Raw genomic sequence first — 134,181 nt, forward strand, 5'->3', positions numbered from 1 at the left:
CCCACCATTAAATACATTTACATGGAGCACTGCCACTTGAAAGCAGCAACTATCATTCAAGACCAAGACCCCCACCATCCTGGCCATGCTCTCTTCTCCATATTACCATCAGGTGGGAATTACATAAGCCGTGGGTTCCACATCACCATGTTGAGGAACATTTATGAGCCTTCAACCATCAGGCTCCTGAACCAGCATGGATAACTCCATCTACCACTACTCTGAACTGACTCTATGATCTATATACTCACTTTCAGACTCGTTAGAGCTCAAGTTATCGGTATTATTTTATTTTCACAATTTGTCTTCTTTTGCACATTGGGTGTTTTTCAGTCTTTGTTTATGTATAGTTTTTTGTATTTCTTTTTTTGCCTATAAATTCCTGCAAGAAAATGAATCTCAAAGAACCGTATGGTAATATCTATGTACTTTGAAGATAAATTTGTTTTGAACTTTGCTCTTTGAATAAAGGGCAGCCAAACCAACTTTGCCATGATTGCGATACTGATGTAAGTAAAAATGACAGCCAACGTTCTTTTCCACCATCACCCTGAAGTAATAATTGTCGTCTTTCTGATTATTCTTCAATGCAAGTGTTGATTATGTTAGGGGAGATGTTAAGCAGCTCAGATATTTAAAAGGGAGCTACAGATGGCTATTATTAAGACAACAGAATTTTTCATATTGCCGAAGCTCATCCTTTCTCAATTGTAATTGTCAGGTGACTTAACAAAGAAAGTGCAAATTCTGTAGAACTGATTAGAAAAAAATGCTGAAGTCAAGGATCAGCAGTACTAAGAGTTTTACCCAGGATTTAAATACTCGTTTTTCACAGTTGGCCTTTTATGTATTTCCAGATTTTCTGTTAGTGCCTTCAGGGGACATGTTGCTTCATGAGACAGATAGTTGGGCTGTGGTTATTGATAAGAATTTAGTGTCTAATCCTGTACAATAGTCTTACCGATGTTTTCTTCATACCAGATAATCAGGAAGAAAATTTACATCTTTTTCTTTAATATCTTATGACATGTTTCAATCTGCTTTCTGCATTACAAACTGTGGTATGTTCGAGAAAAATAACAGAAATACCTCAAAAATACCAGCAAAAAGCACTCTGTCAATTTTGGTTATTTATTTATTGGTGAAATTCAGTGGTACAATATGTCCCATAATTGTTTTTTCTTCCCTTTTTTTTGTGTGTAGGCTGTTCATGTTGCAACAGCTGAATGCCTTCATTTACCTGAGGGCTTGTCAAAGAACATAATGATCTAAGAGGAAGGTACTTGTCCTGGCTTGTCATGTTATAAGAAATCTCTTACTTTTTTCTGGTGAGGAAGACTTTTTTTAAGGAGAAGTTTTCCCATGACAATATCTTACCTATCATGTTTTTGTTGTTTTAGAATAAATATACAAATTGATGGTTGTCTATATTACATAATCTTCTTATGTATTTTGTTCTGATTTTGTTTCTCAAATTTATTGAACTGTTGGCATTTTCTTGATCCATCTTCTGAGGTTCTCTTTTAACTCTTTTTATTAACTAAATAAAATACTCAACCTCATTTTTGATGAGTATGATAGAATCATCTGCACAGGTAACTTGTCCTCATCCTCTTTATTTTGGGTTTCAAAGGCAGTGGAGTTGGGGTCACAGGGCGCCAAGACGAAATGGGACCTTCCCAAGTGCAAGATCACTTGGGCAGAGCTTTGGAGACTAGAACCCTTCCACATTTCTTTCCTTCTGTGGTCTATGTATGACACTCTCCAGACACCATCACAGCTGCACACATGGGGACTGAGAGAAGACCCCAGCTGCAAGCTTTGTGGTCAGCAGGTTCACTGGCACACATAATGTCAGGATGCAAAACAGCTTTAGCACAAGGATGGTATAGCTGGTGCTACGACGAGGTCCTGCTGTCCCTTGCTGATACACTGGAGTGGGAGAGGTGTAAAAAGAGATTAACTGGCAGAGAGGCAAACAGGAAAGTCATTTTCATAAAGGAGATGGCCACGCCAGCCATAACAAAGAGGCCTAAATCCAATCCACTGCGAACTGCCGAATCATGGGAGGTGAGAGTCGACGTGAGGAGGAAGCTACAGTTTCTGGAGGTAACACTCACAACACACTGGAGGAACTCAGCAGGTCGGGCAGCATCCGTGGAAAAGATCGGTCGACATTTCGGGCCGGAACCCTTCGACAGGACTGTTGAGGGAAGGGGCAGAGGCCCTATAAAGAAGGTTGGGGGAGGGTGGGAAGGAGAAGGCTGGTAGGTTCCAGGTGAAAACCAGTAAGGGGAAGGATAAAGGGGTGGGGGAGGGGAGGCAGGGAGGTGATAGGCAGGAAAGGTGAAGAAGGAATAGGGGAAAGCACAATGGGTAGTAGAAGGAGGCGGAACCATGAAAGAGGTGATAGGCAGCTGGGGGAAGGGGCAGAGTGACATAGGGATAGAGGAAGGGAGGGGGAGGGAATTACCGGATGTCGGAGAATTCTATGTTCACACCAAGGGGCTGGAGACTACCTAGACAATATATGAGGTGTTGCTCCTCCAACCTGAGTTTAGTCTCATCATGGCAGTAGAGGAGGCCATATATGGATATATCTGAATGGGAATGGGAAGCAGAATTGAAATGGGTGGCTACTGGGAGATCCTGTCTGTTGTGGTGGACAGAGCGGTCCCCCAATCTGTGTCGGGTTTCACCGATATAGAGGAGGCCGCACCAGGAGCACCGGATGCAATAGATGACCCCAACAGACTCACAAGTGAAGTGTTGCCTCACCTGGAAGGACTGTTTGGGGCCCTGAATGGTGGCAAGAGAGGAGGTGTAGGGACAGTTGTAGCACTTGCGCTTACAGAGATAAATGCCAGGTGGGAGATCCGTGGGGAGGGACCTGTTGTCCAGGGAGTTGCGGAGGGACCGATCCCTGCAGAAAGCAGAGAGGGGTGGAGAGGGAAAGATGTGCTTAGTGGTGGGGTCCTGTTGAAGGTGGTGGAAGTTGCAGAGGATAATGCAGAAGAAGCTTCCGGAGGTTGTGCCAACCACACTTCGACCAGACAATATACAGTGATCCACTGAAGACAAAAAAAACTTCCTGGTGGAGCTCACAGTACCATGGGAGGAAGGATGCGAGGAAGCTCATGACAGGAAGGCCCTGAGGTACCAGTCCTTAGTCCAGGAGTGCAGGGACAAAGGATGTCAGACATGGTTATTCCCCATGGAGATCGGCTGTAGAGGGTTCCCTGCAAGGTCGGCAGGGAGATTGCTGTTTGCTCTGGGCCTTGTTGAAAAGAGCAAGAACCAAGCAGCTTGCAGGATGGGGGAGGAAGCAGAAAGAGCCTCTTGCTGGATATGGAGCAGGTGAGAGGAGTTGAGCTGGAAGTCAGGGGCAGATGGACAGTGACTTGGCCACCACTGCTGACCCACCAGCTGGAGAGTGTAGTGGTTAAGAGACGAAATACTGTATGAAGGTTGGGCACCACCTGACAACATCTGCTCCTGGCCAAAGGCGTGAGGTTACCTCAACAGGTAACAAAAGAGAGCACCCTGGTGTATGATGCCAGCTTTCTCTCTCACACACAGACACAAGTAGCGACATAGGCTCCAGTTTTCTATTTGACTGTCTCTAAGAAATATTCTGTTTGGAAACATAGGAAAGAAATATTCAGAGCATAGATGATGAGCCCCTGTCCCCTTTATGTTGCTCCAGAATTTCCAGCAGATTCACCAGGAGGGTCGCTGAGTCACCAGGCTTCAGTTCGGTGTAAGCTGGGAAGACACCATACGAGAAGGAATCTAGAAAAAATTGGCAAAGTATCATAATGAGGAACTAATGCCCGAACAGCTGAAAAAGCTGGGTGAATACTTTTCATTGAAGCCCTTGTGATTTTTGGATAAAACTTTAAGCCTGAGTTTTATGGTTATTCCTATTTCTATAAGTCATTTGACTGAATTTCCACAAATTGGTCTTTGTTAATGACTTTATTTTTCATTTTAAAAATGTGTAATTCCTAATGCCCCCTCGTTTTTTCTCATCCCTTTTAGGCCCTGTGGGGACCATTCAGATCTGCCATTCTTCATAAGGAAATTGAGTATTAAATGAAAATGTTGGAAACCTGAACTAAACACAGAAATGCTGGGAAAACTCAGCAGGTCAGGCAGCATCTGAGGACAGAGAAACAGACAATGTTTCAGAGCAAATAATCTTCATTGAGATAGTGATGCAGTAAATTCTCTTTCTAACACAGTCTAAAAATAGGGCAAATGAGACAAATTTGATGTCTACTTTATTAACTGATTGTTGACCTTCCCTAAAACTCTGGGACATCCTCAATTAAATTTTCTTACTGTAACAGAAAGAGAACCAAACAGTTAATGTTTCAGATCTGTTGGTTTTTGTTGCTCTCAGCTGCTGCCTGATCTGCTGAGAGTTTTCAGCAAGTTCTGATTTTACGTCAGATTTCCAGCTTCTGCAATTTTTATTTTGATTTTCTTCAACTATATACGAGTTATTGAGACACTAACATCTCACTGTATCGATTTTATCAATTCACCTTTAAGATGTGTACCAAATATCAGAATGATCAAAACAAGATGGTTTAGTTTAAAGAAATGTTTAAAGGAATTAAGATAGATCAGTTTATTGGACCACTATGAATAGCCACCACCAGCTTCAGTGGAGACTGGAAGTGCATTTTGGCAGGACACTAAAATCATTGGAGATACAGACACGTGTGAAAGTATGCAGCCTACTTCCCAGGGAGGGGGTATCAAGGACCAAAGGGCATAGGTTTAAAGTGAGGTGAAAGGTTTAAAAGGGACACAATGGTGAAATTCAATGGTACATTCATGGAATGAGCTGCCAGAGGAAATGGCTCAGGCAGGTGCAGTAACAATCTTTAAAGGATATTTAAGTATGTGGATAGGAAGAATTTAGAGGGATGTGGGCAAAATATTAGTCAAATGGGACTAGCTTAGTGGGCATCTTGGTTGGCATGGAGGAATTAGACGGAATGACCTGTTTCCATGCCCTCACACAAAATGCTTGAGGAACTCAGCGGGCTATGCAGCATCTATGGAAAAAAAAGTAAAGAGTACAAGTTCCTGGTCAAGACTTCTTGGCCCAAGATGTCGACTGTTTACTCTTTTCCATAGAACCTGCATGGCCTGCTGAGTTCCGTCAGCATTTTGTGTGTGTTGCTTTAGATATCCAGCATCAGCAGATTTTACTGTGTCCATGATCTCCCATTCTATGACTCTATGATAAGATGGGTACTGTTAAATTATTGGGTCAATAGGCCTGGAACATTGATCCAGAGAAATGAGTTTGAATACTACCACGGTGCCCATAGAATTTCACTTCACATCATTAAAATAAAGGGTTTGATATACAAGACAAATTCAAATAGTGATAATGACATAAATGAAGTGTCGTAAAAGCCGGAGTGGTTCATGAATATCCTCAAATGGTTCTAATTGAAGTGTGACACTACACTCAATGATGTGGTGACTTTTAATTGGCTCCTGTGATTAGGAACAATGAGAAATATAGAAAAAAATACAACATGACCAGGATGAATGATTAATTAGATAATGGGTGCACATCTAATCCAGATTACTATCACCACAGTAACTGATGGAAAGTAATGCCTTCTATGTTTACTTTGGAAAGACAATTTAAAGATCATTATTCTATATTGAAAATTTAGACTTTGTAGACTTAGACAACAATTATTGCCGAAACAGGTCTAAAGTAGATAACCATCTCCCTGATTTCCACTTATCCCTAGACCATCTGGACTGTAAAGATACTAATTTTAGACCACTATGTATTGACTGTAGTTCGGCCTTCAATATAATTCCAAGCAAACTCATCTCCAGACTCCTGGGCCTGCCTTCGCAAATGGATCCTTGACTTCCTGACTAACAGACCACAATCAATGAGGATAGGCAGAAACACCTCCACCATAATTATCCTCAGCATTGGCGCTCCACAAGGCCACACCTCAGTCCCCTATTCTACTCCCTATACACTCATGAGTGTGTGGCCAGATTCTAACTCCATCTACAAATCTGCAAATGATACAACCACCATATCTTAAATACTAATGAGACAGAGTGCAGGAAGAGCCTAATGAAATGATGTCATTGCAACAACTTTTCCCTCAATGTCAGGTAAACAAAAAAGCTGGTCAATAACATTGGGAGGGGGTGGTGCACATGCTCCTGCTTACATCAACATTGCTGAAGCTGGAATGGTTGAGAGCTTCAAATTCATATAGCCTGTCCTATTCCAAAGCCACAGCCAAGAAAGCTTTCTCTGGAGTCTAAAAGGATTTGGCATATTCCCTTTTACGTTTACCAATTTTTATTGCTGCACCATGGAAAGCATCCTATCCAGATGCATCACAGTTTATTATGGAACTGTTCTTCCTGTGACCACAAGAAACTGCAGAGTTTCCACACATATCGCAGAAACCTGCATGGACTCTGTCTACACTTCTGGTTGTTCCAGTAAAGCAGCGAACCCCACCCACCCCAGTCATTCTCCCTTCTCTCCCCTCCCTTTGGGCTGAAGGTTCAAAAGCCTGAAAGCACATGCCACACACACAAAAACAGCAGGCCAGGAGGCATCTATGGAAAAGAGTAAACAGTTGATGTTTCTGGCCGAGACCCTTCATCGGGGCTTGCCACCAGGTTTAAAGACAGCTTTTAAACTGTTGTTATAAGACTATAGAATGGTTCCCTTGTACCTTAAGATGGACTGTTGGCCACAATCTACCCCTACCTCAATGACCTAGCACCTTATTGACTACCGCACTGCACCTTCTCTATATTTTGCTGACACTATTTGTGACACCTTGCTGTATTTTATTATTGTTCTACATTGTGTACTATCTCAATGAACTTTTGCACTTCTTGAACTTTTGAACTTTTTCAAGACAAGTGTTTCACAGTACCTCAGTACATGTGACAAGAATAAACCAGGTTACAATTTATGATTTTCTTTTAGGCAAATCCCTCATCTGCATGCAGTGTTTTGATGCATATACATGCAGCTGCACCAGTTATGCACTGCAGAATAACACGTGATTTTGAACTTCTCTCTATTTGCAGAGTTCAGTATGACCTTATTAGATTAAGTTGAGAATTATGAAGATGTTAAGACTCCAGCTCTTACCAATGTGCACACAGGTGCACATACATACATACATACACACACACACACACACACACACACACACACACACACACACACACACACACACACAGGCAGAATATCTGACAAAACAAGTTCAGGTTCAGGCTGAAGTTTAATTACCATTCAACCATACATAAACACCCATGAATAGAGCCAAACAAAACCACGTTACTCCAGGGCCAAGGTGCAAAACACAGTGAAGTCATAGAAAAGTCAGCACAGAAACAGGCCTTTCAGCCCACCTAGTCCATGCTGAAACCATTTAAACTGCCTGCTCCTATATGGTGCACCAGGACCAAAGCCCTCCATACCCCTACTACCCATGTACCTATCCAAATTTTGCTTAACTGTTGAAATTGGACATAACATCCCATCTCCTGTACTCAATATATTGATTTATGAAGACCAATGTGCCAAAAGCAGACATCCCACCTCTCCCGGAACTTCCAGGATAATAGTGGTTCTCTGATGCCCACAAATTATATACAATATCACGGAAATCAATTTTTTTGAGAGCGAGCGAACGAGAAAGTGAGAGAGAGTGAGCGAGCAAGAAAGCGAGCGAGAGCGAAAGCAAGCGAGAGAGGGAGAGAGAGCGAGCGAGAGAGAAAGCAAGTGAGAGTGCTTGAGAGCGCGCGAGCGACCACGAGAGAGAGAGAGAGCGCGCGAGCGAGAGTGCGCCATTGCAGAGTGTTCCAAAAAAAAATAAAACATACGTCACCCCAGACTACACTAAAGTGTACCCCTGCCTAATAGGGGTCAAAATAATGACAGTGTTGTTCACTGCACTGTTGCAACAGTGACTTTTCTATTGCCCGTGGTGGGTTAAGACTGTAAATGACATGTTGAGGTGAGTTTAACAGGTGTCATTCACTCATTAGCATAGCTAACATTATTTAAATTAGCTGGCTAGCTGCTAAGGAGCTACTCTATTGCAGACATCCCACCTCTCCCGGAAGTCTCCCGCAAATTGATGGTGCTACCTCCCTGAAATGAGTTTTTGCAGAGTGGGATGTCTGCAAAAGCTTTATTCCCAGATTCCTTTGTTCTCCTGTACTCCTTGGTGTCCTACTGCTCACTGTGTAGAACCTACCCAGGGTAGTCTTAAAATGTCTGCATTAACTTCCACCTGCCATTTTTCAGCCCATTTTTCCAGCTGATGCAGATCCCTCTGCAAGCTTTGAAAACCTTCCTCACTGTCCATTACATCCCCCATTCTTGGTGTCGTCTCATCATCATCATCATCATCATCCAGATCATTGATATGGATGACAAACAACAACAGACCCCACATCGATCCCTGTGGCACACCACTAGCCACAGACCTCCAGTCAGAGAGGCAACCATCTACTAAGACTCTCTGGCTTCTTCCACAAAGCCAATGTTTAATCCAATTTAGTACCTCATCTTGAATGCTGAGTGACTGAACCTTCTTGATCAACCCCCTATGTGGAACCTTGTCAAATGCCTTGCTAAAGTCCATGTTGACAACATCCACTGCCTTGCCTTCATATACTTTCCTGGTATCTTCCTCAAAAAACTCTATAAAATTGGTTACACATGATTTACCATGCACAAAGCCATGCTGACTACCTTTAATCAGTCTATGTCTACCCTAACACTTATATATCTGGTCCCTTAGAATATCTTCCAATGACTTTCCCATAACTGATGTCAGACTCACCGGCCTATAATTTCCTGTTTCTGTTTAGAACCTTTCTTAAACAGCAGAACAACATTGATTATCCACAAACAGTCATACACCCACAAGGCACATATAGCATGTATAAGATAGCAAGCATATATAAGATATCAGTAAAATACAGTCACACAAAAGAAATATCGTCTAAGACCCTGAGTCCATGAATATTACAGCAGTCTGCAGTCGAGCACAATATGGTTTGTCTTCTGAGGACAGCAGCAACTCCAGCTGGGACACCGCACCATACTTGGTGCATACCGACTCCAACCCCTCTCTCCTGGGTGGCTGTAAACAGGGGACACCAGGGCTTGAGGCCTTGCTGTCGCTATGACTGAGGCCACGAAGCTCCCCTGCCATTTGCTCCTGCCATCTGCCAGTAAATCAGTGAATTGGACTTGCAGCATTCCACATTAACAATGTACAACAGTGTCTTGCAATCACAAGAAAAGCAACTCATACGATCACTCGTTGTTAAACTGCACACCTCCTTTGCGCACGGAATCCTCCGACGCCTTTCTGACACAGGCAGCAGCAGTACCTGCACCGTCCATCTCCTTCAGTTTCCCCGCCAACGAGCAACTTGCTGATAGGGTAGACCATTAGGACTCAGTGTTCTTAATGTCCAGCAGGGTTTTGCGATCATTAGAAAAAATGTTAAAAAAAAGACACATCTTTGGTTGGCCCCATAGAGGCCACTGTGACCGAGCATGCCGCCATCTTACCGGAACAACACGTTAATATTGAGAAAACATGTTTCATGATTATTAGCAGTATTACAGCACATCATACATGTGAATTTTACAGTATGAGTATTTAGAAGGACTGCTAATGAAAACTGAACTGCTGATGACTACAGATACCTGTTCATGGATTGCAAAGTATGCAATTCAAGAAGATGATGAGTTACTGAATTAGAAGTACACAGAATATTCAACACTAGGACAGGTCAGTGAAAATAAACAGTTCAAGGCAGCACTTATGCTACAGCAAGCCACTTCTGTCCTCTCTCATCAAATTCTGTCAGGGTAATACCCCATCTCCTTCTCCCTTATTTGGTAATCTGCATTCTTAATTCATTTATTCTATTGGCCTCAACCACTTCCTGTAGTAATGAGTGTTAAACATATGTAAATTCTTCCATTAGACATACCACTGCTATGTAGTCAGTACCAAAGCAGGTTTGTGGGGCTCATCTGGTTCCAGGCACAGACCTGAGAACCCACCTAGTTCCTGAATCAGTTCTCCTGGGCCCATCTGGTTGTAGACACACTCCTAAGGGCCCACCTGGTTCCAGGAATAGCCTTGAGAGCACCCCAGCCTCTAGGTTCCAGACCCAATCCTGAGGACCTACCTGGTTTCAGGCCCATCCCTAAGGAACCACCTGGTTCCAGACCCAGTCCCAAGGGCCCATGTGGCTTCAGGTTAACTCTTGAGGGCTACCCTGCTACTAAATCTGGTCTGCAGAGAACATCTAGTGCACTACCCAGTCCTTGGAGGCCACCTGGTGTTTCAGCTGACAAAGTAACTGGCGCAGTTGTTGGGGTTCATCTAAAGGCCAACTTCTTGAAGCCACCTGATGCCAGATCTAGCCCTCAGGGCCTACCTGTCTTTTTGTTGAGCCCAAGTACAAATCTAGGTTCATATCCAAGCATAGTTCCAGCTGTACCCTACTCCTGTCATGGATTCCATCCTGGACACTGAACAAGTGGTCAATGGTCTGATTACCTACAACAGCAGGGTGCAAAATGGTGGATACAGTTCATTTGTTGTATAACACTGGGACACTGGCATTTCCTGTATTATTCTGGAACTCATGACAGTGATTGAGGTTTGATTTCATGGAACAGTGGGGTACCGTACTGGTGGGTACAGATTATACCAGGATACAGAAATGTTGTAGAGATGCCTGATTTCACGTGACTTTGATGCCCAGAAGTGATGGGCACAGGCCCTTTGTCGGTCGTAACTGCATTTCAAAGTCTCTATTACATGGAATGAACTACTATATTTAAATCAGCTATACTCCCAGATTTTACCCTTGTTAGAGACTGGTGTGTCTAAGTGAACTCAGGAGATTCAAAGATGAGGTTAAGATTGTAAAGGTTAGAGGTTTTTGAGGAGCAGTAGGAGAAAAGATCCCCAGCTTCCTGAGTTAGGAGAATGGGAAATATTTCCCTTACAAGAGAAGACGTGAACAGCTAACTCTTTAAAAGCATCAATTTAGTTTAGTTTTCCTAAATGGCTTGGTGTGCTGTCTTTAGAGTGTACGCCTGAATGTAGAATACGCCTCTGCCTCAGGCACTCCACAGGATCAGAACTGCTGAGTTCTTATTGCACTGTTCAAGTAAAAAGCATTTCTCCTCACCAATCAGAAGACAGCTCAAGTGTTTATAAAAAGAATGTAGGAAAGCAAAATACTGCAAATGCTGGAAATCTGAAATGAGACAGAAATTTGCGAAATACTCAGCATGTTAGGGAGTATTTGAGGAAAGGGAAATCAATGGTCTCACTTAAGTTCTGACGTAAAATCAAAAAATTTGTTTTTCTTGCTATAGGAGCTTCCTAATTTGCAGACTACTTCTGTAAGTCTGCATCATAGGGGATGTGGAAGTTAATGGCAATGTGGAAAAGAGTACCGGACATCTGGTGAGTTGAGCATCAAGGGAACTGTGAAGAGCTAATACCATATTTGTTAGGTGGATTAACTTATGAACTTTGTTATGTAGCATGAACCTCTCTCAGTCACAAGTTTTAATTCAATTTTCATCTCACCTGCTTCTCTTCCAAATCTCCCTTCAATATTCGGTTGATCCAAGCTCATCTTGTAATGAGTCTCCCCAGTATTAGTAGTTCATTTGGTACATAACCAGATAAGAAATGTCCCCTTGCTCTTCAGTTTATCAGAGGATGATTCATGGTTAAACTAGGGCATCCATGCAATGCCTGTTTCTTCAGTGTATTGTTGACAATTCTCATGTTCTGTCCACTGAACTGTTTGACACTGGGTAACATAGTGAATAAATATGTGCCTTAATACCATCTTGTTACATAAAATGTTCAAATATAAATTAATATAACTAAGGGTACTTATCTATTTCTCATGAAATAAGTATTCAGCAGTAGGCCATCATGTAGTACAGGACATGCGATGGAATGTAGAACAGCACAGGAGCAGGCTCTTTGGCCCACAATGTCATGCTAATTTAAACTCTATCTGCGTGCACATGAAATCTCTATCCCCTGCTTGCTCATGTACCTGTCTAAATGCCCTTAGACATTTAATATTGTATCTGCTTCCATCATTTCCCCGGCAGCAAGTTCTATGCAATTTCCACTCTGTGTAGAAAAAAAAACTTGCCACATTAATCTCTTTTAAATATCAGCCTGCTCACCTTAAAACTGTCTTCTATTATCTGACATTTCTACACAGGTTAGAAGAGTTTATCTACCCCGTTACTGCATCTCAGAATTTTCTATACTTCTGTCAGGTTGCCCTTCACCCTGTGATGCTCCAGAGAAAATAATCCAAGCTCGTCCAACCTCTTCCTATAGCTACTCCATTCTAATCGAAGCAACACTCTTGTAAACCTCCTCTACACCCTCTACAAAGCTTCCACATACTTCCTGTAATGTGACGACCAGGACCGAACACAATAATTCAAGTATGGCCGACTGGAAGTTTGATATTGCTGCAGCATTATTACCCATGTTTACACTCAACACCATGTTTCACCTCAATCTATTTCCAAAATCATCTTTGCATACTAAGACGTATCAGTCCCGTTTTCACAGTAATTAAGTGTATTTTTTGGAAAGTCTCATTGACCATTTCCAACTTTGAAGATGTGTCCTTGATGACTTATCCCTGCAATCTTGACAAATGGTGCACTTATCTATCAGCCATTCGAAATCTTGTCCGTTTCAGAGACAATTCCTAAGGCTTCTTTCTTAATTTAGGTATAACTAATCTCACTATTGTAAATCCATTCAGAGTTAGCAAGTTTTAATATTTATGCTTTATCATAATAAACTAACAAAGGTCACCCTCTTCCTAAGTTGTTCTTATGTAAGTGATTTGTCTTTTACTCTTTGCCCCAATTATTTTTTTTTGTCTTTTCTCAATATCTGATGTAAAAGATCAATAATGTTGCATGATCTGGCAAAATGTCCAGTACTCTCCTGCATTTAAGACTGAACTAAATTCTGCAATATTTTCAGGTTTTCCCACTTACATAATTGCTTCTACAATTTCTTCTTCTGATTACAATCTATTTATGTCTATTATAATACAAACAAAACCATTCCATCACAGGCTGTCATGCAGTTGGATGAATAATTGTTTGCTAATTTTTGATGAAAGATCTGATCCAGCTGCTTTGGACTAGAAAAGCAGGTTAGTACAGACAGCCAGGATGTTGGAAGACAGTTCACTGTACTCTTCATCAGCAATACTCCGCTGAGCTATTTTGGAATCTATTTCATTTGGAGATCAGCAACGTTAGGTTCCCTTAAAATAATGGTTTATGCAGGCAAATTTGCACAGTCACAAATAACCTCCATGATGCCATATGCTATAATAATACATCTACGTGTGAACTGAAGGGTGGATGCACTCCATCATATTCACCATCCTTTCCAACATAACCAGCTTGAGTCTGAGAAGTCACATTGTCCTGTTCCCACTCTTAAAGTTACTGAAGCGGTTTTTACAGCAAATAGCCACAGAAAGGAAGTTCACACAGTATTGAAGTTAAAATGAACAAAGGAGAATTTGGCTTATATAGCACTTAAGCCACAGGAGGCAGTAGCAGAAACAAAACTATTATGCACCAGGTCATCACTTTTCTTGTCCTTTTCATTCAGTCACCATTATTTCTACAACAGAGTTCATTATAGACTTTAACTTTTTGATGTCAAGGTTAAAATTATTGGCTGCATACTTCCACACTCACCCATAAACTTTTCACTCAAATTCATTGACAGGCTCAAAGACTTTGCATATTAGTTGGTTTTCTGTACTCATTTTTAATAAATACTGTATATGTGTGCGTGTGTATATATATATATACACACACACACACACACACACACACACACACATTCCTTACTTCAAAGCTGAACAATGCAGGATGTTAGAATCAGAAACAGGTTTACTGTCACAGGTATGTGTTGTAAAATTTGTTAACTCAGCAGCAGCAGTTCAATGCAATACATGATGATATAGAAGGGAAATAAATAAATAAATTACACTATGTATGTGTGTGTGTGCGTGTGTGTGTGTATATATATAAACATAGAACATAGAATAGTACAGCACAGTACAGGCCCTTCGGCCCACAATGTTGTGCCAACCCTCAGACCCTGCCGCCCATATAACCCCCCACCTTCAATTCCTCCATATACCTGTCTAGTAATCTCTTAAACTTCACTATTGTATCTGCCTCCACCACTGACTCAGGCAGTGCATTCCACGCACCAACCACTCTCTGAGTAAAAAATCTTCCTCTAATATCCCCCTTGAACTTCCCACCCCTTACCTTAAAGCCATGTTCTCTTGTATTGAGCAGTGGTTCTGGGGAAGAGGCGCTGGCTATCCTCTCTATCTCTATTCCTTATATATATATATAATAGTTGGATTAAAAATAAAGCAAAACAGAAATGATATTTAAAAAATGAGGTAATGTTCATCACATGAATGTCCATTTAGGAATCGGATGGCAGAGGAGAAAAAGCTGTTCCTGAATTGCTGAGTGTGTGCCTTCAGGCTTATGTACCTCCTTCCTGGATGGTAACAGTGAGAAAAGGGCATGTCCTGGATGATGGGGGGGTCATTAGTAATAGAATCTGTCTTTCTGAGGCACTGTTCCTTGAAGATGTCTTGGATACTATGGAGACTAGTACCCAAAATGGAGCTGACTAATTTTACAACATCCTGTACTCCATCAGAGGCCTGCTGCCTTGCGAGGGTTCACCCTCCTGAAAGACAGCCTGACATCAGAATGTGTAGAGAAATACAGAAAGACACGGTAAACATTGAGATATATGCAGCTGGTTTACTGAACCCTTCGACTACACATGCTTCATATATGGAAACTCAGAAAAATGGAGGCCACTTGGAACCTGCTTCTGCATTCAATATGCTCACGGCTACTTAAAACCATATTCCTGCTCTTGCTTTTTACTTCCTGGTATCTTTTGTGTCTGGAAATACATTTTGCTTTCTTCTTAAATACCCATTTTGGCTTTCACATCCTTCTGTGGCAGCAATTCTACAATTTCAGCACCCCTGTAGTTAAGATATTTCTCTTCATCTCTAGCCTATTTGTTTTAACCCATATCCTGAGACTGTCACTCCTTACTGCCAGCCAGCCAAGTCCAGAAAGAGTTTTGTATATTTCAATGAGATCATCTGACTTCTACACGAGTTATAGGAATCTAGTCAGCCCAATTTCATAGAACAGTCCTTCCATTTTAGGAATCAGTGTGGTGATTGTGGCATTCTTTAACAGATACATCTTTTCTTAAGTAAGGAAACAAAAAATGCACACATCACTCCAGATATGGTCTCACTGAGGCCCATTTAATTGTACTAAGATATCTTAGCTCTTACACGCAAAACCTCTTGCAATTAAAATCAACAAACAACACGCCTTCTTAACCATTACCTGCACCTCCATATTTGTTTTTAGTGACTAGTGTGCAAGGATACCCAAATCATCTTGTACATTGGCACTACCCAACCAGTTAATTAACATTCAGCCTCTCTGTTTCTCCTACCGGTGGATTAACATCACATTTATCCATACAGTACTAATATGTCATTTGCCGTGTATTTCTCCACTCACAACTTGCCTAATTTATCCCTTGACGCCTCTTTGCACCTTCCTAACAACTCAAATTGCACCCAGTTTTATATTATCAGCAAACTTATAACTATTACATTTGTTTCCCTGTCTGAATCATTGATATACTGTATACTGTGGATAGATGGCCCCAGCTATTGAACTCTATGCTACCCCACAAGTCACTGCCTGTTACTCTGTAAAGAACTATTTTTTCTTCGTCTGTTTCTTGACATCTGTTATCCAACCATGCCTGTATATTAATACCAAACCCCTATGTTTTAATTTTGCACACTAATTGCCTATGAGGGAGTTCATCCAAGGCCTTTTGGAAAAGCAAACACATAACTTTCTCCTGTTCTCCCTTATCAATTCTACCAGTTAAATGCACAAAATGTAGGTTCTTTAAATGTGAGTTCCTTTTCAAAAATCCATGTTGTCCAATTGCATTGATATTTTCTGATGCCACACCCTCTGTAAGTTCCCTCCTATTGATGGTAGGCTACTCAGTTTGTCGTTCTCTGTATTCTTCCTTTCTTCTTTTTCAAATAGTGGGGTTACATTTGTCACCTCCAGTATGCAGAAACCATTCTATAACTTAGTGAATTTTGAAAGGTGGTAGCAAATGATCTACCATTACCTATTTGTAATGTACAAAGTTCTTTTAGTGCTTGGATTGAGATTATCATGCCTGGGATCTATAGCCTTCAAGTCCTATTAATTTATAGCACTATTTTTCACTAATATTAATTTTCTTTAATTCACACTTCCTTGGTTCACAGCATTTCTGGGAAGTTATTTTTGGCCGTTTCTGTGAAGACAAAACCAAAGAATTTGTTCAATTGCTCTGCTGATTTTTGAACTACTCCCAATCCTCAGACATGATATGTTTTGATCCAACACTGTTCTTAACATATTTTGTTCATCATAGTTGTGCAACTCTTCTTTCTGGATTTATGCACAAGAAAGGAATATATGATTGTTGTACTTCCTTACATGTTAGCTATTGCCTATGCACCATCATGCCTTTTAGTGAAGTTCCCCAATCTATAATGGCCAACTCATTCTTACACATTAAAGTTTTGTTTATTTAGACTTAAGGTCCTAGTTTTGGATTTCAGTACTTCACTTTCTTTCTTAATGAAGAATTCTACTATGTAACGATCTTCAGGACATAATTTACATATTATTATTTAATTATTTATGTTTTTATATTGTATATCCATACTCTATTCTTGGTTGGTGCAACTGTAATGAAACCCAATTTCCCTCGGGATCAATAAAGTATGACTACGACTATGACTATGAGGACTTTGAACAATACAATTATTAAATGATGGCATTTCCTAGCACAGTACCCAATCTAGAATAGCCTATTCCACAAATGGTTTTTCAATGTACAGGTCTAAACAAAATACACCAAACATATTCAAAGTTCAAAGTACGTTTATTTTCGAAGTACCTACACTATATACAACTTACAGGCAGCCGCAAAAAAACAAAGAAATCAAAAAGAAACCATGAAAAAGAGACCATCAAACACTCAATGAGCAATGGGAGAGAAAAAAAACAAATCGTGCCAACAATAAAAGTAAGCAAATAACATTCAGAACTGAAGTTCATGAAAATGCGTCCACAGTCACAAAGCCAGTCACAGCCGTTCCAGGAGCCCATTTAGTTGCAGGCCATTGCCTCAGTTCAATGCAGAGACGAGTACATCTCACGGAGCAGTGAGTTAAACAATAGCCCGTTCCTCACCTCTGGCCCCAACACCTTGTCCTCTTCAATCTGGCCCAGTGCTTAAATTGCCCAAACAGCAGGTCATTCCTCACTCTCAACTGACCTCGGCTCAGCTGCTTTTAATCGGCTCCAAGCCCCCTCCAGCAATGGGCAAACATTGGCTCATCCCCACTGCCTCATTTCGGCCCGTGCATGTCACACTGCAACCATCCTGCAACCTCAAGACTTCAGTTCACACCGCAAAAATGCCAGATTGTACAGGCAGTTCGAAAGCTCAGCTCCAAAAGGCAAGTCAGAGGCTAATTATTGCAGTGATTGTTTTCGAGAAAAAGTGTGGTTAATAAATTAATTAGCAGTTTAGTTTGCTGCAGACAAGGTGTCGCTGTGCTTGACCAGCACCATCTTAGACTGGAGGATCCAAGATCCAAGATCCATACTCAATCCATATGTGGATTGGTCTCCTGTGATTACTGTAGTACCCTCCTGTAGAAACCCTACCACAGGCATGTTTAGCAGCATTTTAATCTAAGTAAGGAGGTGGAAGGAGAGAGGGAGGCCCAGTTAGAGAGGTCAAGTTCAAGTTCAAGTTCAGCTTTATTGTTATTCAACCATACACATGTATACTGCCAAACAAAAAAAAAGATCCTCTGGAACAAGATACACATACAGTACATATCACTCACACACGTACACATTGAAGAAGAAGAAGAAAGCCCTTAACTCCGAGTGGAGTCATCGGGACGCTGTCATGGCAGCGTCTTTTTAGCAGGTTTTCTTATTTTTAGGAGGCTGAGTTGCTAGCTCGATGCTCAAACCAGCACGAATGGAAAGCGTGCAAGGGAGCCAGCTGGATTCGAACTCGGGAGCCTTTGCTCCGAAGTCCGGCGCTGATGCCATTATGACACCATCAGCCACGTACACATAAGTAAGTAATATTTCCACAAAATCTTTAATTTCTATCTAAAATATCACTAAAAAAAAGCAAGAAAGTAATGTTGAAAAGTGATTGGTACAACAAAATTGTACCAGGAAGGTATAGAGTGTACAAAAAAAGTACACCAAAACCCAGGGCCTAGGTAAAAAAATAGATAAATGAGTGTTTAGTGCAAAAATTTGAAGTATAATGGAATTGTAACTAAATGCATGAACATTCAAGATAGCAGGACAAATAAATGTAAACAAATACAATTGTCATTATGGAGATATGTTTGAAGGGTGTCTAAGGCCACATTCTGAATACCCAATTACATACAATATCTAATCTTTTAACAATAGTGATAATATGGTATCAGGCAGGAAATTAGAGAGCCACAAATCTACCATGCATATAAAATACATTACAGATTATTGAACATTTTCACTATTTTCTGGGTTAAAAAGTCCCTTCTGGTTGATTATTTAATTTTTTTTTTGGTGACTGTCAGACATTGTTGATCCTTAAGTACCCCGTGCCTGCATTATAAATATAAAAAAAATCATCCATTCAGTCACTGCCTTGGGTTTTCTTGTCCAGAGAAATATTTCCTCTGTTCAAAATGTTTCCTAACAATACAACATACTATTCTGATGTCCTTCTTGTAAACCTTTTGTTTACACTTCATGTATCTCTAAATTATTTTCATAATTTAGTAATCAGAATTGTACATTGCAATGCAAGTACAATCTAACACAGATTCAATCCACTATCTTCTATTTGTTACCCTAGAAATAAATCTGACAACTTGTTTTGTTTTTGTATTTAGCCTTATTAACAAGCATCACTCGTTCAGTGTTAGAGTAGTTGTACTCTGAAATAGACCTGTGGTGTAATTTCTTGCTGCCCCCTTTATGGCGGTTATCTATCCATTCCATTGTCACCTGCAGATTTGGAAAGCAAAGGGTGGCTTGCTTAGCAAAGCAGTGCAAAAGTTACAGGAGTATTTCAAGTTGTCAGAACAAAAACTATTAATACAAATTGTGAATAACATCAGTTTGAGGCCCGATCTGTACATCATCCATGTGGGACTTTGTTTTCCAGCTTGTTCATTTACCCTGCCCTCAAGTTTCTGCCTTTCAGTGTTGCCCCCTCTGCATGGTCTGACTATATTGATTAATCTGAAAAGTGACACCATATTGTAGTGATTTTTAAAAATCTAAGCTGAGTGGGGTAAATAGGAATAAGAGATTTGTATACACAGTCATAGTCCAGGTGGACAAAAGAGATCTATTTCCAAACTGTCCATTTTATATAATATAACCATGTATTTTCACACACTTCGAACATAGGTGAAACGCCTATTAAAACAAAGGCAATATAATCCTAAACTCAATTTTACGAGTCAGAGAGACATAGAGCATTACAGCACAGAAATAGGCCCTTTGGCCCATCTAGTACACAGCAACTTACTTTTTTGCCTCATCTCATCGATCCGCACTCCCATACCACTCTCATCCATGTACCTGTCCAGATTTCACTTAAGTGTTACAATTAAACCTGCATCCACCATTTCAACTGGCAGCTTGTTTCACACCTGCACCATCCTCTCAGTTCCCCTTATATATTTCACCTTGCACCCTAAACCTATGGCCTCACCCAACCTTGTAGAGTAGCCTGCATGTATTTACCCAATCTATACTCTTCACAATTTCGTATACCTTTGCAAGATCTTCACTCACTCTCCTTCACTCCAGGGAATAAAATCCTAACCTATTCAACCTTTCACTATAACTCAGGTCCTCAAGTCCTGGCAACATCCTTGTACATTTTCTCTGCACTCTTTCAAGCTTATTGATGTCTTTCCTGTAGGTAGGTGACCAGAACTGTACGCAATACTCCAAATTCAGTCTCACCAATGTCTTATACAACTTCAACATAACAACCCAACTCCTGTATTTAGTACTCTGGTTTACGAAGAACAATGTGCCAAAATCTCTCTTTATGATCCTACCCATCTGTGATATGACTTTCAGGAAATCGTGGAGCTGAATTCTCAGAGCCCTTTGTTCTACCACACCCTCAGTGCCCTATTATTCACTGTGCAAGTCCTAACCTGGTTTGTCCTGCCAAAGTGCATCACCTCACACTTGTCTGCATTAAATTTCTTTTGCGATTTTGCAGCCCATTTTCCCAGGTGTTCCAGGTCACACAGTAAGCTTTGATAGCCTTCCTTATTGTCCACTATTTCCCCAATCTTGGTATCATCCACAAGCTTGCTGATCCATTTTACCATATGATCATCTAAATTATTAATAAAGATGATAAACAACAATAGACCCAGCACCAATTCCTGTGGCACACCATGAATCACAGACCTCAAGTCAGAGTGGCAACCATTTACTACCATTATCTAGATTTTCCCACTAAGCCAAAGCTGAATCTAACTTATTACTTCATCCTGAATGCCAACCAACTTAACCTTCTAGACCAGCCTTCCACGTGGGACTTCGTCAAAGACCTTGTGGAAGTCCATGTAAATAACCTCCATTGCCTTCTCCTTCATTTGTAACCTCTTCAAAAAAACTATGTGAGATTGGTTAGGCATCACCTACCACACATAAGGCCATGTTGACTAACCCTAATCAGGTCCTGTTCAGCCAAATACTTATATATCCCGTGCCTTAGAATACTTTCCAATAATTTACCCACAATCTCAAGATAGTATATCATAACATACAGTAGATGAACATTGCAAATAAATTTACTTTGAACTTCGAAGTGTGACTAACGTCAGGCTCACCTGCCTATAATTTTCTGGCTTATTCTTAAAGGCTTTCTTAAACAATGGAACAACATTTGCTATCCTCCAGTCCTCTGGCACCTCATCTGTCTAAGGACGTTCTAAATTTCTCTCAGGGTTCCTGCAATTTCTGCACTTGCATAATAAAAAATAATTATGTACCTTTTAAAGCGAACATACTGACGTAACACTGGCAACTTCAGTTATAATGTTGCCAACTTTGTGTATATGATCATTTGCTCCTGGACAGGAAACTCCCATTGGAGACATATCCTGAGTCTTATAGCCTATTTTAATCTAACTGATATAATCATAGTGCAGAGATACATTGGCCAGTAACTAGATAATTTCTGATAAATGCCCTTTCTTAGGAACATGATGCAGTATAAAAGGGAACTAGATTTTATTTACTTTGTGGTAATGAAATTTTGATTCAATCTGCTCCCTTGATAATGTAACATTAAAGCCTGATTTTATTGGTGCACAAAATAGCTTGTAGAATGTTTAGTCCAGGTATTTGAAAGTTAATCAGTAGAGATAGTTCCATTTGTACTATGGGATAAAGATAAGGACATGCCATTTGGATGACATCAAACACTGCTGATGTCACCTTGTTAAAATCTATGTTGCTGGGCAACATCAATGCTTGTTTGTGCTTCCAGACTGTAACCCAGAAAGTATAAAGCCAAGATGACATTAAACTCACCAATTTCAAGCAGATTGCACAGTAAGCCAAGACAAGCACTGTTAATACTTAGAAGATGACTTAACTTTGGAATCCATATCAGTGACATTGCATTGGTAATAGAGACTGTCACAGAGGGCTTTGGTCTTTAGCTATTGTGCTTTTCCTAGATAGCCTCAAGTGAATCAGATAACAGCAACAAAGGCAGGGAAGGAGCTTCCGTAGTCAAATGCAACAAATAATAACACTGCATGCTCTGTTCCTAACATAGAACCAATGAACAATGCGAGCGAGAGGTCACAGAGTGATATGGAACAGCAAAGATCGAATGCATGACTTTACATTCTGAAAAAGCCCCTGGTTCCACTGCTGTGCAGAGCTCCATCTCTGAAATGAGACTATTAGATGGTATATGTAGCTTTTCAGTGCAAGTGTCTGTAGCAATGCCCGACAGCATACGAGGGGTGATTGATAAGTTCGTAGCCTAAGGTAGAAGGAGTCAATTTTAGAAAACCTAGCACATTTATTTTTCAACATAGTGCCCTCCTACATTTACACACTTAGTCCAGCGGTTGTGGAACATACGGATCTTGGACCTCCAGAAAGTGCCCACAGCAGGAGTGATTGATAAGTTTGTGGCCCAAGGTAGAAGGAGATGAGTTATACAGCTCTCATTACATACACATGCAGGTCAACTCTTTGAGTGATTATGCAGAAAGTTTGAGGGTAATAACTCATCAGGGGTGATTGATAAGTTCGTGGCCAAAGGTAGAAGGAGATGAATTATTAACTTCAAACTTGCTGCATAATCACTTAAAGAGTTGACCTGCATATGCATTTAACAAGAGCTCTGTAACTCATCTCCTCTACCTTAGGCCACGAACTTATCAATCACCCTGCTGGGGGCACTTTCTGGAGGTCAAAGATCTGTATGCTCCACAACCGCTGGACTAAGCATGCAAATGTGGGGGCGGGGGGGGGAACTATGTTGAAAAATAAATGTGCTAGGTTTTCTAAAATTGACCCCTTCTACCTTAGGCTACGAACTTATCAATCACCCCTCATATGTGTTGCAGTTGGCTTGTGCATATGCTTCAAGAAAAGGATGTGGCCTGCACATGTTAACATGTTTCTATTGTCTCTGTAAATGACCCAACGTGGCTAGTTCAAGCACATGCTCGCACTATCCAGTCCAGATCTGACTGTAAGCAGCCTAGCCCTGAAACAACCATTGTTCCTGCAGAAGGCTGAGGAAAGAGGTTGCCCATAAATTGGGCTATTTTCAATACATCTGTCTTTCACATAGGCTAATAAACTTTTATGGGAACCACAGATGTGAGCAATAGTGGTTGTGAGCATTGATCTTTTCTACCATTTCTACACAAAAATGTAATGCACACCAATTTTTTTTTCATCAAAATCACCCCAACCAATCTACACAGAGCACTGTCACAGGAAAGTAGCAGCCATCATCAAGCTCCCCCAACATCCAGACTGTGCTCTCTCCTCACTACTGCAAGCAGGAAGAAGGTACAGGAGCCTCAGGAACAGTTATTACCCCTCAGTCATCGGGCTTTTAGAGGAGATAACCACTCAACTTTAGTCACCCATTAACGAACTGGACTCACTTTCAAAGACTCTTCATCCCATGTTGTCAATATTTATTGCCTATTTATTATTATTATTTCTGTTTTTTCTTTCTTTTGTAGTTGCACTCTTGTTGTTTTTTGTCTTTGCATATTGGTTGTTGTCCATCCTGTGGGATGTGGTCTTTCATTGATACTATTGTGTTTCTTGTATTTACTGTAAATGCCCACAACAAAATGAATCTCGGGGTTGTATATGGTAATTTATGTACAGGTGTCCCCCGCTTTTCGAATGTTCGCTTTATGAAACCTCACTGTTATGAAAGACCTACATTAGTACCCTGTTTTCGCTAACAGAAGGTGTTTTCACTGTTACGAAAAAAATCAGTGCGTGATAAAAGGCAGCGCGCGCCCCGAGCAGCCGCTCCTCCCCGGATTCGGAACGGCATTGCTTTAACACGTGCCTGTGAGCAGCTGTTTGCAAGATGAGTGCTGAGGTATTGGAAAAGCCTGAAGGAGCTCGTAAGGGTGTTACACTTAGCGTAAAACTAGAAATAATTAAGCGTTTTGATTGTGGTGAACGAAGTAAGGACTAAGTGAGTTTGGCTTGTGGAAGCTGACGAAGATGATGTTGAAGAGGTTTTGGCATCCTATGACCAAGAACTGATAGATGAAGAGCTGATGCAATTGGGCTTATTTCCTGGCATAATTTACATATTACTATTTAATTACTTATAGTTTTATTACTATTTAATTATTTATGGTGCAACTGTAACGAAAACCAATTTCCCCTGGGATCAATAAAGTATGACTATAACTATGACTATGACTAATTGGAAGAGGAAAGGATGACAATCGAAACCGAATAAGTAATGATAAAGTACAACTTTAATTTTGAAAGGGTACGTCGGTTTAGGGGATATTTGCAGGATGGTTTGAGTCCTTACAAAGAACTGTATGATAGAAAAATGCGCGAGGCTCAGCATTCAAGCAAGCCTTCCACATCAGCCACAGCAGACGACGAACTTCGACCTTCGACATCGAGGCGGGCAGTCATGGGAGAAGATGAGCCGCCTGCTCTAATAGAAACAGACGATGAGATGACACACCAGTGTCCCACCACACCAATCCCCGGGCCACGGACAGATACCGATTCGCAGAGAATGCGGCGGTAGCCGGGAGGCACACAGCACATGTTTAAGAAAAAAGCCGGAATAAACATGCTAATTAATTAGGTGCCGCCCCACACATAAATGTCAGCCCAGATCAGAGGCGATGCAATCGGCAACCGACACTGATCTGGGCCGACAATTACGTGTCAGGTGGCACCTAATTAATTAGCATGTTTATTTCGGCTTTTTTCTTAAAAGATGTGCTTTGTGCCTTCCGGCTACCGCTGGACCCCTGCGTGCTTCGCGGCAATGTATCTGTCGGCGGCCTGGAAGGTGGGGGCCACTGCACCACCCAAAAGTCTAACACACTATCATCAGTGTGCTCTGCGCTGTCTTCCCAATTCCAGTAAGTGATACTACACTGTACATACATTATTTCTACTTTATATAGGCTGTGTATTTTTACGTGTTATTTGGTATGATTTGGCAGCTTCATAGCTTATAGGTTACTGGACAGAGTGTTTTTGCCAATAGCGCTTGCGTGAGATTTTCGGCTTTGGTGAACAGTGCCGGCAATGGTTGTGGAAAAGTATCTCCACTTTATATAGGCTGTGTATTTATCATATTATTCCTGCTTTTACTATATGTTACTGTTATTTTAGGTTTTATGTGTTATTTGGCATGATTTGGTAGGTTATTTTTGGGTCTGCAAACGCTCACAAAATTTTCTCATATAAATAAATGGTAATTGCTTCTTCGCTTTACGACATTTCGGCTTACAGACTGTTTCATAGGAATGCTCTACCTTTGGATGGCGGGAGAAACCTGTACTTTGATAATAAATTTACTTTGAACTTTTGAATTTTGGTCACAAGCTACAAGTTTACTGAATTGTGCATTATTAGAAAATATATTCATTTGTTCTCAAACTACTATTCCTCCCATGTCAAGGTCCAGGTGTTGGAAGTTGCAGTAAAAGTAAGAGACAAAAGACAGATTTCTTCAGTTACAGGTCCAAGATCCAGGCCATTAATTCCAAATGCCTCAGTTGCCAGTTGACTGTTCATGCTGTATGTGCAACCTGTGGGGAATCCCATCAAAACTGCTGTCTGAATAGGTAGCTCATTGGAATTCTCTTCTTTTGGTTCAAGGCTTGGATTACAAACTTGTGAAGTTCTCACAGACCAGAACAAAATAATTAACCACATGGAGTGAACATTGTAGTTTGGCACCCATGCAATACAGGCAACAGTGTCTCTCACCCAGCACTCCCATCAGCCTTCTGAAAAAGCTTCCTGGTGGATAACTCTCAACCTCATGGACAAGCCCAGGGAGAGAACTTTGTCACCTTCACGGAGATGGCAACAGTGACCTGGTAAATTCTGACCCTATTTGTGCTCTGGATAATACAGTCTGCTTAGGAGATTCCTGAAGTACAGTGAGTCCCCAGGTTAAGAACGTCCAACTTATGGACAACTCGTACTTACGAACGGATTGCCATAAAACCTATTATATTAAACATTTGAAGACATTGTGCAGCTTCAGCAGTTCATCAGCTCGAGGAAGGAGAATGCCGTCCGCCATTTTAAGTCAGATCACGTTGCCGTTAACACTGTGTTGAGTGTGTAACTTTGCGTTTGGCTTAAATTTTTCTCTTATTTACCCTTGTAACCATGCCTCCAAAGCATAAATCTGATGCAAGTGCTGGTGATGCATCAAAGAAAAGGAAAATGATCATGATTGAAAATAAAGTGGAAATAATAAAGCGATCGGAAAGAGGTGAAACACCATCGGTCATTGGAAAAGCGTTAGGCTACAGTCGGTCAATGATCGGAATAATTTTAAAGGATAAAGTGAGAATAATGGAGCATGTGAAAGGCCCTGCCCCGATGAAAGCTACAATTATTACTAAGCAACACAGTGGTTTAATTATTGAAATGGAAAGGATAATTTGGTTAGACGATCAAAATCAGTGAATATGCCTACTAGCCTTACTTTAGTGCAAGAAAAGGCGTGAAGCCTTTTCAATGATTTAAAGCTGCACGTGCTGCAAGTGAAGGTGATTGTGATGAAGAATTTGTTGCGGGTAGGGGTTGGTTCAATTGTTTCAAAGTGAGGGCAAATTTACATAATATTAAAGTGCAAGTGCCGATGTAATTGCTGCGAGTGATTGTCCTGAAATGTTGAAAAAAATTATTGAGGAGGGAGGTTACTTGCCAGATCAAATATTTAATGTAGACGAGACTGGCTTATTTTGGAAAAAAATGCCTGAAAGGACCTACATTTCGAAAGAGGGAAAAAGTGCACCAGGGCATAAGGCATTGAAGGGTAGGTTAACATTATACACACAGATTTTCTCTCTCTCTTCAGTACAGTACTGTATGTAGTTACTTTTATTATTACTGTATTATTATTATGTACTGTATTATTATGTTAAGATGTTTTAGTGTATTTGGAAGTGTTTCTTAAGTGTTTTATATACATAGAAAGGTAAAATATACTGTATACTATATACTAAGACAAACATTTGATTAACTGACGCTAAATATGAACTGTATGTACCTGTTTCGACTTACCAACAAATTCGACTTAAAGACAGACTTAGGAACGAATCTCGTTTGTAATCCAGGGACTGCCTGTATATATCTTCAAGACTACTATCACTCTTACAGCCATGACTAGAGTAAGTACTCAGTGTCTGGGAATAGGTCTCAATGGAGCATGTTCCTAATGACACACAGTACATTGGACAAGAATAAGTATCAGCTACTGCCTACAGACCCATTTAATTGATCAGCTATAGTCATTGTCACTAATGCTGCAGACTCTCAACAGCTCCAAAGGAGTTGACAGCAGAAATCAGCTTTGGAGGTTCAATAGTAGATGACATCATTCTTTAGAGGATTTTGAAATGAATGGCAAGAGAATAAGAAAGAATACACAGAAGTGGGCAATTATCGAGCTGGCATCACAACTTTGGAATACCTCAGGTTCAATGCAGCAAATCTAGCCCCTGACAGTGCCTCGGGCTAATTTGCACACAGGAGTTTGCAACCTGAATAGCAAGAACTCTTTTTTTGTTCCATTTAGGCTGCAGCAAATTCCTCCATTAGGTTTATGCTAAAATGCAGAGATTTTTAATCAAAAAGGACTTTACTGCCTCCATTACTTCTCCAGCCCCACATCTTCCCAGGCATCACAGTTCTAAGTAACCTGCTCCTTAAAGTAAGTTTCTCTTCATGTCATGCTTTGTTCTTTTGCCAGCTCTTTCCATTCTGTTACCCCTGGCTCTTGCCTCTCTTGCATATGGAGCAGGTTTCTTCCTTCTACTGTGCAGGGATCTCCTTGGTATGAAATACCTCTATCAGACCCCTTTCCTCCATTTGCACCAAGGAGAAAAATCCCAGATTTTTGATTATACACACAATATGTGGCTATAAAATGATTCACAAAAATGATTCCAGGATTAAACGGCTTGTCATATGAAGAGTGTTTGATGGCTCTGGGCCTGTATACACTAGAATTCAGAAGAATTAGGGGTGACCTAATTGAAACCTAATGAATGGTGAAAGGCCTTAATAGGGCGGATGTGGAGAGGATGTTTCCTATGGTGGGAGAGTCTAAGACCAGATGACACAGCCTCAGAATGGAGGAGCATCCTTTTAGAACAGAGATGAGGAGGAATTTCTTTAGCCAGGGAGTGGTGAATCTGTGTCATTTGTTGCCACAGGCAGCTGTGGAGGCCAAGTCTTTATGTATATTTAAGGCAGAGGTTGATAGATTCTTGATTGGTCAGGACATGAAGGGATACGGAGGGGAAGGCAGGAGATTGGGGCTGAGAGGAAAAATGGATCAGCCATGATGAAATGGTGGAGCAGACTTGACGGGTTAAATGGCCCAATCCTGTTCCCATATCTCGTGGTCTTATGGTCTTAAAAGGTCTCTCTCCCTTATACCATACCAAAAGATCTCCTCTATATCCTCACAAAGGCCTTCAGAATACGAAAGACAGATATGTAGTGATTGCCAGGAGAAACCTGTTTTTTTTTTAATAAAGCCTCTGATCATTCATGCTTCTTTAACTATATAAACAATCCGCCTCATCAATCTCCTTCCAATGAATTACGCACACATATCCTCACTTCTTGCTGTTCCTTTAATGTAAATTGACTGCCCTTCAGTTTTTATTGCTTTTTCCTGTTTTTCCTACTAAACTGCAACACATTGTACTTTTCTGCAATAAATTTCATCTGCCGAATGAACATGCAATTCTCTGGCCTCCCTATCTCCTCCTGAATCCTTAAGTATTCTATTCATAGATCACTTCTCTTCCAAGCTTTGTGTTAGCTGAAAATTCAGAACTGTATTCTGCCTTACCAGGTCTAATTAAGACAAACGGCAGCTTGGCTGACACTAGCAACTCGGAGCAACGTGCAAACAATAAACCATTAAAGGAACTCAGCAACAGCAGCAATGGAGGCAAATGGATGTTTTGGGTCGACCCCCTGCATTAGGACTCAGTCCACCAGCAATTTGTTTACTGGTCCAGATCCCAACATCTGCATCTGTTATTGCATCCGTACAGTCTTCTGTGTCTCCATTATACCAGGAGCTATACGTCATCCTGAAGGCAGCATCTAGGTGAAGAAAAGATATATGTCTTCAAGGCATGTATATTTTACCTCAGCCACCATGCCAATTATCAAGTCCCCGTCTACATTGCAATACTTCCTGATGGTTTAAGTGCTCATTCAGATACTTCTTATGTGTTGTGAGATTCTTTGCCTCCTTTGCTCTCTCAAGAATGCAGTTCAGGTTCCAGCCACTCTGGGTCAAAAAAAAACCCTCTTCTTTAGAGCCCCTCTAAACCTTCTACCCCCATCTTATGCCTTAAGCCTTTGCTCTCTGCTCTTAGACACCATATGGAGAGGTTCCTTTACTATCTATTCTCTCTATACCCCTCATATTTTACTACATTAGACACCTCTGCTCCAAATAAACCAAACCCACCCTTTTCAATTTGTCCTCATAACTGAAGCTCTCCATCCGTGGCAACATCCTGATGATTCTCCTCAGCACCTTGACAACCTCTGCAGGTTAAAAGTGAGGTGCACCAAGGATCTGAAAGATCCACTTGGAGAGGCCTACAACTTGAAAATGGATGCACACCTTACACTGACTGGCCTCTCAATCACCACAACATACTTCTCCACTTTGCAAAGTTGCAAACAACCACACACATCTCATGAGATTGCCAGTAGATCACCTGATCCCTTGTGGCTGATGAACCACAGAACAGCTAAAGGTGACAGAAAGTTCACAGCTAAATACGAGTGTAATGCTGCAAAACAATACTTCTTTGTATCCTTTACAAGATGAACAAGGTTGTAATAACAGCCAGCAAGAATGACCCAGGATTCAGCACTGGCAATTAAGCCTGTCTTTGTCATTGTTGCATTTTTGGTCCTTTGAACCTTCAGGGCATCACATGATGAACAATAAAGTGCAAAAAAGCAGTAAATAATCAGGGCACGAGCAAGACTACCAAGTACAACAAGAACAGAAAGCAGTTACTGGGGCCTTGTCCTTCTCACTGCCCATTGTGATTGGACTGGTAAGCAGGGAAGATATCCCAGTGACTGGAACGTAATCACTTCTCTATCTCCACAGATGCCGCCTGATCCACTGAGTTCCTTCAAATGTTTGTTTTCTTCTTGCAGTGGAAGTGTGTTGTTTTACTCTGGTCTAGTGACAGGCTGAGAGAGGGCCAGCATGAACAACGGACGCAATGGCTAGCAGTTCAGCAATCAGCCAACTGTTCGCCCGAAATGCAGCTGAATGCACACTGGAACTGGAATTGACAGTGTGCCAGATGCCACAGCCCAGTGATTGTTGCCAACATTCGCAATTCATTTACTGACAGCAACCATTAACCATTTTTCTTCTTGTCATGCAACTTGCACTTGACAAACGAGATGACTGCAGAAATTCACCGTTAAACAAACTCTAATCATTATTTTCTGGGGCATTATGCTAGAATTCAAATATAAAAGGAAGCTGCTTAGCATTCCAAATATAGAAGGCAGCATTATGTTCTTGTGTAGATTAGTCCTACAAACTGCTGTGGTGGTTTGACACTTCTGGCTAGTGTGGACTATATGCAGATGTTAATATTTTGCCTGCCAGAAACATACGTTTGCAAATGTGTAGTTGCTTCGCAGCTGCATATTGCTATCTTAATATTATCACTGACGGCTCAATGCAGAAAAAGAACTTGTATTTCTGCAAGTCTCTTCGCATACAAAAATGTTTTGTTCCACAGGATGTTGTTTTAAGAACATTTTATTACTTAGCTGGACTTAATCAAGAGGAAAACTTACAGGCTCAGAGAGCAGCAAAAGTTTGTCACGGCACGAATTTATGACACTTTCTGAAAATATAGAAACGTAGCAAGGACAGAGTTTCCAGAGGACAAAAAAGTAACAGCCTAATGAGCAGATATTGCTGGTTGAACAGAGGGATCAGGAGACCACGGTTTTGTAATGGATGGGTAAGAATGAAGCTATAATAGTGGAAACGAATGTCTTCATAATAATTGAGCAAAGGAAAGAAAGCTAATCTTGGGATTGATTAGCATATCAATGGTCTCCCTAAATGCTGAAAAAGTTAGAGTAAAATGTCATTGAATGGAGGTTAATCAATTATTTGGGAAGTTAGAAGACAACAGAGATTTTGAGGGAGAGTACAGATGAAGGGTATTATAATACATTATCAAACAGGAGCCAGATTTCAGTGACAAACAAAATGTTTGGCCGCATGTTGGACATAAGCATCTGAAAAGAAAGGTGTGGGGCCTCAATATGGACTTAATGTATGAATGTGAAATAGGAGCTAAAATAATATTTCTCCACTAAACCAGGACATCCAGCTCAGGGCTAACAACCCCGATTAGTCAAACAAAACTGTTACAGAAACAGCAATGAAGAATTCTTTCACATCTGAGTGCAACGGTATTCCTGAGTCTCCGCCCAGAACAAACAAAGAATCGAGGAACATTTCAACTCCTCGGACCCCCGGCGCATGTGGCATGGCATACAGGTCATTACAGACTTCAAACCACCTAGTACTGTGCCCCCTTCCAGCTCTGCTTCCCTCCCTGATGAGCTCAATTACTTCTACGCTCGCTTTGACCGAGAGAATAAGGAAGTCATCCTCAAAGCGGATCTCCCACCTGGTGAACTGCCTCTCTCACTTTCCACCTCGATGGTTGCACCACCCTGAGCAGGGTGAATGTATGGAAGGCAGCTGAATACCTGGCCGTGTGCTCAGAGTCTGTGCAGGGCAGTTGGCCGGGGTCTTCATGGATAATCTGTCCCTGGCCCAGGCAGTTGTCCCCACAAGCCTCAAGATCGCCACCATCGCGCCAGTGCTGAACCATTCCACTGCCACGGGCCTGAAAGACTTCCACCCAGTTGCGCTCACTCTCATCATTGCAAACTGCTTTGAGAGACTGGTTCTATCAGATCTGAAATCCTGTCTGCCCACTACCCTGGACCCCCATCAATCTGCCTATCGCACCAACAGGTCAACAGAGGATGCCATCTCCACGGCACTTCACTCTGCCCTGACCCACCTGGACAGCCCCAACTCTTACGTCAGTATGCTGTTCATTGACTTTAGTTCGGCATTCAATACTGTGATCCCCTCCAAGCTGATCGCCGAACTTCACCAGCTTGGTATCAGCTCATCCCTCTGCAATTGAACCTGGACTTTCTGACTAACAGACCCCAATCAGTTAAGTTAGACAACCTCTCCTCCTCCACTCTCACCCTGAACACTGGTGTGCCTCAAGGCTGTGTGCTGAGCCCTCTTCTGTACTCCCTTTTCACCTATGATTGTGTTCCTGTACATGGTTCTATCTCCATAATCAAGTTCGCAGTTGACACCACGGCCTGATTAGGGGAGATGACAAGACGGCCTACAGGGACGAGGTCCAGCACCTGGCCGCATGGTGTGCCGACAACAACCTGGCCCTTAACACCCAGAAGACCAAGGAGATCATTGTGGGCTTCAGGCATGCTAGGAGCCACACTCACGTCCCCATCTACATTAACGGAGCTGTAGTGGAGTGTGTATCAAGCTCCAAATTCCTTGGTGTCCACATTTCTGAGGATCTCACCTGGTCCTGAACTCCTCCATCCTGATCAAAAAGGCACAACAGCTCCTTTATTTCCTGCGGAGCATCAAGAAAGCTCACCTCTGTCCCAGGATACTGACAAACTTTTACCACTGTACTACTGACATCATACTCACCAACTGCATCTCAGTGTAGTATGGCAATTGTCCCATATCAGACCACAAAGCACTACAGCGTGTGGTGAAAACTGCCCAGCGGATTATCGGCACCCAATTGCCCACCATTGAGAACATCTACCATAAACGCTGCCTGGACAGGGTGAAAAGCATTATCAAGGATGCATCTCACACTAACCATGAACTTTTTACTCTCCTCCCATCCGGTAGGCGCTACAGGAGCCTCCGCTCCCGCACCAGCAGGCACAGGAAGAGCTTCTTCCCTGAGGCTGTGACCCTGTTGTACCTCACATCACAGCACTAAGCAGTATTGCATCCGTATTGTACTGTCTCAGTACTTTTATATTTGTGTGCTGCAGCACTTACTTTTTATTCGCAGTTATTTTATAAATAACACTAATAACATTTCTGGTCAGATGCTAACTGCATTTCATTGGCTTTGTATCTGTACTCGGCACAATGACAATAAAGTTGAATCTAATCTAATCTAATCTGCATGACTGACAGTAGTGAAAACTGTGAGGAAGCTACTGACATGATGAAGGAAGCTCTGAACACCACCACTGTTTGAGGACCTTCATTGCTGCTCTGAATGCCAACAGCATAACAGGCAGTAGGTAGGAAAACAGGACATCTGATAATCTGAAAGAAAAATAGAAATAGACTTATTTCCTTACATTTCCTCAAATATTTTATTTTGCATTCCTTTTGATTTAATTCACATCCCTTTTGCAGTCCAATGGGAATGTTCTCCCACAGCTGCTTTCAGCAGAGAATTCCAAATCCCAAAACATAAAAAAATTTGCATTTATGTTCATCATTGTGTTGTGATGTCAGATTTATGCTCTGTCATCCCTAAGGCATCGATTCCATCAGAATCTCTGATACCTAAACTAGTAGGTTGACATTGACACAGCTAATCTGTGATTCAGATGGGCAAGCAAAGAGTTTCTGGGAAAATTGAAAAGATATAAGTGGAAGCAAGTAGTGAGGAAGAGAATGAGACAGGAAGAATGATTCTTGGAATAGGGCCAATGTCATGATTTAACATGAAATCACTTGGGATGCATGGAATGAGGCAGAGGAAACCACAAGTCCATTCCAGAAAACTCAGACTCAATGGCAATAGAAGGAACAGATGAAAAATGGTGGTGGATGGGGATTTCTTACGTGGTCTATATTCATTCTGCTCCCCAATGTTTGGGAAGGATTGGTTGTAAGTAATGTATTCAAATAACAAGGAGATGATTAAAGGGAGGTGAATATTATTAAAAGGCAGGGATTCTTGTCTTTGAGGTGTAACTCTTCTGCAACAACATTTATATTGTATCTTTAATACTGAAAATCACCTTAAGACTGTCAGAGAAGCAAAATGATTCTCAAGTCGAAAACTGAGATATTAGGAAGAAAAACAAGGTTGGATATAAAGAGAATAAATTGGATATAAACAATTGATTGTATAAAGGAAGGATTGTAGACTCAGCCAGTTGCATCACAGGCACAACCCTCGCTGACACTGAGGCCATCTTCAAGAGGCAATGCCTCAAGAAAGTGGCATTAAAGATCCTCACCATCCAGGAAATGTCCTCTTCTTACTGCTCACGGGGTCAAAGTTCAGGAGCCTGGAGACCTACACTCCACGCTTCAGAAACAGCTTCTTACCCTCTGCCATCAGATTCCCGAATGATCCATGAACACAACCTTGTAATTCAGCTTTTGCATTATTTATCTTTGTGACCTATAGTAACTTTTATGTCTCACAGTATTCTGCTGCCACAAAACAATAGAATTCATGAAGTATGTCAGCGTTAATAAATCTGATTCAGAGAATCTGACTGATTGACAGGATAGCCATTGAAGAAGGGGAAGCAAAAAGCGACTCAACACAGAGAAAATTGTGAAGGGTGCTCTTATGTTTGAGGATATAACAACAAAGAAAGATGGGATCATGAAACCAAATAAATACATTGATGAGAACTTCATGTTTTAGATGATCAGGAAGTGGAAACCAGTTAACATTAATGTGTGTTTATGGATCAGGAATTTGAAACCAGTTAACATTAATGTGTGTTTATGGAATGTTTTAAGGAGAGAGACATTTAGAAGCAGAGAGCTTTAGGGAGAGAATTTTTGAATTTAAGGCCTTTTAAGTAGTCTGATCAGGTAGAGCAATTAAGTCCAGTGGTGTGCAAGTGTAAGAATAGAGGATATAAAATCACTCTGAACACCAGGACAAAATAGACTCACACAATTTAAATATTATTTTGCTTTTTAAATCTTCATACCAAAATGGAATATGGCACATTTCTCCATATTATGGTCCATTCCACCATAGTTTTGAAAACTCACTTTTTTTGTTTGTGTTTCTTTGCAGACTCTTTGTGTCCTCCTCACAACTTGCTTTCTCTACAAGGGACCAGAAATGGAGAAACTACAAAACCAAAGAAGGCTGTGAAGCCAAAAGAGAATGCAGAGATAAGAGATTTTAAAGCTGAAACATTGTCAGAGTGGACCCAGTGTATTATCAGTAAACAGAGAAAGGATGTCAAATGAGATCAGTGGCAGTTAAGATATGGACAACAAAGTTGAAGATGGGAGTCCAGCCAAGAGAAAATTGACGATGTAACAAAAGCACAGATGAAAGTTTCAGTAATAGATAAGCTAAGGCAGGGTAATATCGGGTGGTCATGGAGAAAAAAAATAGTGCAATTAAGGATATGTTGACAAGTCCAGCTTTCTACTAAGCACCGTATCAAATTTGTGATGGGTTTGGCTCAGCTTCAAATGCTCTCCTGGGACAGGAATGGAAACTGGGGAGCAATGGTAGGGAGCAAAGGCAACAATTTCAGTTGTACCTATATTTATTCATTGGAACTTTTAGTTTATCCACCTAATTCTGCATACTAAAACAAAACACCTCCACAGACATGCAAAAGTTGAGAAATACACATAAGTTTTGTGATAAAGCTGAGGTTATTGGTATACAAATGGAACGTAATGTAGGGAGTTTGAATGGCACATCAGATAGATTATGCAGGTTCAACTTTTGAGGGTGAAGAGTAAAATAAACTTGAGTTCATATCAAAAATTTGTAGAGCTCAAACTCTACAATTTTTCATAATAATGAATTTCATATTTTAAGTTTTTATTAAAATGCATTTAGGATACTGCATAGAATTTCCAATAAATAATATCATATGCTAGCTCCATCACTGTTTTCTCTTAGTATAAATATGATGAAGTGCTTTGCATGACACTGCCATAATAATGTCACCCTTTTGCAAAAGCTGTTCTGTAGAGTATTTCCTCTGCTGCCATACCTTTCTTATGAGCTAAGTAATCGTTCTGACTGCAGAGATCTCCATGTTCGGAAAACTTTTTTTTCATTCATGCTAATTTTTAAGCTAATTTATCTTATCTTGATAGAAAGCTTTCAGGATTTGAGAGATGCAGTTGAATGAATGGGCGTGATCAGCATTTACTGATCTAAGTATTTGCTGCCTGTTAACTTGTTCCTACAACTGAAGGGTGTGTTTACATTATGACATTGCCTTGGTGTTGAAGTTAAGTTACACCCAATCAATGATGTACTAATGCTGATGTAGAATTTTCATTTTGTTTCCACACATCTGTTGAACTCTATTTTTTCTCAAGCGATTCAATTCATTTGTTACAGAATTTGGTTTTTAGACCATTGCAGAATCCTGAGAACTGTCAACAGGGTCTGGCATCAAATATGGTGAGATAATGGAACTCCTTTGTACCAACCATATTCTTGGTCTATCAGCTACCCTATATAATAATCACCATTCTTATTACAAAGTGGCATGAAATGAATACAAATTTAGGGTAAAACATTTTCTTATAATTCCATTTGCCCTGTATATGAAAATCAAGGTAAAACAATTTACAGTAGCCATGACAATAAGAAGTATTTGAAGAATACTACACAATGATATCAGTTTAGATTTCTATAATAGAAGACTGTATTACCTAATTCATGACAGCACAAAACTAATCTATTAAGTGAAACGTGTTTTCTGTAGACCTCTTTGAGTCATACTACAAAGTTATACTGACATTATGTATTTATATTCATAAGTGCAATATCTATTTGACCATATAAACTGGTACACAGCTAGAACTCTGACCATATGAATGATGCAGTATTTGAGCATTAACATGAGGAGATGCATATTTTAATGTTTTGAGAGTATGAATAAGGATAGGAGACAATTTCAGATTGCAATTAATTGTACTTGATTTCCTTGGAAAAGCGTTTGCTGCTAATTTAGATGTCCACCTGAAACAGTCGTTGGGTATCTTATGAATGTGAAGAGGCAGAATGTCAATTGTAGAAAATGATTCAAATTTTTGGGCAGAGATTGCACTTTACAAGGGTGCTATGTAAAGTACTTAGGTAACAGCTGGAAATCATTTTAGTACATTCAAGAGTAGAAGTTCTACAGTTGAATGCAATTAAGGACCAAAGCTGAATTCTTCCATGAGAATAATTTTCTTTTGTAATACTCCAACTGTTTTTGTTCCAAGACTAACCTCTTAGCCAAGAGCTTATGAAGATTACAAATTAATGAGACTGACGAGAGATAGTAAAACTTTGAATTAGTTCTCCTGAAATTGAAATAATGGAATCACAGAGAATTCCAAAGCAGGAGGATACAATTTGAAACACAAAAGATTCTGCAGATGCTGGAAATCCAGAGTAACACACAAAATGCTGGGGGATCTCAACAATAAACAGTTGATGTTTTGGGCCAAGACCCTTCATCAGGACTGGAAAGGAAGAGGGCAGAATAAGATGGTGGGGGAGGGGGAAGGGAAGGAGTACAAGCTAGCCGGCAATGGGTGAAACCCAAGGGAGAAGGTGGATGGGAGGGAGAGGGGGATGAAATGAGAAGTTGGGAGGTGATAGGTGGAAGAGGTAAAGTGTGATAGGCGAGGACAGTGGACCATAGGAGAAAAGGAAGGAGGATGGACACCAGAGGGGGCGATGGGCAGCTGAAGAGAAGAGAAGGGATGATAGGGGAACCAAAATAGGTAATGGAAAAAGAGTGAAGGGAAAAATGGGGAGAAATTACCAAGGGTCAGAGAAACTGATGTTCATCCCATCAGGTTGGAGGCTACCCAGATTGATTATGAGGTGTTGCTCCTCCAGTCTGAGAGTGGCCTCACTATGAGAGCAGAGGAGGCCATGGACCGACATGTTGGAATAGGAATGGAAAGTCAAATTGGAATGGGTGGCCACCAGGAAGGCCCACCTTTTGTGGTGGACGAAGCAAGGGTACTTGAAGGAACCCTCCAATCTACATCTGTTCTCATCACTGTGAGCACCAGTTACAGTAGATGAGCCTAACAGATTCACAGGTGAAGCATTGCCCTCTCTCCTCTCCTATCAGATTTCTTCTTTTTCAGCCTTTACCTCTTTCCCTTATCAACTCCCAGCTTCTTACTTCAATCCCCCTCCCCACCTACTTTCCCCCTCACCTGGTCTTCCATATTATCTGCCAGCATGTACGTCTTCCCTCCCCCCACCTTCTTATTCTGGCTTCTGCCCCTTTCCTTTACAATCCTGATGAAGGATCTTCACCCTAAACATTGTTGGATACAATCTGAATTATTGTACGTCTGCCAGCTCTCTGCCAAGAACAGTTCTCAGCCTCTTTCCCACAATCGCTCCTTTCACAGTGTTAGAGATGTTCAGACATTTGTAGATGCCACTTACTAACTTATTGATCCTGGAAATAATTATACAATATTCACCCCATTAAACCCAACAGAAAGTGAACACCTCAATTAGATCTCTTAGTTTTTAGTGCCCTAATCTAAAGTGTGTCAAGGTTTTTAACTTTTTCTCTGCCGAAACCTTTCATTCCTGTAATAATTACAAATAATTTCTCTTCTTTGCTTTATGTCACTGAACCTTACTTTTGGACAATTATTGAAAAACTTGGAACTTTTTTTTATACAGTATATAAAATGTTTCTTTATTTCCACTTTATAAGCATCCTGTTCATGAATACATTTTATCCTCTGCTCCTTGCTTTCTGTTCTAAAGGAACATCCTTCTACTCCGTGGCAGTGCCCAGGGAGAGTCTGGTCCTAGACTCTCCTACTGTTGGAAACATCCCCACTCTGCCCACTCTATTTAAGGTTTTCAATATTCAATAGGTTTCAATGAGATCCTGCTCATTCTTCTAAACTCCAACAAGTGCCAGCTCAGAGCTATCCAATGCTCCTCATCCCTGGGATAATTCTCATAAACCTCCTCTGGATCCTCTCCAATGACAGCACATTCTTCTTTCAATTTGGGGTCCAAAACTGGTCACAATACTCTAAATGTAATCTGACCAATGCCTTATAATGCCTCTGAATTACATCCTTGCTTTTATATTCTAATCCTCTGGAAATAAATGCTAATGTTGATTTTGCCTTCCTGACTACTGACTCAACCTGCAAGTTAATCTTTGTGGAATCCTGCACAATGATTCTTAATTTCTTTGCACCTCTGATTCATGAGTTCACTCTCTGTTTAAAAAATAGTCTACACTTTCATTCCTTCGACCGAAGTGCAAGATCCTACTTCCCTACACTATATTCCACCTGCCACTTCTTTGCCCATTCTCCTTCTGCAAATTTCCTGCTTCCTCAACATTACCTTCCCTTCCACCTTCTTTTCTGTCGTCCACAAACAACTTATCATCTTCCATTCAACAGGAACATGGTGATTTTCTACCTCAACACCATTTTCTGCATTATTTTCATACCTCTCACAGCAGAACTCATTGGTTCTTTATTTTGAATGGAATCAATGTCTTCACAGCCCTCCAGACTTGAGAATTCCAAAGATTCACCTCCATCTGAGTTAAAACATTTTTCCTCATTTCAGTTCTAAGTTATTTATTTTGATACTGTGACCCAGAGTTCCAGACAAAGCCATCAACCTGTCATCCAGATCATGAAGCTATAACGTGGAAAATAGCAGACTCAACACCAAACCCTGCAATAGTCCAAGTCACTAGCAGCCAACCTGAATAGGCCCCTTTATTTCCATTCTTTGTCTTCTGCCATCAGCCATTCTGCTGTCCATACTAGTATCTTTTCTGTGATACCATGGTTCTTTTCTTCTTTAGCAGCCTCATGTGCGGCACCTTGTCGAAGGCCTTCTGAAAATCTGAGCAAATTTCTAAAGTAAGTACATGTTCGACACAGCATTGAGGGTCGAAGGGTCTGTATTGTGCTGTAGGTTTTTCTATGTTTCAAACAACATCCACTGACTCTCCTTTGTCTATCCTGCCTGTTACGTCCTCAAAGAATTCCAACTAATTTGTCAGGCAAGATTTCCCCTTAAAAACTATGCTGACTTTGCCTATTTTATCATTTATTTACTTATTGAGATACAATGCAGAACAGGCCCTTCCAGCCCTTTGAGCCGTGCCACCCAGCAACCCCGATTTAGCCTTAGCATAATCAAGGGACAATATACAATGACCAATTAACATCCTAACTGTTACGTCTTTGGGCTGTAGAAGAAAACTGGAGTACCCAGAGAAAACCCACACATTCAACAGGGAGAATAGTCCAGACTCCTCACAAATGACGTCGGAAATGAACTCCGAACTCCAATACCTTGAGCTGTAATAGAAACGCGCTAACCTCTTTGCTACCGTGCCACTCCTCATGTGCCTCCGAGTACGTACCCTGAAACCTAATCCTTAATATGGACTTAAACATCTTACCTAGCATTAAAGTCAAGCTAACGGACCTGTAATGTCATGTCTTTTCTCTCCCTTCCTTCCTAAAGAGTGGAGTGACATTTGTGATCTTCCAATCCTCCAGAACCATTCCAGAATCTAATGATTCTTGAAAGATCACTACTAATGTTTCCACAATCTCTTCAGCTAACTTTTTCAAAACCCTGGTGTGTAGTCCATCTGGTCCAGGTGACTTACCTAACTTCAGACTTTTCAATTTCCCAAGCACTTTCTTTTCAATAATAGTGACTATAGTCATTCCTGCCTCCTTATGGCTGATAAGATAATGGCTGATTTTCTACCTCAACACAATTTTCTACATTATTTTCATATCCCTCACAGCAGAAATCTTTGGATCTCTGTTTTAAATGGTATCAATGACTTCACAGCCATCTGGACTTGAAAATTCCATAGATTCTCCACCTGAGTTACAACATTTCTCCTCATTTCAGTACTAAATGACTTCCTCCTTATTTTAAGACTCCGATCAGAGTTCCAAACTTCTCACTCAGGGAAACATCAATCCCATAACAACCATGTAAACTATTTTGTACATTAGACGTCAAGACCTTGAAGACAGTATCACTGATGCACTTGCACAGCTATTCTCTCATTTGTTTATACTCTGATGAATATTGGTTTAACATACTCAGTATCTTCTCATATGATGGATGCACCATCTCAAGAAACTGTCTGATGAATCTTAAATCTGGAAAGATATATCCTTTTTGGTAAGGACACAACAATCCTCCAGTCTCACCAATACACTTTACAACTGTTATAAAACAATACGTTTTCAAATCATTTTCCAATAAAGGGCATCATACCACTTGGTTTCCAAACTGCCTACTGCAAAGAAAGCAGTCCATCTGAACATGAACATTTGCCAACACAGACTTTTCTTCAAAAGTTGATATCCTCACAGTTTTCCAAGCTGCACTTCATCTGCCATACTGTTATCCACTCATTTATCTATATTCTCTTCAGGTGTCTTTTTATCCTCATCACTCTGTCTCACATTCACACTTAGTTTTGTACTATGTGCTAACTTGGAATGTTCCTTTCAATAGAATTTGGCAAATATTAAGCCCTAGGATTAGTGAAGCTGTTTGCATACTTGACAGAGCTTGAAGTGCCACAACAAATATCTTGGGTAGTTACATTATAATTTAATGCACAGGCTCACAAAAGTATCAGAACACTTAAATCAGCATTGGATTATTATCACATTGCCATTCTGGAAACTTACATTTTGCAAATTGGTTGCCTCATTTCCCTCATAATAAGAGTGGCTATAATTCAAAAGTATTTCACTGGCTCAAAAGTGTTGTGAAATATAGGAGGTGTTCATGAATGGAGTCATATAAATACAAAATATGTAAACAAGGTTGAAAGACTACAGAGAAAATTTATAATAATGTTGCCGGATCTGCAGGACCTGAGTTACAAGGAAAGATTGAATCGGTTAGGACTATTATTTGGAATGTAGAAGATTGAGAGGAGATTTGATAGAGATGTACAAAATCATGAGGGGTATAGATAGGGTAAATGCAAGCAGTCTTTTTCCACTGAGGTTAGAAAGGACTACTCGATGTCATGGGTTAAGAGTGAAAGGTGAGAAGTTTAAGGGGAACATGAAGGGTAACTTCTTCATTCAGATGGTCGTGAGAGTGTGGAATGAACTGATGGGCCGAAAGGCCTGTTTCAGTGTTGTACTTCCCCGATTCCATGTATTTGTCGACCTTGAAGGCAACAATACTGACGCACTTCTCCGTCTAACCGCTCCTTGTCCCTGCCTCGGTGACCGGCAGCAAAGGCAAACACAACACAAACTGACGCGTTATTTCAAGAAACCCAGTTTGTGTCGCGCGGTACCAATATTATTTCCATGACACATGAAGAAACATACTTTAATATAAAAAGTCATGCTGATTTATTTACCTCCGACCTACAGATGATAGTAGTTGCGGTGTGAGGGATATTAAAAGTTTCCTGTCACATAAACATGACTCACCAAAGTACTGAGGCAGACAGGCAAACAAAACCAACTTCCGACACTTTCACACCCGAGCTACTGTGGATGAAGCCATCTTCGATAAACAGTGGTAACATTTTATAATTTCAGTAAAAGCACCATTGTAAAAATGGGAACAATCTATTTTTATTGAGTCGGTTCTTTTATACGCTTTTATCTGCTTCAATTTCTTCCGAGACGTGTGAAGAAGAACCAGCTGGTTATCGGGTTTTGCAGTCCTGTCAGGAACGAGCCAACTTGGCGCAAAGCTAACAGGAGTCGGAGTGTAATGAACCACCTCTCACAGCCTGTCTGTTTCCTGGTTAGAGTTGGAGCTGTGGGTCCTCTGCACCGCTTGGCTTTGCCAGGCTCGGGAAGGCTCCGCCCAGTTGCTGGTGCAGCCTCCGAGTGACGAACTCGGGCACTACTTAAAAGGCCGGCCGAGCCGTGACAGGAGCTGATCTCTTCTTCCCTGCACTGCGTTCTGGCTCCAACCCGAACCGGGCTCCCTTCATAGCCGCCCGATGAGAGCGAGGCCCCTCACTCCGAGCACCCCTGTCCTCTCCAAGGCCCAAGCCATCGACATCGTGTGTCGCTGACCGACTGCAGCTCCGAACGGCAGGAGCTCGAGGCTAAACCCGTCCAAAAGGTAGGAGTACCCCCGCCCGGAACTGATTGCGACTGGGTTAACCTTGCCTCACCCTATCAAAGGGGTAAATCTCCTCACAACCATACCCCCAACTCCTACCAGCTGTGCCAACCGTAAGGGGCAAATATTCAGCTTCCAACCCACCCCGTGGTGGTGGTGGGGGGCGAAAGGACACAGCTGCCTGCAGGGGTTTGGAGGGGGTGAGAGGACACGGTACTCTCTCACAACGCTCATCGGTTCTAAACAATTTATTTTCATGATCACATCCGCCCCCCCGCCAACCCACCGCCCCTGTTAGAAATGGCTGTTGGTTGGACAGTGCCTCAGGTGAGCCGGGGGCTGCTTTGGGTTCAGACTCTCCCGGCAATATTTACTCTGCTGTCGGGGTGGCGATCCGTCGCCGCCGATCATAAGCCGGCAGCCGCAGGAAAGTTTTGCGATGGGCTGAGCCATACTGGGCTGGTCTGCTCAGCCGCCTCGGTCACGACCCGCCCGCTTTCACGTAGCAGCTTGTTGGGAACATACATTCTGCACGTACGAGGTTTGGGATTAATTATCCGGAGCCATTGTGTGGGGAGCTCGGCTTGACGTGCCCGGGGAGGGGAGGGAACATCAGCATTAAGGGAGGAGATTCAAATCTTTCTGGGGGACGGATTTAAAGTGCACCAATTTAAAGGGTTGAGTAAGAAACTTCTTAAATGAGTCTGGATCTTGTTGTCAACAGGTCGGCGAGTTATCCCGGGTGCCAGCATGGAAAAGAGTTTGGCCGGCTCGGCAAGGGATGCGAACAGGGCGGCGGTGCTGCACTGCTCCAGGCCTCCAGCCTTTGCACCAGAGCCGGCTCCCACCAACAAAGTGCCGCTTCTCAACCTCAAGAAGAAACATGCCCAGAGGCAGTTGGAGGCGAGGAACCTCAGAGCTCTAGGATTGATCCTCACCAGTTTGCTGCGATCGGACAAATTAAGCGACGGGGTTTTTCTTTCCCGGAGCTGTGAAGAAAATCGGACCAGTTTATTTGAACCTTTGAAAAATGACTCAGAGACTCAGGCATGCTCTAATTCTGCAAATGGTGTTTCCACACGAATTCCGTCAGCAGGGAGCATTGAGCAGATGCGGCAACCGCCAGTGGTGCAGCACGGTGCCCAAGAGCCTGGGGGCCCCGCCGATCACTCTTTCGCCACCGAGGCATCTGCAATGATCCCCACTGCTGCAAACTTGCCATTCCAGATCTCGACACATTCCACTCAAGATGTTGTCACCACAGAGTGCTTCGACATTACGGGCCAGCCTCACGTCAATAGCTTGTATCAAAGCCCCTTGTGTCCCGATTTGCCTAACCAGGTTAAGGCCGAAAAAGATTTTAAAACTGGTATTTTTCAGGATAAGAGCGAGGAGGCGTCAATCGACCTAGTCTTTGATCTTTTGACCCAGTTACAGTATCACACTCATCAGGACGATGGAATAGAAATATGTGAAGAATTTTTGCAGGGAATTTGTGCTTATGGAAATGACTGTCCAAAACATCACACCGTGCTGCCTTATCAATGGCAGCTGAAAAATATTATAACTCAGGCATGGCAGGCGGTGCCAGACGAGGCACAGGAACATTTGGAAAGGCTCTACTGCAATCCTGACAATGACCAAGTTAAGCTCCAATATCAGTAAGTAACAGAAGCAAGATACTTTTTATATCTTAAAACATTTTGGCAAGTTATCTTAATATTTTAATGCTGCTGTTTACCTTTAAATCAGCAATGAAAGTACTTCCATTGAGTTTGATCATTCTTGGGTGATGTTTTTGCAACCGTGTGAATGGAAACCTGTTTGGGTATAGGTGTATTATACTCTAATGCAGGCAAGGTGCTAGTGTGGATGTTAGATTTTCAATGCACAGAAGCTCAGTTCTTCTGTGATGTTGTTTCCATAGTGACTAGATGCAGATAGCAGCATACAATACTTAGCCAAAATAGTTGTAAACAAATCGGTGCTGCACATCACTTGCCTGGTTACCATACTATTTTGTTAATGCTATTAATCATTTGTGGTCAACTTTGCTTCAGTGAAAATCTATTTGGCAGCAAGAAATTGTTAGATCAGGTCCTCACTCACAGAAAGATTGAGTTTAAAAAAAACCTATAATAGTTACTGATTCTTGTTGATCACGAGTTTGTTGAACCTGCACTGGTGAATTTATCTGACTGAAATACGCGGTTCTGACATTTACCAATAATACACACACAAAATTCACATGTCATTCTAATATAAAAATGACTTCATGTGATGGTATGAAAAAAAGGCAGTGGTACATTCCACATTTAAAATTCTAGAATGTTATGTGCTAGCTGTCCTGCCCCAGGACATGCCATTCCTCTTCAAACCTTGTTTATAACTCACCTTGTTTGTAACTGGGTGTAATGACATTTGAGGACACTGACAAATACACATCATTGCATCATCCCTTCAAAGGGGGTCAAAGTGGAGTTTCGATTTCATCAAAACAGTCTTCCTTTGTGTTCTCACAGGTTGAGACATAACTGACCTGCTCTCGGGTTTCACTCAGTGTTGCTGCTGTTTGGTCATTAGAGGTGCACAGATAATCTGGACCCTTTTCTCCTTTTCCTTTTTTTCCTGCACTGTCACAAAGGTGTTCCACAGACAGTCTGTAATGCAGAACATGTGTAATTGCATGCATACAACATTTTTGAAACTTTGCTAATAGGTATTGATACTATGATCCACAGGCTATAGTTCCTGTAACATGGTGTGTATAGATGTTTACTGATGATAAAGCCTCTTTGATTAACAAGGGTAAATTGGCATTTTATGATGATCATTTTGTGATTGCAACATCAATACTGTAAATTTTTTAATGGCCCATTATGTTTCTTTTGAGTTGTAATTTAACAGCTGAAAAATTGAAAAAAATATTTGATTATTTTCAGTTTTCTCCTGCCATGAAGGAAAAGTGGAAGTGATCCAATCTAGACATTTGTTTATGGAGAAAATTACAAAGAATTTTTAAAAAATCAATAATAGATACAGTAAATTTCAGAATGGCTACGTCACAGGTTGGAAGTCCTCGTGCATTTACAAAAATTCTTCAGAGCTTCCGATGACGTACAAATTATTGATTCATTTCAATTAAAGATTAGTATCACCACTTTGCTTCTTTGGCAATTTTCATATGCTAATTAGGGAAGTCCTGCTGTGACCTGCACTGTAGGGAATGCTGTATTTATTCTGTTTGTACAATGTCAAGATTATTTTGTTCCAACAAAATGTTCTTAACTGACGTCAAATGAATTGGTTCATAGAGTTTGAAGTGCTTGATTTATTAATGAAAAAAATATTTTCTCTGAAGCTTGTCTTTGGAAAATTTAGTGGGTGAGGTAAAATATCAGAATCAGGTTTATTATCACCGGCATATGTCGTGAAATTTGCTAACTTAGCAGCAGCAGTTCAATGCAATACATTATATAGAAGAAAATACACAGTAAATCAATTATAGTATACATATATTGAATAGATTAAAAATCGTGCAAAAACAGAATTAATGTTTTTAAAAAAGTGAGGTAGTGTTCATGGGTTCAACGTCCATTTAGGAATCTTGTGGCAGAGGGGAAGAAGCTGTTCCTGAATCACTGACTGTGTGCCTTCAGGCTTCTGTACCTCCTACCTGATGGTAACAGTGAGAAAATGACATGCGTTGGGTGTTGAAGGTCCTTAATTATGGACGCTGCCTTTCTGAGACACTATTCCTTGAAGGTGTCCTGAGTACTTCATAGGCTAGTACCCAAGATAGAGCTGACTAGATTTACTACCCTCTGCTGCTTATTTTGGTCTTATTCAGCAGCTCCTGCCCCCCCCCCCACCCCTCCATACCAGACAGTGATGCAGCCTGTCAGAATGCTCTCCACAATACATCTCTAGAAGATTTTGAGTAGTTTTTTGTTGACATACCAAATCTCTTCAAACTCCTAATGAAGTATAGTCAGTGTTATGAACATTTTTCTAAAGGTAGAAACTATCAGGCACAGATGTCTATCTGATGCTAAAGAAAGTTGCAATCTGTTACTGGGGGGAAAAAAAAAACAGTATTTGTGTTGCTCCTGTTGGGTGTATAGACAAGAGACTATATTCAGTCTTTTTCTAGAAAAGAGCCAATAGAAAAAACAGTTATGCCAAATAAACATCTGATTAGTTTGGAAGAATGTTGATTTCTTCCATTAAATGTTTGCAAAATTGTATTACCTTAATATAAAATACTTGTCATAAGGAGAAATTGTAGTATGATCCTCTGTCTACTTCAGTTGCATGTATCCTCCCAATTAGAACACTAAGTTACTTCCTGTAACTTTGAGAGGCATCATAAAATATTTGGATATAGTTCTGAACTACTTCAAGCAAATCAGATGTGCTGTAAATATGGATTTTGTTCAATTTAATTGTATAGTTCAGGAGAATGTTAAAAATTGGTAAATGTGAAGGAAAGAAGTTAATTGCAATAAAACCTGTTTGCAAAATTCCTGAGCCATAGTTGCAATACTGACAATGATCATAAATACCCATTTGATTTCAACTATCAGGCAATTTTTAAAGTACTTTGCATAATTTAAGGACATTCAAAAATTAGGAGGGAAAGAGCAGTTAGAAGATTCACTGATTTTTTTTTTAAGTCACACCATGATTAGCCAATGCACATCCAGTGGCAACGACATAAGTTTCCAGGGATAACACAAAACCTACAACCGATGGTGTAAAGTATGAAATATTATTCTTCAATGCTTTATCAATCAAAGGAGACCGTGTTGATCAGACTGCCAATACCTGTAGTTCCTTTATAGGTTTTGTTCTTTGTCATTCTAGGAACTGATTTGGCTCTTTGGGGAGTATGCGGAGGCAGCACTCTCTGTTTCAGCCAGCAGCAGTTGATGTTCTTTTCTCTGATATATTTGAAAAGTGGAAGCTAGTATCAAACTTTGACTTGACATAACTAGATTGCAGGCATACTGGTCAATCTCAGTGTATGAATTGAGCCTCAAACTTTAGAAGCAAAATGCTGATGATGAATTCTGGAAGTACTCAGCAGAGTCAGTACATGAAGAAATGGGCTAATATGGCAAATGCACAAAATACTGGAGGAGCTCAGCAGGTCAGATGGCATCCATGGAAATGAATAAGAAGTCAACATTTTGGGCTGAGACCCTTCAGGACTTGAAAGGAAGGAGAAAGATGCCAGAATTAAAAAGGGTGGGGGGTGAAGGGGGAAGTGGATGGCATGAAGCCAGGGGGATGAGAAAAGATAAAGGGCTGGAGAGGAAGGAATCTGATTGTGGAGAGTGGACCATAGGAGAAAGGGAAGGAGGAGCAGCAGGTGGAGGAGATAGGCTGGAATGGGGAGTCGAAGAAGAGATTTTTTTTTAACCAGATTGAGAAATCAATGTTCATGCCATCAGGTTGGCAGCTACCCAGACAGAATATAAGGTGTTGGTCTTCCATCATGAGAGTGGCCTCTCTTGGCAAAAGAAGGCCATGGACTGACACGTTGGAACAGGAATGGGAAAGGAATTGAAATGGTTGGCCATCAGAAAATTCCACTTTTGGCAGGTGGAACAGAGGTTCTCGACAAAGCAGTCCTTCACTTTATGATGAATTGCTCCACTGTAGAGGAGGTCACTTCAGGAGCACTAGATACAATAGATGACCCTAACAGATTTGCAGGTGAAGTGCTGCCTAGCCTGGAAGGACTGTTTGGGACCTTGAATGGAGGTGAGAGGAGGTGAATGGGCAGGTGTAGCACTTCGATGTTTACAGGGTTTAAGTGCCAGGAGGGAGATTAGTGGGGAGGGACGAATGGACAAGGGAATCATGAAGTGGTTCCTGTGGAAAGTGGAGAGAGGGAGGAAGATGATGATGCGTTTGGTAGGATTCCTTCGGAGATGGTGGAAATTTGTAAAGAACGATGTGTTGGATACGAAGGCTCATGGGTGGTAAATTAGAATATTTAATCCAGTAGACTGTAAAATGTTAATCAAAATATGAAGTGCAATTCCCTAACCTTTCTGTTGTAACAGTGTCGGAAACCTAAGAGCAGGATGACAGGAGGTTTTAGAAAAGCTTTAGAACTTTATAAACATGATCAGCATACCTGTCTTAATCTCTGACACTGCTGAATTGTAGATGGTATTAAATACACAGGTTAATGGGTGCTTCACCTGGAAAAAATTGTTCAGGACTCTAGGGAGCAGAAAGGGAATAAAGTATCACATTCTTTCTTTGTATAGGAAGGTGCTGCCAGGGTAACTGGAGTGTGGAGCTAAATATCACACTGTATAGATTGTATCCAATTCATGGAGCTTAATTCTTCCAATCTTTATCACAAGCAATTAAAAAAAATTCAATATATAGACGAGAATTAAAGGGGATATGAGGAGGAGCATCATTCAGAGGGCGGAACCAGAAATGCACTTCCTGAGTGTGTAGTGGCAGCAGTTACTTTAACAACATTTAGGTAATATCTTGACAAGTACTGTAATCACCAAGTCATTGAAGAATACAGACCAAATGCTTGTAAGTAGAGACGGCTACTAGATGGTTGGTATAGATGTGGTGGGGAGAGGGGTGTTTGTAGGAGGTGAAGCCTACTTCAATACTGTGTTACGAGAACTAGGGGACATAGCTTCAAGATTTGGGAGAGTAGATTTAGGACTGGGATGAGGAGCTGCTTTTCCCAGAGAGTGGTGAATTTGTAGACTTCTCCGCCCAATGAAGCAGTGGAGGCTACCTCAGTAAATGTATTTAAGACAAGGTTAGATAGATATTTGCATAGTAGGGAAATTAAGGGTTGTGGGGAAAAGGCAGGTAGATGGAGATGAGTCCATGGGCAGATCAGTCATGATCTTATTGAATGGTGGAGCAGACTCGATGGGCCAGATGGCCTACTCAGCTCCTATTTCTTGTGTTCTTATGAGTCCGGTGATTCAAATGCTGGTATTGGGCTAGAGCCTGCCATCTTCTGTCCTAATGATAGGATGAAGTCCCACACAACTTGGAACAATGTTTCTATGACAACATCCTCCTGTGAAGGAGCTCTTTTGTGACCCACGTTTGCTGTAAAAGAGTATCTTATTAATCCCAGTATATTGATAGATCCTCCAATATTATTTTCTGATTCAAGGTCTGTTTTGTGGAGCAGCATGAAATGTGCTTGCACTTCTTTGTCAATGTTAACTGGGGGAGCTCTGATTCAGTCTTGAGGAAGAGGATGGGTCAGTAGCATCCTCACAGAGACATATTAAGGATCTAAATATCCTTCTGTGTGGGTCTTTATGACAGAAAGGCTACGGACAACAATCTCCCAAACCTTGCCTCCACCTCAGAGGTGTTGGACAATAACAAGCCGGAATGTCTGGATCTGCTACTGATCCTGAAGGAGCTGACTTGACTCCATTTGTTCCCTTGACATAAATAAAATCTCCAGAAGTGATGACTTGTATTTGGTTCTGTGGGATTGAATGGGCACCGACCTGCTGTAAGTGTATAACGCAATGTTTCTGATAGTTGGCATGTTAGTCTCCGTGAGGAAGGGCATCATTACTCTCATGAACAAGCAGAAGGGGAAGAGGGAGGACATCAGGAATTGGAGACCTGTTTCATTGTTGAATGTGGTCTATGCCATCCTGTCCAAGGCCATTGCCAATGAGGGCAAGTTTGTTTGAAGTCAGGTGTTCCACCCAGATTAAACCCGTGCTGTACCAGACAGGAAAATCTCTTGATAGTTTTGTGTTCCTCAGGGATAGCATGTCCTACATGCAGGACAGAGGGGTGGATGCATGTCAAATCAGCTTGGGGAAAAAGGGAGGCCAGCAACAGGATGTCACACTTGTACATAATCAGATATTGAATCCAACTGCTCTACCCATATATTAGTAGTGTAGCCCAAATTGATAGGTGCAGGTCCCCCCCTCCCAATCAAACCTGGAGTCTTAACAGTGGTATCCCCTCTGCTGGCTTATTGGTGTGCTATGTAGAATCCTTTACCTAAATCCATTAGGAACAAGAGGGGCATTGGAGGCACCAAAATCAAAACATCCCTGTATGTGGACAATGTTGCCATGTTCTGCTTGGATCCACAGTCAGCTTGCAGTTTGATTAGCATCTGCATCCAGTTTATTGGGATGGGGGGGAGCGGGGTCGGGCAGAGTCAGCTACAAAAAGAGTGGGACCATGTCCCATATTATCCAATGTCGCCTTTCCCCTTCAGTGATGGGAAGGGAAAACAAAAACTGGGTCTGTGAAAATGGCCTCCTTCATCAGTAATTGAGTGAACTTGGTTACCAGGTGCAATGTGTTCTCAGGGCTACTGTATTTGGCGCAGCTGAGATTTGTTCCTCACTCTTCAGCTGTGGTAGAGATAGTTAGTCATAGTCATACTTTATTGATCCCGAGGGAAATTGGTTTTCGTTACAGTTGCACCATAAATAATTAGATAGTAATAAAACCATAAATAATTAAATAGTAATATTTAAATTATGCCAGGAAATAAGTCCAGGACCAGCCTATTGGCTCAGGGTGTCTGACCCTCCAAGGGAGGAGTTGTAAAGTTTGATGGCCACAGGCAGGAATGACTTCCTATGACGCTCAGTGTTGCATCTCGGTGGAATGAGTCTCTGGCTGAATGTTCTCCTGTGCCCAACCAGTACATTATGTAGTGGATGGGAGACATTGTCCAAGATGGCATGCAACTTGGACAGCATCCTCTTTTCAGACACCACCGTCAGAGAGTCCAGTTCCATCCCCACAACATCACTGGCCTTACGAATGACTTTGTTGATTCTGTTGGTGTCTGCTACCCTCAGCCTGCTGCCCCAGCACACAACAGCAAACATGATAGCACCGGCCACCACAGACTCCTAGAACATCCTCAGCATTGTCCGGCGGATGTTAAAGAACCTCAGTCTCCTCAGGAAATAGAGACGGCTCTGACCCTTCTTGTAGACAGCCTCAGTGTTCTTTGACCAGTCCAGTTTATTGTCAATTCGTATCCCCAGGTATTTGTAATCCTCCACCATGTCCACACTGACCCCCTGGATGACAGGGGTCACCGGTACCTTAGCTCTCCTCAGGTCTACTACCAGCTCCTTAGTTTTTTTTCACATTAAGCTGCAGATAATTCTGCTCACACCATGTGACAAAGTTTCCTACCATAGCCCTGTACTCAGCCTCATCTCCCTTGCTGATGCATCCAACTATGGCAGAGTCATCCGAAAACTTCTGAAGATGACAAGACTCTGTGCAGTAGTTGAAGTCCGAGGTGTAAATGGTGAAGAGAAAGGGAGACAGGACAGTCCCCTGTGGGGTCCTAGTGCTGCTGATCACTCTGTCGGACACACAGTGTTGCAAGCGCACGTACTGTGGTCTGCCAGTCAGGTAATCAAGAATCCATGATACCAGGAAAGCATCCACCTACATCACTCAGCTTCTCCCCCAGCAGAGCAGGGCGGATGGTGTTGAACGCACTGGAGAAGTCAAAAAACATGACCCTCACAGTGCTCGCTGGTTTGTCCAGGTGGGCGTAGACACTGTTCAGCATGGTTATCCACCTCTTTGCAGGTTGGATTTGACAAGAGTGAGGAGATTGATGCCAGGCTCCATGTTCTGGTTCATCCCTAGCATCCGCATAATGGAGGATTCCCTTATCAACAGTTTCCAGGTACATGCACCTCACGTTGCTGGAAGATCATCAACTTGAAGGGTGCTCTTTGGTCTACCCGAAAGTTGTTGGTCTTCCAACACAGCAAGATCTCTGAGAATGCTGCACACTTGGTACAGTCCAGGCTGAGTATGTTCTGAAGGATGCACTGAAACTTGAGACAAGGTTTGGTGGGGAAGAACCACCATCTAAACTCTACCACATGGAGGGACAGAACTGGGTGGGGAAACCCTGTGAACAATCAAAGGATGTATCACCCCGAGTGGCAATGGGGCTATGTTTATTTAATTTCTTTTAAGTGCATACGACTGGATCTATCAGCTATTATTGTATGAGATTTTGGTGCCATTTCTTCCTTGTATATGATTTTATCATAAATTGTATTTAACATTAAAAATCTTGGTGTTTCAATAGATATATTATACACTTTAAATTTGAAGTTCAGCTTTTGAAATTTTCTACGGCTGCGTTAGAGAAACGCTAGTGCATCTTTACATTGTGAAAGTGGCTGTTACGTGATGGTTATTTTACCAGCTTGACAATGTCACAATGGCTGTAGCACAGTTGTGTAAACAGGATTTGTTTGGTTAGAAACAGCTGACAGCACAGGCTCATTAAAGTTCCAATTGTTTCTCATAGGGACAGAAATAACCTTGAGACAAAATCAGCAAGAAGCAATAAACTGGTGAATTTAGACCTGCATTGATCTGTGAGGACTTTGAAAAGAGCCAGTTAAAAGTATATTATCAATTCCTGATTTGATTTGCATATGATTAGCACCATGTTGTCTTGAATTGTTTCTCTAATTTTGCTTGGGACTTTTCTCATTGATGTTTTAATTTATTAAGGCACTAGAGAGTGATTACCTTGGTATGGGGCATTGTCCATTATGTTACACAATTGAATATTCATTCACCTGTTTATTTATGGATTATTGTATATTGATGATATCACAAGACTTGCTTACCTGTACAACCTTTTTGGCTTTACTGAGACTGACTGGATGATGCTTAGAACAAGGTAATGATGATAATGTTCCCAAGCCCTCCAATAGTACTATTATTTCCCAGGCAATGAAGAAAACACTGGCAACACACATCAAAGTTGCTGGTGAACGCAGCAACTTCGATGTGTGTTGCTTGAATTTCCAGCATCTGCAGAATTCCTGTTGTTTGCAAAGAAAACACTGACTCAGTTCATCTTATCTCTTCATTGACGTGTTAGAGGCATCACTGCAACTTTCATCAAATTGGACGAATATTTATTTGACTCCCATGGATTACTGAATTCGTTGGTCATGCCAGAAAACAGATTTGAGTATTCAGTTACTGAGCTTGTTATGAAGTGTCATAAAGTGAATCAAATTCTCTCTACATTTTCTTTATAGTCAATATTCCTGCCTTTTCATACAAAGATTAAATTAAAAGTGCTAAGAAGTTGCAGTGAAAGTCACCAGTTCGGGGTTCTGCTTTCTCTCACAGTTCAGTCTGCTATCAGTTAATAGTGGACCATGTTTGCTGTATCTCTCAGACTATCTTTATTACAGAAGAGCAGAACATCATGACTAACTTAATGGTTGTTGATGACATAGCAAAGCTCAGAGTAGGTTTCTTGGATCTGATCATCCGACACCATTTCAGGATAAAGACTTTGTTTTTTGTGTGAACCAGACAAGATTTCTGTATTTGACTCCTTCAAACAATGAAGCATCAAATGTGGACCGATACAGTAATTGTTTTAGCATTTTGAAGAATTATTTAAAAACTAATACCACTCATTTGCCTTTAAGAAGAATGCAATATCAGTTTTGAAAATCTGTGGATGTCTGTGGTATGAAAGATATTACAAACTTTCAAGTCTTTACATGCACAAGTGAACTTTCACCCATTTCCATAATTGCAGTTAGAGGCGTTGTCCCTACTAGGGAGTGTTTGGTTAGGTGAAGTTTATGGAACAAACATGAATAACCTTGTATGAAAATTCTATTAAATCAATAATGTTGGTCAATAAGTGTACAATCTTTGCAATTTGTATGCTATTTTTCTTGACACTTGTTGAAAATAGATTTCTTTATAATGCTCACATTTGCTATGGTATTTTACATTTAAAATGTCCAGATAAAGCATCTTATTTTACTTTTTTAATGATTCTTTTAACTGAATTGTGTTGACTATTCTATCTGAAATGCTGATGGAAGTATTGTATTAACATCTTGACTTGTGGAGGGAAAAATTAGCTAGGTTTCCTGCTTATAATTACTTTGCTCCGGGATAGATGTGCTCTTTGTGCAATAGCTTGGATGAAAGCGGTGCTGTGTCTCATCAGCTATTTACTAATGTTATCAAATTCTGAAAGGCATGCTTAAATATTGTTGGAGCATTTAGCATTTTAATCTACGAAAAGAGAATAAAAACATATTTGGAAAGTATTCCAAGTATTGAGGGAAAGTGTTAGTTTTAAGTGGAATTGTATGGAGCTGCTTGTGTGACCCAGTTAGTGGAACAGTACACAAGTGCCAGCTCACTTTCTGGGTAACTTTGAATGGGCACCTGCTGAAAAATGAAGAGGTGATTAACGGGGGGGAAAAAAGAGTAACAGGGATTTTTTTTGAGGGGTGGGGAGGGAAAAAGGTTTTTGTTTAAGCATATCGTAATTACTAAAGTAATTTACTATGCCTCCCTTTTTTTTGTTGTTGAGTAGCAATGTCTATTGCCTGATCAAGGTCTTTAAATAATTTGTACTAAATCAATTTGCAGACATTCCACCCTGCAAAAACTCATTTCAGGGAGATAGCACCATCAATTTGCGGGAGACTTCTGGGAGAGGTGGGATGTCTGCAATAGAGTAGCTCCTTAGCAGCTGGCCAGCTGGTTTAAATAACGTTAGCTATGCTAATGAATGAATGACACCTGTTAAACTCACCTCAACACGTCTTTTACAGTCTTAACCCACCATGGGCAATAGAAAAGTCATTGTTGCAAACAGTGCAGCGAGCAACACTGTCATTATTTTGACCCCTATTAGACAGGGGTACACTTTAGTGTAGTCTGGGGTGACGTACGTTTTATTTTTTTTGGAACACTGCCATGGTTCGTTCATTCACTCTCTCTCGCTCTCTCTCTCGCGCTCTCTCTGTCGCTCGCGCACTCTCAAGCGCTCTCGCTTGCTTTCTCTCTTGCTCGCTTGGGGAGCCACTATTAATATGCGGGAGACTCCTGGAAGTTCCGGGAGAGGTGGGATGTCTTACTCTCTGTACAGACGAGGATGAAATAAACTGCAACCATCTTGGATCTTTCAATTAGCTGATAGGATGCAGATATCACTGGCAAGATTAGCCTTCAATGCCCATCCACAATTGCCTTTGAACTAAGTGGCTGGGTAAAAGTTTCAATATTTCTTTAGGCTGAGGTTATGTACATGCCAGACTGGATAAAGGTAGAAAATAGAGTTTAACTTGGGCAATCGGTCTCGGGGTTTGCTCAAAATTGATGGCCAGTGGTGATTCTTACTACTTTAACATTTTACTCATAGCTTTGGTAGCTTGTATAGTAATTTCTTTCTTAATAAGTGGCTTGATCGCACGTCCCCTGACTAATCACACAATAATGTTGTTATTCCAATGAAAAATAGTTTTATTGGCCTGATTTCTTGCCTGCAGTGAAGGGTGATAATCCTGTTCTATTGAACCAGAATGATTGGTCATCACAAAGTTCCAGTGTGGTATGAATGGCTTCCTCCAGACAAATGTGGTTGTGGTTATGACCCTCTTCAGAGGCCATATGCAGTAGGTTGACTCAGCAAGTTGGTTTTCAATCCACTAAGTCTAACTGATGTATTTTAGAACTAAATTTGGCACCTATTGCAGGTGAAAAGTAATAAGTGATCTATTCGCAGGCAGATTACCAGCAACAGCCTGTGAGAAAACCAAGAATCCTGCTTCAAAGACACGGAGAGTGCAATATATATTACGTGATGGGAAAGGGGGAAAAGTTTTTTGTTCCTTTTGCACAATCCTCCAACATAAATTTCACTTCAAGAGATTTCCTCTATAGCAACAGCAGTAGAATTGCAAGCTTGCATCCACATCTAGTTATCAATGAAATGCTGTTTAGGTAGAGTTTTGTTTTGGCCTAATTAAATCTGCCTTTTCAGTTTCAGTTTTCTGAACCCAAGATGAATTTGCATTAAGAATTGCAAGCAAATTTGTCTTCAAAAGGTCCATCGCTTTCTTGTATTTTCACATAGTGTGATCTCAGATCATCACTATTGACGGATTTTATCATCTGTTTAATGTTTGCACTACAGATGGTTGTGGGTTTTGCAAGTTATAGCTCACGCACTGGGGGGGGGGTAGTGGAATAGCTGGCTTGGTCAAACAATTGCACGCCTTTCATTTGATGTGCAGCTGTTTATAATTGCACTGAGGACGTCATATGATTTAATCATTCAAATTGTGTGTGTGTGTGTGTGTGTGTGTGTATAGTAGTCAAAGCATTCTAATACTGAAAGCTCACATCTGCAGTTCTAGCATAAGGAAGTTCAATTTCAATCATACAATTCACTTGTGAGTATTTCATTTGACATGTTCATAATTAAACTGCTCTTGGTCATCAATTTATGCAAGAATGTTTTTATTACTAAAGTTATTCTAACTTTAGAGAAAAAAATATTCTTTTCATTGTTGGGTTTCTTTGTGCAATCCAGTAATCATAAACAGTAAACAAATAATCAGAATCAGGTTTATTATCACCAGCATGTTACGTGAAATTTGTTAATGTAGCAGTAGTAGTTCAATGCAATACATAATATAGAAGAGAAAAATAATAAATAAAATAAAAAGTTAAATCAATTACAGTGTATGTATATTGAATAGATTAAAAAGACATGCAAAAAAACAAATACTGTATATTTTAAAAAGTGAGGTAGTGTCCAAAGGTCCAAAGTCCATTTAGGAATCGAATGGCAGAGGGGAAGAACCTGTTCCTGAATCATTGAGTGTGTGCCTTCAGGCTTCTGTACCTCTTTCCTGATGGTAACAGTGAGAAAAGGGCATGCCCTGGGTGCTGGAGGTCCTTAATAATGGATGCTGCCTTTCTGAGACACCGTTCCTGAAGATGTCCTGGGTACTTTGTGGGCTAGTACCCAAGATGGAGCTGACTAGATTTACAGCCTTCTGCAGCTTCCTTAGACCCTGTTCAGTAGCCCCCACCCCCATACCAGACAGCAATGCAGCCTGTCAGAATACTCTCCACGGTCCATCTATAGAAGTTTTTGAGTGTATTTGTTGACATGCCAAATCTTTTCAAACTCCTAATAAAGTATAGGCACTGTCTTGCCTTCTTTATAACTACATCGATATGTTGGGACCAGGGTATATCCTCAGATCTTGACACCCAGGAACTTGAAACTGCTCACTCCCTCCACTTCTGATCCTTCTGAGGATTAGTATGTGTTCCTTTGTCTTACCCTTCCTGAAGTCTACAATCAGCTCTTTAGTCTTGCTGATGTTGAATGCCAGGTTGTTGCTGCAACACCACTCCACTAGTTGGCATATCTCACTCCTGTAAACCCTCCTGTCACCACTTGGGATTCTACCAACAATGGTTGTATTGTCAGCAAATTTATAGATGGTATTTGAGCTATACCTAGCCATATGGTCATGTGTATATAGAGAGTAAAGCAGTGGGCTAAGCACACCCCTGAGGTGTACTAGTGTTGATTGTCAGCGAGGAGGATATGTTATCACCAGTCCGCAGAGATTGTGGTCTTCCAGTTAGGAAGTCGAGGATCCAATTGCAGAGGAGGTACAGAGGCCCAGGTTCTGCAACTTCTCAATCAGGATTGTGGGAATGATAATATTAAATGCTGAGGTATAGTCGATGAACAGCATCCTGACATGGGTATTTGTGTTGTCCAGGTGGTCTAAAGCTGTGGAAAGCCATTGAGATTGCGTCTGCCGTTGACCTATCATATGTCAAGCTTTGGATGAGGATCACTGTACTGAAAAATATTGCTTTGCAAAGTTTCATTAAGATTTCTGATTTAATTGTTAATTTTTAATCGTTGAATATTATATAAATAACTCAGGTGGTAATTTGTATTTTCTTGTTTTCTTAGGGGGCGTGTCTTCTCACTGGACTTTAACTTAATGACAGTCTATGATGTAGAATTTAACCACGTGAGGAGACTGTCTACTGCCTCTGTAGCACGTTCTGGCTCACAATTTCACACTGTTTGGAAATACTATTGCAGAGAACACTTTGGCTGGAGAGAATATTCTGAGGTAATGAAATGTTTGTCATGTTAGCTAACAGGTGAAATGTAGATTAAGATGAGCCCCAGATTCTTGAAAATTAGAAGTGTTGCATTATTCCTGTTCAAAGGTTCATTTATTGTCGATGTATGCCATATACAACTGCAACTCTTCTGCAGATAGCCATGAAACAAAGAAATGCCATGGAAGTCGGTTCAGAAAGAAACAACAAAACACACACATACACATACACACACACACATACATACACACACACATACACACACACATACACACACACATACACATACACACACACATACACACACACATACATACACACACACACACACACACACACACACACACACACACACACACACACACCCCAATCCCCCACCATGCTTTAAAAAAACGCAACAAGAACACCTCCCCCCTCCCCCCTCCCCCCTCCACGTCCCCTTCCTCCACATAAAGTACAATGAGAAAGAATGGCAAAAACACAGAATATAAAAACAATAAGGCTGGAGGAAAAAAGTCCATAGTCCAAAATCCACAAGCAGAATCCTTTCTAACATTCACCAGCATTATCAAAAGAGAGACTTCAGGCACAGCGTTAGGCCAGCCAGGCTTAACAAGTAGCATAGAAATGTATTGATTTTAGCACATCCTTCTTCACATTCTGTTCCATGTAGAAAATAAAGTGGTCCAAAGGCCATAGTATTTTTTATTTTTATCTTGCATTTGCCATTATTTAGATATATAACCCCAAGAACAGCATTTGTATTGTCAAGAACAGTTGTTCACAAATTATTAGTCGTTCAATCTTTTGAATTGAGTAAACTACAAACCTAAGCATAATTCAGTTAATGTTTGCAGGAAAACAAGTGAGGATGCAAGCTTTCATAGTTATTATCTACAAAGATTAAGTTGTAATAAAGGGGTCAACAAAAGGAAAGTTATTAGGACTTGTCAATCCAAATATGTGTTTGGAAAGTTCAATTGTTACATGAAAATGCTGCGCAGCTGGCAGATTATTTGTATCTCAATGTTAACATTTTTTGTCATTAAAATTTAAAACTATGTTGTTATGTTATTTCTAGGCAGTTGTTCGATGCATTGAGGAAGCCTCATCTCGAGGCATGAGTGAGATTTGTTTCGTAATGCAGCAAAATCGGTACATCCTGAATTTAATGGAGGGCTTTCAGCAAAATGCTGTCTTTGGCACTCGGCGACGAATCACCCGCCGACCCTTATTTCGCTCCCCTGTCTTGCTGATACCCTGTTTACAGTAAGTTGAGCATACTGTCCCATACTCCTGTGGAAATATTAGGTGATTAAATTTATTGATAAAATGTGGTATGTTGGAGAATATTTGACAGCTGAAAATTATTGATTTAGAACAAAACTTTTTGTGTTGCAATGAATCATCAGCCAATTAGTGAAATTTCATAGTACAATCAAGCACCTGTTAACTATGGTTTGCAAGTCTGTTGCCAAATGTAAAATCTGATTGAATAGTATTTACACAGAAATTAGCCCATCATTACAAAAACAGACACAATGGGCTAAATAACCTAATTCTGCTTCTTTGTCTTGTAGTTAAACACCATTGAAATTTCCAAAATATTTGACAAGGTCATAAGTATCTTTTAATACACACTTTTAATAGGTTTCAGTTAGGGAATGAACAGCAAACTTCTTTAAAAAGTGAATTGGCGGTTTTACCCTTTCGCCCTTTGGCTGGTAAATGATTCCATTCTACCACTGGATTTTCTCTGCATGTGTAACGTGCTTAAATATCAATCGATTATGCAGCTTTAAACTGCAAATACAATACAAACTAAGAAAATAAAAATAAAAAAAGAATGTTCAAAACAGTTCAGTTTTGTTGTCAGCTTTTAATTTGGGAGTAGGGAATCTACAGCTGGGGAAGGTAGTTTTTCGTACATATGCTTGTATCCTCCACATGGCCCAAGACAAACTAATTGCTCTGAAATGGATGCTGAGTGTAAAGGTGTCTTCTAGCAGTTATAATAGGCCTCTGTGAACACACCTGGAGAACAAATTTTGGGCCCCTTCTCTTAAAGAGGACATACTTAAAGTGTTGCACGTGTGGCAGATTTGCCATTTGAAGAAGATTGAGTAGACTTGGCATATATTCTCACGTTTAGAAGAATGTAAGGAAATTTCTCTAAAACTCTCAATTCTTATACAGTTCAACATGGGGAATTGAGTAGAGGAAAAAATGTGTACACACATGATGGTGAATTCTCTTTTGTAAAGGGTTATGGAGTTCGTTCAAAGCAGAGATTAATAGAAATCTGGACTTCAAGGGATGTGGCAGAGGTGGAAGACCACCCACAATCTTGAATGGGTGATCAGACTTGAAGTGGCAAATGGCCTACTTCTATATTTCCAATGTTGTGTTGCTTATATTCTATTTATTTAGAATGTAAACATGTTTCATGCTTACAAAGTGCCATCAGATGATGTATTGTTCTCCTTTCATCTCTGATATGAGGAAGTATTTGTAGACCCGATTTTTTTTTTTCCTTTGTTTTCTGCTCTGTTTATACCTCAGCTATTATTCCGTCATGACTGACTTCAGACAAAAAAATACCTGTCTTGTGATTTTTATAAATAAGTGAGATTCCTCACTTTTTGATTGCTCTGAAATGTTTGAGGATTGTTGAAATGTAACATCTGACCTTTCATTGGCATGCAGAGCTGAACCATATTAAGATGTAACCATACAGAGATGTAAGCATACAAGTTATACTGGTCTAAATGACATTCTGGAATGGCAATTTGCAGAATTCCATTAATTGTACAACAGTGGCTAATTGGTAATGTGATCTGCCAAAACTGTGTTGTCAGCCATGGTGAATCAATAGGCAGATATGCCTGTGGGTTTGTAAGGGCTGGGTGGAGGGGAGAGCAAATAAGCAGTTTTGTGTGCTGCTGTCTCTAGGACATCGTAGATCACTGGGTAACTTTCTTATCTCTGAGCCAGAGAGTTGTGGTAGCATTCTTTAGATGCCCGAGCACTTTTGAATACAGTACTGTAGGAAACACTGGCAAGATGTTGAACTGAGGTTTTGCCTTCCATGTGAGGTGCATATGGCTTAGAGATACAGTATCTTTTGGGTGCATGCCCAATAATTGTCATTTAACCAGCACCACTTAAAGCAGATAATCCAGTCACTGTCATATTACTACTTATAGGTCATGTGTGCAAATTTCCTGCCATGTTTTCTGGATTAGTGTTGACTACATCAAAAGTAATTCATCAGCTGTAAAGCACTTTGGGACTTGCTGAAATCATGAAGACTTACAGAAAAGCAGTTCTTTGCGGTCTAAGATAAAGGAAGAAAATTTGTTTTTAATCAGCTAGAGTTTCAGCACAGCCTGTCCTCGTGCACGTGCTAACCAGTAAGGACTTCTTTTGCTCACAGATACCAGCCTTGTATGCGTTCACCTTCTGCAGGATGATGGTTTTTGTGGAGGAATTGTCCCCTTTTGTTTCGCCTTAGGATTGCAGCAATAGTGAATAGAGAGGATTTCAACATGGAGTTCAAAAGGAAACAATTCCAAGTTTCAGATCCTATGCAGTGGTAGTGAGACAGATTGTTTAATAAGTCCGGAGAGTTTAAAGCAAGGTTAGCATTCAAATGTTATAGTTTGTACATCAGTCACATCAGCATAACCTTTGCACATGGTTTATAAGCCTGTAAGATTAGAGATTTTGTAGCATGTGAATCAGTTCATTATACTTTCATTATTTGCTTCTTGGTTTGAAACAACCAAATTAGCTGGGATAAAGTCTGTCACTATAAAGGGCAGTACTTAGTAGCCTCAAAACCATTTTTATTTGTATAATGCTTTATTGTAACAACAGAATGTTGGGAATGCTCAGCAGATCAGGGAGCTTCTGTGAAACAAGAGAATTGTGTTTCAGGACTTCAATACACTGAATGTTTTCAGCATATTTTTTATTCAAAATTCTGACATCTGCCTTGCTTAGCTTTTTTGGCTCCTGCTGAATATATCAGAGCTTCGTATCAATTCCCCTTTGAAGGATGGTGAATATAAATAAAACAAATGGAAGAATAATTCTGCATTCGGTATTTCATAAACTGAAATGAAATGAATCACTATCTAGCCTAAGCTTCATTATTTCCATAAGGTAGAAATTGATAAATGTTATAAAGAAACAGAAGTCCTTTCAGGCTGTTCTAAGGAATCCCATGAGCCACCAAAACTAGAAGATATTGGTCTCTGTTTTGTCACTACCACACAGTATTCATGTGTTGCTATAGCAAGTTCAAGGATTTTGCTATATTTAATGTTTTGTTTTTTTTTTTATCGTAGAACTTTAGGTGGCACAACAGGCACTCTTGCAAAGTTACCAGAAGGATCCATTTCTCCGCATATTGACTTTCCTGCTGTGACTCCCTTTCCAAAAGTCTATCCTGAAACTTGGATTTCAATGGAACTATTAGAGGATTTCATTCAAGTGCCGGTTTCTATAGAAGACAAAAGCTACAGAACTGTGTATAATCTTTTCCACAAAACGATACCTGAAACTAAATTTAAGATTTTGAATATACTAAGAGTACAAAATCCATATCTTTGGGAGAAGTATAAAAGGTAAAGTATTGAATTATGCTATCAAATATTTGAAAGGAATTATTGTATTCTGATATTTAAATTTAACTCTGAATTGTAAATGCTAACTATATTTAGTGTGAAGAGATCATAGCTATAGTGCATGTCACCTAGGTTATTTCAGAGCTGGTCTGTTTCTGCAACTGGTATTGTGAATCAGAGGCATACAGGTACCAAAGGACAAAGTGTGTGTGTGTGTATATATATATATATATATATATATATATATATATATAATACACACACATACTAAAGGTGAAACAATGAATCTAAATTATGAATTGGATAGTTGAAAGTAAAATCTGTCTTGCAAAAATTGTTAGTAAAATGCATTGCCCATAAATATGTGGGTTGCTAATCTTAATGGTAACTTGAAAATGTAGTTTTTTATCATTAGTTATTGAGTGACTCAGCATATCAGTTCTTTAGAATGCAATACTTTGTTTACTGCAATATTTGCTGTGTATTACAGTGTTTGTATGCTCACTATTAAGAGTTGATGCATCCTGAGATAAAAGATTAGCCTTGTTTGTCACATGTACATTGAAAAATACAGTGAAATGTGTTTGCTTTAACGACTAACACTTTCTGAGGATGTGCTGGTAGAAGCTTGCAAGCGTTGCCATGCTTCATGCGGCAACATTATGCTCACAACTTGTTAACCCTTATTAACCCGTATATCACAAACAAAAGAAAATCTGCAGGTGCTGGAAATCCAAGCAACACAAAATCCTGGAGGAACTCAGCAGGCCGGGCAGCATCTAAGGAAAAGGGTACAGTCCTCCCACCCATCTTTTAACTCTACTCCTTTTTTTTTCTCTCCAGTCCTGCTGAAGGGTCTCTGCCCAAAACATCAACTGTACTTTTTTTTTTCCATACATGTTGCCTGGCCTGCTGAGTTCTTCCAGCATTTTGTGTGTTAATCTGTATGACTTTGGAATGTTAGGGGGAGGGAACTAGAACATCTGGGAAAAACCCAAGTATCATGCGGAGAATGTACAAGCTTCTTACAGACAGCGGTGGGAATTAAACCTTGAATGCTGGTGCTGTGAAGCATTACGCTAGCCACTATCCCACCATGCTAGCCACAGTTATCCTAAAGTTAGACTTCCAATATAAAATGTAGAAGAACAAGTGATGCTGGAGTATTGGAGGACATTTTCACTGACATAATGCAGATGACAATTCGTTCTGTAGATAAATGGCTAGGGTATTATACTTTTGGATAAAATATCATGCAAGTGTAAAGCTGCTATTGCATTTTGGATGTCCAGTACAATCAAAGAAAATCAGAAATGTGGTGAATTACTTGCAATGCCCATTTACGCCCAGGAAACAAGTTGAAGCTCTAGTCCAGTGAGCCTACATGAGCATAATGTTACTATTGCAAACATGCATAATGGACTGGAACACATTGCTAGCATGCAATCTGTATAGATCAACTGGCTAGTTGCAATGAATATGACACACTGTTCTGGACTTCATATCTGTTAACTACAGCAGAGGTTGGCAGTGCACTGAAGGTTAGATCACAACAATCTGATCTCTTACTCTATCCTTGGACTCGCAACTTTGTGTACCTTTTCCCTTGGTTTTATGCCAGTCATGACTGGGAAATTTTGGACCAACTTTAATTTAATCTTATCATATTTGTTTATTTTTATTTCACTGTATTTGTGTAATTAACCACTGTTCAATTAATTTTAAGTTTGTTTTTTTTATTGTTGGCATGTGTCTTGACAATCAGCCATTTGGAAACAGTAAAAACATCTGACAACATGAATTGTCAGAAGGTCATCAGGTTACCCAAGGTTGAGGCCTCCCTTTCCACCCTCTGCACCCTCTTTGCCATTACAGTTTATTTTGTCTTGCAGTGATGCTGGCAGGACCATAAGATAGCTGGTTAGTGTGACCACAGGGTAGCCAGGGTCAACCACAGAGCATGGCCAAATCAAATACTATCCAGCCCATTGCAAAAATCTGCTTAGAAGCAGAAGAAGATTTGGCTCAGAAGCAATAAAATTTGTTGGGATAGCTGTCAGCCCATAGCACTATTGCTCATAAAACCAACCGAGAATCCTAAACAACAGTTTAGTCTCTAATGTTAACTCTAACATAAACAGGGACAAGCAGTACACTTCACAGACGAGAGGGGAAAAAGAAATTATTAAATGGGATAAATTTTGTATCATCTAGCCCAGAGTACTTTTGAAATAGTTAAGAGCTAGAAATGGTGATCTAGAAGATACAATACCTTTGTATTAAAATGTCAAATAGACACAGAAATGTATTTAGGTTATTGGAATTTGAGTTTTACAACTGGGGGCTAGACTGTAATGGATCGATATTTGTGCTACAATTGTACAGTGGTCCAGTGAAATCACAGCTGTAGTACCATGGAGGGTTCTGGGCATAGCACTTTAGGGCTAAATTATCTTTAGGGGAACACTACAAAGATGTATTAGAATAAACTTTGGACTCCAGGTATTGCGTTCCAACTTGTGATTATATTCCTTTGGACTTTTTTAAAAAAAAAAAAAAAAAAGGTTATGGGTGATTTTGATTCAGAATATTTCCGGGAAATTGATGGGGTCAGTGGATGGGGTTTTTGAATGCCTGAGAGTAGCAGATCTTCCTGCAACAGTGCTCTTAACATTCAGTGGCATGACATCTGAGTTCCCCACCATTGGTGTCCTGGGAGGTCACTAGAAATTTAATTGGATCAGCCACAAAAAACCGTGGCTACACAAACAGATAAGAGACTAAGCTTCCTGAGGCAAGTGACTCAGCTTCCAGTACATCAATGACACAAGTGGTGGAATACCATCTACTTGCCTGGCTGAGTGCAACGCCAATACAATTCAAGTAACTGGAGACCATCCACGACTAAGCATTTGAGTCATTTGGTCTTCCTTCTACCACCATAAACGTTCACTCTCTCCACCAGTGGTGCATAATAGTTGCAGGGGCTATCATTTACAAAATGCACTGCAGTTACTCTCCTCAAATACCTGCCACCACCTCATGCCCTTGGTGATTAAGAATGTGGATGAGGGCACCAGGGAGACAAACACCACCTTGGGTCGCCTCATTATCACACTCCGTCCTAATTTAGGAATTGTTCTAAAATTTTAGACCTTGTGCAAATAAAGGAAATCCCTCACCAGTGGCATTGTAGCATTATCTTCAGCAGCAGTTTCATAAAGTGGCCACAATCATTTTCTAAGCTAATTGGGGATAAGCAGGAAGTGCTGTCCTTGCTAGCTTTTCTCAATCAGAAAAATAATACATAAATAAAATTTGGGGGTTTAATAAGCCTTTTTTTCATTTTTCTATTTTCCATTATAGGAAAAAGGAGTACATGTCACGAAAGATGTCTGAAATGGATAAGATCCTAAATGAAAGACATCTATTCCATGGGACCTCCCAGGATGCAGTGGACGCAATCTGTAAACACAACTTTGATCCCAGAGTGTGTGGAAAACATGCCACTATGTTTGGACAAGGCAGTTATTTTGCAAGAAAGGCAAGCTATTCTCACAACTTTTCAAAGAAATCTCCAGAAGGTGTTCATTTTATGTTCTTAGCAAAAGTTCTTATTGGGAAGTACACGTTGGGCAAACCTACAATGCGGAGACCACCACCACAATCTCCTGCTGACCCTTCCAGTGATTTGTATGATTCCTGTGTGGATAACTATCTAGAACCTCAGATTTTTGTAATCTTTAATGATGATCAGAGCTTCCCTTACTTCATTATTCAATATGAGGAAGTTGGAAGTACAGTAAGTCTTTGATGAATAAAGACTGGAGATGCCACAGTGAACTGAACTTATGTACACACTATAGACTTGTATGTGTGAAAACTGAATTTACTGTTGACCTAAATGACTCACTAAATTGCCAGCTACTGTGAGACTTCTGCATTAGCAGTACCCTGACAAGTGTAAATAACTAAACTTTGCCTTGAACATTGTTCAACTGTTTTATGTGCCTCTTTGTGAATGTGTATTTATATAGAAAAAAGTTGCTCATTTTTAATTCTGAAGTATTTGAGAAAAATGTATACTTGACCTGAGTACAGTAGTTTATTTTTTAATTATCAGAAGCTAAAGTGTGAAAATTAAATGTTGACCATTTTTTTAAACCAAAAGTTTTTATGTTGAGATATTGATGGCGATTTCAGTAAAATGTAGCAACTGCCAGAGGTACAGAGGAAAAGGCAATGCATTATGCTTACCTTACTTGCAAGAGATAAGATCTGCCGCAACATTCATGTCATCTGCCACAGGAAAGGAAGCCCTTACCGTGAGAAAGGCCCACTTGATACTTTCTCAGAGCTGTGAATTGTGAAGTTTGGTTCTTTGGTCCTTTGGTCCAGTTTCTTCTCCTCCTCTTCCCCCCCCCCCACCAAAGAAACCAACATATAGCAGATGGGGACGCTTTACTAATGGCTAAAAATGGAAGTGTAGACATTGATTGTATTCTGCTTCATTTAGCAATCAAAGAAAAGAAAGTTTTAAACTGAACAGTCCCTTATTGAATTAATACCAAAATTGTTTTATAATTCTAACCTTAAAATTTTCTTTGGCTGTACATAGTAATAGAATAATGGTGTAGTTGTTCAAACCACAACATTAAGCTGCAATGTCAATGTGGGTCTGTTGGGTTTGATTGTAAAATGAATGGCAAGAACCTGAGTGTAAGACTCATTTGGCCCAACACTGAGAACCTGACCGTCCTTACTAGTATCCATGTTACGTAATTAACCTGATCTGAAGGAAAGTCTATTACAGTAACTGAAACAGGCCTGTCGGTCGGTCTCAAATGTCATTGGATTGCATTATGGAAGTAACTGTAAACACAAGCAAATCACATCTTTCTAGTTAACTTATTTAAGACACTGGCCTCTGGGAGTGGTGCACTTCCAAGCATAAATGCCAAGCTATTAGCAGACAAATCTTGAAGGAATTTGCTTGTTTCCAATTATTTTGTCTCATGGATTATTTCACTTTGAAACAATGCTGAATTTTGGAAGTTACAGTGCCATTGAGTAGCTGCTGCTTTTAATATAATAAAACAAATTGTGATCTGGCTAGACATGCCAGCACCATTTATGTGCACTGTCCTAGAATCATTTGACTGAACCTTTGAACCAGAGCTGATTAGGAAGCTTGAGCTAAAGGAACTGTTAGGAGATGGAGATCATAGTAAGATAGAATTCTCCCTGCAGTTTGAGAAGGAGAAACTAAAAACAAATGTAAAGGTAACTACAGAAGTATTAGAGAACAGCTGCCCAAAGTTGACTGGAAAGAGACTGATGTAAGAACAGCAGTGGATGAAGTTGCTGGGAGCAATTCAGAAAGTGTGAGATAGATTCATCACAAAGTAGTATCCTAAAGTAAGGATGAGGCAACTGGCTCATATGGGAAGTCAAAGACAGTGTAAAAGCAAAAGGGACAGCACATAATATAGCAAAGTGAGTGGGAGGCTTGTAAATGCCAGCTGAAGGCAACTTTTATTTTAAAAAAACACATGCTCAATAAGGAGAGAAAAGATGAACTATGTAGGTAAGCTAACCAATGTTTATTTTCAGATATAGAGTAAAAGAGGCAAGAGTGGACATCTGACTACTGGAAGTGACACTAGGGAGGTAGTAATGGGGGATAAAGAAATGGCCGGCAAAATGAAGTATTTCGTGTTTCTCTTTCCTATAGAAAATTTCAGCAGTGTCCCACAAAATCTAGAGTGTCGGAGAGCAAAAGGTGTTAACTTTCCATTGAAGCATAGAGAGGAGAATGAGCAGAAGCCATGCCAAGTAGGGCAGATGACAAATAAAAATAGTTGGTTGTATGCATTCAGTTTACTGGGAGAAGTTCTCCTATGTGACACTACTACAGCGTGGGGTGTTGTCTGTAAAGGGTCTCTGTATGTGGAATGCATAGGTTTTCTCTGGGTCCTCCAATTTCCTCCCCCCAGCCCAAAGATGTAACGGGTAGGTTAATTGGTCATTGGAAATTGTCCCATGATTAGATTAAGGTTAAACTGAGGTTGTTGGGGGTTGCCGGATGGTGTGGCTCAAAGGGTTGGAAGGGCCTCTTCTGTGCTGAAATTAAAATAAAATATAACTCTGCACCTACTGCAGGTGTGATTACAAACTCAGGAGCAGGATGGGTTTTACCAAACTAACTGGTTCTAATAGTAGTTAGTTAGAAGTATACAACCTATCCTGCTCTGATTTGCCGTCGTGCATTCTGCAGGTGCAGATTTCCAGGAGAATATCCTTGTAAGGTCATCCTTGTATTTCCCAGAGAAAATCTGTACAACAAATGATTGACAAGATTGCCATGACAACAAACATCTGTGGGTTTGGTTCCTTCACAATAGTATTGGAGGATTTTTTACACAGCACAATCTGGCACTGTTATATCAATTTGGTCACTGACACTATATTCCACCTTGTCAGGAACTAGCAGGGGAACTTTGCTAGGGTGCTAACCACTCAGTTGTGTATGGTGCTATTGATGACAGTCTATTTCCATCAAGTGTGTAATTATAGCCATGCAGGTTCAATGCCTGTCAGGAATCAGACTGCCTTTATTCTGTGCTGTCCATTGTCTCAGCTGCAATTAAGTAACCATGATAAATCAAAGGAGAACACCTGGTAAATGTTAGCTTTCAGAGGGTGAAAGCTGTGGGGCACTAAGCAGGCCATTAACATACTGAAAATGCAGTTTTATTATCTGGACTATTCACCAGGAATTCTCCAAGACTGGATGTCAAGATTCATGGTGACTTTTCAACAGAAAAGACTTTGCTGTTCCACAAGGCATTAGGATAACTGCAAAAGTGATGCTGCAGTGTGATGTTTGTAAGCAGTATGGTATGATTTAACCAATAAGGTGATACGCTATCATTTTGAGGGGCCAACAAGGGACTTGGTTTATTGTTATTGCTTTGTAACTTGGTATGTTCTGTATTGTTCTGTCATGCATTCTGGCCATGCTGTGTTGGCATCAGAATGTGTGGCGACACTGATAGGCTGCCCCCAGCACATCCTTGTTAATGCAAACAACACATTTCACTGTATGTTTTGATGTACATGTGATAAATAAATCTGAATCTAAATGAAAAACATGATGATGAGGAGGAAGGTGGAAGAAGTGAGGAAGCAGCCCAAGTTGCCGAAATTATTTAAAAATTCATACAACCATAATGGCAATTTCAATTTGAATAGCTTCCAATTTGCCATCTCTGTCACTGACATCTATTTGACCATATTTTGAAGTTAGGTACTATCAATGCTATCACTAAAAAAAAAGTTCCAAATTCAAGTCCTGATGAAGGATCTCAGCCCAAAATGTCAACTATTATTTCCTCTCCATAGATTCTGCCTGACCTCCTCCAACATTTTGTATGTGTTGCGCTGGATTTCCAACATCTGCAGCATTTCGTGTGTTCCAAATGAAATTTTATACATTTTAATGCCATACAGAAGCAAACATCTCTACTCTCCCCATTCCATTACCTTTACAGTTATTCTACTGTCTTTAGACAGTGCTTATTAAGTGGCAGCGTGGCTGGTGCAGTGTTTCTATCTTGCAGGGCAGGGAGTGCCAATGGTGACCGAGGACAATATAAGGTCTAGGGCTTAAAGGGATAGCTGTGGATGACATTCAGTGGTTATTGTAACAGCAATCTGGGCTGACAGGCAGGCAACAGTAAGAGAATTTGGAATGATGGATGAGAGGGCAATGAGTTCAAATACCATGCCTGAACAGCTATCCCTCAATCATTAGAGAACAGGTTTCTGGGGTATTAAATGATCCTCCAGGTCCCTTCACACATTATCATCCATAGCCATTATGGAGTCTAAGCTACAGTTGCAACTCCCAGATCTTAACAGGCCCCTGCTTTTGATGGAAAAAATTTGGACCTTGGGTCGTTTTGGTGGGACCAGCTGAGTGCAAAGTCTGTTGTCCACCATTTCTGTTGGGTACCTTGTAATCTGCAAAGTCCTGCTCCAAATTGGAGGCCCAATACTTCCATACTCCTTGATATTAGACCCTGCCTTTCCAATTCAGCAAGTATTTTGTTGTTCTTCTGTAGTCTTCTTCTGGAACTTTCATGTGTGTCACAGGAGTGCTCATGTGTAATGTCAACACCTCGCAAGTTGGCATTGGCATCGTCCTGGCTGCAAACCATGTGTGCCAAATGATTACCACATGGAAAGCCAATTTCTGCTCTATCCAGATGGTTTGTAACTTGAGCTGGTGGCTCTTGAGTGTGTGAAGATGTGACATCAGTGTCTTGTTCTTCCATGGCCTAACAGAGTTGCCATTTTGAGTAAATAAGGCACAAGGGTTGAGTCATGGTACAGATGTGCGGAATCAGAGGAGAATATTCGGAGAGTCATTCAACATGGAAGCAGCTTCTTTGGCCCAACTTATCCATCCAAGCAAAGATGACTATTTACATTAATCCCATGTGTCCATATTGCTCTAAACCTATCCTTTCTACATTACATGCCCTATTGTCCTTTAAATGTGGTAATTGTACCTGTCTCTACCACCTCTTCTGGCAGCTTGTTCAATAAACTCATCATCCTCTGGATGAAAAACTTGTCCCTCAGATTCCCTCTAAATTTTTCCCCTCTCACCTTAAATGTATGCATTCTAGTTATAGATTTCCTTACCCTGGGAAAGAGATTATACCTATATACCCTATCTATTTCCCGCATAATTTTATAAATCTCTATAACGTCACCTCACAGCCTCCCTCTGGGGAAAACCATCTCGGTCATTCCAATTAGTAGATCCATAGTCACGCAGCACAGAAACAGGCCCTTTGGCCAATGTGAAGCTACAATTTGCAGTGTGCAATGAGAAGAAGGAAGGATTGGGGAGAGAGATTACAGTAACTACGATGGTTTCAGCCATAGCTGTTCCAACAGTGGCTATTTCTGTCTCCTCCACTGGCACCAATTAGCTGCTTTTCCCTCCCTCCTGTCATGTGGGATGGAAGTGTGTGAGTATTGTGTAGTTTGTATGATGTGGTGTCACAGTTGAATAACCAGTATTGTACGCTCCCTGAGAACGGTGGCTTCTTATTATTGCTAAGTGCTTGAGGATATGGTGCAGCATTTGGAATTAGGGAGCAGACCTGTTTGATAGAAATTGTTGATACATCTGAAGCTAATAATGCAGTTAGAAGGGTGGCATTTGAAGATATGGTAAGTGATTAGACTACCTGTGCAGAGTTATTATTTGTAAATGTCTTTCTAACTGTATCTAGTTTGTCAGGACTGACCCCAGGTACCAACAAGTGAATCTGCACAGAACCTACTTTCTTCCACATAGGCCCATTCTTCCCTGTGCAGATTTGCTTGCAGAATGATTTCCAACACCTCCTGTTGCCTCCTCTTTTAATCAATGTAAGCTAATGGTAATTGTCACTCATTAATGATATTCACTCAACCAATGGGGCAAGGAAGTCTGGATGAATTCTGAAATTGTATTCACAATAGATAATGAAGTTAATGTTCAGTGTGCTGTCTAGTCAAAAGGTGCACGCTTACTGTAATACCCATGCTTGTTTGGCGGATTTCAAATTTAATCATTTTGATTTCTCTCATACTGTAGACATATTGTCATTATTGTTGTTATCCTGTAGGGTCAAAATATTAGTGTCATCAATAAAATAATACAGAATTACATTATCAAAGAATATAATTATTATTACTATGGATTGCAGTTCTAAAATGCATGCAATAATAAGCAGATATAGAAATCCATAGATAAGATCAAATGGAAAGTATATGTATCAATGGGATTGAAAATTTAGTTTGATTTGAATTAACATCCCTGATAACTATATCCTGTACTTGGCGGAATAGATTCAATTGTATTCAAAATTGAGCCTGAAACTGGAGATAAATCTGTGCATGTTATATTCCTAGTTCTAGTTTCAGTCTGAATCAATTTTATGAATTAGTCAGCAGGTAGACCTATGTATTTAATTTACAGACTATCAGAGACACTGAAAGAATAAGGCAGAAAGTTTCAAGAGAAGCCTGTTTTAAGCAGAGATATTATGACAGAATTTTTCACTCATTTTCCTATGTGAAACTGGAGCACTTTGTTCTTTGTAATAGTCCTATGATATTTCAGGTATTTAACACTGTGTCTTTAATAGTCCCAAGCTTAGGTGACACAGTAGGGTAAAAAGTCATTTGAAAAATTATAGGCTTTTGGACCTATGGCATAATGCCTCAAGCATGACAAAATATAATATCAGATAATAAAATAATTGAGAAAATCTAAGAGCTACAGGTGCTGGAACTCTGAATTGAAAATAAAACAAAATGCTGGAAACACTCAGCAAGTCATGTGGCAAATGTGGAGAAAGAGTTAAGGTTTCAGGTCAATAATCTCATCAGAAATAGTTTACCATGGAAATCTACCATCAACGTGTAGTGTCATAACAGCTTGCTTAATGAATACATTTGTCTGTAACAAATGTTTAACACATTTTCTAGAAGCATGAAAATAGATTACTATTTTTATGAAGAGGACACAAATAACCTTGAGGGATAAAGGTTAGGAGAAGTAAATGGGCAAGAAGCTGGCAGATGGAGTAAAAAGTGGGAGAATGTGAAGTGAAAAACTTTGTATGGAAGAGTGAAAAGCAAGTGGTTTTCTAAATGGAGTAAGGTTACAAAATAAAGAAGTACCTGGGGGTCATCGTACATGACACACAAAAAGATATTGCGAGGAATTAAGTATGTTAATCAAATGTTGGTTTTTACTGCAAGGGTTTAAGGGTGTAGAGTACAAAAGTAGAGAAATAGTGCTGCCCAACATTACGTGGTTACCTTAAGCACTAAGTATTGTTTGATCCTCCATATTTAAAGAATGGGTTAGAGTTGAAGGGGGAGGAGAGAGGTTCATTTAATTGATTCTTCAGTTAAGGGGTACACGTGAAGAAATGTTGGGCAGTTTAGCTCTGTATACTTTGTATGGAAGAAAAGAGGTGATCTTATTGAATATAAGGGAAATTGGTAGGAGGAATAGTATTTCCCCCAGTGGTATTATCTAGAACTAGGTATTGGTAACATCTAGAACATAGAACAGTACAGCACAGGAGAAGGCCCTTCGGCCCATGATGTTTTGCCAAACAAATTTAGAAATTAAATGCCTAACTACACAAATCACTTCTGTCTACACAATGTTCCTATCTGTCCATTCTCTGCATTTTCATGTGCCTATGTAAGAGCCTCTTGAAAGCCCCTATTGTATTTGCTTCCATCATTGCCCATGCAGGGCATTCCAGGCACCCACAATGCTGTTTAAAAAAAAAGTTGTCCTGCACAGCCGCTTTGAACTTACTGCCTCTCAGTTGAAACACATGATGTCCAGTATGCGACATATCAACCATGGGAAAAAAGATATTGGCTGTCTACTCTATCAACGCCTCTCCTAATCTTATAAACCTCTATTAGATCTCCCCTGAGCCTTTGCTGCTCCAGGAAAAAAATCAACCCAAGTTTGTCCAACCTCCTTTTAGCAAACCCAGGTAGAAACATGGTAAGCCTCTTCTGAAACATCTCAAAAGCGTCCACATCCTTCCTATAATGTGACCAAAACTGAATATAATACTTCAGTTGCAATCTAACTGGAGTCTTATAAACATAAATTCCAACTCTTGAACTGGATACCTTGACTAATAAAGCCAAGGACTGTATACCATTAGGTTCTTTATTACTCTATCAACCTGTGCAGCCATGCATTTGTTTAATTATGAGTAGTGTCGGAGTGAACATGATTAAATGAAAAGACTTATAAGAAGTGTGTGTATAGTGATGTTTGTTTCTGATTTGTGGTGAAATCAGTTTATGGACAATGGTGGGGAAATGAACCCTTACGTAACTCTGGGAGCACCTCTATATATTTGCACCTATCAATAGTAACCCACTCATTTCCCCATTTTCTTTATCTTTGACATCAAGATAGTAATTTTTTGCAGTACATTGCTACCTCCGATATGAAATGAATGCAGCTAATAAGGATGACAACATAGGCCTGATTTTAATTCCTGTCGAATCAGGACAGCTTGTTATATCAATGGCAGTGTAGTCTTCATTTTGATTATAATCAATTTGTATCACGAGCCATTTTGAAGGCGTATTTTGGCCACCTCAGGTGAGATTTCACTAAAATGCAAATGTTGTGGTCAAATAAAATTACCCAAACATCAATGCAATTTTGTTATATAACAGAAATTAGATGTATTGCTTAAGGGGATCTGAGGCCCTTGATGATTTAGGATTTTAAAATACAATTTACCGATGGTGGAAAATTGAAAGCTGGCAAAAAGGACAGTATAAAATGTACATCTAGACAGGTTTTGAAAGATTAAATTAAATTAAATTCAGGATTTTATCTTAGTTCAAGCCCTACTATAGCATTCACTTATAGATGGATAAACAAATTAAAAGATGTGTTTATCCATCTAAAGATGTTTATCCATCTAAGATTATTTCAAGATTATTTTCATAATCCGCTCTAGCCGGTTCTAGCTCACAAACTGACATATGTATTAAATAAAATAGATTAATGTCTGGGTTGCAATATATTATTTGCTCGTCGTGTCTTCTCGCCAACTTGTATGCTCTCAGCGTACCTGTAAAACACCATGTCCAACTTTAGTCCAATGAGCATGAGGAAGACAGACGTCATCACTTTTGGCTCTTACCACAAACTCAACTCCCTTTCACTGAATCTACCCTCACCCTAGAGTGACTTACAGTATATAAATTGAGATACAAAATCTTTGTACAATAAAATGGGACTTTGGAAGTGCCACACCAGCAGATTTTCCAGACGCTGGATATTATTCCAACTAATACTCCAACATATTTTAATTTTTTAAAGACGCACATAGCATTATAATAAAATTTTTAGTGAATTCTGAATGTTTAAAGGATAAGCAGCAAACGGCCCCAGTGACTTACTTTCAAGGGAGAAGAGGAACTGGAACCCAGGTATGTTAACAGGACAGGAGGATTCGGTACCCAGTAAGCTGAATGCTGAACTATTGGGATTCGCAAACAAGCAGACAGAAAGTTGTATCGCAAACAACCAGATAGAAAATTGTACCACAAACAGGAGAAAATCTGCAGATGCTGGAAATCTGAGCAACACACACAAAAAGCTGGAGAAACTCAGCAGGCTGGGCAGCATCAATGGCAAAGAGTACAGTCAACATTTTGGGCCGAAACCCTTCAGCAGAACATGCCACCAGGATTAAGGACAGCTTTTAAACTGTTGTTATAAGACAATGGTTCTATTCTGCTTTAAAATGGACTCTTGGCCTCAAGCTGCCTAGATCAGAGGCAGTTTATGCTGTAAGTCATCCATCTGTGGCATCACCTCAGCTTTTCTCGCAATTAGCCCAGCCTAACAGGCCGGCATGTCCCACAGCCGGCTAATAGCAACACCTTGCACTTTGCTCTTTATTATCGCCTCTTTCTCCTTCCATTAACTCTAAAACTCACGCCCTCAGAAATCTTGGCTATATACACCTGCCCACCATCCCTCCTATCACATTCACTGCAACTTAAACACATCCTCCTTATCTCTCTTTCCAAGTTTTGATGAAGGGCCTTTGATCTGAAATGTTAACACTTGTTTCACTTTCCACAGATATTGCTTGATGTGTTGACAATGTTCTGTGTTTTTTATTTCAGAGTTTTCTCATATCTGTAGTTTATATTCCTGTTAACAGGGTCATTTATTTTCAACTTATTTCTGATATTCAGCTCTTGATGAAGTAGCTGACAATTGACAGTACAAAACATAAAATATGCTATAAATTACAAAAAGACATATGAACTGTATATATCGGAAGAAGTATATTATATAAGAACATAAGACCTTAAGATATAGGGGCTGAATTAGACCATTTGGCTAATCAATCCTGTTCCGCCATTTCATCATGGCTGATCCAATTTTCCTTTCAGCCCCCCCAATCTCCTGCCTTCTCTCTATCCCTTCTTCCCTGAACAGTCAAGAATCTATCAACCTCTGCCTTAAATACATAAAGACTTGGCCTTCACACCTACCTGTGGCAAAGAATTCTGTAGGTTCGCCACTCTCTGGCTAAAGAAATTCCTCCTCATCTCCGTTCCAAAAGGATGCCTCCCTATTCTGAGGCTGTGTCCTCTGGTCTTAAACTTTCCCACCCTAGGAAACATCCTCTCCATGCCCACTCTATCAAGGCCTTTCACCATTCGATAAGTTTCAATGGGATCACCCCTCATTCTTTGAATTCTAGTGAATACAGGCCCAGAGCCATCAAACGCTCTTCACACGACAAGCCATTCAATCCTGGAATCATGTTCATGAACCTCCTTTGAACCCTCTCCAGTTTCAGCACATCCTTTCTAAGATAAGGGGCCCTAAACTGCTCACAATACTCAAGTAAGGCCTTTACAAAATCTCAATATTACACGTTTGCTTTTATATTCTAGTCCTCTTGAAATTAATGCTAACATTGCATTTGACTTCCTCACTACAGACTCGACCTGTAAATTAACCTTTAGGGAATCCTGCACAAGGACTCCCAAGTCCCTTTGCACCTCGGTGTTTTGTAATTTCTCTCATATCTTTTGCCAAAGTGCATGATCATGCACGTACCAACACTGCATTCCATCTGCCACTTCTTTGCCCATTCTCCTAATTTTTCTAAGTCCTTCTGTAGCCTCTCTATTTCCTCAGAATTACCTGCCCTTCCACCTATCTTCATATTGTCTGCAAATGTTGCAATAAAGCCATCAATTCCATCATCCAAATCATTGTCAATGAGTGTAAAAAGAATCGGTCTCAACACAGAGACCCCTGTGAAACATTACTAGTCACCGACAGCCAACCAGAAAATGTTCCCTTTATTCCCACTCCATGCCTCCTGCCAATCAGCCACTGCTTTATCCATGCTAGTGTCCTTCCTGTAATACCATGCACTCATAGCTTGTTAAGCAGTCTCTTGTCAAAGGCCTTCTGAACTGAAATATACATACAGAAAGCAGTGCAAAAAGAAAGGTATAATAAGACAGTGTTAATGGATTGATGGACTGTTCAGAAATTTGATGGCAGAGGGGAAAGAAGCTGTTCTTAAAGCAGAAGGCAAGTATTGATAGGATAAATGCAAGCAGGCTTTTTCCACTGAGTTTGGGTGGGACTACAACCAGAGGCCATGGGTGAAAACTGAAATGTTTAAGGGGAACATGAGGGGAAACTTCTTCACTCAGAGGGTTGTGAGAGTGTGGAACAAGCTGCCAGCACAAATGCTGCATGCGAGCTTGAATTGAAAGTTTAAGAGAAGTTTGGATAGGTACATGGATGGCACGGGTCCAGGTGCAGGTCAATGAGACTAGGCAGTTTCAGTGGACCATATAGGCCAAAGGGCCTGTTTCTCTGCTGTACTTTTCCATGACTCTAAGACACAGAGTGTACATCTTCAGGCTCTTGTAACTGCACCCTGAAGGAAGTAATGAAAGTAGGGCACATCCTGGATGGGGTGGGTCGTTAGGGTTGGATGCCACCTTCCTGAGGCACAACCTTTTGAAGGTGTCCTTGATGGTGGGGAAGATAGTACCCATGATGGAACTGGCTGAGTCTACAAACCTCTGCAGCGTTTTTCAATCCTGTGCATTCAAGCCTCCATAACAGGTGGTGATATAAATAGTCAGAATGCTCTCCACAGTACGTCAATAAAAAAGCACCAGAGCCTTTGGTGACGTACCAAATGTCCTCAAACTCCTAGTGAAGTATGGCCGCTGGCATGCCTTTGTTATGATTATATGTTGGACCCAGGATAGATGCTCTGAGATGTTAAAGCTGCTGACTCCTCGATGTGGACTGGTGTATATTCTCTCGTCTATCCCTCCTGAAGCCCATAATCGATTGCTTGGTCTTACTGATGTTGAATGCAAGGTTGATGTTGTGACACCACTCAGCCAACCAATCTGTGTCATTCCTACCAACCTCCATATCACCATCTGACATTCTGCCAACAACAGTTGCATCATTGGAGAATTTATAGATGGTGTTTCAGCTGTGCCTAGCCACACAGTCATGATTGTTGAGTCTTGGTGAAATGCAAATAGAGTTTTAATTATTTAAGGATAGTGTAAAGATGGTACCAATGGTATCACTTTGCTGATGATTAGCAGTAGATTAGTAATGATAAAGTTTGTAAAGTTCTGCTTTTAATAAGCAGTGGAGCAATTTTGCACATCATCAGATAAAATGCTAACTTCTTGAATTTATTCTTAGAAATCTGTCCACTGAATCTGCCCCAGGTTAAATCCAGGACAAGTTCAAAGACTCAAAGGAGAGGAACAACTGTGTGGAGAAAAAAATGTTCAGGTAGTTTGCATTTCCTGAATTAAATATACAGTATTTGGAAGTGTTAGATATCAAAGTACATACAGTTTAGTAATAGGCATCCGTTAGTCTCATGAGACCATAGATTTGCGCCTTGGAAGGTTTCCAGTGCGCAGGCCTGGGCAAGGTTGTATGGAAGACCAGCAGTTGCCCATGCTGCAAGTCTCCCCTCTCCATGCCACCGATGTTGTCCAAGGCAAGGGCATTAGGACCCATACAGCTTGGCACCAGTGTCGTCGCAGAGCAATGTGTGATTAAGTGCCTTGCTCAAGGACACACACGCTGCCTCAGCCAAGGCTCAAACTAGTGACCTTCAAATCACTAGACGAACGCCTTAACCACTTGGCCACACGCCAACAGTTTATGTCACCATATACAACCCTGACATGTGCTTTCACATGGGCAAACACAATAAATCCAAGAAACACAATAGAATCAATGAAATACTGCACCCAACAGGATGGACAAACAACGAATATGCAAAAGATAACAAACTGTACAAATACAAAATAGAAAAGAAAGCAATACCAATCAAGAACATGAGATAAAGAATCATTGAACATGAATCCAAAGGTTGTGGGAACAGATCAGTGATAGGCCAAGTGAAGTTATCCCCTCTGGTTCAAAAGCCTATTAGCTTTTAATAACTATTCCTAAGTATTTTAAATGATTCCGTTCTTACACCATTTAAATAAAAAACAGAGTCGCGGCCCGAAATATCGACTGTACTCTTTTCCATAGCTGCTACCTGACCTGCTGAGTTCCTCCAGCATTTTGTGTGGCTTAAATATTTGTATCATTATGTTTCATAGGTTTTTTATGTGTATAAATTGCAGAGGCACTTATTAATTGTCCAGGAACTGCATTATTGTGCTGGAAGGTGTTACTTAACCTGATGTAAAAGTATTTCGGTGGGAAGAACTTACCATCAATCAACTTATTTCACCAACTGAGTGAAACAAGTTGCCACTAATTGGTCGCATGGGTGTAATTGGGTGGCGAGGACTTGTTGGCCAAGAGGGCCCGTTACTGTTCTATATCTCTAAATAATTTTTCAAAAGATTGTTTCAGTTAAGTATGCACTTGACAGATAGAGCAGCCACTAAACCAGGTGATTTACTAATCTAAGGAATTTCTAAGGCTGTTGTACACTTTAACAAAAGAATTAAAGAGATACAGATAAGCAGTATTAATATTCCTTGTGAAATGTTTACCTGACTGAATTGAATGAAACACCTGGACTAAATATTATAAAAGAAAGCAATTTAGTATTTATAGCACAGTGGAATTGTATAGCACAGATGGTCACAGATGGTGGGAGATGTGATACAGAAATTAGATGAAGAATTGAGATTGCAAGATCAACGCTCTGGAGCCTGAGTGACGTGCTGTGTGGCAAGAGGTTGGATGTTGGGCTGCGTTATAGAATTTTGAAATGTTACGTCTGGAGCAGTCTGTTGTATGGAGTCAAATCGTGGACCTTATGCAAGGAAGCACAATGACGACTGGAGGCATTTGAAATGTGGTGTTTAAGGAGAATGCAGAAAATTAGATGGGTGATGAAGGTCAGTAATATGGAAGTGTTGAAGGGAGTGAGGAGAGAAAAGGAGTTGCTGAAGAATGTGCAGAAAAGGAAGCTGGAATATGCCGGGCACTTGTTAAGAGGTGGTGGACTGCAGAAATTGTTATTGGAAGGGACGATCGAAGGAAAGAGGGAAAGAGGAAGGCAGTGAACCACTTGGTACGATAATGTGAGGCAATAGACTGGGTTGAGTTATACTGAGGCCAGAAAAAGAGCGCAAATCGAAGAAGATGGAGGTGCATAGCTGCCAACCCCGGATTCGGGTCGGCACCCACTGACTGACTGGAAATGTCTTAATGATAAATACAATCATTAGTAGTTGATAAATAACATATTTGTCTAGTTGATGTAGACGATAAAAGAGAGCTTCAACCAATGAGACATGGATCACTTGAGAATTGAAAGTACTTCATTTGACAAAATCTTCCCATTTTACTATCTTTATTCAAAAAAGAGCAAGGACGTATCTCCATTTGTCAATATTGATTGTTCAATTAACACTACTATTTGCCAGTGGCTTAATGAAATTGAGAGAGGAGGCTGCATCACAGTTCGAGGAAAGATATTTAAAAAAGAGCATTCATGGGTTGATGGCCTTTACTGGTGACCCAATCAAACTGCAATTCATTAGCAAGGGCAAATAAAAATAATACAAGGACAAGTGGAACTGTCAGTCAGTAAGCTGACTAGTGTTAGAGTGGGGAAGGCTTTGGCTCAACGGGCTTAGTTGGGTAAGTTTCATCTGCATTCTTTGTCAGTTAGTGCAGTGCGAATGGCCACAGGGGCTATGTTGCGTTCTTTGTGTGAGATGTGGGGATGTGGGGGGACCTCCAGCCTCCTGGATAACCACATCTGCACCAGGTGACTAAGCTGCAGCTCCTCAGAAACGTGTTAGGGGACTGGAGCTGCAACTCAATGACTTTTGGCTCATACGGAAAACTGAGGAAGTCTAAGATAATGGTACAGGGAGGTTGCCACCCCTCAAATTGCAGGAGGCAAGTACGCGGGTGACTGTCAGGAGAGAGAAGGGAATGGACAGCCAATGCAGAGTATACCTGCAGCTGTTACCCCTCAATAATAGGTATACCACTATGGATACTGTTGAAGGGGAACAACCTACCAGGAGAGTTGTCGCAACCAGGTTTCTGGCACTGTGGCTTAGAAGAGAAGAAGGGTGAAGAGGACTGTGGTAGTGATAGGGGATTCATAGTTAGAAAACCTACAGCACAATACAGGCACTTCAGCCCACAAAGCTGTGCCGAACATGTCCCTACCTTAGAAATTACCTAGGCTTTACCCATAGCCTTCTTTTTTTCTAAGCTCCATGTAGCCATCCAGGAGTCTCTTAAAAGACCCTATCGTTTCTGCCTCCACCACCATCGCCGGCAGCCCATTCCATGCACTCACCACTCTCTGCATAAAAAAAAACTTGCCCCTGACATCTCCTCTGTACCTACTTCCAAGCACCATAAAACTGTGCCCTCTCGTGCAAGCCATTTCAGCCCTGGGGAAAAGCCTCTGACTATCCACACAATCAATGCCTCTCGTTATCTTGTACACTTCTATCAGGTCACCTCTCATCCTCCATTGCTCCAAGGAGAAAAGGCCAAGTTCACTCAACCTATTCTCATAAGGCATGCTCCCCAATCCAGGCAACATCCTTGTAAATCCCCTCTGCACCCTTTTTATGGTTTCCACGTCCTTCCTGTAGTGAGGTGACCAGAATTGAACACAGTACTCCAAGTGAGGTCTGACTGGGGTCCTATATAGCTCCAACATTACCTCTTGGCTCTTAAACTCAATCCCACGATTGATGAAGGCCAATACACCGTATGCCTTCTTAACCACAGAGCCAACCTGCAGAGCAGCTTTGAGTGTCCTATGGACTCGGACCCCAAGATCCCTCTGATCCTCCACACTGCCAAGAGTCTTACCATTAACACTATATTCTGACATCATATTTGACCTATCAAAATGAACCTCCTCACACTTAACTGGGTTAAACTTCATCTGCCACTTCTCAGCCCAGTTTTGCATCCCATCAATGTCCCATTGTAATCTCTGACAACCCTCCACACTATCCACAACACCCTCAACCTTTGTGTCATCAGCAAATTTACTAACCCATCCCTCCACTTCCTCATCCAGGTCATTTATAAAAATCACAAAGAGTAGGGGTTCCAGAACAAATCCCCGAGGCACACCATTGGTCACTAGCCTCCATGCAGAATATGACCTGTCTACAACCACCCTTTGCCTTCCGTGGGCAAGCCAGTTCTGGATCCACAAAGAAATATCCCCTTGGATTCTATGCCTCCTTACTTTCTCAATAAGCCTTGCATGGGGTACCTTATCAAATGCCTTGCTAAAATCCATATACACTACATCTGCTGCTCTACCTTCATCAATGTGCGTAGTCACATCCTGAAAAAATTCAATCAAGTTCGTAAGGCACAATCTGCCTTTGACAAAGCCATGCTGACTGTTCCTAATTATATTATGCCTCTCCAAATATTTATAAATCCTGCCTCTCAGGATCTTCTCCATCAACTTACCAACCACTGAAGTAAGATTCACTGGCCTATAATTTCCTGGGCTATCCCTACTCCCTTTCTTGAATAAGGGAACAACATCTGCAACCCTCCAATCTTCCGGAACCTCTCCCATCCTCATTGATGATGCAAAGATCATTGCCAGAGGCTCAGCAATTTCCTCCCTCGCTTCCCACAGCAGCGTGGGGTACATCCCGTCCGGTCCCAGTGACTTATCCAACTTGATTTCCAAAAGCTCCAACACATCTCCTTTCTTAATATCTACATTCTCAAGCTTTTCAGTCCACTGCAAGTCACCCCTACAATCGCCAAGATCCTTTTCCGTAGTGAATACTGAAGCAAAGTATTCATTAAGTACCTCTGAAATTTCCTCTGATTCCATACACACTTTTTCACTGTCACATTTGATTGGTCCTATTCTCTCATGTCTTATCCTCTTGCTCTTCACATACTTGTAGAATGCCTTAGGGTTTTCCTTAATCCTGTCCGACAAGGCCTTCTCATGGCCCCTTCTGGCTCTCCTAATTTCATTCTTAAACTCCTTCCTGCTAGGCTTATAATCTTGTGGAGTGGTCATAAGATTCAGTGGATGTGAAAGAGACACCCAGATGGAATGTTACCTGCCAAATGCCAGGGTCAGGGATGTCTCAGATTGAGTCCATTACATTCTAAAGGGGGAGGGTGAGCAGCCAGATATTCTGGTACATATTGGCACCAATGACATAGGTAAGAAAAGGAAGGAGGTCCTGAAGAGAGAATTTAGGGAGCTAGACAGAAAGCTGAAAAGCAGGATCTCCAGGGTAGTAATCTCTGGATTGCTGCCTGGGCCACACACTGGTGAGGGTAAGAATAGGACGATTTGGTGGAACAATGTGTGACTGAGGAACTGGTGCAGGGGGCAGGGTTTCAGATTTCTGGATCATTGGGATCTCTTCTGCGAAAGGTGTGACCAGTACAAAAGGGAAAGGGGAAATCTGAGGGGGACCAATATCCTTGCAGGCAAGCTTGTTAGTTGCATTCAGGAGGGTTTAAATTAAATTGGCAGGGGCAAGGGAACCAGAGTGATGGGGCTGGAGGAAGAGTGTAGTGATATGGTTGGGAAGGAGAGGCAGATGATAGGGCAAAATTGCAGCCAGTGGGATGAGTTACAGTGTAGAGTAGGGAATAAATCTAAAAAGGTGATGAGTACAGGACTGAAGGTGCTATATTTAAATGCACACAGTATACGAAATAGGTAGATGTTCTTGTGGTGCAGTTAGAGACTGCCAGGTACAATGTTGTGGGCATCATGAGTCAAAATTGAAAAAAGATCACAGTTGGGAGCTTACCAACCAAGGATACACTTTGTATTGAAAGGACAGCCAGAAGGCACAGGGCTGTGGTGGCTCTGTTAGTAAAAAATAAACTCAAAGCCTTAGAAAGGGGTGACATAGGTTTAGAAGATGTAGAATCATTGTGGGTAGGGTTAAGAAACTGCAAGGGTAAAAAAAAACCCTGATGGGAGTTGTATACAGCCACTGAACAATAGCCAGGATGTGGGCTACAAATTACAACGGGAGGGAGAACAAAATGCATGTCAAAAGGGCAATGTTATGATAGGCATGGGGGATTTGAATATGCAGGTAGGTTTGCAAAATTGTTGGTGGAGCAACACCTCATATTCCATCTGGGTAGCTTCCAACCTGATAGCATGAATATCGATTTCTCCTTCTGGGGGGAGAAAAATGTTCCCTCCCCCTCCCCTCTCTTTTGTTTCCCACTCTAGCCTCTTACCCCAGCTTCCCCTGGTGCCCCCTCTCCTTCCCTTTCTCCTATGGTCCACTCTCCTCTCCTATCAGATTCCTTCCACTCCAGACTTTTACCTTTCCCTCCTGCCTGGCTTCACCTATCTCCTTCCATTTATCCTCCTTCCCATCCCCCACCTTTTTATTCTGACATCTTCTCTTTTACTTCGCTGTGCTAGAGAAAGACCTCAGACTGACCGCCTGTTCATTTGCATAGATGCTGTCTGACCTTCTGAGTTCCTCCAGCAATTTGTGTGTGTGTGCTTTGGATTTCCAGCATCTACAGAATTTCTTGTGTTTAAAATCAGGTTAGTGCTGCATTCCAAGACAAAGAATTTGTCAAATGCCTACAAGATGGCTTTTTAGACTTGTGGTTGAGCACACTAGGGGATCAGCTATTTTGGATTGAGACAAAGTATGGAATAAAGGGAGCCTTTTCTGGTTGGTTGCCGGTGACTAGTGGTGTTCTGCAGGGGTCAGTGTTGGGACTGCCTCTTTTTACAATATATGTCAATGATTTGGATGATGGAATTGATAGCTTCATGGCCAAGTTTTAAGATGGTACAAAGATAGGTGGAAGGCTCAGGAAGCAGGGTGACTGCAGAAGGACTGGGACAGATTAGGAAACTGGGCAAAGAACTGGCAGATGGAATACAAAGTTGGGAAGTGTATGGTCATGCACTTTGATAGAAGGAAGAAAAGCATAAACAATTTTCTAAATGGCAGAAAATTCAAAAATCCAAAAATCCGAAGAGCAAAGCAACTCGTGCAGGATTTCCTGAAGGTTAACTTGTGGGTTGAGTCAGTGGTAAGGAAGGCAAAAGTAATGTTTGCATTCATTTCAAGAGGAATAGGATATAAAAGCAAGGATATAATGCTAAGGCTTTCTAGGCACTGCTGAGGCCTCACTTGGAGTATTGTGAGCAGTTTTGTGCACCTTATCTAAGAAAGGATGTGTTGACATTGGAGAGGGTTCAGAGGAGGTTCACAAGAATGATTCTGGGAATGAAAGGATTATCATATGAGGAGTGTCTGATGGCCCTGGGCTTTTACTTGCTGGAATTTAGATGAATGAGGATACATCTCATTGAAACCTATCAATTGTTGAAAGGCCTAAATCGGGTGGATGTGGAGAGGATGTTTCCTATAGTGGGGGAGTCTAGGACAAAAAGGCACAGCCTCCATTTAGAACAGAGATGAGGAGGAATTTTATCCTTTATCCAGAGGGTGGTGAATCTGGGGAATTTATTTGCCACAGGTGACTATGGAGGTCAGGTCATTGGCTATACTTAAGGTGGAGGTTGATAAGTTTTTGATTAGTGGGGGCATGAAAAGTTACAGGGAGAAGGCAGGAGAATGTGGAAAATGGATGAAATAGTGGAGCAAGCTTAATGGGCCGAATGGCCTAATTCTGCTCATATCTCTTATGGTCCTATAGCCTTATGATAAAAAAAAACACTAACCAGCTCTCTATATCCAATATACAGTATGCTATATACATTTTCATTGAAATGTTAATGAGAACCAGGCATTATAAAAGACCCTACCTTCTCAGCATGGGCTCCTGAAATGTATCACATCTAGTCATGCAACTTTCTTCAAAAGCAGACAGAATATAAATCTTATCAGGCCAAGATTAGATTTTAGACTAACATATAACATATATGGTTATAAATGGTTTTACTTACCCAAGGTCTGTGAATGAACAATAAATATTGTAACACAATGACATAGAATTTTCCCTGCTTTTTATAAAAGTTGGGAAAGTTACTATCACAAATTTCTTCACAATTAGTCTTTAATATGAAGATGCATCTGCTCTATCCTCTATCTAGACTTTCACTTAGTTAATTTTTATAAGTGAAAATTCATATGTCTGCTTCATTGAACACATGATTTTGTTTACATGTTAGATGCATAGTTCTTTGGATTACCACACACAAGATGGAGTTACAAAATTCTAAGTAGAAAATCCAGTTGATAAGTACCAGATAGGCTAATAATTATGTAATTAATACTTAAAGTTAATTTCTCATTTTCTGGTTCTGCATTCATCAGATGTATCTCTGGCAATGTTGATTTTACTGGATAGTGTTTTTGCTTGGTTCTGAGTGGCAATAAACAGAAAGAAGTGAATTTTAAGGTTGTTTTGTGGGGTTTTATGTTTTCTGTTTTAATGTATAACATGGGGTGGATCATCATCACTGGATTCTAGTGTTCATATTCGTAACAATGTACAGCACACAAGTTACAAATACTAGGACACAATCCAAGAATTGTTTGGCAATATCATACACTTGTAAAAACTAGCTCATGTTGTACATTAAATCAGAAGACATAGAACCCCACATCTAGTAACTAGATCATCATGTTAATTTCCTCTGATATACACTAGATCTCTTGTTCTACAAGCATTCATCATTGCCTTTCTTACTAGATTTTCAAAAGGTATGCTTAATCATTTACCTCCCAGGAGACCTACTCAATGCTGTACTGTCAAAATTAACTTTAATAGAAGTCTTGAAGCTAAGTTCAGATCTTAACTTGTTTATATAAGTAGTCAAGTAATTCTAAAAAGACTTTGCTACGAAATAAAAAGAATGAAAATTTCTTCAGAAATATTTCACTAAAATATTAAACTGGAATTTTTCCATCATCAAAATCATTCTGTTTTTATGGGTTAACGTAATTAATTCCAAGCAGGTAAGTTGTGCTTGTTAATTCCATTTGTTATTATTTAATTATAGATATTATGCTTTCAGTGAACACTATCCAATTTTTTTAGATGAATTACTAGGTCCTTTTGTAAGAACATTGTTTATTGATATGTATTATAGCTTTCAATTAATACTTGCTGTTGCTTTCTTCATGTGTCATTTTCTGTTGACTATATTATTGATGAGGAATTCTGAACTAACATATTAAAAACAGGCCATGTCTTCCATGAAGATTTTACTTGCATCGAGAGTTAATGTAACTTCATTCCAAGGGTCTAATGGCATGATCCAAACTTATCTTGTATACTAATTATTTATTAGGCTGCATTGTTGGTTTAATATGATGAACAGGTAGTACATATACTGCTACAAAAATGTCAGAAAGGGATGATGATTTTGCCCACTACATTATGCAGCATTGCAGAAAACTCTTGATTTATTTTTGAAATTTTGATATTCTTTCTATTAAAGCTAACGAGGAATGGAATTATGGTTTGGAAATTCCTGCCTTGTGAAAATCAGAGTCAAATGCTGCATTGCTCATGTTCCGGAACACTGCATGACTATTGACTCTGGTTTAAGATTTGCATATCTTGTAAATTCTGTGTCAGCTTCTGCATGCGTTGTGGACTTTCTACTGGATTATTTGCACAAGGTCAATATCTAAAGGTAACTGTGGTTCTGAGTCATTTAGACAACAGAGTCTGAAAGTTCCCTTCAGACTTTGGTATCACCAAAAGTGCAACAGGATGGATATGAACATGCAATTTAAATGGAACCCTCTGAATGGTTGGCATACAATATAAATAATTTGATTTCTTCTATTGATTTTTTTAAAAATCTGTTTTTGCATTAATATTACAAACATAGTCCAGAACAGTGGATGAGTTATGACCATGTGATGAATTAGATGTGCCTTGGGTCAACCATCTCATCAAAAATATAATGCTTTTATCAGGAAAAAAATACTTTTTTCCCCAGTTATTAGGTTTGTTTACGAGGATGCTGCCTGGATTAGAAGACAGGTGCTGCGGGAGAAGTTGAACAAACCTGGGCTATCTTTTGAATGGCAAAGACTACAGGGAGACCTGATAAAATTTGAGAGGCGCAGTGTGAGGAAGGGGTGTCAGAGGGCATGCATTAAAATTGAAAGGGATTCAGTCCAAAGGGCAATTTTCTGTAAAAGGTGGTGGTTGCCTGCAACATGCTGGCGGGGTGGTATTGGAAGCAAATATGATCGGCCATTTAAGAGGCTTTTAGATAAGGAACGTGAATTTGCAGAGAATAAATGGATATGGACACTATATAGGAAGAAGGGGTAAATTTAGTTAAGCATTCAGTTTGACACAGCATCATGGGCTAGAGAGCCTGTTCCTGTGCAGTCTTGTGCTTCAGTTAAGATGTGTAAGTGGAGGTAAGTCAATGCATACCACCTGCATTCTGCACACAATTAGATATTTCTCCTTTTTTTTAAAAAAAGGAACAGGACAGAAGATTACAAAGTTGTTCAATGGATCAGAAATGCAAGAATTTAGGAAATTTAAATGCGGCTGCCCTCACCACAAATGTAACGGTCTGTGTGTAATAGTCTGTGAAGACTGGCATTTCCACCATGCTGTAATTTCTTTGTGTCAGAAGTACAGCTACTTTAATAACAAAACAGTAGATACTGAAAATCTGAACTAGATACAGGGAATGCTGGAGACGCCCGGAAAGATGAGCACCATTTGTGGAGAGAGGAGAGCTGATTTTTAGTTCACTGACCTTTCATCAGAACCAACGCCATATGATTAAAAAGGTCAATGACACAAAATAATGAAGGATCTTGGTCCAATACGTTGACTGTTTATTTCCTCCATGGATGCTGCATGACTTACTGAGTTCCTCCAACATTTTCTGTGTGTTTTACGAGGATTCCAGCATCTGCAGAATCTCACAGCCTCTATAGAGAGCACTATTACTGAATCTGTGTTCTGAGGAACAAAGTACTTTCCATTCCTATAAGATGATCAGCATGAAGACTGCTAGAAATACTCTTGCCTAATTATCAAATCATAAAAGGTAAAATTTAGGCTACATCAGTGTTTCAAAATCAAATGCAGGACGTTGGTATACACGAAGCAATGATTCTGTAGGGGTGGGGCAGGAAGGTAGTCTAATTATTACCCCTCAGTCATTTGAAATATCTTCAGGAAATGACTTTGAGGAATGTCATCCCACCATGTATATAAGCATGAACATGCTTATGCACAAAATTAACTGAATTACTGCTGAGATCATTAAAAAGAATGTTCTGGAAAATGTTTAACTCTTTCCGTTCTTGAGGTGCTTTTTCACTAGTAGTTTTTGCGTATAGGAGGAATTCCCTGTAAATTTCTCCCACAATCAATGCAAATCATTGTTGAATATCTCTTTTCATTGTCACCAAGGTGGGTGTATAGATTTCTACGTTTCTGATTCACTTGTGTTTCAAAGTTTCCACTTTGATTTTGATTGAACATCTTGTACTGTACTTTTCCAAGCTTGATTTTTGATATTATACTTACAGATGCTGGATGTATAATTTAATTAGTTGTGACATGTAAAAATATTTCAATATAACTGTAAACATTATAAAGTATGAACAAAACTTAATTTAAAAACAAGTTCAAAATACAGAAATGGAGGTAGGAGGAAAACACATCAGTGAAAATTTTATCCAACCTTGGAGTTTAGAATTGACAAAGATATTGCTATGTGAGTTTCTAAGGGTGAACAACACATATGTTATCTTCCACTGAATGTACAGTTGGTTTCATTAGGGAAAATGTGAAGTATGGTATGTTGAGGATTTTGCCTAAAGATGTAATGAATAGATTAATTGATTGGACATATTCGCTAACTAAGTCATGAAGAATAGCAGACTGCACATTTAGCAGCAGTTGGAAGTTGGCTAAAATGAATTGATTTAATTTAGAACTAATTTTGACAGTATTCTGCAAGAAGGTTACATACAATCTCAGTTCTTAGTTTCTTATAATGTCAATTTCTTTTATGCGATTTGCAAGATGTAGATGTGCTTTGGGATGTTATGAATGAATTGTAATCGGGTTTTGTAAGAGGAGACTGCCTACCACTTTAGCCTAAAATATGCACCAAATCTAATGAAAAAAAAACTTATTTCTGTAAAAGTACAGTAACAGCAATGTGAGCAAAAACAACATTGTAGGTTAAAAATTAATCCTCCATGGGATTAGGAACATAAGAATTTAAGTAATGGGGGTAGCAGAAGACCATCTGGTCCCTCATGCCAGCTGCAATTCATTATTATCAGAGCTATTATTTGTCTTTGATTCACTTTGTTGTGATAACCCTATATCTCTTTATTTCTTAAATCTAAAAATAAATCATTCTTTTGTATCATGATATAATTAACTGTTGAGCTTCCATAACTCATGGAATGAATTCCAAAAATCCACTCCCCTTGCTGTGGAAGAAAAATTCTCCGCTGTTTGAATGACTGCCGTTTAGTTTTGGCCACTCCATCCCTGCACGTATCCAAACAAACCCTTCAGAGTTTTGATGTTTTAATGATATCACCTCTCATTCTTTTAAACTCCAGACTACTACTACGTCGACTCAGGCCTAGGGGGCCGGTGTCGGGCAGGCTCCAGAATAGAGGTCAAATTTGGTTAATCCTTGATGGAACAAACTTGCTACCTAAAGAATCAGTTTCCCTCAAACTCAAGTCAACCTCCTTTAAAAAGGGAGGACAAACCTGAACACTATTACATAATTAAAGCAAGATTTTTTTCCATTCACTTACTCAAATCTCCTTGCAACAATAGCTATCATTTGCTGTCCTAACTTACTTAAACTGCATATTACCTTTCAGTGTCCTGGGAAAAAGTTGGCTTTGGACATTAATGCTCGAAATAATCCTGTAACCCTGGAGCCTGTGTGGAAAATTAATCCTGAGTGCAAAAGTGTAAGCATCTATCAGGCTAGTATCCTCAATACATTTTTTATGCATGTAAATTCTACTTCTTGCATTTGAAAAAAGAGGGAAAACGAATCATGTCTCAGTACATTTCTTTTTTTCACTTGTAACCAATGAGGTCCTTCAAAGAATGGGCCTGTATTCCACATACGAGGGGTGATTGATAAGTTCGTGGTCTAAGGTAGAAGGAGTCAATTTCAGAAAACCTAGCACATTTATTTTTCAACATAGTCCCCTCCTACATGTACATACTTAGTCCAGCGGTCGTCGAGCATACGGATCCCTTCGTTGTAGAAGAGGTCCACAGCCGGGGTGATTGATAAGTTCGTGGCCTAAGATAGAAGGAGATGAGTTATTAACTTCAAACTTTCTGCATTATCACTCAAAGAGTTGAACTGCACGTGCAGGTAACGAGAGAGTCTTGGACCTCCAGGTGGTCCACAGCAGGGGCGATTGATAAGTTTGTGGCCTAAGTAGAAGGAGATGAGTTATACAGCTCTTGTTACATGCATATGCAGTTCAACTCTTTGAGCGAAAATGCAGAAAAAGTTTGAAGTTAATAACTCTCCCTTTAACATCTCCCTTTACCTTAGGCCATGAACTTATCAATCACCCCTGCTGTGGACCACTTTCTGGAGGTCCAAGACACTGACTTCTACAAAGAAGGGATCCGTATGCTCCACGACCGCTGGACTAAGTGTGTAAATGTAGGAAAAATAAATGTCCTGACGAAGGGTCTCGGCCCGAAACGTCGACTGTACCTCTTCCTAGAGATGCTGCCTGGTCTGCGGCGTTCACAAGCAACTTTTATGTGTGATGCTTGAAATTCCAGCATCTGCAGATTTCCTCGTGTTTGCGAAAAATAAATGTGCCAGGTTTTCTAAAATTCACACATTCTACCTTAGGCCACGAACTTATCAATCACCGCCCGTTGATTACACTGACATACCTCAAACTATCAGTTGTTTCAACTTGCTTTATGACCAATTCTAGAATTGCTCAGCTGCAGGGGAAGAAGAAAGCAACAAGGTTAATTAGATTCTCAAGAAGTTCAGCATTTCTGTTGATGACCGAACTATCTATCTACAATTCCCCAGCCTGGAGTAGATGGGTTAGGGCAGGCACCGAAAAGTGAAGGACTAGGCTAAGAGCTGCAAGTAAGCCAGAAAACAGTTTACTCCATTATCGGCTGGGTGGATATAACTAAAACGGCAAATATACCGTACATAATTTTCAAAAATGTATTTATAAAGCCTAATGACGTAAATGAAGCTTTTAGTAATATAAAGATCTTAAACTATAATTAAAAAAACAGTATTCAAAATGTTGCCAGCTTTTCAAATGGGTAGGTTAACAAGGTGCAAGGAGGGAACATAGAGCCAGCAAAGACAAGATGGTGGACAGGAAGTTGTTAGGTGGATGCTGATACAGGAGACTGTAGATATTTAAATCTGCATCAACAGGCAACCTTCTGGAGGAACTTAGCAGAACAAGCAGCATCTGTGGGAGGAAAGGAATGGTCCACTTTCAGTCCCGATACAGGGTTTTAACTGGAAACATCAAGTTAATTTCCTCCCACAGAAGCTGCTTGGCCTGCAAATTTTTGCACTAGGTGGATGCTATATGACTTGGTTTTCCTATATTAAATTATTTTATTTTATCTTTTATTTTTATTTATTTAGAGATACAGCCCTTCCCGCCCAACGAGCTGCACCACCCAGAGAGAGAGGCCACCTTTGGTGAGGGTCGACCATGAATGTTGCATCCTTGCTGTCTAGATATGTAAACCTGGTGATACAGCATGGAGAGCAAACTGTTGCCCATGATGTAAACTTCCCCTCTCCTCGCATCTGATGAACCCAAAGAAATGACAGAGACTGATGCAGTTCACCCTCGGCAGCATCGCAGGAGTTACCAATCAGCATTGCACTCAATGTAGGTCTGTCTCAGGAATTCCAGCTCCAGATTTTTCCCTTGAGATTTACTCCTGAATCCTTTCCCTTGAGTGGGTATACCCACAAGACAGCTAAGGTTGAGATTAGAGTTTTCCTCCTTCTAGGTGAGCTGCCAACCATGGCTGACGAGCCACATCTGCTTGAAGCAACTGGTTTTAAGGCACCAGTAACCTGTATTTTCCCCTTCTCCTGACAGTAGAAACAGTTCCAGCAGGCTTAATAGCTAAGCCACATGTGAAGGCCAGGAGCTGGACATTGTTGTCAGAGGCTATTTGAGTTGCATGCATTTGGGATCATTTAATAGGTCATGGGAACTTATCCCCATTACCACCTCTAGCTATTAACAATCTTAATGGACTGCCCAGCAATCCACCTATTTAACCCTAGCCTAATCACGGGATAATTTACAATGGCCAATTAATTGTCACGTTTTTGGGAATGTGGGCAGAATCTGGAGCACCTGGAGGAGAACCACACATTCATGGGTAGGATGTATGAATACCTTACAGACAACACTGGAATTTTAACTCCGATCTCCAGTTCCCATGGTGTAATAGCATCCCACTAACTGCTTCTTCGATGGATCTTTAATGTAGGAATATAAAACCCTAGTCAATAACACAGAAGTGGACTTTTTGGCCCACCATGCCAAAACTGCCATCAGTTAATTACAAAGTCAAAGTGAACTTATTATCAAAGTAGGTATTTGTCACCATATACTACCCTGAGAAATAAAGAAATACAATAGTCATAGAGTTATAGAGTCTTAGAGAATTACAGCACAGAAACAAGCCTTTCTGCCCATCTAGTCCATGCAGAAACCATTTAAACTTCTTACTCCCAATGACCTGCATCTGAATCATTGCCCTCCATATCCCTACTATCCATGTACCTATCCAAATTTCTCTCAAAAGCTCGCATGGACCACTTGTGCTGGAAGCTCATTCCACACTCTTTCAACCCTCCGAGTGAAGAAGTTTCCCCTCAAGTTCCCCTTAAACTTTTCACCTTTCACCCTTAACCCATGACCTCTGTTTGTAGTCCCATCCAACCTCAGTGAAAAATGCCTGCTTGTATTTACCCTATCTATACCTCATAATTTTGTGTACCTCTATCAAATATCCTCTCAATTTTCTACATTCTAAAGAATACAGTCCTAACCTGTTCAATCTTTCCTTACAACTCGGGTCCTCCAGACCCGGCACCATCCCTGTAAATTTGTTAGCTCTGTTAGCCCGGCCACTGTGCCACCCAGAGGAGAAAGATTACTTGCTGTCTACCCTATTTTATATACCACAGTCAGAATCTGCTCAACCTTCCCTGCTTTGTGGAAAACAAATCCTGCCCATCTGGTTTCTCCTCCTGACTGAGGCAACATCCTGGTGAATCTCTTCTGAAGCCTCTCCAGTATAATTACAATATTTCTAGGAAATGACAACCAGAATAGTGCACAGTAACCCGGCTGTGGTGTGATGTTTATTATAACCTCCAGCTATTGTAGTCTATGCCCCAGCTGATGAAGGCAACCACCTTACCAAGCTGCGCTGTACTCTTCAGGGATCCTTGAACATGTGCACCAAAGTCCCTCTGTGTCTTAGCTCTAATACACTTTGTGTACATCCTTGGGGCTTGCATCGATTGATATCGACTTATTTCTGGGCTTTGTAGGTTGGGTGGGTTTTTTCCTTTTTTCTTATTTTTTTTATCCCCATTATGGAATTCTGGAGCGTACGCAAATTATTATTATTGTTGTTTATCTCCACCATTCTTGACTACCTTATCCTGACATGCGTCTAACTACTTCCTTTAGATATGAAGTCTCATGATGATATTTAAACAGTTAAATGCTTTAAGTTGGAATGTCCGTGGTTAGAATCATCCTATTAAGCGTAAGAAAACATTCAAAACTATTAACCGATTCCAACCTGATATAATTTTTGCACAAGAGACGCATATCAGGTTATGTGATAAAAACTGATTTTTTAAATTTTGGAAGGATTCTCAGTTTCATGCAAATTCTCAAAGTAAAATTAGAGGTGTTTCCATTTTTATTGATTCCAATATTCCTTTTAACCAGGAGGATATTATATTTGATATCAATGGTAGATTTTTGATTGTTAAAGGAACAATTTACAACAGGAAAATGGTTTTGGTTAATATATATGGACCAAATGCTGATGATCCCTCATTCTTTAAAGATGTTTTTGCTCTATTACCTGATCTAAATGAATATATGTTATTAATGGGTGGTGATTTTAATACTTGTTTAAATCCTTTAATAGATAAGTCATCATCCAAACATCAACTCCCTAATCGCACTGCATCACTTATTAATTCCTTTTTAATTGATTATGGCTTAATTGAAGTTTGGAGACATATGTATCCTAGTGATAGAGAATATTCCTTTTTCTCACATGTTCATAATAAATATTCGAGAATCGACTATTTTATAGTCGACCCTGGACTTCTATCTAATGTTCAGAAATGTGAATATGATGCAATTGTTATTTCTGATCATGCTCCCTTAAATCTAATATTTGATTTGAAAGATGTTGCTTCTACAAGACCACCTTGGCGTTTTCCAGAACATTTGTTACAAAGCTCAGAATTTGTTGAATTTATTGAAACTCAGATAAAAGAGTTTTTTCTCTTTAATAATACAGGAAACATCTCAAAGTTAGTAATTTGGGATACGTTAAAAGCTTATTTACGTGGTCAGATTATTTCGTATTTAGCTAAGCCAAAGAAACAAACAAGAATAGAATTAGATAAAATTTCTAAACAAATTAAAGATTTAGATAACATCAATGCAACCTCTCCGAATGTTGATTTGTTTAAAAGAAGAGTGGAATTACAATCACAATATAATTTATTATTAATTTATCCTATTGAAGGATATCTGCTTAAATTGAAAAGTCAGTTTTATATTTTTGGGGATAAAAATAATAGGCTCTTAGCTTCCCAATTAAGGGCAGCTAGAGCTAAAAGACAAATTTTAAAGATTCATAAAGATAATGGAGATATAGTAAGTAATCATGAAGACATTAATAATATTTTACAGGATTTTTATTCTGATCTTTATAAATCTCAATTTCCTGCAGATTCCTCCAAAATGAAGGCTTTTTTACATATGATTAAGTTTCCTCAAATTACTGTTGAAGATCAACAGATCCTTGATGCTCCAATTACTGAGCATGAAATTCAGAAAGCTACGTTGTCAATGCAATCAGGTAAAGCTCCTGGACTTGTTATTCGCTAGGATTTTACAAAAAATTTAAAAAATTACTTTCTCCATATCTTTTGGAAATATTTCATGAATCCTTTGAGAAGGGTAATTTACCTCCTTCTTTTTATGAAGCTTCTGTTTCTTTAATCCTTAAGAAAGATAAAGATCCTACTGAATGTTCATCATTTCGTTATTAAGTGTGGACACAAAAATTCTTTCTAAGATAATGGCTAACCGTTTGGAAAATATTTTAACGAAAATCATCTCTACGGATCAAACAGGCATCTGCAGATTTCCTCGTGTTTGCGTTATTAAAGGCCGTTACTCTTTTTCCAATGTTCGGAGATTGATGAACATTAAATACTCATCACTGTCCAAGTTACCCCAATGTGTTATTTCTCTTGACGCAGAAAAGGCATTTGATAGAGTTGAATGGACGTATCTGTTTAATGTATTAGAAAAATTTGGCTCTGGTAATAATTTTAATAAGTGGATTCAAATGATCTATAAGAAACCTATTACTACTGTTATTACTAATAATTTCAGGTCCCCTTTTTTTCACTTTCACGAGGTACTAGACAGAGATGTCCATTAAGTCCTTTATTATTTAATCTTGTACTGGAGCCTTTGGCTATAATACTCCGTGAAGCTAAAAACATTCATGGTATCGCTATAAATGGGACCATATATAAGTTTTCTCTTTACACAGATGATCCTTTGGTTTATATTTCAAACCCGAAGAGTCTATTCCTAATCTTTTGGAAATATTAAATGATTTTGGAAAATTTTCAGGATATAAGCTTGCTGTACTCTTCAGGGATCCTTGAACATATGCACCAAAGTCCCTCTGTGTCTTAGCTCTAACACGCTTTGTGCACATCCTAGCCTTAGTCCTCCCAAAATGCATCACCTTGCACTTTCAAGATTAAATTCCCCTGCATGTTTCATTGTCATCAGTATCATCTGGTGGCTAAAGATTAATTTATTGCCAATACTTGGCCAACCTTTGCGTTTTCTGAGAACATACAAATTGTACATCCAAGTTATTGATGTCTGTAACAAAGAGTTCCCAAACACCGGTTGCAGGCTTTCAATGTGAAAAACAACTCTCACCCGACCAGTTTTAGATTCAATTTGCCAAAATCCCTTGAACTCCATAAGTTATATCCCTTTTGGATCAGTTTCCCATTTAAGACCTAGTCAAAGGGCTAACTGAAACAAATACCTTGATATGTGGGTACAGCAAGTAATTAGCAAGGCAAATGGAATGTTGGTCTTTATTACAAGGGACGTGGAGCTGAAATTATAGAAGTCCTGATGCAATTTTATTGGAGTACTGATTGCAGTTTCGGTCTCTGTACATAAAGTACTGTGTATATTTGTTTTGGAGACAGTATGAGAAGATTCACAGGCTAGATTCTGAGATGAAAGGAGTTGATGAAAGAAGCAAAATGGAATAGGTTCTCATGGAGTCATAGAAAGATGCAGTATGGAAAATGCAATTGAGCAAATCCATACTGACCACCAAGCATCCATGTAAACTCTTGTCCCACCCCAACCCATCTTATTCTCCCCAGTATTCCTAACGCTTATAGGGCATTTAAGAATGAGAGAAATCTCATTCCTTCACCCCTCTTCTCATTGCTACCATCAGGGAAGAGGTACAGAAGCCTGAAGACACACATTCAATGTTTTAGGAACAGCTTCTTCCCCTCTACCATCAGATTTCTGAATGGACAATGAATCCATGAACACTACCTATTTTTTGCTCTCTTATTGCACTACTTAGTTAATTATTTATATAAATAAAGTATTTCTTATTGGAATTTATATTTTTATTATGTTTGCAACGCATTGCTACCGCAAAACAACAAATTTCACGATGTATGCTAGTGATATTAAACTTGATTCTGATTCTGAAAATTCAGAAGAGAGTTGACAAGGTGAGTGGTGAGAGTGTATTTCTCCTGTGACAGGGCATCAGGCCTTGAAAGAGTGCATGGGGAGAGAATGTTTCCGATGGTGGCAGAGTCTAGGACCAGAGGACACAGCCTTGGAATAGAGGGATGTCATTTTAGAACAGGGATGAGGAGGAATTTCTTCAGCCTGGTGGTGAACCTGTGGGATTCTTTGCCACAGCCAGCTGTGGAGGCCAAGTCTTTATGTATGTTTAAGGCAGAGGTTGATAGATTCTTGATTGGTCAGGGCATGAAAGGATATGGTGAGAAGGCAGGAGGTTGGGGCTGAGAGGAAAATTGGTTCAGCCATGATGAAATGGCAGAGCAGACTTGATGGGCCAAATGGCAGAATTCTGCTCCTATATCTTATGGCTTTATGGTTAGGATGTCAGATGGTTGGGGAATCAGAATTCTGTAGCCAGAGAGTTGCAAAGGTGAAGTGATGTTGAGTCCAATAATGGATCGCCATGGGCTTTTTAAATGATGGAGCAGCCTCAATAGACTGTTATGCATACTGCTGTTTCTGAAGTTCTGATCTTCTAAGAAAAAAACCAGAATATGTGCTCTACAAAAATAATCTACATTGCACGTTGTCTGCTTAAATGCATACTGAACTAGTGAATCACTTAGTTGAAGATCTTTATTGGGAAAAGCATTTCCCTTCATAATGGAAAAACGATGCAAGAACTTCAAGGGAGAGAGAAGCCCAGGAGTGAGTGAGGGAGTCAGAGATAAAGGGTGATATTTGGGCGAAGAATGAAGGAAGGCTGGATCAGCAAGCTAGTGGACAGGCTGATACTGGAAGGGAGTTCCTACCAGAACGGAGAATGTCACTGCCAGGATCAAAAGAACAGAGGCTGAGTTGGGATTGCGGAGGGGCATTCAGCTGAGGTTAGTGGGTACCAGGATGGTGGTAGAAAGGATGTTACTAGAGGGTGGTATGGAATTTCTGGTTGGGAGCTCAGCCGTGGGAACAAAGTTCAATTGTCAGATATCCCGGGGGTATGTGGTGAAGAATAAAGTTCACAGACAAACAGGTGAGGTTCAACATATGAGTGAGATTGGGGCAGCTGTGGACCGATACTGTGAACTGGCGTGGGGGAGAGGCGGACTGGGTAAGTGAACGGATGCTAACCCAGGAGGCTTCTCAACATAGCATTCCACTGCGAACACCTGCTCTGCGTGGGTGGCCTGTGTAAGGCTCAACAACATAGTCATAGTCATACTTTATTGGTCCCGAGGGAAATTGGTTTTCGTTACAGTTGCACCATAGATAATTATATAGTAATAAAACCATAAATAATTAAATTGTAATATTTAAATTATGCCAGGAAATAAGTTCAGGACCAGCCTATTGGCTCAGGGTGTCTGACCCTCCAAGGGAGGAGTTGTAAAGTTTGATGGCCACAGGCAGGAATGACTTCCTATGACGCTCAGTGTTGCATCCCGGTGGAATGAGTCTCTGGCTGAATGTACTCCTGTGCCCACCCAGTCCATTATGTAGTGGATGGGAGACATTGTCCAAGATGGCATGCAACTTGGACAGCATCCTCTTTTCAGACACCACTGTCAGAGAGTCCAGTTCCATCCCTACAACATCACTGGCCTTACGAATGAGTTTGTTGAGTCTGTTGGTGTCTGCTACCCTCAGCCTGCTGCCCCAGCACACAACAGCAAACATGATGGCACTGGCCACTACAGACTCGTAGAACATCTTCAGCATCGTCCGACAGATGTTAAAGAACCTCAGTCTCCTCAGGAAATAGAGACGGCTCTGACCCTTCTTGTAGACAGCCTCAGTGTTCTTTGACCAGTCCAGTTTATTGTCAATTCGTATCTCCAGGTATTTGTAATCCTCCACCATGTCCACACTGACCCCCTGGATAGAAACAGGGGTCACTGTTGCCTTAGCCCTCCTCAGGTCTACTACCAGCTCCTTAGTCTTTTTCACATTAAGCTGCAGATAATTCTGCTCACACCATGTGACAAAGTTTCCTACTGTAGCCCTGTACTCAGCCTCATCTCCCTTGCTGATGCATCCAACTATGGCAGAGTCATCCGAAAACTTCTGAAGATGACAAGACTCCGCGCAGTAGTTGAAGTCCGATGTGTAAATGGTGAAGAGAAAGGCAGACAAGACAGTCCCCTGTGGAGCCCCAGTGCTGCTGATCACTCTGTCGGACACACAGTGTTGCAAGCACACGTACTGTGGTCTGCCAGTCAGGTAATCAAGAATCCATGACACCAAGAAAGCATCCACCTACATCGCTGTCAGCTTCTTCCCCAGCAGAGCAGGGCAGATGGTGTTGAACGCACTGGAGAAGTCAAAAAACATGACCCTCACAGTGCTCGCTGGCTTGTCCAGGTGGGCGTAGACACAGTTCAGCAGGTAGAGGATGGCATCCTCAACTCCTAGTCGGGGCTGGTAGGGGAACTGGAGGGGATCTAAGTGTGACCTAACCATAGGCCGGAGCAGCTCCAGAACAAGTCTCTCCAGGGTCTTCATGATGTGGGAGGTCTATGCCACCGGTCTGTAGTCATTGAGGCTTCTGGGGTGCGGAGTCTTCGGCACAGGGACGAGGCAGGACGTCTTCCACAGCACAGGAACCCTCTGGAGACTCAGGCTCAGGTTGAAGACATGGCGAAGTACTCCACATAGCTGAGGGGCACAGGCTTTGAGCACCCTAGTACTGATACCATCCGGGCCTGCAGCCTTGCTTGGGTTGAGACGTTTCAACTGTCTTCTCACTTGTTCAGCTGTGAAGCCCACCGTGGTGGTTTCGTGTGGGGAAGGGGTATAGTCATAAGAGCGGGGTGGGGGACTGTGAGGAGGTGTAGGAGGGGAGAGTGGAATATGTGTTGGTTGGGGGCCAACAACAGATGAATCATGTGGGGGATGGGCAGGGGCCACAATGTCAAATCTGTTAAAGAACAGGTTAAGTTCGTTGGCCTTGTCCACACTGCCTTCAGCTCCTCTGTTGCTAGTTTACCGGAACCCAGTGATGGTCCTCATCCCACTCCAGACCTCCCTCATGCTGTTCTGCTGGAGTTTCCACTCAAGCTTCCTCCTATACCTGTCTTTAGCCTCCCTGATCCTGGCTTTCAGGTCCCTCTGTATTGCCCTCAGCTCCTCCCTATTTTCATCTCTAAACGCCCTCTTTTTAGCGTTCAGGATGTCCTTAATGTCCTTTGTTACCCATGGCTTGTTATTTGAATAACAAAGGACAGTTCTTGTTGGAACATTGTAGTCCACACAGAAGGTGATGTAATCAGTGATGTACTCTGTGAGCCCATCAATATCCTCTCCATGTGGCTCACAGAGTGCCTGCCAGTCTGTCACCTCAAAACAACCCTGGAGCCTCATAAGCCTCCTCCGACCATTTTCTCACTGTCCTCGAGGTTGCAGGTTTACTCTTCACCAGAGGCACGTAGCAGGGTTTTAGATGCACCAGGTTGTGATCTGACCTTTCCAGTGGGTGGAGGGGAGAGGAGCTGTATGCATCCTTAACGTTAGCGTACATCAAATCCAGAGTCCTCTTCCCTCTGGTTGTACATCTCACATACTGCTTGAAGTTGGGCAGTGTTCTAGCCATGGTAACATGGTTGAAGTCACCCGAGATGGTAATGAGGGCACTCGGGTGCTGGGTTTGTAATCTGGCTATGACGGTGTAAATGATGTTACACACCGACGTCGGGTTGGCAGAGGGAGGGATGTACACAACAACCACAATTGCATGTGAGATTTCCCTTGGCAAATAATATGGCTGGAGTCCAACAACAAAAAGTTCAATATCCGAGCTACAATCACGTTCCTTGATCGTAATATGACCAGGACTGCACCATCTGTTGTTTACCAGAACAGCAAGCCCCCCTCCTTTACGCTTACCACTCTCAGTGCAATTCCGGTCAGCCCGAACGGTCTGGAAGCCCTCTATGGAAACGCTTTGATTGGGTATGTCCCCGTGCAGCCATGTTTCAGTAAAACACATAACACTGCTCTCCCGAATTGTTCTCTGACTCCTGATCAGCGCCGTCAACTCGTCCATTTTATTACCCAGCGATCTCACATTGCCCATGAGAGAGGGGAGACACGGCTTATAACTTCTCTTCTCCAAAAGTCTCTGTTGTCTCGACCTGGTCCTCTTCCCTCGCCTTTTTGATCCCCCTCTGCATCCTCTGTGTACTTATCATCAGTGGCTTTGTGTTTTTATTTATTGATTGAGTTACAGCTTGGAACAGGCCCTTTGAATCCCAACACCCAGCAACCCCCAATTTAAGCCCAGCCTAATTTACAATGACCAATTAACCTACCAACCGGTACGTCTTTGGACTGTGAGAGGAAACTGGAGCACCCAGAGGAAATCCACATGGTCACGGGGAGAACACATAAACTCCTTAGAGGCAGCAGTGGGAATTGAACCCTGGTCTCTGGTACTGTTAAGTGTTGTTTTTACTACTACTGTACACTACTGTGCCAGATAGCACGCAAAATGTTGGAGGAACCCAGCAGACCAGGCAGCATCTATGGAAAAAGGTAAACAGTCAATGTTTTGGGCCGGGACCCTTCATCAGGAGTCATCTGGCAGCCAGCCCTCGTTTATTTTTCATTGATGTAATTGACAACATCGTGTCACGCAAACACATGGCACGGCTCGTTAAAAGTTCTATCTCTAAATTGGGTGTGTTATTTTACATTACAATTAATATCTTGAAAGGTTTGTATTTATAACTTGTATGTGATAAGTTATCTGATACAAGCTGTAAATCTAGCTGTAAAAGTGCTTTTAAGTTTCCAATTGGGAGGCTCTGATCAATGCTAATGCGCATGAAACAACTCCCTAGTCGCACATTAATGCGTGCAAGCACTTCCCTTGCACGCAGTTGAGCACCTGCACTGGTTCAGTCATTGCTGTTTCCTGCCCCCGCCCCGCTGACTCCGTTACAAGCGCTGCGTGACTGACTTCGTTCACTGGTGGCCCTGCGGTTATTTTAAACTACAGTTCTCAGAGCATTGTCACGATATTAAATGCAATAGCGTGCGAAGTTCTTCAGTTGAGCGCTGCGTTTAGCCGCCATCTGACTTTCTTAAATTGAGAGGCGAGATGTTAAAGACACGATCAATTCCATCCCGCGCGTCTGTGTTATACAGAGTCATAACTGCACGTCTTCGGGGTTCCTGTAGGGAAGTCACCGTGGCCGCAACGTAATACGCGGGAGCTCTTCATAACACCATCGTGATACTCATCAGCGAGTTCATTTTATATTTGCCTGCGTAAGGATTTGTTAGAATCCCCTGGTTTCAATACCCGCAGGTTATTGGCACAAATAACACAATTACCAAGTTAGTAAGAATCTCACAAGCGTGCAGGAAAATATGTTTTTCTACAGTAGCTTGAACCTAGCTTTGCATTTACCCGGCAGTGCGTGTACGCCTTGCCTTCCCCCGATCAGAGTGACACGCCACCCTGTCCTATCTAAATATTACTCATTCTTTCGTGCACTTTGCGCAAGGCTTCATCTTGGTTTAGTGACCTCTATAATTTCCGGTAGCTCTTGTGCATATGTTTGTGCAGTAGATATCGTGCCCAGGAGTTTGCAGAATAAATACCCAGATCTCCGGACAAAGCAGTTTCACTTCAGACACGCAGAGTCAGTTAGGAGCAGCTGGGATCACACTTCCTTTATCTGCATGGCACGTCGCATCAATAGAGGATACAGGAGAGGATCTGCTTTGCATGCAGATAGGTCAAATTTGCTTTTCACACGAAAAAATGTCACGGCAATTTTTTTTGAATGAAGGCAATACTTCTTTTCCAGCAATCAACTTAGTTTTCACAGGCAACTTTTTAAATCCAGTTGGTTGACGAAATCAATAGATACAGGCTTAATGTTTGTAATAATACAGAGTAAGACCTCACATTTTCTGAAATAAAAGGAAACTTGCAGGTCATCCTAAGTTGCCTTTGAACTTTTTTCATGAACTCACATTGCCTTATTTGTAAACTTAGTTTTTGCCACCATTTATAAATATTATAAGTAATAATGGTTATGCACACAGTGAGTGAAGGCAACATAGAACAGAATAGTACAGCACATTATAGGCCCTTCAGCCCACAATGTTGTGCCGACCCTCAAACCCTGCCTCCCATATAAACCCCCCACCTTAAATTCCTCCATATACCTGTCTAGTAGTCTCTTAAACTTCACTAGTATATCTGCCTCCATCACTGACTCAGGCAGTGCATTCCACACACCAACCACTCTCTGAGTAAAAAACCTTCTTCTAATATCCCCCTTGAACTTCCCACCCCTTACCTTAAAGCCATGTCCTCTCGTATTGAGCAGTAGTGCCCTGGAGAAGAGGCGCTGGCTATCCACTCTATCTATCCCTCTTATTATCTTGTACACCTCTATCATGTCTCCTCTCACCCTCCTTCTCTCCAAAGAGTAAAGCCCCAGCTCCCTTAATCTCTGATCATAATGCATACTTTCTAAACCAGGCAGCATCCTGGTAAATCTCCTCTGTACCCTTTCCAATGCTTCCACATCCTTCTGATACCCAGATTTTAATGCGCCAAATATTAATCCAACAAAACAATGGGATAAGCAAGTTTGTAGCTATTTTAGCTTCTGTCACAAACCCTGAACTGAGGTTCTAGCTCCATATCCTCTGCATCCCAGAGAAGGTGCACTCCAGTTCAGTTACTTTTCCCTACCATGCCTTTGCCGCAATCCATCTGCTGCAGAAAATCTATTGTCACTTTTATCACCTTCAGGCATAATAATTTCAATGCCTACTAGCTATTTTCCATGTTGTCATATTTAAGATCTAAAACTCCACCTTCCTGATTTGAGTCTAGTTCCATCACACAACGGGAGCAGGAATAATGGCCACCTGTGCCTTTAGGGCTGCAGTTCCTAATCGATACCATGTTGGCTGATCTGTTCCTGGGCAAATTCTAAATGGCCCTCAATTACCTGATCTTTCTGAAATGCATCGACTTCCCATGTAAGTACCCTTATGGTCTATGCCTCCGAGGTAGAGAATTTTTGAGATTCACCACCCTCCTCAGAAAGATATTCCTCCTAAGTGACTGCCTCTTTATCTTTGTAACTAAATTGTCTTATTCCAGACTCTCCCACTAGTGAAAATATCTCAATCCCTACTCAAAAATGCCCAATTACAAAATTATTAGTAAGAATATCCTTAATTCTATAAAAGTTCAAAGAATTGAGATCTAACCTCTTTTGGCTGTTTTTGAAAGGACCAAACAGTAGTCTGGATGCAGGGTGTAAATTGAATCAAGAGTTAAAATTGGCAAGTCACAAAGGTAATGCTACAGTTGTTATGGGGGATTTCAACATGCAGGTAGACTGGAGGAATCAGGTTGGTACTGGACCCCAAGAAAGGGAGTTTGTGGAGTGCCTCCGGGATGGATTCTTAGAACAGCTTGTACTGGAGCCTACCAGAGAGAACACAATTCTAGATTTAGTGTTGTGCAATGAACCGGATTTGATCAGGGACCTCAAGGTAAAGGAGCCATTAGGAGGTAGTGACCATAATATGATAAGTTTTAATCTACAATTTGAGAGGGAGAAGGGAAACTCGGAAGTGTCAGTATTACAGTTGAACAAAGGGAGCTATGGTGCTATGAGGGAGGAGCTGGCCAAAGTTTCTTGGAACGATACCCTAGCAGGGATGACAGTGGAACAGCAATGGCAAGTGTTTCTGAGAATAATGCGGAAGGTGCAGGATCAGCTCGTTCCAAAGGGGAAGAAAGATCCTAAGGGGTCGTAAGGGGAGGCCGTGGCTGACAAGGGAAGTAATGGACAGTATAAAAATAAATAAAGAGAAGTATAACATAGCAAAGACGAGTGGGAAGCCGGAGGATTGGGAAACTTTTAAAGAGCAACAGAAGGTAACTAAAAAGGCAATACGTGGAGAAAAACTGATGTATGAAGGTAAGCTAGCCAAGAATATAAAGGAGGATAGTAAAAGCTTCTTTAGGTACGTGAAAAGGAAAAAAATAGTTAAGACCAAAATTGGGCCCTTGAAGACATAAACGGGTGAATTTATTATGGGGAACAAGGAAATGGCAGATGAGTTGAACAGGTACTTTTGATCTGTCTTCACTACGGAAGACACAAACAATCTCCCAGATATAATAGTGGCCAAAGAACCCAGGGTAATGGATGAACTAAAGGAAATTTATATTAGGCAGGAAATGGTGTTGGATAGACTGTTGGGTCTGAAGGCTGATAAGTCCTGGTCTGCATCCCAGGATACTTAAGGAGGTGGCTTTAGAAATCATGGATGCATTGGTAATCATTTTCCAATGTTCTATGGATTCAGGATCAGTTCCTGTGGATTGGAGGGTGGCTAATGTTGTCCCTCTCTTCAAGAAGGGAGGAAGAGAGAAAACAGGGAATTATAGACTGGTTAGCCTGACGTCGGTGGTGGGAAAGATGCTGGAGTCAATTATAAAAGATGAAATTACAACACATCTGGATAGCAGAAACAGGATTGGTCTGAGTCAGCATGGATTTACGAAGGGGAAATCGTGCTTGACTAATCTTCTGGAATTTTTTGAGGATGTAACTATGAAAATGGACAAGGGAGAGCCAGTGGATGTAGTGTACCTGGACTTTCAGAAAGCCTTTGATAAAGTCCCACATAGGAGATTAGTGGGCAAAATTAGGGCACTTGGTATTGGGGGCAGAGTACTGACATGGATTGAAAATTGGCTGGCTGACAGAAAACAAAGAGTAGCGATTAATGGGTCCCTTTCGGAATGGCAGGCGGTGACCAGTGGGGTACCGCGGGGTTCAGTGCTGGGACCGCAGCTGTTTACAATAGACATTAATGATTTTGATGAGGGAATTAAAAGTAAGATTAGCAAATTTGCCGATGACACAAAGCTGGGTGGCAGTGTGAACTGTGAGGAGGATGTTATGAGAATGCAGGGTGACTTGGACAGGCTGGGTGAGTGGGCAGATGCATGGCGGATGCAGTTTAATGTGGATAAATGTGAGGTTATCCACTTTGGTGGTAAGAACAGGAAGGCAAATTATTATCTAAATGGAGTCAAGAGAGGAAAAGGGGAAGTACAACGAGATCTAGGTGTTCTTGTACATCAGTCACTGAAAGCAAGCATGCAAGTACAGCAGGCTGTGAAGAAAGCTAATGGCATGCTGGCCTTCATACCAAGGGGAATTGAGTACAAGAGCAAAGAGGTCCTTCTGCAGCTGTACAGGACCCTGGTGAGACCACACCTGGAGTACTGTGTGCAGTTTTGGTCTCCAAATTTGAGGAAGGACATTCTTGCTATTGAGGGAGTGCAGCATAGGTTCACAAGGTTAATTCCCAGGATGGCAAGACTGTTATTTGTTGAAAGATTAGAGCGACTGGGCTTGTATACTCTGGAATTTAGAAGGCTGAGAGGGGATCTTATTGCAACATATAAGATTATTAAGGGATTGGACACGCTGGAGGCAGGAAGAATGTTCCCGCTGATGGGTGAGTCCAGAACCAGGGGCCACAGTTTAAGAATTAGGGGTAGGCCATTTAGAACGGAGTTGAGGAAAAACTTTTTCACCCAGAGAGTGGTGGATATGTGGAATGCTCTGCCCCAGAAGGTTGTGGAGGCCAAGTCTCTGGATGCTTTCAAGAAAGAGATGGATAGAGCTCTTAAAGATATCGGAATCAAAGGTTATGGGGATAAGGCAGAAACTGGATACTGATTGTGGATGATCAGCCATGATCACAGTGAATGGCGGTGCTGGCTTGAAGGGCCAAATGGCCTACTCCTGCACCTATTGTCTATTGTCTATTGTCACACTTACTCAGAAATTAGCTTAGCAATTTTTATCATGGACAACCAGAATTCCTAGAGTATCCTTTATAAATAAAATGATCAGATCAGTATAGGATTTGGCCAAGGACGGTCCCAAGCCTGGCTGCAAAGGGGCAAGGGTTGGGCAAGGGGCTAGTAATGGCATCCCATAAAAACTCAGAGCTACAGAAGCACCAATATAAGTTCCAAGAAGGCCAAGGAGAGAGGACTGTCGTGAGCTGCAGATGGCAGCCTATGCCCCAGTAGGGGTGATGGGCTTAAGAAAAAGGAAGCAGTATACTGTAGATTAATCTAGGTGAAGCCTCGGCAGCATCCTGTACAATAGCAGCAATACGTCTCTATTCCTTAAATCCTAATCCCTTAGAACAATGACTAATATGCCATTTGTCTTCTTAATTACTTGCTACATATTTATGCTAACATTTGTGTTTCATGTAGCAAATGCCTAGATTCATCTGTTTTCTAAGCATTTGACCAATTAAATAATAATCTGTCTTTAGATTCTGCTTACTAAAGTACGTGGCTTCACATTTTCCCACATTAAACCCCGTTTGTCTAGTTTTCACTTTTTTCCTATATACCATTGCTGAGTCCAAATATTGACTGTGCAGTGTGTCCTCTCCCCTGTTTTTTGTGTCATTGGTAAACTTGAATGCATTATTACACTCTATTCATTCTTCTGTGTCATTAGTATAGATAATAAAGGATTAAGGAGGACCAAGAACTGGTCATTAGAACACATAATTAATGATCTATTTCCTGATTGCAAAAGAGATATTTATTCCAACCCTCTTTCTTCTAGGTGATAACTACTTCCCCAAAGCAATGCATCATCCTCTCCTGTGGCACCATAATAAATGTTTTCTGAAATCCAAATATGCCACAGATCAAGTTGGTCTCTATTGATTCTGCTTGTAATGTCCTTGCATATTTGCAAAATCACAACTTTACTTTCATTAAAACTATGTTGAATAGACTGCTTTAAGCTTCGCTGAATGATTACTTGCTTCTTCCATGATTATAAACTCTAGCACCTTCACAATAACAGATTGCCTCTCTGTTTACCCTCATCATGATTTAAAAGTTAGAAATCTTTCACTTAATATTTCACCCACTGAGTTTTAGAATTCTTTCCATAAATCTGTCCTCCTACCTGCCTCTCCTTGTATATAAAATCCTGTATAAACCCTACTTCTTTTGAATAAAGGTTTAATTATATCCCAATATCTCCCTTGGCTTGCTTTCAATTTTTATCATATTATGTTTTTGTAAAGTCTCCTGGGAGCTTTTACAATGTTAAAGATGCTGTAAAATAATTGTATTTGAAAGTAGCATATTATTAGACCATTTCGGCTGGGTTCCCAAATTAGACGTGTCATAATCCACCCTTATGTTTCAAAAATACTTCCACATAACTTTGGTCAATCTGGGAAGTAGAATAGTAGAACTGTTTACAGTATAAGTTTCTCTGCACTACTATTATAGAGCAGAGACACACAAAATTGAAACAGTACTTCAAGAAAAGGATGATTCAACAAAATTCACAATTCATGTTCAGGAATGATCCATGTTCTATATTGACAATTTGGCTAATCGGAAAAAACATAACATTTTTAAATTTGCTAATGAGGTTGTGAAAAGTCCTCAAGAGGGTTTAGGCAAGTTAAGTAAAAGAGCAACAACATGACAGCTGAAAAGTTATTTGGAAAAATGCAAGATTAACCATTTATGTGGAAAAACAGAAATTCAGAATCAGTTTTTAAATGATGAGTGACTGGGAAGTGGTAGTGGTTAAAAGGAACCAGAATGTTACAAACACATCTCTGAAAGCTAAAGTGCAGGCAAGTTGGAATGCAAATGACATTTTGGTTGTTATAGCACATGAATACGAATACATGAGTAATGATGTACTTACTAAAGTTATATATGGCAAGACCACACTTGGACTATTGTGTACAAATTTGGTCTCCTTAACAAAAAAAATTGTGTGGACTAGTATTCAATTTTCTAGACTTTAAAACAATGAGAGTGATTTAATTGATATATGTAGCATTTTTAGAAAGATCAACAAGGAAGCTATGGGGATGATGTTTTTCCTAGCTAAGGAGCTTAGAGTTCAGTGCAACAGTTTCAGAATTAGGATTAAACATTTTTAGGAACTGAAGTGAGCCTTTTTTCATTCAGACAGTGAATCTTTGGAATTCTTTATTGATAGGAACCACAGAAATTCAATCAATGACTGCATTAAAGAAGATGAATATATTTTCAGAAATTAATGGAATCGGTGAGTATGGAGATAGGTGAGGGAAATAGCATTGACATGGAAGATGGTGCTAGCGAATAATGCAACCAGGGGAGACAACCTCCAGATGGTTCACAAAACTATGACATCTTCTTTTATGTCTCTTTTTCTTTCAAATGTGATACTGCCACTGTTGGAGCCCGTGATCTACATTTTGATTGTGTGTTATCAGCTCAAATGAGCGATCTGGCACTTTGTTGTCTCTAAGGAGGTGTCTGTTGAGGTTTCAGTTGAAGCTTGCGGCCTCGAGGCCAAGAAGCCTAGAGACGGGGCCCATGATCGACTCTATTTCTCACTGATCTTGCCTATTAAAGCACCAAGGAAGATTGAAATCATCGAGGCATGAGCAGAAGGAGAGCGAGGGTTCAGTGCCATCTACCAGCCTCCGGTTCACTGCTGCTGGAGGAAGGTGTCTGTGTGTGATGGTCTCTTGCTCCCTCTTCTTCACTGCTCCCAGCAGAAGGCCGTTGCTTTCAAATCGTCTTTCTCTCCCTCTCGTTCGATGTTGCCAGAGTCCTAGGTCTTGAGCGAGGTTTAATCGATGTGGTTTATAGATTGGACCCATAGTACACGCTATGATGTCTTTCTAGTTTCTGGTTGCTCCTTTTATTGTTGTTCTTTTGGGTGGTTTTGATCGGGTCAGCCTGCGGATAATGAATGACACAGAGCAAGATTGAAATCAACTGAATATGCCTGGACTCTTTCAACCTCATGTTTTATATTCTGTGTTTCTCGCTCGTTTTCTTTTCTTGTTAGCACTTGCTCAATTTGTTTTTTTTGAGTGTGCATGGCGGGGGAGGGGGGGCTTGATGCTTTTCATTGGTGGGGTTCCAGGGTTTCCATTGTTTCGTGGCTGTCTGTGGGAACACAAATCTCAGGGTTGTATACTTTGATAATAAATGTATTTTGAATCTTTGAAGATCAACCATGGATTTGCTTAATTGTGGAGTAGGTTCAAGGGGCTGAATGGGCTAATCCTGCTTCCATTTCTTATGTTCTTGTTACACACATAAATTCTTTTGTTCAGCATAAACCATCACATTCACGTTAAGAGCATTATCATTTTTAACTAAAGGGCTGATCCATGTTGCCAGGTAAGGCTGGGCAAATACAGACTCATTTTAAGTATGGGTAGTGCATGATTCCATTACTGAATTCCACATGGGCTTCAGCATGAAGCCATCCATGCTGGAATTTTACAGCATTTTGGTGGGAAATTCACCTCTGATACTGGATGGAATTGGAGCTTCCATTTATTTGAGAAATCTCAGCCTGGATATTAAAAGTTATGTAATTTAATCATTACTTATAATATTTTAATGTTTTTAATTCTTAGTGCCTTAATGTGTTTTCTGTTAATTTTAATTTATTTTTAGATGTTTATGTAGTTATGTTTTAATATTTTGCAGCAATTTTATTTGTTTCAAATATAACATAATATTCAAGATATATAAAAGTTTTTAAAATATCCTTCCAGCTTTGACAGAAACCAAAGCTAGGGTAAACTTTGCCTCTTGTCAATTCTTCACATATATGAGGAGTAAAAATCTTTGCATTACGTCTCCGTCCCAATGTGCATTGTGAAAATCATAGTAATTTGTAATAAATAGTATGTACAATAGGACAGGCAATATCGCATAGAAATACAAATGTATCTGCCTGAATTAATCAGTTTGATGGCCTGGTGGAAAAAGCTGTCCCGGAGCCTGTTGCTCCTGGCTTTTAAGCTGCGGTACCATTTCCCGGATGGTAGCAGCTGGAACAGTTTGTGATTGGGGTGACTTCGGTCCTCAATAATCCTTCGGGCTCTTTTTACACACTTGTCTTTGTAAATGTCCTGAATAGTGGGAAGTTCACATCCACAGACACGCTGGGCCGTCCGCAACACTCTCTGCAGAATCCTGCGATTAAGGGAGGTACAGTTCCCATACCAGGCAGTGATACAGCCAGTCAGGATGCTCTCAATTGTGCCTCTTTAGAAAGTCCTTAGGATTTGGGGGCACATACTGTCTGAGGTGAAAGAGATGATGTTGTGGAACTGTATAAAAGACCATAATGAAGCTGTGCCCTCTGGTCCTATACCCCCCCCCTCCCCATTATAGGAAACATCCTTTCCACATCCTCTATCTAGGCCTCTCAATATTCAATAGGTTTCATTTTCAATTTCCCTCCCCTCCCCTTATATTTTAAACAAAGTTTTTGGGACACCACAGTAGCGTAGTGGTTAGTGCAACGCTATTACAGTTTAGGGCATTGGAGTTCAATTCCAGCATCCTCTAAGAAAGTTTGTACATCTTTCCCATGTGCATATGGGTTTCCTCCAGGTACTGCAGTTTCCTCCTACAGACTGATTAGCAGGTTAGTTGGTCATTGTAAATTGTCCTGTGGTTAGGCTAGGGTTAAATAGGTGGGTTGCTGGGCAGTGTGGCTCGATGGGCCAGAAGGGCCTGTTCTGCACTGTGTAAATAAAATAATAAAATAAATAAATAAAGACATAAAGATTCTCACTCATAGAAAATGATAAATACCCCGAAGAACTGGAATTCAATTGTAAACGAGGTGGGAGAGCAGAAACCTGATTGGATGAGGACTAACCAATCAGGAGGGATGGGCGACAGGGGTATGAATACCACCGGACTAGACGTGCCCAAGTATCATCCCTGATTTTGATGGCAGAATTTGTCACGGAAATGTCAATTATAAATAACACCTGTACCCGGCTGGAAGCCCAAGAAGAGTTTATTCACCTCAAAGCACTTAAAAGCCAACTAGGTCATTTTAAGTATAATCTTCATTGGGTTAATATAGGAAATGCAGGAATCAACTTGCAAGAACCTACAATAACAATGAAGTAATTACCAAATAATCTGTTTTAGTGATTTTGATTAAGGAATTCATTAGCCAGGACATCTGGGTGCTATTAAAGATTATCCACACATCAGTCCAATAACCTGCAATCCTCACTGATAACACTCTGAATAACTACTTTTGGGGGATCAGTGGTGGAGAGAGTCAGCAGCTTTAAATTACTTGGCATCAATGTATTGGATGATCCATCCTGGGTCCAATACGTAGTATCAGCCATAAGGAAAATGCACTACTTTCTTTATTTACTGATGAGGTTAAGGAGGTTTGACTTGTCGTTGAGCATTCTAACAAACTTCTACAGATGTACTGTTGAAAGTACCCTGACTGGTTGCATCATGGCCAGAACCAGCTATGGAAGGTAGAGAGTAGCGGACTCTGCTCGGTACATCACAGTCACATCCCTCCCCTCCATTGCAATATCTGTCATTAAAGATTCCCACCACCTGGGCCATGCCATCTTTTTGCAGCTGCCTTCAAGCAGGAGGTACAGAATCCTGAAACACACCACCAGGTTCAAAAACAGTAACTTTCCTTCAACTATTTGACTCTTGAACCCACTGGCAAAACCCTCACCTCTACAGTCTAACTACACCAAGACCACTTTTGCACGAAAATGGACCTTTTTTGGTTCTAATTGTGTTTTCATGTAAAAATATTGTATAATTTATGTTTAATGTATGTTTTGCATGTGATTGCTGATTATTTATGGAATGTTCCTGTGATGCTGCTGCAAGGAAGTTTCTCATTGCATCTGTGCACACACATACTTGTGCATAGGACAATAAACCCGACTGATTTATGACTTTGACTTCTTTGAGGAAATGACAATCAAAACCAACCATGGTGAATCTTATTACGTTTTGAACTTTGACTTCTAGAAGGTAGTTGATCAAGGTCTGCATATTCCAAAATTAGCATCAGTTTAACAACATCACATTGAATATGAATGCATTCAGGCCAATCCACACATGTACTAAAACGCGTTTAAAGCAACACTGCAGGAAATCTTTCAAAAAACATATTATAGATATTTTCTTCCCTCACTGAAGATCCCTAAATCATTTATAATATTTCAGTATACAATGCAGAGTGGACAATTCACTCTAGGAGGGACCATAATAGCAAACTGGAATGACCATGGCTTTAGGGATACCTTCACTATAAGAAACCATCTGGCTTCAATGACATCGCGTCTATGGTTAAAAATTCACCATGAAATAAGCAGGTGATCTTCCTAAGATTATTACCAATATTTCATAATAATTCAAGAAACAGGGAAGCACTCCAATACAAAACATACACTAAATTAACATAAATTTGTGATAATTTAAAACATCCAGGAAAATCTAATTGCCCTGTTACATGTTGCAAATCTTGCAAAACTAAAGAGTAAAATATATAATACAGTTCTTGAACCATGGCTAAATGTGAGTCACCTGGTGACTAAAGCCACTTAATGAAATTGGATAGAAGGAACATCCATTGATTTCTTGCATCTCTTTCACAAGCAAAAGTTGAAAAAAAGCAGATAAACTATCAGATCCGTGGCTAACGTTCTTGGGAATAATTTGTATCACCTGCAGACAAGAAAAATAGAAACTGAAGGTTGGGCAGAGTTCTATACTAGCTGGTGATTTGCTTTCAGTTACTTTTTGACCTGGCAAAAGAAGGTAAAATTAGATCCAAAATCTTCAGAGATATACAGTAAATGCTGCTGTTCTATTCAGTTGTTTATTGCTGATTAACATGTTTCAAGTATGAATCCAAGGATCAGGATCACACTTCAAAATAGATATATAGCACATTATAAACATGTCTTGCATTAACAACGATCTTTCAAGAATCGATAGATTCTGGCATTGTACTGGATGACTGGAAAATTACAAATGTTATTCTGCTACTTAAGAAGGGTGGGGGGGCAGCAGAAAGGAAACTTTAGACCTGTTAGCCTGACATCAGTGGTTGGAAAGTTGTTGGAATCGAAAGTTAGGGATGAGATTACGGAGTACCTGGAGACACATGACAAGATAGGCCAAAGCCAGCATGATTTCCTGAAAGGAAAATCCTGCCTGACTAACATACTGCAATTTTTTGAGGAAGTTACCAGCAGGGTAGAGAAAGGAGAGGCAGTGGATGTGGTGTACTTGGATTTTCAGAAGGCCTTTGACAAGGTGCCGCACAGGAGGCTGCTTAGCAAGATAAGAGCCCATGGAATTGCAGGGAAGTTACTAGCGTGGGTGGAGCACTGGTTGATCGGCAGAAAGCAGAGAGTGGGAATAAAAGGATCCTATTCAGGCTGGCTGCCGGTTACCAGTGGAGTACCACAGGGGTCAGTGTTGGGACCACTGCTTTTTACAAGTATGTCAATGAATTGGACTACAGCATTAATGGATTTGTGGCTAAATTTGCCAATGATACAAAGATAGGTGGAGGAGCGGGTATTGTTGAGGAAACAGAGAGCCTGCAGAGAGACTTGCATAGTTTAGGGGAATGGCAAAGAAGTGGCAAATGAAATACAATGTTGGAAAGTGTATGATCATGCACTTTAGTGGAAGAAATAAATGGGCAGACTTTTATTTAAATTGAAAGAGAATTCGAAACCAGAGATGCAAAAGGACTTGGGAGTCCTTGTGCAGGATACCCTAAAGGTTAACCTCCAGGTTGAGTTGGTGGTGAAGAAGGCAAATGCAATATTGGCATTCATTTCTAGAGGTATAGAATATAAGAGCAGGGATGTGATGTTGAGGCTCTATAAGGCACTCGTGACACCACACTTGGAGTATTGTGTGCAATTTTGGGCTCCTTATTTTAGAAAGGATATACTGACATTGGAGAGGGTTCAGAGAAGATTCACAAGAATGATTCCAGGAATGAAAGGGTTACCATATGAGGAACATCTGGCAGCTCTTGGGCTGTATTCTCAGGAGTTCATGAGAATGAGGGGGGATCTTATAGAAACATTCCAAATGTTAAAAGGCCTGAACAGATTAGATATGGCAAAGTTATCTCCCATGGTAAGGGAGCCTAGGACAAGAGGGTATGACTTCAGGATTGAAATATGTCCATTTAGAACAGAGATGCGGTGAAATTACTTTAATCAGAGGGTGGTAAATCTGTGGAATTTGTTGCCATGAGTGGTTGTGGAGGCCAAGTCATTGGGTGCATTTAAGGCAGAGATAGATAGGTTCTTGATTTGCCAGGGCATCAAAGGGTATGGGGAGAAGGCAGGGGAGTGGGGATGTCTGGAAGAATTGAATCAATCCATGATTGAATGGTGGAGCAGACTTGATGGGCCAACTGGCATACTTCTGCTCCTAAATCTTATGGCCTTTAGTTTGTCCTGTACCCCTCCAACCAGAATAAGAGATCCAGAAGAGTTAATATCCTGAATTTTTTGAATTAAACTATTTCTTGGGTGAAAACATAAAAGGCTGTTAACACTTAGCCAGTCAGGCAGTGTATATGTAAAGAGAAAAGCTTAATGAGATGCCCTGTGTTATGTTACTTCTGTTTAAACATACCATGGGTTAACAGTAAAGATCATATTCTGGAAGGATTAGAGAACTTTTACTTACAGTAATAAACAAACACGCCTTAACCCAGCCACGTGCTGGAACATTCCGGCAATCCTGCGCACACTCAGTGCTCTGTCCAATCATGTACTGGCACATCATTGAACGTGATATCACCACATCTTCCTTTGCTTAAAAAGAAAAACAATGAACAACATTAATCAAAACACATCTATATCAGATAATGGAAACTCTGACGTTGGCTCTTTCTTAAAGTCTTTGAGATTCTTTCTTAACATCGCTTCCTCCTCTGTTTGGACCATCTATGATCTGGTCTGTGTCCATGTGTTCCTTTTATCTTGTATCCTCACTCTGTCTCCTTGTCCTTCAGACAAACGTCTCCTTAGATCAGTCAATTCACGTTCCACTTCCATTTGTAATGAAATACAAATCTTCTTCATCTAATTCATTCATTAACTGTGTAATCTCTTTTTTATGCTGAAACTTCATCATTTCAATAATACTTCTCAATTCCTTCACTTGTGCTTTCACTTCTTCCTTATACTGTGCTCACTGTGAACGTTCTTGCTCTAGACAGTGATGAAACTGAATCTCATATTCCCAGTGTCTCTTTCATTATCACTTGCATTGAAGCAACCTCCTCCTGCCATTACTTTTTCACATCATCAATTGCCTCCCGTTTAGTCGTCTCAGACACTGCAGCTACTGCTTTTATATTCTCCATGTCAGCATTTGCCTCCATGAGCTGGACCTGCAGTCCAGTTACATCACCTTCTGCCGACTGTAATGCAACATTCTGTCGCTTCAGCTCTGTGTCACTATCCAAGACAAAAATTCTTTTCACCAAATTAAGTCTTTCACAGGCAGATAAACCCCAAATTGACTACATTTTTTAAGACGTGTTTGTTTACTACTGTAAATAAAAGTTCTCTTTTATTATTGTGGCACGACCACAAATGAAAGCGTGTGCACAATATTTTTGTGAGATACCTTTGCCACACATGTTTCTTTAACTGGAATGTCTGCACCTGAATAGCCAGTCACTTTTATATTTGTCTGATGTTACTTCAGTCTTGGCTTTAAAGCATTAAACTCAGATTCTGTGAGAACATTTACTTGCGCTCCAGTATCAAGTTTAAACAGAATATTGTTTTGATTCACTTGCAACGGAATAGTCCATTCATTCTTACTTTGTTTATTTTCACAAAGCACATCTATATAAAATTCCTCACGTTCATCTTCTGTCATAAGGGAGTGGCTGGGAACGGACCCAAGTGCAAGACACAGACACTGAAGTACTAGGGACAGGACTAGGATACAGGGTGAGGGCTAGGACATGGACACAAAAACCGGGAACCCAGAACAGGACTGGACAAAAGAGCTAGGAGCCCGGGGTTGGACTCCGAGGCAGAGACTGGACAAGGACCCAGAACCTGGATCTTGCCTCTGGCTCGGACCCCAGAACTAGGCAAGGATGTGACTTGGCTGGCAGGCAGGACGAGGCTGGAGTCTTCAGACTTAAGACGAGGCTGGAGACCAGAGACTTGAGGCGAGGCTTGAGACTAGAGACTTGAGACCAGAGACTTGAGACTTGGGGTCTCGAAGCTTGGCTTGGGGTGAGGCTCGGCTAGAGACTTAAGGCAAGGCTTGAGACCAGAGACTTGAGGCGAGGCTTGAGATCAGAGACTTGAGACCAGAAACTTGAGACTTGGGGTCTTGAAGCTTGGCTTGGGGCTCGGTTAGAGACTTGGGGTCTTGAAGCTCCTCTTGGGCAGGGCACATTACTCCTGGGCAGGGTGTGGATCTCCACCCAATGGAGGCAAGGGACAAGAAGGGACAGAACCCATTGCAGGGTAACGGCAAGACGGCCTGGCTTAACCAAAGGAGGCAAGGGACAGAACCAACTGCAGGTAACGGCAAGACGGCTTGGCTTACCCGACAGAGGCAATGGACAGGAAGGGAGCTAGGTACAGGGTGGCTCCAAGACAAGACTACAGGCGAAGCGAGGCGAGAGTTACCGGCAAGACAAGGCAGGGCTTCAGGCGAGTAAACAGAAGGCAGGGGAAGGGATACAAGGAGTAAGGACAAGAACAATCCAGCAGCCACGCCCTGGTCTCTGGAGATATTTATGCAGCCAGCCCCAATGAGACTCAGCTGCCTCAATTAGGGCTCAACAGGAACAGAAACGGTAGACAGGAAAACCTGGAGCAAGGGTCGATGGACCGGACCGTGAACCGGAATGTGGACTTCACGGACCTGACCATGACAGTACCCCCCACCCCCCCCTCCACGGGAGTCTCCTGGCGACCAAACAGGCTATCCAGACTATGGACGACCCGGGCGGGTGGGGGGGTATTTAACAGAAGGGAACCCCAAGTGGCAAGAAGAAAACGACAGTGTCTGTGTCGCTGGGTCCATGGTTGGCTGGATTGATCTGTCATAAAGGGATGGCTGGGAATGGACCCAAGTGCAAGACACAGACACTGAAGTACTAGGGACAGGTCTAGGATACAGGGTGAGGGCTAGGACATGGACATGAAACCTGGGAACCCAGAACAGGACTGGACAAGAGAGCTAGGAGCCTGGGGTTGGACTCCGAGGCAGAGACTGGACAAGGACCCAGAACCTGGGTCTTGCCTCTGGCTCGGACCCCAGAACTAGGCAAGGACGTGACTTGGCTGGCAGGCAGGACGAGGCTGGAGTCTTCAGACTTAAGGCAGGGCTGGAGACCAGAGACTTGAGACCAGAGACTTGAGGCGAGGCTTGAGGCGAGGCTCGGCTAGAGGTTTGGGGTCTTGAAGCTCCTCCTGGGCAGGGCGCGGTACTTCTGGGCAGTGCGCGTATCACCTAGGCAGGATGCGGATCTCCACCCGACAGAGGCAAGGGACAGGAAGGGACAGAACCAACTGCAGGGTAACGGCAACATGGCCTGACTTACCAGACGGAAGCAAGGGACAGGAAGAGACAGAACCAACTGCAGGGTAACAGCAAGACGCCCTGACTTACCCGGCGGAAGCAAGGGACACGAAGGGACAGAACCAACCATAGGTAACGGCAAGATGACCTGGCTTACCCGACAAAGGCAAGGGACAGGAAGGGAGCTAGATACAGGGTGGCTCCAACCCAAGATTACAGGCGAGGTGAGGTGAGAGTTACTGGCAAGACAAGCCATGGCTTCAGGTGAGTAAACAGAAGGCAGAGGAAGGGATACAAGGAGTAAGGACAAGAACAATCCAGCAGCCACACCCTGGTCTCTGGAGGTATTTATGCAGCCAGCCCCAACGAGACTCAGCTGCCTCAGTTAGTGCTCAACAGGAACAGAAACAGGGTAGACAGGAAAACCTGGAGCAAGGATTGATGGACCGGACCGTGAACCAGAATACAGATTGAACCATGACACCTTCAAGCACAGCATTTACTTGTTTCATTTTATTTCCCTTCTTTCTATTTTTACAACAGCATGAAAAATGTTTAATATTACCACAACCATTGCAAATTTTGCCATATGTGGGACACTGATTTAGATGATGTTCCCGCGCACAGCGATCACATGACTTTTTCTTTGCAATGCCGTCTTGCTCTCTGTTGGTTTCATTGACGTATTATTATATTTCTTGATGTATTCACGCTTTTTCACAGTGCTTACGTTGCCGTTTTCGACAAAAAGCTCTTCAGCCTGCAACGTCACGGTCTCAGAAGCTTTGCAAAGGGCCAAAGCATTTTCAAAATTTAAATCTTACTCTCTCAACAGCCTTTCTCTCAGAGCGTTATATCGAATGCCACAAACAGGTCTATCTTTAATGAGAGAGTCTGTGAGCAATCTAAACTTGCATGTTCTACTATGCTTTCTTAACTCAGTAACATATTGATCAATTGTTTCAGCGGCTCTCTGCGCACATGTGAAGAATTTATATCGCTCATATGTTAAATTACGCTTAGGTATAGAAAATACTTCAGATCTGTCCATTATCAACTTTAAATTGAAATTATCTCCATCTTCAAAGACAAAATTATTATATACCTCTACTGCATCATTCCCGATTACATGGAGCAAAAGTGCAGCTTTGTTTTTTCCTGATTTTTCTTCATAATCGATCGCTGATAAGTACAGTTCAAACTTTTGCTTGAATATCCTCCAGTTCTCAGCTACATTGCCAATCAGCTAAAGTTTTGGTGGGGGTTGTAAACCTTCCATTTTACCGTTTACAGTTTGAACTTTTTTCTTCTTCTCTTTTTTTATCGATTATCTTCGATTCTCGATTCTCCTGTATTATTCTTCCAGAACCACTTCTGACACCATGTTATGTTACTTCTGTTTAAATGTACCGTGGGTTAACAGTAAAGAATCGTACTCGGTAAGAATTAGAGAACTTTTATTTACAGTAATAAACAAACACGTCTTAACCCTGCCACGTGCTGAAACATTCTGGAAATCCACACATGCTCAGTGCTCTGTCCAGTCATGTACTGGCACATCATTGCACGTGATATCACCACGCCCTGGTTCATATTTTTACTGTTATGCTGTACGTCTGCTGTTCTGTATTTCATTTTAGCAGTTCTGTGAGAGCTGCTTGCTTCCATCTTATGTTTGAGTTATTGTTGAAGATAGGAGGTGAGGAGAAATGTGTGCCATCCAATTAGGATGGTTGAATTGAAGGGGAGGTTTCTCTGGTGAGGGACCCTAAGGTTGGGCTTGTGGTTTTCTTTGTTCAAGAGGAGATGGAGAGAGAAGATGCTGGGGAGAACCAGTTGTAGCATACAATCTGGTGGGAGACCCGTTTGTTTGAGATGGAATGCAAGCGACGTTTGGAAGGGGGTGTGTGCTTTCATGTTGACTGAGGGCCCAGTGTGTGAGTGACAAAGAAGTTCAAGGTGAGCTCCAACTTGTGCACATTTGACTGTTTAATTAGACTGGGCCCTTTTCTTTTTGTTATCCTTTACTAAACCTTTAGTTAAGATTCATAAATATAATTCCTTTATTTGTATGCAGTTATTTCATGGCATTAATTTGTAACAGGATAGCAAATTACACCGCATCCACACAAACCGGGGCTTGGGGTGGGATCGAGTGTGCCTCAATCTCATGAGTTTGGCGGGGCCGGAGGTTGTCTGCCCTGGACTTACGCAGCCAAGGAAACCGGGGAGTTTCATTAACATTGCAGGTCTGAGATCCTTCAACAGAACTTGCTGCAGATCTGGTCCAAAAGGTTCAGTCACTTGGCATTCCCCATGAGGTAGAAAATTGAATCTGACTTTGGTTTCGTAGGAAAAGCCAGACGATGTAGTAGATGGTTGCCTCTCTGACTGAAGACCCGTGGCTAGTGTTGTGCCACAAGGATTGGTGCTAGGCCCATTGTTATTTGTCATGTATATTATGACTATCACCCCGCGGCACTTACATCCACTGTGATGAAGAGCCTTGAGAAGCTGGTGATGATATATATCAACTCCTGCCTGAGAAGAGACTTGGATCTGCTTTAATTTGCCTACTGTCAACATGGATGAACAGCAGATACTATCTCGTTGGCTCTTCACCCGACCCTGGACAGTGAAGATGCCAACGTCAGGATCCTCTTCATTGACTACAGCTTGGTGTTCAATACTATCATCTCCTCAAAACTAACCAATAACCCCCAGGACCTAGGCCTCAATACTGCCTTGGGCAACTGAATCTTTGATTTCCCCAGGCAGTTTGGATTGGCAACAATATCTTCTTCACAATCTCTACCAAGTATGTATGCTTAACTCCCTGCTCTAGTTGCTTTATTTATGACTGTGAGACTAAGCAAAGCTCCAATGCCATATTTGTTTGCTGATGACACCATTGGCCGAATGAAAGATAGTGATGGATCAGCATATAGGAAGGAAATTGAAAATCTGGCTGAGTGGTGCCACAACAACAACAACATCTCACTCACTGTCAGCAAGATCAAGGAGCTGATTGTTGACTTTAAGAGGAGGACACCAGAGCTCCATGAACCATAACCTCCACAAACTCAATCAGTGGATTGGAGCTTAGGAGGGTTACCATTTCAGAGGATCTGTCTTGGGTCCAGTAGATAAGCGCCAATACAAAGAAAAAATGGAAGCGCCCCTACTTTCTTAGAAGTTTGCAAAGATTCAGTATGTCATCTAAAACTTTGACAAGCATCTATAGATATGCAGTGGAGAGCATATTGATTGTTTGCATCATGACCTGATATGGAGACATTAATGCCTTTGAATGGAAAAGCCTGCAAAAAATAATTGATACAGCCCAGTCTATTATGGATAAAGTCATCTACACCATTGAGCACATCTATATTGAGCACAGTTGCAGGAAAGCAGCATCCCATTCAGGCCAAGCTTTCTTCTCACTGCTGTCATCAGGAAGAAGGATACAGGAGCCTCAAGACCCACATCATCAGGTACAGGAACAGTTATTACCATAAACCATCAGGCTCCTGAACCAGAGGGAATAACTCCACTCACCCTAACATTGAATTGTTCTCACAATCTATGGACTCTTCATCTCATGTTCTCAATATTTATTATTATTATTATTTCACTTTCATATTTGCGCAGTTTGTTGTCTTTTGCACATTGCTTATTTAACCGTTTGGTTATGTGTGGTCTCTCATTGACTATAATGTGTTTCTTTTTATTTACTGTGAATGCCTGCAAGAAAATTAATTTCAGGGTTGTATATGGTGATATCTATGTACTTGTAATAAATTTACTTTGAACTTTGATATTAATAATTTGGATGATAATGTGGTAAACTGGATCAGCAAATTTGTGGATGACGCCAAGATCGGGGGCAGAGTGGACAGCGAGGAATGCTATCAAATTTTGCAGCAGGATCTGGACCAGCTGGAAAAATGGGCTGAAAAATGGTAGATGGAATTTAATGCAGCCAAGTGTATGGTTTTGCACAATGGGAAGACAAACTAAGGTAGGACTTACACAGTAAATGGTAGAGTACTGAGGAGTGTGGTGGAACAAAGGATCTAGGAATACAGATCTATAAATCCTTGAAAGTATCGTCACAGGGAGATAGGGTTGTAAAGGAAGTTTTTGGAACATTGACATTCATTGTATTGAGTACAGGAGTTGCAACGTTATATTGAAGTTATATAAGACATTGGTGAGGCTAATTTCGGAGTATTGTCACCTACCTACAGGAAAGATATCAATAAGATTGAAAGAGTACAGAGAAAGTTTACAAGAATGTTTCCAAGACTGGTGTACCTGAGTTAGAAGGAGAGGTTGAATGGGTTAAGACCTTATTCCATGGAGAGTAGGAGAATGAGGGAAGATCCTGCTTCTTTTGGTGGACGGAACGTAGCTGCTTGGTGCAGCAGTCTCCCACATAGATTGTCTTGATGAGGCCACATTCAAGTTGGAGGAATGAAACCTTATATTCCATTTAGGTAGCCTCCAACCTCATGGCATGAACATTGATTTCTCAAACTTCCAGTTGCCCCCCCCCACACCATTCCCCGTCCCCTTTTCCCTCTCGCTCCTTATCTTCTTGCCTGCCCATTGCCTCCCTCTGGTGCTCCTCCCCCCTTTTCTTTCTTCCATGGCCTTCTGTCTTCTCCTATTCGATTCCCCCTTCTCCAGCCCTGTATCTCTTTCACCAATCAACTTCATCCCTCCCCCTCCTGGTTTCATCTATCACCTTGTGTTTCTCTCTCCCTTCCCCCACCTTTTAAATCTGCTCCTCATCTTCTTTTTCCTCCAGTCCTGCCGAAGGGTCTCGGCCCAAAATATTGACTGTACTCTTTTCCACAGATGCTGCCTGGCCAGTTGAGTTCCTCCAGCATTTTCTGTATGTTGCTTGGATTTCCAACATCTGCAGATTTTCTCTTGTTTGTGATTGGAGTTCCTTTTATGCCTTGCTATTTAAGTGCCAAAGTGATTTGTATCTGACGCCACCACCTCCCCTGGCATCAACCACACCATGAAAAGATCTCCCCCCCATCCTCTTTAAAATTCTTTTTTTCTCACCTTAAAGTTTATGTCCTGACGTTTTTGATCCCTCCCTCCCACTTTTTAAATCTACTCCTCACCTTTTTTTTCCCTCTGGTCTTGCTGAAGGGTCTCGGCCCGAGACGTTTACTGTACCTTTTTCATAGATGCTGCCTGGGCTGCTGAGTTCCTCCAGCATTTGTGGGTGTTGTAGGCACCTAATGGAGACGTACCTAATGTGGGCAAATGTGTAGTACAGATGGGGAAGAAAGCACAACATGGCCGTGAGCTAAAGAAACATTTTTCTGTACCGTATAACCATACATCTGAGTGATTGTCGTTCCTGTTTTTAAGCATATGTAGATTAATATGGATAACTACAGAGAAATTAGATTGACCTCTGTGTTAAGAAAAGCTTCTTAATATTTAAAGTGTAAAGTTACCATATTTAGTAAAAAGAAACTATCTAGCATAGATTTCAAAAGATATCCTACTTGTTACCCCTTATGGAATTTGCTGAGGAGGTAAGAAAATTAAGGAATGTGGCAAAATGTAATGTGCTTAGATCAAAGAAAGTCTATAGGACAGATAATTAGACATGATTGATGAATTTGAAAAGAGGTAATTAATCGCATTAACAATTAGAATAAAAAAAGTGGTGAATGGGAATAGGAACTAAAATTTGGAACTTGCTAAAAATGATAAATGGATTCTGAATATAAAGTTATCTATGCTATTTGAATAAACAAATGCAACAATTTTACAGTGGATGAAATTTAGTTTGGAATATGTGGGTTTTCTTCATGTTCTTCGGTTCCCTTCCACAGTCTCAAAGATGTACCGAGTAGGTTAATTGTTCATTGTAAATGGTCCTGTGATTAGGTCTGGGGTAAGTTTTTATGTAGTCAGGGGGTGCGTTTCGAAGGGCTGCAAGGGTCTATTCCACACTATATTTCTAAGTAATAAATAAATGTGGATGAGCAGAGGAATTTGGGATACATTTAAGGGCAGCACTTGTGGATAATCTGGTCATAGCATACTGATGATAAGGACATAGCACACTGAGGTTTTAACATAAGAATCAGAATCAAGTTTAACATCACCGGCATATGTCATGAAATTTGTTAACATAAGAAAATAAAGATCAGGACAAAACAATGATCCTATTTGAAATGTTAAGATATATTGTGTGCTATATTAGGGTTCATATTAAAGAAAGCATATTGAGACATTTGGTTGGGTAATTGAATACTTACTATGATGTTATAAAGCAATTCAAATAAGAAGGGTTTGTAAATTTGGGACTTTTGGTAGAATAATGCAGATTATGCTGTGATATAGTGTTAAAAATTCTTAAAGGGTTCAACAGAGTGAATAGCCATTGGTTGCTTCTAGCACCAAAGAGATTGGTGATATGGGTTCATACAGCATGTACAAGGTTAAATTGAGTGGGCAAATTCATGGCAGATGCCATTTAATGTGGATAAATGTGAGGTTATCCACTTTGTTGGCAAGAACATGAAAACACATTATTATCTGAACGGTGGCCGGGGGGTGCAACGAGACTTGGGTGTCATTGTACAACAGTCATTGAAAGTGGGCATGCAGGTACAGCAGGCAGTGAAAAAGGCGAATGGTGTGTTGCATTCATAGCAAGAAGATTCGAGTACAGGAGCAGGGAGGTACTACTGCAGTTGCACAAGGCCTTGGTGAGACCACACCTGGAGTATTGTGTGCAGTTTTGGTCCCCTGATCTGAGGAAAGACCTTCTTGCCATACAGGGAGTACAAAGAACGTTCACCAGGTTGATTCCTGGGATGGCAGGACTTTCATATGATGAAAGACGGGATCGACTAGGCTTATACTCTCTGGAATTTAGAAGATTGACAGGGGGATCTGATTGAAACATCTAAAATTCTAAAAGGATTGGACAGGCTAGATGCAGGAAGATTGTTCCCGATGTTGGGAAAGTCCAGAACGAGGGGTCACAGTTTGAGGATAAAGGGGAAGCCTTTTAGGACCGAGATGAGGAAAAACTTCTTCACACAAAGAGTGGTGAATCTGTGGAATTCTCTGCCACAGGAAACAGTTGAGGCCAGTTCATTGGCTATATTTAAGAGGGAGTTAGATATGGCCCTTGTGGCTAAAGGGACCAGTGGGTATGGAGAGAAGGCAGGTACAGGGTTCTGAGTTGGATGATCAACCATGATCGTACTGAATGGCGGTGCAGGCTCGAAGGGCTGAATGGCCTACTCCTGCACCTATTTTCTATGTTTCTATGTTTCTATGTTAACAAAAAGATGTAGAGAACCATCTTTACCCAAAAGGTTCTGAGACGTGCAATCAACTTTCAGGAAAAAATCACAAGCAACTCCCTTGAAACACTGTTTGATGAAGATAAAGAGCCTAAAAGGAATTAAAACAGTAAATTGGGAAATGGAGAGTAGGGGTGGGAGTAGGTACTATTTCTTCAGGTGTTTGGGAATACTGGGTTTGAAAGGGACCAATTTTCATCTCAGCTTCATAATGGGGCAGATTCCTAAAAATCAGAAAAGAGGCTCAGGTACTGGATCAAATCCATCATATTGAGCAACACTTTCCATCTCAACCTCCAGTTAACAACTAAATATTGATAGAAATCATGCTGGTAACTTCCTGACAGAGGTTATTTCCTATGAATTTAAAGTGACAGTGTATTATCTTCAGACTAGATAAAGTGTAGAATTCATTTTATGAGACATGGAAAAACGTTAGATATAATGACGCAAACACAAGGAATTCTGCAGATGCTGGAAGTTCAAGCAACACACATCAAAGTTGCTGGTGAACGCAGCAGGCCAGGCAGCATCTCTAGGAAGAGGTATAGTCGACGTTTCAGGCTGAGACCCTTCGTCAGGACTAACTGAAGGAAGAGCTAGTAAGAGATTTGAAAGTGGGAGGGGGAGATCCAAATTGACAGGCTAGCCTTTTTGATGCCTGCCTTTTTGTTGGCTTTGTGGAACAATCTATATTCCAAACCTATTCTGGTATCTGTCCCCCAATTTTCTTTCTCTACATCGATGACTGCATTGGCGCTACTTCCTGCATGCATGCTGAGCTCGTTGACTTCATTAACTTTGCCTCCAACTTTAACCCTGCCCTCAAGTTTACCTGGTGCATTTCCGACACCTCCCTCCCCTTTCTAGATCTTTCTGTCTCTATCTCTGGAGACAGCTTATCTACTGATGTCTACTATAAGCCTACTGACTCTCACAGCTATCTCTTCTATCCCTCTTCTCACCCTGTCTCTTGCAAAAGTGCCATCCCCTTCTCGCAATTCCTCCATCTCCGCCGCATCTGCTCTCAGGAGTCGGCTGGGGTGATATACTGCATCTGGTGCTCCCGATATGGCCTTCTATATATTGGCGAGACCCGACGCAGACTGGGAGAGCATTTTGCTGAACACCTACGCTCTGTCCGCTAGAGAAAGCAGGATCTCCCAGTGTCCACACATTTTAATTCCACATCCCATTCTCATTCTGATATGTCTATCGACGGCCTCCTCTACTGTAAAGATGCAGCCACACTCAGGTTGGAGGAACAACACGTTATATTCTGTCTGAGTAGCCTCCAACCTGATGGCATGAACACTGACTTCTCTAACTTCCGCTAATGCCCCACCTCCCCCTCGTACCCCATCCGTTATTTGTTTATATACACACTTTCTTTCTCTCTCTCTCCTTTTTCTCCCTCTGTCCCTCTGACTTTACCCGTTGCCCATCCTCTGGGTTTTTCCCCCCCTCCCCCTTTTCCTTCTCCCTGGGCCTCCTGTCCCATGATCCTCTCATATCCCCAATCAACTGTCCAGCTCTTGGCTCCATTCCTTCCCCTCCTGTCTTCTCCTATCATTTTGGATCTCCCCCTCCCCCTCCCACTTTCAAATCCTTTACTCACTCTTCCTTCAGTTAGTCCTGACGAAGGGTCTCGGCCTGAAACGTCGACTGCACCTCTTCCTAGAGATGCTGCCTGGCCTGCTGCGTTCACCAGCAATTTTGATGTGTGTTGCTTAGATATAATGAAGAATCTTTGCACAGTAAAAGCACTGGATGGGCCAAATAGCGAAACTCTGCTCCTCACTATTGAGCACATCTACATGGAGCATGGTCGTAGAAAAGCAGCATCCATCATCAAGGACCCCCGCCATACAGGCCATGCTCTCTTCTCGCTGCTGCCATCAGGAAGGAGGTACAGAAGCCTCAAGACCCACACCACCAGGTTCAGGAACAGTTAGATTATGAAGGCACCTAGTCCTCTTTTATTGTCATTTAGTAATGCATGTATTAAGAAATGATACAATATTTCCTCCGGTGTGATATCACAAAACACAAGACAGACCAAGACTGAGAAAACTGACAAAACCACATAATTATGACATATAGTTACAACAGTGCAACAATACCATAACTTGATGAAGAAGTCCATGAGCACAGTAAAAGTTCAAAGTCTCTCAAATGTCCCACATCTCACGCAGACGGGAGAAGGAAGAACTCTCCCTGCCATGCCGACCGCAGTCCGACTCTGAGTCATCCGAAAACTTCGAGCTCTGATCAGCTCTCCGACACTGAGTACTGAGCGCCATCTCTGTCCGAACGATTTGACCTCAACCTCGGTCGTCAACAGCAGGCAAAGCCGGAGATTTTGAGGCCTACCCTCCAAAAGATTCCCGACCATGCAGTAACGACAGCAGTGAACGAGCGTTTCAGAAATTTCTCCAGATGTTCCTCTGTGCTTTCACATCCCTCTCCATCAAATCAGAATTGTCCACGGCCTCTACTTAACAGATACAAAATCATTTTTCATCCTTTAACCATAAGGCTTTTGAACCAGAGGGGATAACTTCATTCACCCCAATATTGAGCTGTTCCCACAACCTATGGACTCACTTTCAAGGACGCTTCATCTCATGTTCTCAATATTGATTTACTTATTTATTATTTTTATTGTTTATATTTTCTATGAATACCCTGCAAGAAAATCAATCTCAGTGTTGTAAATGGAAACATACATGCACTTTGATAACACATTTAATTTGAACTTTAAATTTTAATATTTTGTGGTCTAATTGAATCATGCATGTTAATCAAAGTTGAAATTCAAGTTCAAAGCAAATTGATTATTAGAGCACCATATATGTCAACCATATGCAATTCTGAGATTCATTATCTTTCAGACATACTCAATAAATCCAATGACTATAATAAAATCAATGAAATACTGCACCAACTGGGCATTTAGTCAGTGTGCAAAAGGCAACAAGCTGGGCAAATACAAAACTAACTAAATAACAAATAAACAAACAACAAACAATAAATATCATGAACATAGGATGAAGAGTCCTTGGAGGTGAGTCCATAGGTTGTGGGAACAGTTCAGTGATGGAGCAAGTGAAGTTGAGTGACGTTATCCCCGCTGGCTCAAGAGCTTAATGTTTGAGGGGTTAAAACTGCTCCTGAACTTGCTGTTGTAAGTCCTGAGGCTCCTGCACCTTCTTCCTGATGGCTGCAATGAGAAGAGAGCAGGACCTGGGGGGGCCTTATCGAGTACTTTTTGTAATGTTTTCCCGTTCAAGGGCATTGGTATTTCCATACCAGGCCATGATGCAATCAAGTATGGAAACACAAACCGTTTGTAGTTTCAATGGTTGAAAAAAAAGTTTCCTTTCATTGCATGTGCACTCACATGCAGAGCAAGTTGTCCAGAAATCATTTTGCATTCTTCTAGGCCACTTTTTTTTTCTGTTAAAGAAAAGCCTATAACCAATTATATAGTGGCATTAAAACCATGAGGCTCTCCTTATAGTAAAACTGTAGTCAGCTTGCTAATGCTAAGTGCAGAATATAGCCAATGAAAACTAATTGCTGACAATTTCCCATATTTCTGTTTAATATGAAGAGGGCACAAGTTTCAAAGAGGTCTTGAAATGTGGTCCATCTTTCAGCTATTTAGGAATTGTATCATTTTTTAACCTTGAAAGAATTGACAAAGGAACTAAATCATAATGCATTATGATTTAAACTATAAGAGAAATAAAAGGAAAATTAGGAGGAACAGTTAATATGAAGTATGTGGGAAACTGATAAACATTGACAGACCACAGAAAAGTGGATTTTGGGGAGCAAAATAACCATTGAGAAATGGTTATTAATAACCATTGAGAAGTGGCATGAACATTGACTTCTCAAACTTCCGCTAATGCCCCACCTCCCCCCGTACCCCATCCGTTATTTATTTATATACACACATTCTTTTTCTCTCTCTTTTTTCTCCCTCTGTCCCCCTCACTATACCCCTTGCCCATCCTCTGTTTTCCCCCCCTCCCCCTTTTCTTTCTCCCTAGGCCTCCTGTTCCATGATCCTCTCATCTCCCTTTTGCCAATCACCTGTCCAGCCCTTGGCTCCATCCCTCCCCCTCCTGTCTTCTCCTATCATTTCCGATCTCCCCCTCCCCCTTCCACTTTCAAATCTCTTTTTGAAGGGAGGGAATTACCAGAAGTTGGAGATTTCTATGTTCATACCAAGGGGCTGGAGACTACCTAGACGGTATATGAGGTATATTGGGGGACCACTTCGTCGAGCACCTCCACTCCATCTGCCAAACCCAACGCAGATTGGGGGACCGCTTCGAAGAGCACCTCCACTCCGTCCGCCACAACAGACAGGATCTCCCGGTAGCCACTCACTTCAACCCTGCTTCCCACTCCCATTCAGATATGTCCATACATGGCCTCCTCTACTGCCATGATGAGGCTAAACTCAGGTTGGAGGAGCAACGCCTCATATACCGTCTAGGTAGTCTCCAGCCCCTTGGTATGAACATAGAATTCTCCAACTTCCGGTAATTCCCTCCCCCTCCCTTCCTCTATCCCTATGTCACTCTGCCCCCTCCCCCAGCTCCCTCATGGTTCCGCCTCCTTCTTCTACCACCCATTATTTTCAGGGCTATGATGTCAATGCTTCCGCTCCCCCACCCCTTTGTCTTTCAAATTACTGGTCTTTCAACTGATGCTACAAGCATTCTTCAAATCCTTCCCCATCTTTCATCCTTCAGTCCTGATGAAGGGTTCCGGCCCGAAACAGCGACTCATCGTCTCTGACTGATGCTGCCCGACCTGCTGAGTTCATCCAATGTACTGAAAATGTTGCTTCAAATCTCTTACTAGCTCTTCTTTCAGTTAGTCCTGACGAAGGGTCTTGGCCCGAAATGTCGACTGTAGATGCTGCCTGGCCTGCTGCGTTCACCAGCAACTTTGATGTGTGCTGCTTGAAATTCCAGCATCTGCAGATTTCCTCGTGTTTGCTTTGAGAAATGAGGTTACTTGAATGAGGTATAAATGGTAGTCTGTTTTTATATAAACCAAAATACTCCGGATCAGAAATTTACGTGGAAAATGCTGGAAACGTTCAGCAAATCAGGCAGCAGTTGTGGAGGAAGGCTTGATATTATTTCAGATCAAGTGGTCTTGAACA

The 134,181-nt window shown here is 41.0% G+C and overlaps 1 protein-coding gene and 2 long non-coding RNA genes across 3 annotated transcripts; 2 read left to right on the forward strand and 1 right to left on the reverse strand.

Moving 5' to 3' along the window:
- Positions 1–1,147: 1,147 nt before the first annotated feature.
- LOC140196342 (uncharacterized) lies at positions 1,148–43,542 on the reverse strand. The gene is made up of 3 exons (XR_011885684.1): positions 42,681–43,542; positions 39,943–40,086; positions 1,148–3,792 (listed from the first exon to the last, which is right to left on the reverse strand). It is a non-coding gene; the product is annotated as an uncharacterized lncRNA (long non-coding RNA).
- tiparp (TCDD-inducible poly(ADP-ribose) polymerase) lies at positions 43,066–69,081 on the forward strand. The gene is made up of 6 exons (XM_072255371.1): positions 43,066–43,329; positions 44,054–44,990; positions 59,159–59,324; positions 60,398–60,585; positions 63,669–63,947; positions 67,314–69,081. Exons 2-6 carry the CDS (start codon positions 44,080–44,082, stop codon positions 67,759–67,761), a joined length of 1,992 nt encoding a protein of 663 aa, XP_072111472.1. The 5' UTR covers positions 43,066–43,329; positions 44,054–44,079; the 3' UTR covers positions 67,762–69,081.
- A 23,843-nt stretch (positions 69,082–92,924) lies between these two features.
- On the forward strand, positions 92,925–98,231 carry LOC140195910 (uncharacterized). Its single transcript, XR_011885571.1, has 3 exons — positions 92,925–93,011; positions 94,706–94,958; positions 98,080–98,231. It is a non-coding gene; the product is annotated as an uncharacterized lncRNA (long non-coding RNA).
- Positions 98,232–134,181: the final 35,950 nt, after the last annotated feature.

This window comes from Mobula birostris, chromosome 4 (genome assembly GCF_030028105.1).
Source record: "Mobula birostris isolate sMobBir1 chromosome 4, sMobBir1.hap1, whole genome shotgun sequence".
In the NCBI taxonomy this organism is placed as follows: Eukaryota; Metazoa; Chordata; class Chondrichthyes; order Myliobatiformes; family Myliobatidae; genus Mobula; species Mobula birostris.

Excerpts from the sequence above, each read along its gene's own strand:
- tiparp (XM_072255371.1), top strand. The coding sequence starts at position 44,080 with ATGGAAAAGAGTTTGGCCGGCTCGGCAAGGGATGCGAACAGGGCGGCG. Across the intron at positions 60,586-63,668 it reads TTGCTGATACCCTGTTTACA|AACTTTAGGTGGCACAACAG; the intron begins GTAAGTTGAGCA and ends TTTTTATCGTAG. Across the intron at positions 63,948-67,313 it reads CTTTGGGAGAAGTATAAAAG|GAAAAAGGAGTACATGTCAC; the intron begins GTAAAGTATTGA and ends TTTCCATTATAG.